The following is a 144,179-nucleotide window of genomic DNA, read 5'->3' on the forward strand; positions in this document are numbered from 1 at the left end:
TCTCTGTTCATCTGTACAATCAAGTAAATCAAACAGTATTTCTATGTCATCAAACCAGTTCTCACAATCTTCAGACGTCTCGATACCACTCAGAATCGGCGGCTGCAATAACTGCAACTCTTTCAACTTTGTTTCCATCTGAGTCTCTGATACATCTATCTGTTCAGTCGAAGTACTACCCCTTTCTGGAATTCTCCGTTGAGGTATATCTGCTTATCAAAACATTAGTACCCAAATACTACAAATCTGTTCCAATCTTTCCCGGATCATCTTACTGCTGATCATGAATCAGATCTGATTCATACTCAATAATACATAATACCAATTAAATCACATAATCAGGTAACATGTATTTTAAAGCAGTAAAACATAGTGTCATACTAGCATACACAATGTAAGCCAACATATAATAAATCCCATGCTAGCAATCACATGCAAGGAAAGAAAACTCAATCTACCCCACTCATTCTCTTCTATCTCAGTCTAAAGGATCTATCGCTCTGATACCACCTGTTGTGGGGACCCGGACGCTAATCATCATCTTAATCATCTTTGGTATTTAATTATGAATTAAGATAAACACGGTCTAAAATTTTTTTTTCTTTAAAATGCGGAAGGTAATGGAATCAATCTATTATACAAACCAGTATAATAATACAAATCTTGTACAATATGCTTCTAGTTGAAACTAGTCTAAGGTTTAACTACTAAATTTCAAGTATTAAACCAATTCTACAATAAATCCGGAGTTACCACTCTAAACTCGTCTTCTCTCATCATCTTCTTGACCCCGATCTTGTCCCACCTGTTGTCATACACAAATACAAAACAAGACAACAGCCGGATGCTCCGGTGAGAATAAATCCCAGTATAAAATATGGTAGACATGCATGTACACAATATAAATTATAAAGCATAATATCATGCATAAAATCAATAACAATAGATTTTATAGTCTATGAAAACAAATCAAAATAAGCATGCATAACAATGGGTTCCATAGTCTATGAAACCAATCTATCTAAACATGCAACTCAATTCAAATCATGTCTTGACTCGACTCGACTCTAACTCTAGGGATCCCGGTGTGAATAAGACGTCAATGGCTGTCACCTACCCTCCCAATCGGGGTGACTGTACGTCTTATTCCTAGACTTCGGCCATATCTGTATCGAATGTCTACAATCGGATTGAAACTGGTCCGAAGCGTCGATACCACCGAACATCTAGTTTGGCTGGTCTGCCAAGGACTCTCCTATCTCAAATGCTTGAATATAGATCTATAAACAAAGCATTATCAAAGCAAGAGAATTGAATATAATTCTATAAACAATTCAAATCATATCAAAAGATAAACAATAATTCTAGTATGTGATTTTGTTGGGAAACTCAAATTGAATCTCATTTGAGTTGTGTCTTCCCCAAACAAAACATGAATTATACCTTTGTCTTCGCGGTCTGACGAATTCGAAGTCTCGAAGTCAAATCTATCCATATCAATCTGATAATGACAATCGAATGGTATAATATCAATAAACAACTCAATTCAATACTGAATCTGATTAATCTGGATCTAATTCAAATCAACGGTTTAACGAAACAATCTGAATATTCTCGTCAATACAACCTCACCAGATATTAATTACAAATCATAACCCATACCTGATATAATCCATAATCAATTCATAATCCAAATCTGTCCCATTTTCAATCAATATAATCAGAAATTCATAACAATTCCATAATCAGCTTGTTCTTCGATCTGACTTCGATTCTACGATGTCTAGTATTCCCAGAACACATAATAATGGTCAAATAATAATTAAATAACAATTTCTCCCATATCATAATTTTGAATCAAGATAAAACTTAATAAAACTTACGTCCTTGTGTCTCTTGACGAGAGAATCACAGAAATGTATTCGGATCAAAATTATGATGGCCGGATCTTGCACAACCGAATTTTTAAGAAAAAATGGAGCTTGAGGAAATTTTCATGGCTTGCTCTCGGTTTTTTGCTGGAGAAATCTGAAGGCATGAAGAATTATATATATCCAAGTTGCATGGTGAAGACAAGTGTCCCACTTAAGTGCTAATTGCACTTTAGTCCCTCGACTTTTCACTATTTGCAAATCGGCCCCTATTCAATCTTTTCGATTCAATTTCAATCCTAAATAAGTTCAAACATCTTGGAATATAATTCAACACTCCTTAATTATCTAATTCAATAATCTCGGTTTAAAATAATATCATTTCTATAATCTCGGACCTTACATCCAACTTCTAAACACCATCAACATATAATATCACAAGTACGAGATATTGAGTTTTTAAATGTACCATGTTATTCATATTTGGACGATTCATGGTTTGCATCCGTCATTAGGCTACCCATTATCCTCTTCTCCATGCTCGAACTCCATGTGGATGCTAACGACTCCTTATGCACGTCACGTTCACCTCTTCTGCCTACTTCTCTATCATAGTGATTAGGAACAAATCGCTTCTTCATCACCATTTTCATCTCATCCCACGTTCCTATAGGGTCCTCATTGTATCTCCTTATATCCCGTCCTAACTTAACCCACCAATTAATAGCATAGTCGGTAAACTCGCTACAAGCTCGTCTTATTTTTATTGCTCCGTATAAACCTGACTCTAGAAGATACACTTCATGATCTCCTCTCACTCAAGATACGGCTTTGGATGGCCTCCCCCATTGAAAAATGGAACTTTCATCTTTGTGTCACTTAGCCTATACCATTCCTGGATTCTATACCCCACTAGTTTTTGTCACATCGCCTATCATCATCACGATCTAAATGCAATGCTCTATTTACATAAAATCCTCTACCTCGCCTATTCTCATCAATCTGCCTTTCATACGTCTCCTCCTCTTCGCACTGCCTATGCTTTCCATGTAGAGACTTAAACTCATTCGCCTATACTTTATCCAACTCTCTTAACATTGTTTGAGATTGGCGATCGTCACACATTTTACCTGCAAAAAAGGTTAGTTGAAAACAATAAAGAATAACTTGTCATTTGATAAGTTTGATATGAGAAACACACAAAAGTGTATACAAAACCAAGATTTAAATTTGAGAGAAAAACTCACAAAATATATTAAAACTCAATATGTTATATCGTTATTATGTTTTACAATGTGTTTATATCAAGAACAACAAAATCGTAATCTAGGGTTTCCATAACTAAAATCTACATCGTGGCGCGCGGGCTTCTGTTTTCGACCAACAGAGGGTCAGTGTCCAGGCACACGGTTGCACCACTTCTAGCGCGAGTGCGCGCCGGGTTCTGCACTATGCACGCGGCTACGAGTTCTCTTGCACGGGTGCGGGCCAGCTACTATCCTCTCGGGCCATTTTGCACTCCCATGCTTGGTTGTTCAACACTCCTTCATTATATTTTTCTTTGAGATCCTTCAATTGCTTGAACTTGTTTGATTCTTTATCATAATCATCATCAAGCTTGAAAGCCCTAGACAACAACGCTTCTTAAATCTCCTTCCAACCATTAGCATGCCACACCCGATCAAATTCATATCATATCCTCTCCTTATATCAGTTTGAATGTCTTCTCCGTATTTACGAGATAAATATTCCTTAGGTTATGTTTCAACAAATTTTCTCCAAGATGAAGGACTTGTCTAATTCAGTGACAAACGTCAAAATAAAGCTTTTTTTACATACAGTTTCTTCCGATAATTTCAAGAAACAAGTCCTTCGCGAGCTCGGTTCTATAGAGACCATCCTCAAGCTAATGGGCACATATCAAGCTGCCCCAAAAATGCAAGCTATCGCTAAGAATGTTGAACTCTCAGGGAAGATCTCTCAAGTAAAACATCATATGGATGACCGAATCGATCATATCCAGTCAACCCTTTGTAGCCAGATACAAGAAATTCTTGAGTTTATGCAACGTGGTGATGCCAAAAAGGAGTAAGAGTAGAAAAGAGATGAAGAACATAGAAGAAGTGCTGAGGAAAAAAGAGATTTGAGGAGGATGCTAAAATGAGGAGATGAGGCAGAAGCAACGATGGCGGTTGAAGTTCAAGCTTTTGTAGATATGTTATTTTATTTTTTTAAGTATAGTATATTGTTATTTTCATGCACTTGTACCAATGATATTTCATTTACTCAATGAAATTCATTTTCTTGAATCATCTCCATTACTTAACCGTTTTTCTATAATTGTTGTATAAACCTGTAGCTTGATTTTATCATCACCAAAAAAGAAGAAATTTTTAGAATATTTCTTTAACCTTAAGAAAATGGGGAAATATATTTTACCCTAAATTTTGGTGATTGACGCATAATAACATCTAGTTGTTCGTGATCCAGCCATTTTTCTTTTGTATTTAAAGGTTTTTTCGACAGCTGGATCAAGTCACGTCGCTCAAAGAATATTAACAACTCAAGCTGCAGAGATCATCTGTTTTCTGACCAGACCAAATCAGAAATTAGGCATACGAGTATAACCATTAAACTTCAACTGCACTACAACCGGGTCAGATGTGATCAAATCGAGGTGGATATATTGAACTCAAGCCATTTCAGTTTAAATATTATTTCATTGTATCCTATCAACTCCCAATTGACATATTGTTTCTTAAAGTGTTCTAAAGTAAATCAACTTTTCAGAAACTACAAGGGCTAAAGTCGAAAAAATTTAAGAGACATTAAATGAAACTTTATAAAATGTACGATGTTAAAAGTGACAAGGTCATTTTGTCGAGAGATAGTACAAATATCGCTAGATAACAAAATCCGATCGTTAAAGTTTTTCAACTAAAAAAATATAGACTTAAGATAGAATGAAAAAGAGAATAACTATAAGATCTTAGCTTTACAAAGTCAAAATAATTACATAAATATCATGATAAATTAAAAATATATAAATATTAAAAATAATTAAGAAGTCCTTGGAGGAAAAATTGTTTAGCTAAAATGATTTGATTGAATTATTCATTTTATAATTTTATTTTGTGCATTTAGTTAACAAAATCATTATTATAATATTATAATTATTACATATCTTGAAAGAAATTATTAAGAGTAATATTTTTCAAATAATTTTTTATTGATTTTTAAAACTTATTTTTCTCATATTATAAGAAATATAATTTAAGAATTAAAAATCATATTAAACAATGTTTAACTTTTTGTTGGCCATCCATTTTTTTAGAATTCCTGGCTGCGCCTTGGTTAGAACTAAAGTTCGAATTGGGATTTACAATGTCCGGTTAGAATACATATTTTTGCATTTTTATCATATTTTGGCATGATACGTGACAGACATGGCATGTCCGCAGATAAAATATGACTCATGAGACCGTCTCACACAAGATTTTGTCAACCACAAATATGGTATGCTCTTTCTAATTAAAAATAGCTTATACTGAAAAAAAATAAATAAACTTCACATAAGCTATGTTTCAAAATTCGAAAGTTATATTGCTTAAAATTTAATTTAAAGAAGTATGAAATCACAAGTTCGGAAAAAAGAAGAAAAATAATGAAATTTAGACTGGTTTGTTTTATAAGTGGTTTTACCTTCTTTATTTTCTTGAATTAAGGAGGATTTACGTAGATTCTGTTAGGTTTATTTCGTCCGACAGATATCAAAGGATAATGTAAATATCAGAATAAGATTAAAAACAGTAAATTTGTGTTTTATCAGAATTAGGTGTTGTCCCAGATGTTACGACATCTCGGACAACATCTACATGCAGCGGAAACTTAACTTTTATAACACAAATTGACTTGAAATAAATAGATGGACGATATTAAATATGCACAAGTATAAATACTTGTGCGGTGTCTTATGGCAAAAATTAATCACTAGAAAACCAAACCGTTTACAAAAACCTATCAGTAGTGATTTTCACAAAAATCAATTTCCTCAACACTTTGAGAAAATAAAGCTTTCTAAAAAATACCAACAATATTAAAACGTAAATAAGAAAGCAAAACTTGATCCCGGAAAACACGATCAATTAGATGTAATCTTCAGTCAACATCGTTACGGATGTTGTCTGTAGATGTTGGCAATATTCAGCGCAACTCGGGATTTCTGCACTCTGCAAAACACAGCACGTCTCTTGAATATGTTTTTCTCTGAAATTCTGAACGTGCACAGGTGAGTGAATATGTGATCGAGGAAGAGAGACCACCACGAAAATCTCCCACGAAAAACTCTTCCACAAAAAACACTCTCACAAAAACTCACACAAAAAATCTCCACAAAAATTTTCTCCAAGTAAAAAAACTCCTCCACTAAAAACCTCTGAATTTTTCTCTTCTCTATTCTTTTTTTACTCTTCTCTCTCTTCTCTCTCTATTCACCCCACATCACCTCATGTTGATCAACTCTTATTTATAACTTTCATCTCATAATAAAATCTACACAATAAAGAAATCAAGAGTTAAACCAATAATATCATATCTTCAAGATATTTATCATAAATATAATATCTAGAAAATATTTATCACAAAGATAATATCTAGAAAGGTAAAACTCAATATTCTACATAATTTTATCAATATGAAATTAGATTTAAGGAAGATATTACATCACAATAAAATCTTGACATAATTATCTAGAAAGGCAAAACCACAATTAAATATTATACTCAATCAAATCTACAAGGAAAAGATAATATTAGGGAAATCATTTAAGATAAGAAATTGTATCAATTAAATAAGGAAATATATTTCCCTTCAATCTCCCCTTTTTTGCCTTTCTAGACAAAATCAAATCAAACTCAATTTCTCAGTTAATCTCCAGTTAACTCTCCCTTAATATTAGAATTTTTCTCCCCCTGAATAAAATCAAGTTAGTACGGATGTTGTTCGTGGTGTTGGCAACACCTGAGACAACACCTGCAAAAATCATTAACAGTTCATTAAAACAGAAACACATCAGGGAAAGCAGAATAAAAAAAGAAATCGAGCAAGGGAATCAGATAGATGTTATCATTTGATCATTGTCAATTGACAGTCCATTGAGTTTGAGTCGCATCTTCTCCCCCTTTTTGTCTAGAATGGACATCTACCTCTATATCCAGACGATACTCAGAAGCTAAGTTCTCATATGAGACAATATCAACTTTAGCCCGTAATCACTATCCAAAAAGACTGAGATAATTGCGTCAAAAATCATTTCAAAAAAAAATTCCAGAATTGAAACCCACATCGAATTAACACCACTGAAACATCAAAGATAACAGATATTAAATTTTTCGTAAAATCTGGATTTTCATCGAATCTTCTTTGTTGAAATACTCATGTCCTCATGACACAACAATATTCACAATGACATGTTTATGCATGACCTATTTATGCCTAAAACAGAATGTAACAGAATTAGAAACATGAAAACAATTATGAGATATGTTCACAAATGAAGTGTTGGCACAAATGTTGGCAACATCTTCTGACAACACGCACAATTTCAGAAAACAATTTTGATTTTTCTTCACACTTGGTGATTTAACAACTTTATGATCATAGAAGTGGCAGCTCCCACACTAGAAGAACGGTCTTCTTTAGGACTCCTCTAGGTATCTTTTTCCAATTTCTTCTATTTTACTTTCTGTATGAAATTCAGAAGAGGTAGCTCCCACACTAAAAGCACAGTCTTCATTGGACTCTTTTAGGTAGCTTTTTCCCATCTTTTCTTCTGATACAGATCAATATGCATAATCGATTTGTCTTTTTATTCTATCTTTTCAAGTCACTTTTCGTATGAGACAAAGTCATGGAGTACATGATCATCCTTCAACTACTTTGTGATTTAATCAGATTGTTAAGCATATCCAAGTGTGTTAAGATTAAATAGAACAAGAAATTGTAAGTGCACCAGAAGATTATGCAACATTGTGAAAACACATCATAAAACAGTATGCATGAAAATGCAGAATGTTTATTGCCTAAAAATGCATATGCATGTAAGATGTTGTCCGAGATGCTGTAACATCTGAGACAACATCTATGAATGATCAGACAGAACACGTGGTTAGAGATCTCCTAAGGTTGGAGAATCTCTCAAAGTCTAATGCATTTGTGAATATGTCATCCAATTGGTTATTTGTACCAACAAATTCAATTCGAATCAATCCTTTCTCTACTAGATCTCGAATAAAGTGATGTCTAATGTCAATGTGTTTAGTTCGAGAGTGTTGCACTGGATTTTATGAAATGTTGATTGCACTAGAATTATCACAGTACACAATTAAGGTTTCACTCTTAAGCTCATAGTCTTCTACCATTTGGTTCATCCATAAAATAACTCAACTCACCAAACATGCTCATTTCAAAAGTATATGACATGCACTCAACAAAATCATTAGCATGCTTTCGAGAAAAAGAACCAAAGATTATATCATCAACATGGACTTCACAAATAAGAATCTCACCTTTGGACTTTTGAATAAAAAGAGTTTTGTCTACCTCACCTCGTTTGAAGCCAATTTCCATTAGATATTAACTCAATATGTCATACCAAACACGTGGTGCTTGCTGTGAGTATAAGGAGCTCATGCAAATAAGTCCAGCCATCTTTCGGTAATCCACTTTTTCTTTCTTTCGAGTTTGGACACCTTCATGCATACTTCCAATTATTTGAGATGATGGATGATTTTTCTGAATTTTACTTGGAATATTCTGTCCATCATCGTTATTCGTTTCGTCCTCAGCTTCAGTGATTTCAGTGTCAAGTGTTGTGTCAGATGTTGCAACATCTGGGGCAACATCTGCATTTTCCAGTGATATTGGAATTTCCAGAAACTCATCCACATCATTTTCAGCTGTTTTCTTTTTGAGATCTGCAAGGTCATCAAAAACAACATTAATGGATTCCATAATAGTCCTAGTTCTAAGATTAAACATCCGATAAGCACGACTATTAGTGGCATATCCTAAAAACAAACACTTATCACTCTTTGAATCAAATTTTGCAAGTTTGTCCCTGTCATTCAAAACATAGCACACACAACCAAAAACATGAAAATATTTAAGGTTAGGCTTCTTTCCCATAATTATCTCATACGATGTCATAGTCGAACCACTTCTCAAAGACACTCCATTTGAAATGTGGCAAGCGGTGTTAAGGGCTTCTGCCCAAAAATGCTTTGAAATACACTTTGAAGTCAACATCACCCTTGCCATTTCTTGAAGTGTTCTATTCTTACGTTCGGCTATCCTATTTTGTTGTGGTGTCTTTGGAGCATAAAATTTATGTGAAATACTTTTTTTGTCACAAAAAGATGAGAATAAAGTGTTTTCGAATTCCTTACCATGGCCGGTCCTTATCTTTCTCACCTTCAAATTATGGAAGTTTGTAATCCTTGTGATCAATTTTTTAAACACATCGAAAGTGTCTGACTTTTCCCTAATAAAATTTATCCAAGAAAATTGTGAAAAGTCATCTACACACACAAAGGAATATTTCTTACCTCCGAAACTTTCAACTTCCATAGGACCCATAATATCCATATGTAGTAACTCCAGACAGCGTGTTGTCCCAGATGATGGCAACACTGGGTGTGACGCGCGAGTCTGATTATCTTTTTGACAATCTCCGCACACAAATGGTATACCAAATGAAAGATTAGGCATACCTCGTACTGCATCGTACTTACTCAAGTTCTTTAAGGTTTTGAAGTTTGCATGTCCGAGTTTTTGATGCCAAAGGTCAAGTTTGGTGCTTTGCACATGTTTGTATGAAAGATCTTCACCTATTTGGTAGAAATTATCCGAAGACCTTGTACCTGTCATAATGCACATATTAGTTTCATCAAAAACTTCACAAGTATGTTTATCAAACTTAACAAGCAAATTATCATCACACAATTGGCTTATGCTTATCAAATTGAATTTAATCCTTCAACATGAAAAACATTGTGGAGCTTTGGTAGTCCTTCCACATTCAAGGTTCCCTTTCCCACAATCTTTCCTTTAGCTCCCCCTCCATACGTTACTCTACCACAATTTTGTTCAACATAATCGATGAGATGTTCTCTTGAACCTATCATGTGGCGTGAGCTTCCACTATCAAAGTACCAATAACCTGCAGTATTAGTTTTCAATGAAGTATAGACAACATTACAGTGAGTTTTTACCTTTGGTACCCAAATTTTTCTTACTGTAGGTCGATGGTGGGAGGTGTTGCGGGAAATGTTGTGCAACATTCGGGGCAACATCCGACTCGACTTTTGGTTCATGCCGTCATCCATGAGTTTAAAGCAGTAGGGCCTGATATGACCAGGTTTAAAACAGTAATGACATACGTACCTTCGTTTTCTTCTCTTACGAACATGTGTAGTATGTTGTCCTTTTGGTGGAGAGCTTTTGGTTGAAGATGTAGTTTGAGATGATGTGAATGTTTTAGTTTTTCCTTTCACAAACACATTAGATTTTGAACATTCACCTATTTCAAACACATTGTCTTTGAAACCTAAACCTTTCTTGTCATCCCTTCCCATCAAGAGTATAGAATCAAGCTTGGATGTTATTGAGTTGAACTTGGATAAAGTTTCAGTTGCCTTTTGAAGCTCTTCTTTAGTCTTACCAAGTTCTAAGTTCTTTTTGCTCAAGATTACTTCAAGTTTAGCAACCACAGCTTTTAGATCAGTGTTCTCCTTCACCACCAATTTCAGTTCGGCATTTTCTTTCATGATATTTGCATTAAGCTTGTTTCTTTTGGTCCAATCTTCAAACAGTTCTTCATAAAGTTCTTGCACACTCTCAAGAGTGATTTCTTCATCATCAGCTTCTGATTCATCATCTCCACTCAAATTTCCAGAAGTTGTGGATTTCAAACATACTGAATTTTTGCAGATGTTGATGCCAGGTGTGACAACACCTAGGGCAACACCTAAAGGATTCACCTGCAACCAGCGATTTTCTGTCAACAGTGCAGTCAAGGAGGTGTCCATTAGGTATTTCTGTCAAACAAAACAAAAAACCAGAATCAGCACTTAGTATATCAAGAGTAGGCTCTGATACCACTTGTTAGGTTTATTTCGTCCGACAGATATCAAAGGATAATGTAAATATCATAATAAGATTAAAAACAGTAAATTTGTGTTTTATCAGAATTAGGTGTTGTGCCAGATGTTACGACATCTCGGACAACATCTACATGCAGCGGAAACTTAACTTTTATAACACAAATTGACTTGAAATAAATAGATGAACGATATTAAATATGCACAAGTATAAATACTTGTGCGGTGCCTTATGGCAAAAATTAATCACTAGAAAACCAAACCGTTTACAAAAACCTATCAGTAGTGATTTTCACAAAAATCAATTTCCTCAACACTTTGAGAAAATAAAGTTTTCTAAAAACTACTAACAATATTAAAACGTAAATAAGAAAGCAAAACTTGATCCCGGAAAACACGATCAATTAGATGTAATCTTCAGTCAACATCGTTACGGATGTTGTCTGTAGATGTTGGCAATATTCAGCGCAACTCGGGATTTCTGCACTCTGCAAAACACAGCACGTCTCTTGAATATGTTTTTCTCTGAAATTCTGAACGTGCACAGGTGAGTGAATATGTGATCGAGGAAGAGAGACCACCACGAAAATCTCCACGAAAAACTCTTCCACAAAAAACACTCTCACAAAAAATCACACAAAAAATCTCCACAAAAATTTTCTCCAAGTAAAAAAACTCCTCCACTAAAAACCTCTGAATTTTTCTCTTCTCTATTCTTTTTTTACTCTTCTCTCTCTTCTCTCTCTATTCACCCCACATCACCTCACGTTGATCAACTCTTATTTATAACTTTCATCTCATAATAAAATCTACACAATAAAGAAATCAAGAGTTAAACCAATAATATCATATCTTCAAGATATTTATCATAAATATAATATCTAGAAAATATTTATCACAAAGATAATATCTAGAAAGGTAAAACTCAATATTCTACATAATTTTATCAATATGAAATTAGATTTAAGGAAGATATTACATCACAATAAAATCTTGACATAATTATCTAGAAAGACAAAACCACAATTAAATATTATACTCAATCAAATCTACAAGAAAAGATAATATTAGGGAAATCATTTAAGATAAGAAATTGTATCAATTAAATAAGGAAATATATTTCCCTTCAGATTCCTATAGTTGTTATGAACAAACTCAATCGTGGACAATGGAATTTGGATGCAAAAAATTTGAACTCGACAGAAATAATCGAAAAGAAAGAAGTAGTATCCACCAAAGAAATTGAAATAATAATAACATTTTATTAAATAAATACCTAATATTCATTTAATAATATACAAAAAAATCGAAAAAAAAAATAAAAGAATACGGCATGATTTGGTTTGGCCATGCTAACAAATATCTCCACGACAATGTGATATATTATTATATTTTTAAATATCAACCTAAATAAAGGGTCCACTCCCTTTGAAGAAGAAAACACCGATAGAATCTCAATTCTTTCGAAAAAAAAAACAAATATATTTTCTTTGTCCTTGATAATGACACACGTTTTAAAGTGAAATTAAAAAAGGACAAAATGACCCAATTCTATTAGGCAAATGGACCTTTTTGAAAAGAAGGTACGTGGCCCAATCACGAACGCAAATCTGGCGGATATAATGATTTTTCAGCATTTTTTAATTTTATTTTTTAAAAAAGACAGCCCAGAAATTGGTACACAATTATCACAAGCGATTATTTATTCTTGTAGTACATATATTACCTCACAGGATTTCCAAGCATATATGTGATTTTGTTTCAGTGATCAATTTTGTGTGATTGATTTTCGACTTGACTCGGTTCATGAAAAAAATATTATTTTTTACAAATTTATTTTTTAGTTTTCTGAATGATTTTTCTCTTTTGTTTTTTTTTTGTATTGTTTTTATGTAGGATATATAGTTTTCAATTGATGTTCTCTTACATTAAATTATTTCATTAATAATTATATTGAGCTTATTCATATCAATGTTGAAAGACATTTTATCCACACAACTTTCAATGAATCAATTCCAAAAAAATTAAATGGAAGTGGCTGAAAGCCTAATCAAAGTTTGATGCTACTTCTGTTTGGATAAAATGTTTTTTGCCCCTTCAAAACTTCCTGAGTTTCTTTCTACCATACTTTCGAAAAAAATTCTTCGTATTTAGATGAAATTAAATAATTTTTTTCCAGTGTGCATAGATGTAATATTTTTAATTTTATAATTCATTTATTTGAATATTAAACTACAAGATTAAAATTATGTGTATGAGAGTCATCTTTTGAATCTATGAGGCAAAATACTACATCCACAAGAGAGATTTCTTAAATCTATATGAGTCACATCTACATTCTCAATATTAATATATCAAGAGTTCGGCCGCGACGAGGACGTAGCATTCTGAAGAAGAGGTGATTGCAATACTCTTTGTCCCACATGAATTAGAAAAAAAAGTTTAAAATAGTTTATAATGACTTACAATAGACTCCTATATCAACTCAAGCGACCATTTTATTAAAGTGAGAACGAATAAAATTATTTGTTATAAGAAGCCTATTATGCAATCGTTTTCGACGTGAAATTTTTATATTCAAATAGATAATTAATAAAAAATGTGACATCTCAAATATACAAGATCGAAAATGAAATTTCTTTCTTTGAAATATCCTCATTTTGTCTAATGTTTATTTTTTCTACAACACAGTGAATACATATATGATTATAAACTTGATTAAAGAAAACTAAAATTCTAATTATCCATCATGCACAATGTTTATTATATAAAATTATAATAATTAATACTTTAGTTGCATTCGTGGTTGAAGCATCAATTTAAATGAAATTAGTTGCAACGTCAAATTAATTAATTGAATAAATGCACAAACAAAAGATATTTTGAAAAAGTTACTAAACAAATTGGCTAACAAAGAAATTAAATGATGGTAAAATTAATGTGACAAACAATTGGTATAATCTCCAATATGGAAACATATTTGCTGATACTAACCCCTAAGAAAACCCCAATACGAGTAGGGTCGATGATGTACCCGTAGGGATAATCCAAGACCCAAAATTATTTAATCTAATATTAGCAAATAGTGAGCCCAATCATGCAATGTAAAATAATATAGCCAAAAAATCATAATCCTAAAAAAAATAAAAAAAAAAAATTTCCTTTCTATCTTAGAATTGCTCGGCCAAATCATCCCCACCCTCCTCAATTTTCCCAATTTCATAAATCCCCTCATTTATCAATTCTTCCCAAAACCCTTGATCAACAATTGGCTTATATTCTCCTTTTTCCAAAGATTCTCCCTCCATCATCAATGGAGGTTTTTGCATACTCAATGCCAAGTTCTCAAGCTCCAAATCACCAAATCTTGGGATTTCATCAAAATCCTGAGGCTCTAGCTTAAGATTGTATGCATTTATTTCACTTCCTTGGCCTGATTCTCTAAATGCAAGATTCCCAATTGTGGCCAAACTAATATTTTCACCTTCATGGAATACTGATTCTTCAACCCCAACATTTCTTGAAACGTGGTCTAATATTCTTCTCCGCCTTTTGTTGCTTATCACTTCTTCAAGCTCTTTTTTCTTGTCATTTTGCTGCAATATTTGTTGCAAGAGAGAGGGGTTTTGTATAGCTTTTGCCAAGAAACTCATAGTTTGTTTTTGCTTTATTTCTGTACTTTTAAGCCTTTCTTCCATTGTCTTAAGACATGAAAATGTGGTTTGTTGTTGCTGTCTGAGTTTCACTAATTCCATCGTGAGAACTTGCTTATCGCGCCTTAATCGATCGATTTCTGCATCTAATCCAAAACTTCCCACCTCCACACACGAGCCTAGACTTTGATCAATCGACGTTTGAGAACTCGAATATTGTTTCTTTCTTCTTACAATGTTTTTAGAAGATGCCTTTGTCCCCTTAAAAACCCTTCGTTTGCAAACTCCCACTTGTCTGGATCAACCTTCCTAAAGCCCTGGAAAATTACATTTATACAATATATTTCACATATTGAATAGAAAGCCAAGCTAGAAAGCTTGTAAAATATTGAAAAAATAATTTGTTGACAGGATTTGATGAAACATTATGAATCAAGATTTCTGCTTTTAAATCCATTCAACACAATTCGGTTAAGAAGCTTTACCTTACCCTATGATGAACTAATTCCTTAATAAAAAGTACATTGGAAGAAATTAAAGTTTTCAGTTGTTTTCGGCTAATTAGTAACTGGTAGAGCTGAATTATTTTTAAGAGCTTGAATCACAGAAGATTATATACTAACACAATGTACTCTATATAAGTTATTATAAAAACTCTTAAATTTATTATAATAAGAATGAGCAAATATAAAGGATCCCATACACTTACTTAATAAATCTTTGTACCAGACTGGATATGGATCGAACTTATACCAAACGAGATAAGCTAAGATATTTTTCAAAAGAAAGAAACGTTATAAAACAAATTTCAAGAAAGATATAAACTAGAATTACTATTACTCACATAAGTATTAAGCTGCCTCACAAAACTTGAGAAATTATTGTGCTTGAAGTACTTTGGAAGAATATTGGTTGCAAATTTTTGAGGATCCCAAACAATGAAACTATTGTGTCCTCGACTCCACGAAACGAATTCATCTGTACTTGGATCTTCAACAAAATCATAAGTTTTGCTGAGAAATGGCGGAGGACCAATCTCTAGCAAAGCCTCCATTGGCTGAGGAATCAGATCCTCGTTATCCCAATCTGGTAATGAACTTGATCCAACATACTCCTCCTTACAAAATCTATAGAGTTTTTCATAAGTTTTCGAGGATTTTTTCTCGTGGTTCAAATATTTTTCGTGGAAAAAGCTAGCCTTTTATTTGTGGTTCCTTTTTTTTCCAGATCTCGTTGATGCATAGGGTTTTGACATAAGATAATCAAGAATAAATTCAAGAAACAAGAGGAGATACGACGTAACAAGACGGAACAATCCCTTTTTTCTTTGTTATTTTCCAAGAAAAATGAAGGGATTTATTTGCCTGTGATTTTGGAAAAAAATATATACAACAATTTAACAGAAGATGAAAGAGTGGAGATGGAGGAAGCTAGGTTTTAGGAAAGATGGAGAAAATATTTAAATAGAATAGGGTGTTGAATTATTTATTGGCAACATGCATTAATTTATACATTATTTAAGACAGATGGTTAATACTTTGAATATATGGAAACTTGATTAATTTATTATTACGTACAATTGTTTTAATCTATATTTTATGTTTCAAAAAAAAAATCCTTGAATTTACAGATTTTAATAATTTTTTACCCTGTCCTTAGTTGATCGTCAATACTTAACGGGCACGTGCCTAATTTCTTACAAAAATTGAAATATAAAATTGAGACAAAATCGAAGATTAAAATTAAATGCATGCATGCATGTCATTGTTTAGCTGGAATTAATCGAAGATTTTGATTTAAAGTGAACAGGGTTCGTAGATATTTTCATGTTTGATTATTCTTGGTCTTTTTTCCATGTATTTCTCCTTTTGGTAATGTTGCCAAGAAAAGTGTCTATTTTTTATTATTGTTGCCTGAAAAGGATAAAATGTAAAAGCATGACATAATAATAATATTCAATTGCTGAAATAATATGATAATAATATTCAATTAATTTCCAATATTAAATTCTGCAATAATAATGACACCATTTATTGCCAACTAATAATAGACACGCGGCACATTGCTACAATGAATGCACAGGCAATGCATCTATCCAACAAAAAATATAATATTTTATGTTATGTTTTTCGTGTTTTTCAAAAAAATTCAGATAAATGTAAATAGTTAAAAGTTACATTGGGTAATTTGACAATTAGGCTAAGATTTTTTTTTTGAAAATTGTTGTCCCTCCCTTCTAAGAAGCGGGGAGCAGAAATAATTCTTAGGGATTTTTTAATAATTATGACTTTAATTATCTTATGTATAACAGAGAGTGTGAATTCAAGCAGGATATATAATTAACGAGCAAAAAAATATTTAATTATGTTAGATTATGTAAAGCTGACAAACTTGATTTCATAATATCAAAATTTGTTATTGTGTTGTTAATATATTTCATTAAGTGTGAAGTTGATAGATGTCAAATCAAAAGTGAAAATTTGCTGAAATTACTAATTAATTATTGAAAACTGAAGTGTTTTGATTATATCTCATTGCTCGATGATGTAAATAACCAGCTAACAAAACTATAAATTAATAAATTTTCCATAAGTCATGTTTTATAACAGCTCAATTAGTTTGAACGTTATCTAGGAAAAATATCAGTCTCAAAATTGATCTGACAAAAACGGAAACAACAATCAGCTCGGTCTGGTTGGTTATATGTTTCAGCTTGGTTATTCAAATGTAACGACTCAATATGTGTTACAAATCAAAGAGAATGATATAAATTGTTGCTTCTGAATTGAATGAAGAACAAGTTCCAAATTGCAGACAGTTTGATCTGTCAACATAAATCTCTCATACAAACTTGAAATTGAGTGATTGTTGATTCCATGGAAAGTAAGAGAAATGACTGTAACTTTCATGTTTATCATTTTGCCAGAAAATCGATGAAACAATAGTTATAATCAAAAGAATAGAACACTCACTTGGAACATCTCATATCAAACCAACAGTTCAAGCTAATCAGATCAACTCTTCCAGGTTGATCAGCTCAGCTCAGCTCATATAAGATCGGCATAATTGGTCAAATCAACTCAATTTCTAAAAGCGGTCAGAAATACGAATTTGACTGTTGCAATGTCAGAATACATACACACTCTTTCCAAACGATCATATTCTTATATTTAACGTTATATAATTCTTAGAGGTCAAAAATACAATACATTAAAAGATCAAATATAAGATTTGGAAAGTGATTCAAAACATGAGAGCCTACATGAAGAAATTAATTAGAATGAGAGCAAACCAATGTGTGAAGAAAGATTTTATATAACATACACTGTAAAAATTCTCACACACAATATTCACACAAAAACATTAAAGATCGTGTTTGTAATCTTGACATTAGAGATGTTAAATATTATGCGGATTGTGATGTTGTAGTCTACAATCGTGAGTATGATAGGAGTTTCACTTAGACAATGAATAAGTCCTATGTTGAAGTTGGTTTGTGCAAAGAATTGTACTAATCAAAGTCTTCTAGTTAATCATTCTTAGGTGGAAGAATAGATGGTTTAATTTAGATTTGTTAATCTTCGAACATCCATAAACAAATTAGTGTCTATAAACAAATTATTGTCTATTTATTATTACATTTTATTATTAATACAGTTTTTAGTAGGTATTATTTAAACATTTTATGTGTCTTAATTCCCAAAATTTTTCATATCAAGTGTTTGTAAACTACTTCAATCAAAACGTTTTTACTCATTCCAATTGCATGTGTTTAACAAAAAAAACCTTTCAAAATATTTAACAGCTCTACAGGCTGTTAATTTTGTTTCCATTACATCGACACAATCTTTAACTATTTTAAAGACAACTAGACAGGCACGATTTAATTTTTCGATGTTCAATATTTCAAAAACGAGTGTCCCTTAATAGATCCTATCAAATTATATATAAAAAAATTAGATAAGCTTCACAATATTTTTTTATTCCTTAATTTAATCTAAGAAAATCTTATCCCCGCTCCTGTAAGAGGCAAGACAACGGTAAATAAAAAAGAAAATTAGTTCGTAATTATTTTCCACGTTAATTTGATAAACTACCAAAAAGCACTGTAAACTGATAAATGTTCCGGAAAAGAAAGTATGATTAAAAAAGCTTATATGTTTAATTATATATTTAAAAAAAAAAACCTTTGACGATTACAAAATATCTTCATCTAGTAAAATAAATTGGAAGTATATTATAAAAAAATTGAAAATAATAATATTCTGTTCCTATGTGTGTGTATTTCATTTTAAATATTTACTTTATGGTTGATATTCCATAATATTTTTTTTTGGGGGGGAAATGTTTGTTATGTTGGTATGACGACCATGAACGGTGGTGGCAAGGCCAAATGTCAAAAGGTTAATAATCAGTGTACGATAAATATTTGCTTCTTGCACTGTCTTGTTCAGATTTGTTAGATATATAGACAAGTGGGAATTGTTAAGTATATTCGGACAAGTGGGAATTGGTGAACGTACCTAGACAAGTTGGACCACTTGCTGAAGCAATTGGAGGTCATTACTTTCAGATTTTCAATGGAAAAAAGCCAAATGAAAACCAATAGAAAGATTTCAATGGTCACGTTTAGGGATAAAGTATTGGGAATAAAGATATCAAAACCAATAAACAAGAGACGGGTGGTATTTTGAGATTGACAGTATTAATTTATGATAAAAAAATATCTCAGACACAGCTTGCAAAAGACACGTATATCTCCTTCTGTCAAATCATGAAATCAAAGACAAAAAGAAATAGAGATTGCTGTCATAGGTATTGCGACAAAATCTAGTGTCTAAAATGTTAACAAGGGATCGGAACACCTACGCAGAAAATTAGTGGATCGGGCTCTGTTGTTGTATTCCAAAGCAACCATCGGACTCAAACAAGATAACAAAATGTCAACAAGTCATGAAAACCAGTTGGGGTGGTTTGCTGTCATGACTTGGAAAATAAACATGAGTTAGCCAAAATATTGTGAAATGCTTAGAGTGATCAGACATAAAATTAGACCTACAAAAAATTAACCAAGAAAAACTAGTATGTTTTTGCGATCTAAGATAATCAAACTTGTGTTCAAAATTCAAACCTTATAATGAAATATAAGGTTACGGTGGACGGTAATTGTGCAACTTAAAATTTTTAAACCGTATATACAGCTGCTAAAATATCATGTTTCATGGAGAATTATTGTACCCAAGAGTGTATCTTCTAATAATTATACTCCTTGCAATCATTGAGAATCAATCTTGTGACCTTGACTCTAATATCAATTATATTACCGAGTATTTTCCGTTTTACCAAAAATTATAGGTGGCAGCAACTGTGCAACTCAAATTTTTTAAAACAGTACAACAGCTCAAACGCCACGTTTCAATGCTCTTCCAACGAGAGTAATTATTGTACCACAACAGTCCTCTCAATAATTATATTCCTCGCGATCAATTATAATTGAACGTGTGACATTGGTTATGATACAAATTATAAGACCAAATGTTTGTTGTTTTATCAAAAATTATAACGGGTGGTAATGGTTCAACTCATATCTTCTTTTTTTTTTTTTGATAATTCAACTCATATCTTCTAAATAATGCAATACTTCAAAAATCACGTTTTGATTGTTTTACTCAACATAAACAATTATTGAACCCAACATTATTCATAAAGATAATGTTAATAAAAAAGGATTCATCGAATAATTCTTAGTTGACTTATATTTTTATATTAAATATTTTGTTGTATTTACGAATTTAATTAATCTCCTTTCATAAACTTATTTGAATTGATTATTTTATCAATTAAATTAATTTCTAATTAATTTTTAATATAATTTCTTAAGTGTAAGATATTTTCTTATATTGATAAATTTATTTCGAATAAAATAATTTTTGTATATAAAATTATAAAAATATTCCTTTTAGAATTGATAGTTCGGAGAATAATTTTATATTTTATGCAAAAATTATGTTATTTTGAAATTAAAAATACAATAAAATACATTGGTTTTCAGTCTTTTTGGGGTTTTATTCGGGGGAATGGGTTTTTGTCAAAATATAATATAAAATGAAGCGTATGTTTGATTCTTTATATAGGAAACATAAAATATACTAGTATTTATTAATCATTACGTTCTTGTTTGGCATGATCTGCGTATATTTTTATTACAATAATAATGTATTTTTAATAATAAAGGAATTTAATTAATAGTAATATTTATATTAGAACTTTTTTTGAATTAAGTTTATTAAAAATAATTAAAAGTCAAAAAAAATTAAAAACAATCTACTGTAATTTACATGCTAACTAGTGCTGAGATCAAACCATTCCTTTTAATTTTGTTTGTCTCACACCCATATTTAAATTTCACAATGGATCTTGATTCACATTTGAAATGAAATTCGTATTGTGTTCATTTTTTTTTATGTATTTGTTCTAAATGTTGATTAATTCAAAAATTTAGGGTTAGCAATCGAATTTACTCTAGGTTAACACAGTGACTGAAGAACGCTTTTTATATTATATGTGAGTGCTAAATCCAATTTATCATGCAGAAAAGTTGTTCGATATTATGTTCGCAAAAAAATAAATTACTCGTATCTTTTATTTTTACACCAGTACTTCAGTGGAAAAAAATGAAATTATCTAAACAATCTCATTTGAGATAAATCGTAGTGATGACAGCTTTTCAACCATCCTTTTTATTGATTCATTTTATAACTGGAAACTCCTAATTTCGAATGAAGCATCTATTCTATGACAAAAACTTGTGTGAGACGGTCTAATGGGTCGTATTTGTGAGACGGATCTCTTATTTGGGTCATCCATGAGAAAGTATTACATGCTAATAGTATTACTTTTTATTGTGAATATGGGTAGGGTTGACCTGTCTCACAGATTAATATCCGTGAGACGATCTCACATAAGACTCACTCATCTTCTATTTCATAAGAATATTTTATTTCAGGCTTAAGAAAAAACGAATTAATTGATTCCAAAAAACAAAAAAAAAAAACAAAAAATTTAAAGTCTATTCATTAGTGAATAAATAGAATAAAAAAATAATTTTCAAAAATATCATATAAATTTTTAAATTATGAAAATAAAACAGAAGTGATCATCCGATATGGTCTATTTTTTTCAATATAATTTATTTGATCCGTCAAATAATTTGAGAAAGTGAATTTGTCTCGCAGATTTAGGCAAAAGATTATAAGAAATATCTTCACGACTATGTAATAGAATAACATATATTATTGTCAAAACGAAATAAAGTTTGATTTGAAAAATGTAACGGGGAAGAAAGAGGATCCACTCCCTCTGAAGAAAAAAGTATGGATAGAATCTTAATTCTTTCGAATAAATATAAATATATTTGCTTTGAGACATTTATTTTATAGAGAAAATAAAAGAGAACTAAATGATTATGAAAATGACATAATTTGTGAAATTCTTTATGGGGGACTTTTTCAAAGAAGGTACGTGGTCCAATCATGGAAGCGAATTTGGCGAGTTGTTCTTTCTATATTTAATAGAAAATGATGCCTCAGCCATGGGGTGATCGGAGATTATATCTCATTATTTACATACATTAGTGTATGTACGTATGCGTTCTATACTTATATAATTTTTTTAGTGTATAAAAAGCGATAAGCAGTAGTTGGATAGTGGTTACTCATCGCTTAACATCTAGATGAAACCTCGATAATTTTTTTTACTTAAATATCTATTTTTTTCCTCCATATTTTCCAAATAATTCATCGATATCAGATTCTAAGTCGAAATTAATAACATATCATCTTTTTTATCTGATACAAATTGATTGAAAAATATGTCGAATAATATTTTTAAAAAAAATTATATATTACATTAGGCAGAGCTATCTAGGCGAAACTAAAATCAGGACGGTGGGCCATCGCCCGACGCCTAGACGACATCTATGTGTCGCCTTTTAGAAAACAGTTTTTTTATATTTAATTTAATTTTATTTAAATAAAGATAATATTATAATGTTAAAAAATTAATTTAAGGGCAATACTAATATTTAATAATATACGAGCATATCATAATTATAAAACTAAAGTAAAATTAAATTTTAATTTAAAATAAAAAAACAGGATGAATAATAAAAAAAAAAATTAAAAAGGACAAAGACAATGACTTTGTCTCTAGAATTCTTAATAAATAGCTAGAATTCTTAATAAATAGTAATATATATATGTATATATGTGTTTGTGTTATACATATTTCTGTATTGCATATGTAAAAATGCTAAACTAAAATCTATCAAAATAATTTTGTTCCATTTTACTTTTTTTTTAAAAAAAAATTGACATATTTTAATTTGAAATTATAGAGCAATAAAATTAAAAACAATATTCTTCCACTGATTAATTTGAGTTTGAGCATAATTTCAGCGTGTCTCTTTGAAATATCACATTTATATTTTATGAAATCCCAAACAAACAAACAAAAATTGTATGAAATGCATTAGTTATATTTTTATTTTTCAAGTTAAAATTGAGATTACTTCAAAAAGTACGCGTTAGGATGCTCATTATAACGAGAAAAAGATGTCCAATGTAGATAAAACGTCAAGGCAAAAATTTGTATGATACGATCTGACGGATCGTATTTTGTGAGACGGATCTCTTATTTAGATCATCCATGAAAAAATATTATTTTTTATGCTAAAAGTATTACTTTTTATTGTGAATATTGATAGCAGGGGCGGAGGTACGCCAGGGTAGCCCGATTTTTTTTTAAAAAAGTTTATATGTACATTTTGTATAAATTTTGGAATAATATAATAGTAGCCCGGATAGATCAATTTAAAATATTAGATGATTTTAGAATTTAAAATTTTAGCCCGGGCAGAACCATATTTCTGGCTCCGCCCCTGATTGGTAGGATTGACCCGTCTCACAGATAAAGATTCGTGAGACTGTCTCATAAAAGACCTATTCATACATCAATTGCGTATGTGCGCGCTGAGGGATTACGGTTTAGGTTGTGGTTGGGAAGAAGATAAATTTCAGAGAAAAGGATACCTCAGATATGGATGGGAATCCGTCTTGAAGCCAAACAGACACGCAGAAATGTCAATATAACATATATAAACCAGCACGTTCGCTACATTTAACGTAAACAGGCTCGAAAATACACACGCAAACCTTGATCAAACAGTCTATTGCAAGATCTCAGGTTCATTATTAGTCAGGGGATTATATTACATGAAAACCACAAGTCCAAACCGGTGGTGGCGACAGTCGGCTGAATTCTATCATCATCTAGATGTACTTTAAGCTGCAGCATCAACTGTTTGTCCAGCATTTTTCTTCTGCACGAAAGATTCAACATATTGTTTCCTGCAGGAGACAACATTGTGGTGTTAGATCTCAAATGTAAGAATTTTTAATGGCCGACGTAGGAGTTGGGGTATTTGCAGGAAGCAGATGAGTTTTAGTATTGAGATACCTTGCAGGTAGATGATCATGAGGACGATTAAATGGGGTCCAAATGGGATCACCAACAAAGAGCCGCATTGCCTGTATGTGACAATTTACGGTCAAAAGACGCAAATCTTGAATAACAAGAACAAAAGCTGGAAGATTAACACAAATGCCCGTATTTACTGATAATTTTAATGGTGGTGCCTACCTTGATATAGTTGTCCGAGTCAAGGGTGAAACGATGATAAATACCAGCTGGCAGGACAATCATCGCCCCTTTCTTCACCCAAATGCGGATCCAAGCTTCATCATGATCACGAACATCAAAATAACCTTCACAAAAACATAAAACCGTATAGCTTCAAAGATCTTTGAAAAGAACAGAAGAATCATCAAGTCAAGTTAGTCACGTGAAACTACCGCTCCCTGCAACACAGTAGCGGATCTCTTCATCTGTGTGAAGATGTTCTTCATAGAAGTTCTTGATCTTCTTCTCATAGTTGTGAAGTTTTTCTGGGCAAACCTCGCAAAAGTCCTGAAGAAGATAATAACTTCACATATATCAAGAGGGTATGTGAATTGAATAATCTGAAATAAAAAAATTTTAAATCCGTGATTTTAAATATATAAATTATTCAAATGCTCTTGATTGAGGTGAATTTCAAATTCACTCTCTCTCAATTCAAACTCTTGTATTGATAATTATTCCGAACTTGACAACCCTACACCGAATTCATATCGTTTTATCCAAACACAAAATAATGTTTACTACAAAGAAATAAACTGTTTTGGGCGATCTGTAAAAACCTGCATATGACAATAATGTCTTATTACTTGACATATTTCCATACCATGTAGGAATATCCACGGGCTTCACGAATTTTCTTCAACTCTGGATCAGTTTCGTAATTGTCAGCATCTAACCTCCAACTGAGCACTCCAAGCTCTAAAATAATTGCAACAAGGTTCAAATCAGAGGCACAAAACTGAGAATAATGAATAACCCGTTCAATGGCCCACATCGATAGGGAAGAACGAAATTAATTGCTTATCTTAAAGGGAACGTAAATAACATTCATTAGGTTTTTCTTTACAAAAAAAATGCATTAGTCCCGGACATTATCAATCAAACAAAGTAGTCTCTCGAGCCATTTGGGAGACAGGTAGCACCACATGCTTTACACCAAGTATCTCTAAGTTCAGATCATAACCAACAAAATAAGGAGTTAGAGCAAACATAACACAACTTCTAAGACTCAGATGTACCATCAAGCTTCTCAAATGAGAGAAATTCTTTAGGCTCGCGGTGATGGGGAAGTCTCTGATCTTGATCGCTGTCATCCATGTACCATGCCTGAATAACTTCCGACCTGTCATCCTGCATGTAAAAAAATTTGTCAGCGATGAATTTCATTTTGGATTGTATCTCAGTGATGGACACCAAATTAAACAAAACTATGCAAAGGAAGATCAAGTGTCCCATTAAATGTTGGAAAATTTAACAATATCCCCATTGGCAAATTCATTCATATTGACACTACAAATACCACAACGATTTGGTGCCCACAACAGGAATAACAAGTAAATCAACAGAGGAAATCTGATGATGATATACAGTTTAGAATTCCTGCAATCTTAATGGTTTTGCATTGTCTCGGCTTACATATAGCAGGTCTCTTTTTACCAGACATGTTTCAGAGCTGTAGCACTGATTTAGCAGTTGCCAAACCGAAAACTATACGTTCATTTTCTCCAAATTTATATTATAATTTTAGTAGCCTTTTTATTTTTAGGTGTTAGAATTTCGAAAAGTATCTTATTCAGATTAGACCCTTCTTTATAATCTAGTATTTCAGTACACAAGTTGTGCGTCAAATTGTTGATAAAATATTAATTCATAAACTTTAATTCATATTTTTATCTTTTAATATCTAAACTAAATTAAAGAAAAATTATTATTAAAAACATACATATTAGAAAATATATATATTATGAATGGTAAATTAATTTAAATAATTTCAAAAAATATTAATCTTTATATTTTAAAATAGGATCGGAAGTTCAAAGTAACGAGGTCGTTTTAGGTAAATGCTTCACCAAACACACTAACGTTTGTTTTTCTGAAAGTATCTCCTTTAATTAGATATCTAGTTAGTCTAGGTTGTGTTTGAGTAGTTTACGTAATATAAATTATCAAAGAATTTCTCCCCTTCATTTGCTAATTTAAACATTCTTTAAGCATAAGAAGATAAGTCAATTATTTTTTCATATTGTCCAGCTATTCTACAAGTATCAATGGGATCCCTCCCTTTGTTAATTAGTGTCACAACCAACACCATTGCTTGACACCATCGACACGACACCGGTCCTACTGCCAATGTAAACGAAGTACTCTGTCAACAAATATGTCAACTACATACAGCAAGCAGTACCACAAACCATCCCTCAACTAAGGGTTCCGTGGTTCCGATTCCAGGAGCCCTACATATGGGCAGCCGTTGCCCAAACCACCCTCCCCCCTTTTTACTGAAAAAAATCCAACCAGATCTAGATCTGGTTCCAAGAAACTTAACAGGGCAGTTCCGAACTGTTTCGGGTTGATCAATCCCGTTAAACATCCCTACCACAAACCCAGAAGAATTTGATTTTGATGGTAAATACAAAGTCATGGCAAAGAACACATTAATTCCCTTGCAACACAAATACCCTCTTTGTCGTGGGGCACATGTCACAGCGTCCAAAGGTTGCTTGGCCGGCCAATATTAGGAATTGGGTAATAAATTTTATATCTATGTTAAAATTGAGATTTCGACATAACTCAACTCCAAAAGCTAGCTCCAAGGGAAGGATGGTCCAATTCCATATATGTTCTTACAGATTTTATCAAACCGATGTGAGACAACTAACACACCATATATGCACAGATTTTATCCAACCGATGTGGACAACTAACACACCTCCCTCATGCTCAGGAATTAACATCTGGAACGTGAAGTTTACAACGCTCAGGAATTAACATCTGGAACGTGAAGTTTACAAGTGACCCAACTATGAGTAGAACAAATAGTTTAATTTGTTTATCTACAGACAGTCCAATATATAACGGTGGAATTTGAGCTCTTATACATGTTAAGATTTGGATTTACACCTACCTCAACTCTAAAGGGAAGATTGTCCAAATCCACATATACAACTTTTATAAATTTTATCCAACCGATGTGGGACAACTAAAAATTCCTAAATTCCATGGAACCTTTGACCAGAAGAAGCATTGGAATATAAAGGATACCCAATAACAAATGTGAGCCTATAGTTGCTACACGTCTCAAAGGCTGCGCTGCCACTTGGTAGCAACAACTCAAAACCTCCCATTTAATTCAGTGTGGACTGTATGCCGATATTCCAAAATTTATGTAAAGCTAACAGGACGGTGAATATGCCACAGAGGTTTGTTCGTTTGCTTACAAGAAATGAGATCACCAAAACCGAGGACAATCAATTTTTCGATTTACCGCAGCATCCGACAATAGCTTCAGAACATTCTAAACCTCTTTGATTTGGCAAGATTCTGTCCGTAATATACCCATCAATGAACCTTGTTGGCCTAGAAAGAATTCACACGAATTTCCTTTCTCTGAATCAATGTAGGTGTACATGCTCCAATCTCCAGCATCAACTGCAATTTTACATTTAGTGCCACGACCACTCCTAGTCCAGGACAACATTTTCAAACCTAACACAAAACCATCTACGGGAATTCGACTGCCCACAACCCCTTAACCCTCAATTTCCATGCAACCTTCTCGTCCAAGTTGCCTTTCAATGCATCTCCTGCAGAGATTTGGGTCATTTCCAAATGGCTCGGCTGAAATCCAGACGACACGGTTAATAGCCAAGGAATAAATATGATTTCAATGATTTCCACGAAGACGGCGAGGAATATAGTGAAAGAGAAGAGATCAATGATGACATAACATAAGAACAAAATAATTACCTAGCCCTAACGTAGAAGCTACGTTGTCGCTGGGTGACTAAAGTCCTCTGAGGTTAGCTAACAGGCTGACAATCAGTATATAATGCTTGAGATATGAAGCTAGGACCTTAGAACCTAGGATGCTCTCAGCAAACGAACTCTCAAGGGAATCCACCTTTCAACTTTCAAGCAGGGAAAATTACTTAAGAATCTAACCACTCTTAGCTATGCGATAATCTTATTCATTCCATTTTATAGTGAAGGGGAAAGTATGTCATTTCATTTTCGACTAAGAGGTTGTCTGAAATCTTGTGATGGCGGCAGAACACTATCCCACTCCTTACAATCATGCCTGGTTAGAGTAAGGATCAAAATTTTCAAATGTTTCTACTGAAAATTGTGCCTTAGGGGATATGCTTCAAAGTCTTGTGGGAGATATTATTATGACTTAGGTGCCAAGTTAGTCAAAAGAAATTTCTAGTAATCATGCTAAGAGCCGAGGTACAAGTTTTAGCCCGTTCCAAGGACCCATAAATGTGTTCCGTGTTGCCTGGAGACCTTGATTCAGCATTCTTTGAACCAATGAACTCCACAAGAATCATCGGAATACAAAAGTCCTCCCTACTCCCACTTGCCAAATTAATAATTCAATTGCAGAAGTAGAACTAAGTCAGAGATTACAATCTACAGAACCGATATATTTCAAGAAAGTCATCACACCATATACGAATAAACAACAGAATTCATACGTTCTTTCCAGGCCAAGCTTATTCAAACAAATCGTAACATAGGCTACAAGTATAACCATGCTCATAATTGTAATAAATTATAAAATTCTAAAGTTCTTAAGAATTATTTACTGATGACCTCTGTAAATTTTATTTCGCCCTCCTAACTTCTTCATTTTCTTAGGTACCGTAAGCAAAAAATTCTCAACCCCCGTGAAAATTATATGTTCACCTGGTTATCAACTCAAAATTTCAAGCCATGGCCGATCCATGAACGACACCAGCGAAAATATTTTTCTCCGGGGAAAAAAATCCAACCTTTACGCAAAATATTCAACTCACAAACAAATAATTCCATAAAAAACGTTCAATGACAAAAAAATCACACAGAACAGATCCAATAGAAAAACACTGAGATCAATCAAGCTTCCGACCAACCACGAAAACGAAATCAAATCCCGAAAATCAAAGAGCTAGAAGCTGGAGAATCACAAAACCTTGCTGAGGGAACCCATTTCCTTTGTTTCACGGAACGACTGTTAGCGTGAATCGATTTTTTTTGTTTTATTTATTTTTAAGCGTGAATCGATTTGTGTGTGAGTGAAGAAACACCGGGGGATATCATAGTTCAAGGGACTAAACTATCCCTCTGTGTTAAACATCGTATGTCCAGGTTAATTGAATTGTGGGGGTGTTTTGGTCATTGACTAAAACGATTAAAAATTCAATTACGTAATGTGAATTAGTGGAAATGAGAATTTATGTTTAATTTGATTGATTTTTCTGCGGTCTGATTTGTGATACTCTTGTTCCACATCTGAAAAATTAAAGATTTAAAATGAGTTTATAAAAGACTATAATGAGCTTCTATAGCAACTTGGGTTAATCATTTTCGTAAAGCGAGGACGGATACGAAGTAGTTGCTATAAGGGCCCATTGTGCAGTCACGCAGGCGCGGGCCTGGGCTCGGTGCGTGACATGAATAGTATCAGAACCGGTCGCCGGCATGGAACACCGATAAATAGGTGCTATGCGGGGCAAAGTGCTACGTGCATGGAAGCCACCTCTTGAACCTGCGGGGGCAAAGTGCTACATGACGGGAGCCACCTCTTGAACCTGTAGGAGCCATCTCTAGATTCTCGGTGCTGGGTGGATCGAGTGGTCAGGCCGCGACGGGGATGTCGCGTTCTGAAGGAAGGGTGATTGTGATACCCTTGTCCCACATCTGAAAAATTAAAAATTTAAAATGAGTTTACAAAGGGCTACAATGGACTTTTATAACAACTTGAGTTAATCATTTTCGTAAAGCGAGGACGAATACGATGTAGTTGTTATAGGGGCTCATTGTACAGTCATGCAGGCGCGAGCCTGAACTCGGAACGGTGACATGATTTCCCATAACTACCCAAATATTTGCATTTATTATATACAAATCCAACATTCAAGATGTCGGAAGCAAATCTGTTGTAACCGATTAAACAAATTGATTCATCTAGACTATTCTTAAAACATTGGGCTTGCCATATATCTTACGAGCTTGAGACTATTTTTGTTTCTTGGACTTCAGGATTTGCTTTAAAAATGACTAAATTGGGATTTTCCAACTGAAATGGATTATTTGGGCACCAAACAACTCTCTTTTCTTGATCAACGGAGTCCGCCGAGGGAACACAAGGCCTTCGAAGGGGCTCCGGCGATGTTGTGCGCTTTCAGCATATTTTTCCTTATTGTGTCAAGGACTGTATGCTATTCTAAAGCGGGCTTCACATGAGATCAAATGTATTCTTGCTGCTCCCCATATCTATCATTTATTTTTGTTGATGATACAATATTTTTTTGGAAAGACGTCACCATCTAATTGTGAAACTATTAGGGACATGCCATTTTGCTATTAATGGCTTCGGGACAATCCATTGATTTGGCCAAATCTTCAATTAACTTCTAGGCCAAACACTACAAATTTAATGAAACAACGTGTGGTTGGTATGCCTACGAATGAATCGTATTAGAGTTGTTTGAGTCTCTCTGTTTTTATGGGACACAACAAGAAGAGGGTCTTAGAGAACAGAGGAAAAAGAAGGGGTTAGGAGAATCAGTTGTTTTCGGCAAGGGGAAAGAAATCCTTGTCAAAACAGATGCACAAGCTACTACTACTTATACCATGAACATTCTTAAACTACTACGTGTAAGAAAATGTGACACATATCAGAAGAACAGACGTGTAGGAAATGGTGACGGCCATTGCCTACAATTTTTGACAAAACATGCGTACGCAACTTCAACTTTAGAAAATTGAGATGTGTGCACAGTTCTTTTTTTGACTCTCGGCTCCCGATACACTAGTCGATGATGTGAGAAGCGTCTATAAATAACGGCGATTGAGGTCCCTAAACACACACCATATAAGAAAATTATACACCATCTAATCAATTTTTGTTTATATTTTTATAATTTTTAGGTAATAATTTTCTTTAATTAAATTTAGAAGTATATGCATTTATGTTTATTAACTATTTTACATACAGAAGTACATGTGTCCTAAAATACTAGTGTGTGTCTCGATTGATGCTATGTATGAATAATAATGATAATAATATTAATAATTTTTTTTTTTCTATTTACCAATTTCTATAATAATCTTAAGCTCGGCTCACAGCTTACGAGCGCGTTTAGTTAAAAATCAAAATTGAAAAATATAATATTTTCTATTTTAAAATAATAAAACCTTTTTTTCCCTTTATAAACACAAAATTGATTTTGTTCAAAAAATACATATGGGAAATTGTATTTTGAAAAACATTTAAAAAAGCTATATAGTCCAAATTTTTCTTATGGACGACTGGATCAGTTCGAAAACATACGACGACTGACGTCGAGTTCAAGCTCAAAATAGTTGAAACTTGATCAAGTGAAGTCAATTTGATAGATTTATGAGTTAGCTCGATTCATTTATATTTCCTAATCCAACCTCTTATTCAGAAATTTCTTTTGAAATTTTTTGTAAAATAAATATAGTGGTTCTAAATTCATTTAATCTCGAATATAGCATTCAGCTTTGCATATGCAAACAGAGGCCGGCTGTCGCCTTTTCAAAATGAGAAGGTCCTACAATCACATGCGTAGACTGTTGTTTCAAGCTTGAGATTGTGTAAACCTCATCTCCAAATATATCAAAAAAGAGTGGGTTTCATGTGAGACCGTCTCACGAATCATAATCTGTGAGGCGGGTCAACCCTACTGATATTCATAATAAAAAAGTAATACTCGTAACATAAAAAGTAATACTTTTTCATGGATGACTCAAATAAGAGATCCGTCTCACAAATACGACCCGTGAGACAGTCTCACACAAATTCTTGCCATCAAAAAAATGTGTAGTTTATCAATACTTCGAAATTTGTTCCCCTAGTTTTTAAATCAAGTATTTACCATTAAACCAAAAATTATAATTATCAATCAAACACAATTTTATTTATTTATATTTATTATAGCGTAGAGCTTCATACTAAGAGCATCTCCAACCCATGCGCCAAAATGACGCCGTCTCCAAAATAACAATTTCTCCGACAAAAATAAAAATCATAATACCCAATGAAACAGTCGAGTTAATCAATAAGCAAAATCAAATCTGTTTAATTTTATCTTTATTTTAATATGAATCCCATATCGATTTTCCAGTATTATTTGACAATTAAATAATGTTTTTTCCCAATCGTTTAAATTTTTCTATATTTCGAGTTAATCAATAAGCAAAATCAAATCTGTTTAATTTTATCTTTATTTTAATATGAATCCCATATCGATTTTCCAGTATTATTTGACAATTAAATAATGTTTTTTCCCAATCGTTTAAATTTTTCTATATTTTCTACATCTTCAATTTCATCACAAAAATATAATAAACTTAATTATTTAAAATAAGAATCTCGATGCGTAAAAAAGAGGGGAAACATATTACATACTCAACAAACCGAAGATTTATTGAAGATATCTCACAAATCGAGTATTATACAAATTTTATAGAAAATTCTAATCTCATGCCACAACATATAGTGATGATCATATAATTTTTTTTTTTTTGAACAAAAAATAATTATATTTTTATATATGCTTCAAGTGGTGCAACAATGTTTTGTATAATGTTGGTGACATACTTCTTCCTCGCCGGATGATCCTCTTGCGGACGGTTGAACGGTGTCCACACCGGTTCTCCGACGAACAACCTCATCAACTGCAAAAAAAATTAAATGATATACACATTTCGCAACATAAAAAACATTGTATTACATATGTCTAGAATAATCTAACAGAACGTCCATATATCCGTTCTCGTTTTACAAAAATATTCATAAGGGCATACAAACCTTGATATAGTTGTCATTGTCGAGGGTAAATCGATGGTAAATTCCTGCAGGCAACACGATGAGGTCACCGGGTTTGATCCATACCCGGATCCATTTATCCGACTTGTCCCGGACATCGAAGTACCCAGTCCCTTCAAGACAGTATCGTATTTCCTCGTCCGCATGTATGTGCTCCGTGAAAAAATTCTTCAGCTTGTGGTCATAGTTTTCTACCTTTTCAGGGCACAAGTCCAGCAAGTCCTAAATAAGAGATTAAAATTGAGGGGTAAATTGCGAAAATCGCTCAATTATATTAAATTATTTGACTTTTTTTATTCATTCCATTCTCATTTGCAGAAAACACATAACCTGTTGTGTAGAAATCACGAGAAACTCTAAATTTTGTCGTCGTGTATTTGTCTCTTTGTAATTTTAGTTATATATGTTATCAGAACAATGTTTTAGTCTGGCCTCTTTCAAATTTTTGCAATTTAGTTTTCTCATCATCAAGAATTTACTGATATGACAATGTATACGTAGACGTAAAATATCAAAATTGAAAAAAAAAAAAAAAGGATGGTGCTGAAATTTTTATTCAGAAAGAAATGGAAATTATATAATTATACCATGTAACTGTATCCTCTCTCTTGTCTGATCCTGTCTAATGCCGGGTCATTCTCGTATTTATTCGGGTCCAGTTTCCAGTAGAGAACTCCAAGACCCGCCAAGTGATCCATTGAGACGTATTCGGGTGGGTTTTTCTGGTGTGGAAGCCTTTGATCTTCTTCATCTTCTTGCATAAACCATGCCTGCTCGTTCATATACACACATATATTAATTCATACAATTAATATTAAAATTAATCATTAAAACTGAGAAGAATTGAAGTTGGTGGACAATAATGAAATTGGAAACTTGGGACTGATGACCTCCAGCGCCATGAGAATTCAGGGTTTCAGAGCTAGCTAGGACAATGGAAGCTTGGAGATTAATGGATTAAATTATGCTTGCTTGAGATGTCGACACGTCCATTGATTTGGGAGGTATGTATTTGTTTAACTTCTTCTGGTGTATTTGGTGAAATATCATCGTTTTTTGTGGGCACATTTCAATTTGGGACTCTGAGATTTCGAGATAGGATGCACATAAATTATTAAAATCTTGTACGGGTTGTAACAAAAAACTTCCCCGTCTCAAATAAAATCTTTGCGGAAACATTTTGTGGAACGTAAAACAAACAGACATGACAAGATGTTCGTATGAACATTGTCTAAACATTTTATGCAACAATATGTGAGAGGATGATCGATATGACATTTCAAGATATATTTCTGCGGACATTTTGAGGTGACGCTTACCAAGATGGACATCATATCAACATTAATAGATTTTATCAATTATGAATAATCGTGGTAGTTCATATCTATTTATGAAAAATAGGCCAAAATACCAAATAGCAATCAATCTAATCTCTTTAATAGTTTAGGCACCTTAGGACATTCATTTTAGGCAACTTCGGACATTCATATAAAAAAATACATTTTTAAAGGAAAATAATGATCGAGTGATATATGGGACTCTTAAACAACAAAGATCAATCATTTTAAAATATAGCAAACATTTCGCTATATCATATTTATCGTAACAGAGGAACCAAGTTATGCCATCTTTGTATCTAGGGGGTGGGATAGTGAACATTTCGCTATATCATATTTATGGTACCATAATATACATCATTTATTAAATTTAACGGTATATTAAATTTTTCGATATCGATATCGGTATGATATTAAAAAATTTGGTACTTCCGTATATATCGAAATACTGAAAAAAATTCAAATATTTCAAAATTTATAATATAATATCAATTTCGGTATTAGCATGACATTCAAAACATTTCACTATTTCGGTACGATATTTAAAATTTTCGATATTTCAATGTGAGTATTACCAATTTTTTTTTAAAAAAAAATTGATTTAGACAGTAATATATTGATGTCGGGCAAAAACTTGTGTAAGACGATTTCACGGGTCGTATTTTGTGAGACATGTCTTTATTTGGGTCATCCATAAAAAAAATATTACTTTTTATTGTGAATATCGGTAAAGTTGACCCGTCTCATAGATAAAGATTCGTGAGACCATCTCACAAGAGACATATTCTTGATACCGCCACTGGTGTATCAAATTTTTTGGTAAGAACGGTATGAAATTTATATCATACCTACGTTTTAGTATACCGAAATTTCGATGATATTTTTTTAAAATTCCGAGATATCATCCCAAATAAGCCTATTTGTACCAAATCCAAAAAGTCTTCAACAAACTAATAGGGAAGATTGCAATTATGTGCGCTATTTATCTCTTTGCAAATGTAATTTTACATGTTATTAAAATTCAGATTTGGTCCTATATCTCTTAATTATTTTGATAGTTTTAATAATTTTTTTTATATAGAAAAACAAACGCAAAATTGAATATGTGAATGTCATGTCAAGTTCAAGTCAGAAAGAAAAACTATAACATACTAAAACTGAAAATTGATAATAACAAATATCAAAATCATAAAAAAAATAAATATAAATAATTAAAATTGCAAATAAATATTAGGAGATTCCATGTTAGTTTTATTTCACTTTCATTGGATATTGTTTCAAAATAATTTTTTTATAGAATTTTATAAATTTTGTACTTAATTATAATATATTATCTTTTATTCTTTGAACAAATAACTAATTAGCATATATAACATATTCAGTTTGAAATAATTTTTCAATATTTATATTAATTAATAAATTTACTTATTTAAAAGTTAAATAATTTAATACTTACATGTGTATATATGTGGGTTTGTATGCATGTTTGTAAATTTTTTAAAACACATCAATTGATTAATCTATAACATTGTTTTGAATTCAAAATCTTTGGGTTGAAGCAAATGCGATTTTTGACTATTTATAGTTGTACCTTAGGCTAATGTTTGTATATTAATAAATTCCATGAAATTATTAAAAGTCTATTAAAAACTTGAATACATATAGACTTTTATATAGTTTTTAAAATTCTATTTTGAATATCACTAGACTTCTATAGAGTGTGAAAAAGTCTTAATTGAATACATCTACACTTTTAAAATATACAAAAGTCATTAAAAATCAATAAATCTCCTGCATTAAATTCACCCTTAATATTCTATCTTTTGATTTATTCTTCCTTTTAAATTCTATCTAATTAATCAAAATACTGCAAGTTTCTAATTAAAATTTATTTAAGAAATACATATATACATACATATATATATATATATGTATATGTTTTTATACGATTTTGATCATCTATATTGTCAAATTATAGTATTAGTATATTAACTTTGCTTTTGACATTTTAGTCTTTTCTCTAACATGACAGCGATGTAGCGCTGACATGTACAGTGTCACATCAACACACTTGATTGAAAAAATTTAAATTTGAAAAAAACTAAAAATATCATATTAAAATTGAAATTTAATAACAAACATAATAGAAAAAACGAAAATTTTCATATATTTTATAACTCAACAGTTGTACTTTCCTATCCACTCAATTATTAGAGTGAGTTTCATGTGAGACCGTCTCACGGATCATAATCTGTGAGACGGATCAACCCTACACATATTCACAATAAAAAGTAATACTCTTAACATAAAAAGTAATACTTTTTCATGGGTGACCCAAATAAGATATCCGTCTCACAAATACGACTCGTGAGACCGTCTCACACAAGTTTTTGCCCAATTATTAATTACATAATCGAGCACAAGGAGCATCAAAACTGTGTATTTCCCTGTTGGTTTCAGTCTCTAGTGGGGTATATGAAACGTCTGCCATTTCTCATTTCCAGGCCCGAATCAATGTACAAAAAATGCATTTTACCGTAATTTTTCCCGGGCCTGCAGGCAACAGGCAGGCCCCAATTTCATATGCAAATCATGCCAACTTTTTAGTCCTTTTTCACTTTAAATCTAGCTTTATTTAAAGCCTTGTGATTACACTGACTCTATTTTCCAGACCTCTCCCAGCCCGGTTCGTCACCAGGCCCGCACCGGCAAATTAGATCCATGATTAACGAAAAAAGAATTAAAGATGAATTTGATTTGGAAATAGATATTTGATTCAAATAAGTTAAAGAAAATTCAAAATCAAGTATCCGAAATCATCGATCCAAACACAATCTAAATTCAACGAGCCATCGTACTCATATGAGTTAAAACAAGGCCTTGATTTTTTACAGTTGAATTCTTCCATAAATGGGAATTTTACCGTTTTACTATCATTTATTACACTTTGAAGTGTTACAAGAAACGGTTGAAATTTAGCAAGCAGAACGACAATACAACCTCCAAAGTACGGAAAGGGAAAGAACTTTATTAAATGACAGTCGCTTCAATTTCTTACAGTAAACCTTAAAGTAAAGAACATAGTCAACTATGCAATCCATCCCAGATTTTTCTACAAGAAAGGATCGTGTGGGCATGTGAATATAAAACAAGACGACAAAAGATAAAATCCAAATTTCTACCCAAACTTATTTTGGGGATCAAGTCGCTTTATAAACATTAGTATTTGCGATCGATCGTTAAAGTAGCCTAGTTCTATTTTTGGTCCATTGATTAATAAAACCGCAGTCGTAACACGATATTTGTGATCGGAATACTAATGTTGCGTTGAATATTGCTGACGTGGTTTCAGATATTGCTGATATATCTTGTCTAACATGTAGATGATGTGTTTAACGTCATGTCATAACCAAAATTCGATTAAAAAAAGTAAAGAAACAACGTTGTTACACTGAGACTGAAATTTAACTAATTACAACGGGGCTGGTTCCTTTACTTTTACGTCTATTTATATATTTGTGTGTGAGTAAAAAAAAAAGCTGACATTTCACGACCATGCAGTTTAGAACCACATAGTACAAATGAAAGGTGGTAGCATACAACAAATTGAGACAAACCCTTTAAGAATTCCTCACTTTTGTTTGAAAAAATTGACATGCACACCCCACATCTTTTAATGTAGTATGTCTCTTTGACTTGGACTCGCACGCTTGCACGCAACTATCACCAATAATATCACCTCAAACTCCATTAATTTGCTCATTCTTTCCACACACTTTTCCGAATCTTCTTCATCGATTTCCTCTTCTTTTCAACGACGACATATATAACTTTCTCTCCCGTTTGCATATGCAATCCATTGTTTCCGGACCCATTACGATCAGCTATAGCTAGCATCCGAGATGACCGAACACCGCCGCCATCGGAGGGATATCGTTTCTTTTGCCACCATGGTCACCCTAGCTTTTCTCCTACTTGCCTCGATACCAGCTCTTGGCTCCAACCCAACTCTTCATCTAATTAGTAAGTACTCTACATATATGTAACTTGAAGTACACGATGAATCTTAATTCTCGTCCAAAATCTTTTCAGTTCAAATTTCCATGAACGTCAAATTACGAAAATCCTTTCGATTCTTAAATTTTTTTATATCAGGAGTTCAAGATAAAGATACTAGATTAAAGAGAGTCAGATATGTTGTGTATCAATAATGTAGGTGTTGGAGAGAGGAAGAAGATTAGAGAGGAGGTGACCGAGGCGGTAATTACGACACGGCGGCGACTGGCTGGTCTGGGCTCATCACCGCCGACTTGCAGATCAAAATGTGGGTGGTGCTCGCCGTGTAAGCCGGTGCACGTCCCCATTCATCCTGGGTTGTTTAGGCCATTAGAGTACTATCCAGAAGCTTGGCGATGCAAGTGTGGGAACAAGCTTTTCATGCCTTAAAAAAAGGGAGAAAAATGATAATATAGAATAAAATAAAAATTTTTACGTTATCTGCCAGTTAATTCTTATTGTTCTTATCATTTCTTAATTATACCGCAGAAACACAGTGGAGTTTATACAGTATTGTTAGATAACAAACTGGTCAGAGGCTCAGATTTCTTCGGAAGAATTTTAAGTATAAAGTTTGAAAAAAAAAATTTAAATAAAATATAAGAAACTAAGTGGGTTTTAATTGGATCTCTTCCCTAAAAATTTTATTGGATTTTAATTAATTTCTTTGTCTAGTATTGAATGGTGGATCCAGTTGGTCTATCTTCTTGAATAGAGTTAAACTCGAATGAATGTCTGTGATGTCCCACGTTCATGATCTACTATAATAGATATAAATCATATGGGGTCGAGTGTTTTTCATTTTATTAGATAATATAATTGGTGACGATGTTATGATTCAAATTGTTCAATGTTTGAATTGCTTTATCATCGTAGATAATTATTGTCCTCAATAATCTTGTTCGCAGTAATTATATACATAAGATCAAACACGCGGTGATCAGTGGCTCACGAGAATCAAACTATTTTATGAGTTTGCAGCTCGAATATATTTTAGATCATAAAGGTCAAACATCATATTTCGACCACTCTCTGGAGGTAGCTAACTTGGTTACCAACTGATTTTGTCCCCCAGATTATTATTTTTTATTTTACTTTCCACAACATAACGTAGGTCCTAGCGGCTAGCAGGAATATCAAAATAGTTTATTGAAGTTGAAAGAGGCTTCCATTAATAAAGGCTATGCCCATTCCTTGGATTAATGAACGAAAACAATAGTTTCAATTAATACCAACTTCTTAAAATATGGAAAATTAATGCATTGTGGACATTATAATTGTAAACAAATGTTCAGTCACATCATCATTTAATATTGAAACTAAACCATATCATATGAAATAATTTTTTTTTAGGATAAAGTTTTTTTCTTTTTCAAACTCTCTAAATATATATGTGTTACCGAGATAATGTTGTAGATAATTAAATTTGTTGACCATGAAATTATGACAAGTACAAAATAATATTAAATATAAAAAAAATCTATTTATTGGGATATTAGATTCCTACAAAAAATAAATAGTTAATTAATATATATTTTGTGAGCAAATCAAGATTTTAAATCAAGATCACAATCTTGTACTAAATAGAAGAAAATACCAACATTTTAGTATTAAAATCCTATCTTGCATAAGATGTAAAAAAATACTAATATTTTTAGTATTTGAAATCAAATATTACGATTAATGGAAAGAATTCACCAAATAAATCATGAGAGGCCAATCAATTTACGACACTTTATCAAATGAAAATGAAAAGAATTTGCATCCTTTGACTATAAATTGGGAGGGGGATGGTCAAGAAAAACGTAACGGCAAAAAAATAGAGAAGAATTCAAGACATAAATTCTCTCAACTCAATCTCTTCAAACTTAAGAATATCAGTGAAGTTCAAGACGTGATTCAAGACGTTCATCGCGTTCTTCCTCAAATTCATCCAAATTCAAAAGGATCTTGTTCTTCATCAAATTGAAGATCAACATATTCAAAGCAAAATTCAAGACGTTCATCACGTTCTTATCAAATTTTTAAGGTTAATTCGATATCAAGGTTTTCACTCGTTGAATTAACGTTATTGAAGAAACAAACCATGTGAGAACCTGAAGTTCCAGCAGTAGCAGCAGCTGGCCAATTCCAGCAGTAGCACCAGCTGGCCAAATTCAGCAGAAGCCAACGATTCCAGCAGCAACTCATATTTCAGAAGATGACATTTTCCAGCAGACAAAATTCAGCAGCAGAAGAGCGAATTCCAGCAGACAGTTACTGATTCATCTTAGACTTGTAACTGAAGCATTTATCACGGAATAAAGGTGGTTAATGGCAGATTATGGCCATTAAAAGGGGAAGCTAACAGTCAAAATATTTGCCTATAAATGACACTCTCAAACCTCTGAATTGAGTTACACAAATCTTGAGAGTATCACTTAAATTTCGAGTTAAGAGATAGTGCCTTTGTCAAGCAGCAAAATCCAGTAGCGAGAGCAGCTAAATTCCAGTAGACTTCAACCGAAACTTTATAGCAAATCAAGTAAGTGGGCTTATGTATAAATATCTTGAAAACCGTTTGATGATTTCTGTTTTAAAGCAAAGTATATTCTTGATTTCTGATATATGATTTTGAAGCACTGAAACTTAGTGAACTAATGGTAGGAATATATATTCTGAACATTACTGATTACTGATTACTGATTACTGGCCTCACCCCTTAGAGGAGAGAACATATAGGGGACTGATATCAGTTTAGCCATGAAATTCACGAACGTGCTCAGTGCTTACTTGATAAATTTCTGATTATTGATTACTGAATACCGAATACTGATTACTGATTTCTGAATACTGATTCCTGTTCTGAAAGTAAAAGTTCTGTATATTCTTGAATTACTGTCCTGTATTAAAATGATTTCGAAAACTGGGAGTTATTCCCGCCCCCGCTTACTGAGTGACAATCATATCACTCACCCACCGAAATATATCAGATAAGAAAGATGAGGAAAGGCTGGAAGAAGAGGAGCAGATCCAGTTCTGGTGTTGGTGAAGAAGATTGTTAATTCTCAGTTTTATTTATGATGTATTTCCGCTGCATCTGTAGTAATGTTGTGTCTGTTTTACATTTCCGCTGTAAAATATTAGTAATTCGAGTTGTATCAGACCATGAATATTTCATATTATGAATAAAAGATTGGTTTCTGAAATTCTGTACTTCTGAGGCTTGTTGTTTTCGAATGTAAATTTGAGAGCAACGCCGGTGTCAACTAACCCCCGTCCCGGGGCGTGACATTGAAGTGGTATCAGAGCAGAACCGGGTTTCATAATCTGGGGAGGAGGAACTAGAAATAATAAGTTCTTATAGACTTCTGAGAATAAGTTCTGAAGGTTACTAAAATAGAATACTGAAAATAAGCTACTGTAATAGACTACTGAAACGAGTTTTAAAAAAAAAAAAAATTCAGTAGGCCAAAACCAGTAGACGGAAAACAGTAGGATAAGACCAGTAGTCTGAAACCAGAACCAGTAGAAGGAAATCAGTAGATCTGAATGCAGAAGACTGAGTCAGTAGACTCGGAATGCAGCAGACAATGCTGGAAAAGCAGCAGACTGATTGCAGTAGCATCAGAATTGCAGTAGACAGTGTATTCCAGCAAGGGAATGTAGTAGACCTTGCAAATGGCATAGAAGTTGAGGTGTTTTTCGCGCAATCTTCAAACGGCCATAACTTTTGATCCAGGAGGAATTTTTACCATTAAAAGTAGGCGTTGGAAAGCTCTCGACGAGGAGAACCTAACCTAGAACCATTCATCGTTCTAGCACCACCGACGAAGCCCAAAATCCATCGTTTAGATAGTAATATCATCATTTCCGTAAAATTTTCCAACTTTTCGAAACTTTGAGGAATTTTCATTTCCAAATGGCTTAGTATTTTTGCACCAAACTTGGTACCATTCATATTCTTGATGTGAACGATTTTTAGTAAATTTTTCACGCCATTCTGAGACCGAAAATTTTTGAGCTATTTTTCTGCTATTGAATGTTATAGGCTTACTGACTCTATTCATTCCAGTATTTGTCTATAACTCGACCTATATTCTTGAGATCATTTCTGAACCTTTACCCTTATGCTTTTGGATGTAGGATATGACGGACCAAAGTAGCTATATTAAGAGCTTAGAAAGGAAACTAGAAAAGCTCAAGGGGAATAACTACTGTTTAAAGTTGGACAAAGATGAGTTAGAGCGTCGAGCAGAGCACTTAGAGGGTGATGTTCAACGTTATGCTCACTATCTGCATGAATCAGAAGAGAGGAATAGGAAGATTCAAGAGGAGTTTGAAATATCCCAAGAGACTGTGGCAGAGTTCATCGAGCTACGTGATACACTTGTTGACAAGATCCAAATACTCAAGGATCAGAATCACCAACTTGTGCACCAGCATAATTAGTATAGTGAGCAGACCGATGCTCAAATTCATGAGTTGCAGAGTACTGTTGAAGTTATTAGCGACCAGAATGCAGTTCTGCATGGTCATATTGAACATCTACAAACAGTAATAGCCAACCAAGATGAACCTGAAGAAGAACCAGAAGAGGAAGAAGAAGTTGGAGAGGATCTTATGGATTTGGGATTAGGAGAAGTAGTAGATTAGTTTATCAGTAGTTGTTTTCTTTGTAATAACACTTGTTCCATTTATCTTCTTGTTAACAATTTCGATATTTCGTTGTAATTGCAATTTCTTGGGAAATCAATAAAATCTCTTTCGATCAATTGGTTTCATATTTAATTCTCGGGCAATTACATAAACATTTTGTTTCTTTTGTTTAGTCTCTATTCTGCAATCAATCTTAGAACTTTCATAACTGTAGGAAATGGACGGAAGACCAGTTAGAAACAATCGCAATCGTCGTTACGGCAACCGCAACAATAACCGCAACGATGAGGAAGCACAACAACAACAACCACCTCAACCACCACCAGCAGTTGGCCTCAGTCAGGCCGATTTGATGGCCATAGCCACGATCGTGGCAACTACGCTGCAAGGGTTTGTCAACCCAAATGCTAATCAACCACCGCCACCACCTCCAGCTCAGAATGGAACGAAGCAGCACTATGAGGCTCTCCGAAGAGCAAGAGTCCCTAACTTCGATGGAAGCACCGATCCAGAAGTGGGACAGAATTGGATGAAAGAGGTAGAAAACCATCTTCGACTACTTGAGGTTCCCCAAAGGGTCAGAGTAGAGGTGATTACACCTTTCCTTGTGGATAAAGCTGCCAAATGGTGGGAAGGAGTCTCACCAGCTATGATAGAGGCGGGACCTATCACTTGGCAAAGGTTCCGAGAAGCATTCCTGAGGCAGTACTTTCCAACAGCAGTTCGAGTGCGAAAGCTGTCAGAATTTGAAAGCTTGGTTCAAGAACCAAACATGACAGTGGTGGAGTATTCATCCAAGTTCCACTCATTGGGAACTTACTCCCCAACCATAATGGGAGACGTGGCCTTGAAGATGCATCGCTTCAAGAAGGGATTGAACAGCCGTATTCAATCTTCCCTTGCCGTTATCGAGCCCAATAGTTTTGATGAATTGATGGGAGCCGCCATCAGGGCTGAGAATGACATCAAGAGGCGTGAAGGCGAGAACAAACTCAAACGTCCTCAGCCAAGCCAGTACCAATCGGGCCAGCAATTCAAGAGGCCTAGGTTTTCGAGCAACCAATTTACCAGTACTCCATCCAAAGGAACCACTTCTTCTCAATCAAACAAAGAAGGAGTCAAGTGCCAAACTTGCGGATTCACACACACTGGTGAATGTCGTAGGAATTCTGGAGCTTGTTTCCATTGTGGAAAGATGGACCATCGCATTGCTCAACGTCCTATGCCAGATCCAAGGAATAATCCAGCAGGTGGAACAACTCCAAATAAACCAAAGGAGAACAAGCCCAATGCTCGAGTCTATGCTATCACTCAAGAAGAGGCGGACAACTCGAATGATGTCGTAGCTGGTACCATTCTAATCGATAATATACCTGCCTATGTGTTATTTGATTGTGGTGCTACGCATTCATTCATGTCTAAGAGATTTGCCAAGAGGTTAGGAGCTAAGCCTGATAACTTAGAAGAACCATATAGAGTAGCAACTCCTGCCAATCGAATTTTAGAAACTCGCACTCTATATCGGAATATTGGTGTTCTCATAGAAGATCAGAATTTCAAGGCAAACCTGATTCAACTAAACATGGTGGAATTCGACGTAATTCTTGGAATGGATTGGTTAGCCAAGAATCATGCCGTAGTAGACTGTCATGGAAAGACGGTAACTATCCAAACTCCACACCAAGAGAAACTTTTATTTCATGGCAAGACCAAAGAACGAAAGACTCTTCTTTCTGCTTCTCAAGCTTGGGCAGCCATGAAAAGTGGAGAAGAAGTTTACCTAGCTATGCTAAGCGAGGTAAAGAAAGAAACCACACTCACGCTTGAAGAGATTCCAGTAGTACAAGAATTTCCAGATGTCTTTCCAGAAGAACTCCCTGGCGAACTTCCTGATCGCGAAGTGGAATTTGAGATTAACCTAGTGCCCAATGCTACACCAATCTCAAAAACACCATACCGAATGGCTCCAGCAGAGTTAAAAGAACTCAAAGAGCAACTTCAAGAGTTGTTGGACAAGAAGCAAATCCGACCAAGCGCATCTCCGTGGGGAGCTCCTGTCCTATTTGTAAAGAAGAAGGACGGAAGCATGATGATGTGTATCGATTACAGAGAGCTGAACAAGATCACAATCAAAAACAAGTATCCGCTTCCACGGATAGATGACTTGTTTGACCAACTCAAATGAGCTTCAGTCTTTTCCAAGCTCGACTTAAGGTCAGGCTATCACCAACTCAAGGTTAAGACAGACGACATTCCGAAGACAGCCTTCAGAACAAGGTATGGACACTATGAGTTCACAGTGATGCCGTTCGGATTAACAAACGCTCCGGCAGTATTCATGGATCTCATGAACAGAGTGTTTAAACCATTTTTAGACAAGTTTGTTGTGGTATTCATCGACGATATTCTAGTATATTCGTCAAGTGAAGAAGACCACAAAGAACATCTTCGTCTTACCCTACAGAAGTTGAGAGAAAAGGAACTATACGCCAAGTTCAAGAAATGCGAATTCTGGCTAGAGAGCGTCGCATTCTTGGGACACATAATATCAGCAGCAGGAGTATCTGTGGACCCTAAGAAAGTGGAGGCAATCTCGGATTGGCCTACACCAAAGAATGTGACAGAAGTACGAAGCTTCTTGGGACTAGCAGGCTATTACCGAAAATTTGTTGAAGGATTTTCCTCAATAGTCATACCTCTCACCAAGCTCACACAGAAGAACTCTAAGTTTCAATGGAGTGAAAAATGTGAGCAAAGCTTCGAGGCCTTGAAGGAGAAGCTTACATCCACACCAGTGCTAGTATTACCTATGGAAGGTAAGGACTACACCGTCTATAGTGATGCATCCAAAGAAGGTTTAGGATGTGTACTCATGCAAGAGGGAAGGGTGATTGCATACGCGTCAAGACAGTTGAAGCCGTATGAACAGAATTACCCAACACATGACCTTGAATTAGCTGCAGTGGTGTTCGCACTAAAGATTTGGAGACACTATCTTTATGGAGCCAAGTGTGAGATTTTCACCGATCACCAAAGTCTCAAATATTTGTTCACTCAAAATGAACTAAATATGAGACAAAGACGATGGATCGAACTCATGAAAGATTATGACTTGACAATAAGCTACCATCCAGGCAAAGCCAACAAAGTAGCAGATGCTTTAAGTCGAAAGAATATGAGTAAGGTGATCCTGACATCACTTTCAGCACAACCATGTCTTCGAGAGACAATCAAGATGAGTCAAGATAGAGATCCCGCTTTGGTGAAACTAAAAGAGCAAGCTAAAGAAGGGAAATCACCAGATTTCGAGACGGATAACAAAGGAACATTGTGAATGAAAGGACGATTGTGCGTACCAGACATCGATAATCTTCGACAAGAAGTAATGTCTGAGGCACATAAGTCGAAATTTTCAGTCCATCCGGGCAGTACCAAGATGTACAGAGATTTGAAGAAAAATTTTTGGTGGAGTGGAATGAAGAAAGACGTGGCAATATTTGTTTCCAAGTGTCACGTGTGTCAGCAAGTCAAGGCAGATCACCAAAGACCTGGTGGACTTCTTCAACCATTAGAAATCCCGGAATGGAAATGGGAACATATTTCCATGGATTTTGTAGTTGGTTTACCAAAGTCGAGACAAAGTCATGACGGAATATGGGTAATCGTGGATAGACTCACAAAATCTGCACATTTCTTACCTGTCCGCATGAATTATAATTTGGACAAGCTAGCCACATTGTACATGAATGAGATCGTGCGATTACATGGAGTACCGGCTAGCATACTATCAGACAGAGACCCTAGGTTTACATCTCGATTTTGGAAGAGCTTTCAACAAGCTATGGGGACAAAGGTTACTCTTAGTACGGCCTATCACCCTCAGACCGATGGCCAGACAGAGAGAACAATTCAAACCCTTGAGGATATGCTGAGAGCTTGTGCTCTAGACTTCAGTGGTAATTGGAGCGAACATCTGCCCTTGATCGAATTCGCATACAATAATAGTTACCACAGTAGTATTGGAATGGCACCATACGAAGCTTTGTATGGACGAAAATGTCGATCACCACTATATTGGGATGAAGTCGGGGAAAAAGCCATCGTGGGACCCGAACTAATCCAAGAAACAGTGGATAAAGTTGCTTTGATCAAAGAAAGATTAAAAGCTGCACAAGATCGACAGAAAATTTGGGCTGACTTGAAGAGACGACCCGTGGAATTTGAAGTTGGAGAAAAGGCATATGTAAAAGTGTCACCCATGAAGGGTGTAATCCGATTCAATAAGGCTGGGAAACTGAATCCCAGATACGTCGGGCCATTTGAAATTCTTGAGAAAGTGGGAACACTTGCTTATAGATTAGCACTTCCACCCGAAATGTCAAGAATTCACAATGTATTCCACGTTTCGCAGCTAAGGAGATATATTTCTGATCCAAGTCACATTCTGGAAGCTGGACCACTTCTGGTTGAGAGCAATCTAAATGAAGAACTGAAGTATGAAGAAATTCCGATTCGAATTGTGGATTTCAAAGACCAAGTACTGAGACGGCGAACTATTCCATATGTCAAAGTACATTGGTCCAACCACACCGAAAGAGAAGCCACTTGGGAGTTGGAAGAAAAGATGCGAGCACAATATCCTTATCTCTTTGAAAATCATGTTTAGCCAAGTTTTGAGGACGAAACTTCTTATAAGGAGGGAGGGATGTGAGAACCTGAAGTTCCAGCAGTAGCAGCAGCTGGCCAATTCCAGCAGTAGCAGCAGCTGGCCAAATTCAGCAGAAGCCAACGATTCTAGCAGCAACTCATATTTCAGAAGATGACATTTTCCAGCAGACAAAATTCAGCAGCAGAAGAGCGAATTCCAGCAGACAGTTACTGATTCATCTTAGACTTGTAACTGAAGCATTTATCACGGAATAAAGGTGGTTAATGGTAGATTATGGCCATTAAAAGGGGAAGCTAACAGTCAGAATATTTTCCTATAAATGACACTCTCAAACCTCTGAATTGGGTTACACAAATCTTGAGAGTATCACTTAAATTTCGAGTTAAGAGATAGTGCCTTTGTCAAGCAGCAAAATCCAGTAGCGAGAGCAGCTAAATTCCAGCAGACTTCAACCGAAACTTTATAGCAAATCAAGTAAGTGGGCTTATGTATAAATATCTTGAAAACCGTTTGATGATTTCTGTTTTAAAGCAAAGTATATTCTTGATTTCTGATATCTGATTTTGAAGCACTGAAACTTAGTGAACTAATGGTAGGAATATATATTCTGAACATTACTGATTACTGATTACTGGCCTCACCCCTTAGAGGAGAGAACATATAGGGGACTGATATCAGTTTAGCCATGAAATTCACGAACGTGCTCAGTGCTTACTTGATAAATTTCTGATTACTGATTACTGAATACCGAATACTGATTACTGATTACTGATTTCTGAATACTGATTCTTGTTCTGAAAGTAAAAGTTCTGTATATTCTTGAATTACTGTCCTGTATTAAAATGATTTCGAAAACTGGGAGTTATTCCCGCCCCCGCTTACTGAGTGACAATCATATCACTCACCCACCGAAATATATCAGATAAGAAAGATGAGGAAAGGCTGGAAGAAGAGGAGCAGATCCAGTTCTGGGGCTGGTGAAGAAGATTGTTAATTCTCAGTTTTATTTATGATGTATTTCCGCTGCATCTGTAGTAATGTTGTGTCTGTTTTACATTTCTGCTGTAAAACATTAGTAATTCGAGTTGTATCAGACCATGAATATTTCATATTATGAATAAAAGATTGGTTTCTGAAATTCTGTACTTCTGAGGCTTGTTGTTTTCGAATGTAAATTTGAGAGCAACGCCGGTGTCAACCAACCCCCGTTCCGGGGCGTGACAAACCACCCTCCACGAAAATCAAATACTCAAGAAATTCAATTTCTACAAGAGATCGTTATTGAAGAGAACAATCAAGAGATCATTTAGAGTTATATCCACAAAACTTCATTTAATTTTAAAAAAAAATCGATTTGTATCGGTATTTCTTTTGCGATTTTACGAAATAAAGAAATTTGCGTTACAAATGTTTTTTAGTTTTTTAAAGAAATATATAATTAAAATTTAAAATATAACGGTTGACTTTTGGGGCGTGCCTATTTTTTTGTAAATAAGCATCGGTTTTTGGATTTTTCTATATTATATTTGGAGTATTATAATTGGTGAAATTCTAGTTTTTGAATCATGGTGATGTTAGTTTTCATTAAAACACGACTTCGACAGAGAATAGACAATTACATGCGCTTTTAAATAATTATGCAGTATAAATTAATGGTGTAAATGGGCTGGATCTGGACCGTATGGAGTACTTTTGTAATATGTCAAAAACTTGTGTGAGACGATATAACGGATCGTATTTATGAGACGAATCTCTTATTTGAGTCATCCATGAAAAAGTATTACTTTTTATGCTAAAAGTATTACTTTTTATTGTGAATATGGGTAGGATCGACCCCTCTCACGAATTATGATCCGTGAGACGGTCTCACATGAGACTCACTCTTGCAATATTGACTCAAATTTCTCGTTAGCCATCATGTTTAGGTAGAGTTATGTTAGTTGGTTTGGACTAGAAATCCAAATAAGAAAAGCATTTTGAGTCTTGTAGCACAAAAGTTCAAATTTCAGATAGACGGATGAAGTATTATATAGTAAAAAAAAAATTGGCTTAATCAAATTATTTATTTTTTAATGTATTGTATTATGACATTTTTAGTTATGTATTGTTTTATTAATTATTAATTATTGCTGAAGATTGCAACTTTGATCTAACTGAACCCCACAAGCTAGCTCAAGAGGAAGGATTGTCCAATATCATATATACAACTTCCATCTATTTCATCCAACCGACGTGAGGCAATTAACAATTATTATCATTTAAATAAGTGTCAGTGATAAATTTTTGCCATCCTCAAAATCGTGTAATTAAATTATAAATATTATTGTTGAATTTTTACAATTACATTATTACAAAAATTCTCCATGACATTCATATACAATTAACAATGTAATTATACAAATTCAATAAAGATATTAACCATTTAATTATATAATTTTAAGGAAAAAAGACTAAAATTAATAATTTAATTTGTTTCAACCATTTATTTATTGACATTTTGTCTTAATTTTATACTTTTTTTTAAATGACTTTTTTAAGTATATTTTAAATATGTTTGAGGATGTTATTTTCTTAAAAAAAGAATTGAACGAGATAAAAAAAATAAAGTTAAAAATTTGTGTGAGACGGATCTGATATTTGGGTCATCCATGAAAAAATAATATTTTTTATTATGATTATTGATAAGATTGATCCGTCTCACGTATAAAAATTCTTGAGACTGACTATTCAAAAACAAAATACCCCATTTTATATTTGAATCAAGTATGTTTGGTGAAATAGTTGGTGAAATGGTCGCCTTCTAAAATCTACCTTCCCCTGCTCAGCAGCTTCTCATATTGAAGATTCAAATTTTGAGAACGAAACCCTAACATGGATTCTATCTTCCTTCGTCCCAATTCAATGCCCCCTAAGCTTCAATATTCGTCTATTGCCACCGATCTTCATTCGCCTCGCAACCTTCTTTCACACGCTATGACGAAGAAATTCACGGTTAAAGCCAGTTGCAGTGGTCCCGTACCCCCGTCTGATCCTCCCAAGTCCTCCATTTTCAGCCTCAAAAGCGCCGCCGCATCTGTTATCTTCGCCGCTGCCGCCTGGGGTAGCTTCCCTTGGTTGCATGCCAAAGCCGATATTTTGTCGCCGCCGGTGAGTGTAACTGAAGAGCAGCTTGATGAAGCGGGTTATGGGGAGGAAGGAACGAATGAAGGAAAGGAAGGTCCTTCTTCAAATTCTCCTCTAGCCCAGTTGTTGGAATCCAATTCGGAAGCCATTGACGCGTTGAAAACACTCCTCCAGCAGAAACTGGAAGCGGGCGAGGATGAGGAGGGTTTAGCTATTTTAAGACAACTATCCTCCGCTCAACCTGAAAGTCTTGAATGGAAGTTCCTGATGGCTAGAGTTTTGAACGAAATGGGGAAAATTCAAGAAGCCCGCGATGCCCTCGAGGAGGTTTTGACAAAAGACCCTTTGTCTTACGAGGCTTTGTTCGAAAACGCATTGTTGATGGATAAGTCGGGAGAAGGGGATGCCGTGATGCGGAGATTGGAGGACGCATTGAGCTTTGCTGAGACGGAGAACAAGGCGAAGAAAGCTAGGGATGTGAAGTTGATAATGGCGCAAATGCAGTTCTTGCAAAAGAATGTGGATAAGGCGTTGTTAACTTACGATGAGATTTTGAAAGAGGATCCAAATGATTTTCGGCCTTATTTTTGTAAAGGGATGATTTTTAGTTTGATGGATAAGAATGTAGAGGCCAGGGAGGAGTTTGCCAAGTATCGTGAGCTTTCGCCTAAGAAATTTGAGGTGGAAGGTTATTTGAGGACGCCATTGTCGCGTATGAAGCTTTTTGGGACCGATGAAGGAAATTGAGTCTTGATTTTTAAGTTGTAGAGTTGAGGATTGATGTTTCTAATAATTCTGGTGCATTTTCTGCTCCTTCCAGCTCAAGTATCCGGAGACTATAGTTCGAATTGTTCGGGTAAAGCAGAGTCTTTTCTAATAAAGTTTCCAAGGAAATAATAGGTCTTTTGTTCTTGTTAAGATATATACGACATACGGTGATGATTTTGAACGGACTAAATTCATGAGTAATGAATAAAACCTCTCAGGTTTGGATTCATCTTTCACTCTTTACATTTTTGGGGTAAGTTAATTGAATATTGATGTCAATCTGAAGTTGTTGCTCTGGAAATTTTGTTTCATTGGTATAAAAAATTCAGGAATATTCTCAGGATAATCCTGTAAACGATAACATTATACAGATCAATATGCTCGGTCTGCTTTTACTATCTGGAAATTTTTATATCTTTATTTGGTACCGACTTTATTAGCTAATGGTCGATAGAAATTGAGAAACTAATGCCGGCAGTCATAATAAAACCAAGACTATGGAGTATGGACCAGTTTGCCACCCTATGGCTAGTATTTTATGGTATAGCTAATCGGCTGTACTGTACTAATCCTCTCTAGCGCCTTTATTTGAAATTTATGTTCCAGTTGTTAAGAAATTGTTTATTTCATTCTTATTAACTTTGTCCAGTTAGTTTTTATGGTCCCTTCATTTCATTGGAGTCGGCTACGTGTGCATACTAGCCTCTTACAGTCTATCCATATTTTTTATATTCAGTTTTAACATAATCTTCAATTGCTGACACCCAATGATTTGGTTAGAAACAAGTAGAAAAGGGTCTCAAATTTATTAGAAAAATCTTTATGGTAGACGCAGGAAGCAAATGCAACAGCTAAAACATGCAACTGAAGTCTGTAAAAGAATCATGTTGTCTATATTACAAGTGACTGCCTGCTGTATAAAGTATCCATCCTGTTATTATACAATGAAACCATAACACCCACTGAAATATAACACGAACCGTATCTCATGTCTCCATGGTTAAATGTGCATAGAATGCAACTCTGTATCCTAAATATGTTTCCTCAAAACCAGAGCCAAGCTTGCCACCATGGTAATTGACCAAGTAAAATCAACTCTCGTGTTTAACTTAGCTGCTGTTACCAACCGAAAAGATTGACATGAGGGAAAATACTAGTAAATTGAAGAAAATATTTCAAGGGTCTCACCATGACTTGTACCCTGTTCGTCCAGATTAGTTGTTGGAGAAGTGCTTGATGATGTGTTCTTAAAGCTGAGTCCAAGATTTTGACAGTTCCCTCCTATCGAACCTAATATCACAAGTCAAGATCGATTTTAGGTCTTTTTATTTAATTGTAGCCTAAACTAATAATTGTAGCCTAAACTAATAATTGCTATTGCCGAATGCCTGAGTCCATACTAGAGGAGTAAATCGATCAAACCGCTTCGTGAGCTTGTCTAGCCAGCTCAACACAAGCTGGATCGAACTTCAATGTTATGCCGGCAAGTTCAAGCTTGTGGCAAGCTCAAACTCAAGTTTAACTTTTAGCTATTCAAAACCTTGTGAGTCAGCTCACAAACTTGTAACTCTTTTTTATAATTTAATATTAATAATTATATGTGTGTGTGTGTGTGTGTGAGATCTGAGCTTATGAACATCTCAATTCAAGAAAACTTGTGATTCCAAGCTCCGTTTGAGGTGGACTCTCTTTAGTTCGGGCTCTGTGAATCTAAGCACGAGTTCAATCTTAATCTTTTAGTTGAACTTGAGCTTAGGCTCGCGAAACTTCACAAGTTGGACTCGATGGCACACGTTGTTCGCACACTTATCCTCACTTTCTTACCATAACCAGTGCCAGATGTAGTCGCTTCTTACTATTTCCTAAGCTCTATAACAATTGTTTTTTGTGATGTTCTTACATTGTTTGTAGCATGGAAATGCTGTGGAATTGAGCAGATTATAGTAACCCTCTTCACATTCGCAAGCGAACGTGAACGGAGAGGTCTTGTTGCAAGTACCACCTCCACAATCAGTCCAGAAGCAAGCTATAAGCAAGAAAAATGCATCTTAAGCATATAAATCTACAATGATGATATGAACTTGTAGTGAAGTTTGAGAGTTTACTAACGATCGAAAATAGATATATTAGCTTCCTTGCTTTTGTTCTGCACTGGGGACGGAATATTTGCACAGGTGTAGTTGAGTGTACCTATAGAACAGAATTGTATATCAGTCTTGAAATTAAGATAATATTTTTATTAAATATTTGTCAACATTGGATCAATAATTTCTACAAGAAACCAGTGGAGTAAACACAGACCCTTAAGCAATTGACTTTTATAGATTATCAAGATGCTCTACCAACTTAATTTGATCTGGCGTAAAACATTGACATTCTAAAACATAAATCATCGATTTGCGCACTTTTTAATCTTGACGAAAAAGAGGATTTGGATTTCTTCGTGTTCATATGATTTAATTTAATCTAATATTCATCGATCACGCTGATGTAACGGTAATCTTTACTATTACAAACTATCCGCAGCACTGGTTCTCAAATCGAGCATCTATATCAAGCCTTAAGCCTAAGGGGAACAAGAATAATATGTTACACAGAAAATTTCTCATATAACCTTCAATCATTCCATAATTTTTCATCAAAATATATAAAATGGATCTTAAAAAAGAGCAGAGAATGGGAAAAATACTGTTCTAAAAAAAATCAAAGAATTGAGAGAACTTACAATTGGGAATCACACAAGGCAAGAATTTTAAGTCGTCGTCGTCTTCAGAACGAGCTTGCCTCCATCCCCTCTCGCATGCACACTCGTACCCAAACGTGCCATTTTTAGAAACCGTGCAGTTCCCTTTCCCACATAAATTTTCTTCGCATGCATTGCCTATTCTCCAAAAGAGCCAAAACATTTATAAACAGTACTGGTATGAGATATCAAAAAAATTTCACAGTTTCATTCCAAGAATAACATATATTTGCAACTGAATTGAACTGAAGCCACTCCCAGATTGATACATGCACACAAACATGTATGTATATATATACATATATGTGTGTGCGCGCGCGTATAGACTAAATTCGAATAACCCCTCGACAACTTCATAATTTAGCCGAATCAATATCATCAAAGAGTAGCAAAAATGGTCTCTCTCAAAAGTTATGGAGAATTATTTTCATGAAAAAGATTAATGAAAATTGTAGAGATACAAACCAAAGAAAGGTGGCCGGAATGGATTAAAGAACGCAGTGGTAGCAGAGAACTGGAAAGCTAGCAAAATCGCAAGAAAAGCAGCGTAGTGAACCGTAGCCATGATCAAGAAACTGGAAACAAGTGCAAATTTTTTTCCTGATGAGGATGAAGTTTTAAAGTTGATTTGGCACTTGGAAATTTTCAAACGGAGTCTTAAATTAGAGTGACTATGGACTTTAGAAGTAGAGGGGAGTCACATGGTGTAATGAAAGTTGTTGGGGGTTAGGGGTAGAGTTGCCATTATTTTATTCATTTTTTCAATTTATCATGAGCCCTTTACCAATCATTGCCTGCCACGTGTTTTTCCTTTGACATGGTATTTTAAGATATCTAAATAAATAAAAGATTTAAAATCCTAAAACACTTTGGTCTTTTTAGAAATTCAGAAAAATAAGATTTACATTTACTTAAATAGGTTTGATGTTAAATTTTGTTAAATGAAAACAAAAGGATTCTTTTGTAATTTTGAGGAGTATTAATAGAAAATCGAGTCAGTTAATCACATGGGCGTCACTTAATTAATAACAGATTTATATATGTTAAACGCATTAATTTATTCATATTTACAAAAAAAATAATATTTTAACATAAAATAATATTTTTCATACGAGTAGGAGATTCGTCTAAGAAAATTGAACAGTGAGACGACCTCATTTACTATATATATAGTATATTATCAAGTGTGAATTTTTATAATAAGTAATTTTTTCCTAAAGATAGCAAGTTTTTCTAAAATATAATTATCTATGATAAAACAAAGCATAACAAAATAATAACTCAAGTATAAAATTTTTTAGGTGTTATAATCGGAGAGTGGTTAGAAGAGGTTGAATAAACAATCACAATAGCTTGTCCAAAATTCGATTGTGATAACAACTTTGAATTTAGTAATTGTCGCCAGTTTAATGTCAGTTGGCTAATCAGTAAAATTTTTGTGTGGAAAGAAGCTAAACTAACTAATTAAACACTCAAAAATGGCCAAGTAAGAAAAATTGTTGGGTTATCAAGAATAGTTTGACTGAAATGTAAAAAACACAAAGATATTTCTTGATGTTAGGATATTTGAATAACTCATACATCACACTTTCTTCCTCGTGGAAATAATGATAACTAGAAATCTTTGGAGATTATAATTTTTTAACAACCCGATTCAGTAAGGCTTTATCACTGTTTAATTGAAACTCCTAGTTTAGTTTACTTACTTGAGCGGTACACTAACTGTCAACTTACAAGTATTTCGAAATCAAAATATTTAGCACAAATTGATCTTCATCCTTCTGGATGTTGCCTCCTAGCCTTTTTCTCGTCATGAGTTCTTCCTTTGTTGGGGGCCGGGACTGGAGGGGAACGATGAATTAAAGTCAACGGGAGAATCGATTATTATACAAAATACTTAAGTGTTTGCTAATAAGTTTTGAAAGCAGTTAGGATATGGAAAGCTTGAATATTTAAGCTCATGGGATGATTCTAAAGAATCTAATTGATTTACAACTACACCTATTTATAGACTTGGATTCAATGGTCAACAAAATCAAATATGATAGTCGTTAATCTCGTCTTGTTCACGCCACTGGCCCTTCTAAGAATTTGTACACTGTAGATAGTACTCGCGGATTTCTGATAATTCAGAGATCGTTGGTACGAAAGACTTTATCCAATAATTCAGCTTTGTAACTCTGAGTAGTCTAAATAGTTGTTCAAAAAATGTTTCTTCATTTACCCAACTATCTTTTAATCTAATTAATCTTCATATATCAGTTTAGAAGACCTACTTATCAATTAAGCTTCAAACGAATTTTATCTTATAACACTTTTAGTTTAGATCATACTCAGTATAGCTTATTATCAGTTCAGTTTGACTCAGTTTATTAAATCATCAAAACTCACTGAGTTACTTACAAAATAACAAATTTATTAAATCATCAAAACTTAATTGATCCAACATAAAGAAAAAAGATATTCCAGAATAATTATATTTTTGACCAAATGTAATGAGATGACAACTCAACCATAAAATTTGATTTAAAAAAAAGAAAAAGAAAAAAATTAATCCGATATTTTGTATCGAAGTTAACTTGTAAGAGAGCGAACTAAATAATCCTAATCAAGCCCTGTCCTTCCGTAATTAAACTTAAATATTAATTTTGGAGTGAAACACGTAAGATCTCTCTCGATCTCTAGACGTAGGCTTCCAAAATAACTTCAAACTTCATCAAAAATAAGTGGATGCAAAGGGATAATTTTGAAAAATAATTATTCTATATATTATTTATCCATAAAAGACAACATCTAGTAAAAAAAATTCATTTTAATATGAAATAGCTTTTTGGCCAAACACTTAGATAAGAAAATGTGAAACCAATTGTTTTAGTAATTTTTTTTATTATATACGCAAACATTTTGTATATAGTGTGCATGCTTCTAAACGAGTATTTTTTCTAGCTCAATACAATTTACTTAACTAACATTGTTTATATATTACTATATTAGTTCGGAGATATTTAGTGTGCATGCTTCTAAACGAGTTTTTTTTTCTAGCTCCCCTTCCCCACTCACGCTTCTCTTTTATCCATGGGTTTCCTTTATTTTCTTGAAAATGAAATTTTGAGCACAATCTGAGATAACGGCACTCTTAACACAAAAAAATACACCAAAGAATAAACTGATCATAACGATTAAAGCTCCATCATAAAAAATATGATAATACACACATATATGCAAAAGCTCGAAACTGAGTGAACCACATTCCATTCGAGTCGAGTTACATAAGTACTATGATAGTATCAATTCGAAAAAACAAAGGCGGACGGGTGAGTAACGCGTAAGAACTTGCCCTTGAGAGGAAAATAGAGAGAAAAAATAAAGAAAGAAAATAAAAGGAAAAAAATGAATTTCGATCAAATTTGAAGTTTCGGATCATACATCCATGGGCCACTTCGAATGGGCTTACTCCAAATTGGAAGTAAGCTCTTTAATTTAGCAAATGATCATTATAATTATTTCTTAAGTTCAAAAAATTATCTGTTTAATTTTGTTTTAGTTTTACTATTTTTTATTAAATATTTCAAGATTAAGTTCTCTTCATATTCATATGTCTTTAATGAAAATTACATTCTGATAGCGTAACTTCCATTTTTTCATTTTTTATTATTTGTCAAAACATTCATAATTTTAATTCATTGATTTGTATTTTTTTTTTCAATTTTAGTGGTTACGTACGATACTAATTTATTGATAGTAATCCATATTTTAAAAAAAGAAATATTAGTTTAAATACTAAAAGCAGTTGTTAAGCCAACAAAATGTAGCACGATAAACATCAAACAATAAATAAGTATATAAATTAAAACAAAAACTTGTGTGAAACGGTCTTACGAGTCATATTTTGTTAGACGGATATCTTATTTGAGTTCTCCATGAAAAATATTACTTTATGCTAAGAATATTACTTTTATTGTGGATATCGTAGGGTTGATCCGTCTCACAGATAAAGAATCGTGAGACCGTCTCACAAGAGACCTACTCATAAATTAAATGCATCGATTAATAATTTTCATGAATAATTTTAAACATTTCGATTCCATTTTTGGTTCTGGTCCTCAATTTTGATTTCGATATTTTATTTTATATGTTTGGAATCGTCCCATTATATTCTATATGCTATTTGATAATTTTAAAAATCTAATTAAATATTTTGAATTTTGATCATTTTTTAAATGTCTTGAAGAAACATTCAAAATCGTTGTCACATTATTTATGATCACCCTCTATCGACATGTCAAATCAATTTTGAGGACCAAACAGAAACAAAGAAAGATATTGACTTGGTAAAGATTCAACGTTGGCAAAACTGTAATAAATACGACAAAAAATTTGTGTGAGACTGATCTTACGGATCGTATTTTATGATACGGATCTCTTATTTGGATCATCCATAAAAAATATTACTTTTTATGCTAATAGTATTACTTTTTATTGTGAATATCGGTAGGATTGACCAGTAGTCATAGATAAAGATTCGTGAGATCGTCTCACAAAAGATCTACTCATAAATATAAATATAAAATATTGAAAAATTGTTCTTCTAAAATCTACGCTAACCATCTCATTTACTAATATATGAATAAATACCGAATAACATGTTTATATGTAACTTCAAATAGTGATTATTGTGTCATTTTAAAATTGACAAAAACTTGTGTGAGATGGTCTCACGAGTCGTATTTGTGAGACGAATCTCTTATTTGGGTCACTCATGAAAAAGTATTACTTTTTATGCTAATAGTATTACTTTTTATTGTGAATATGAGTAAGCTTGACCCGTCTTACAGATTATGATCCGTGAGACGGTCTCACATGAGACCCACTCTTTAAAATTTTAGTTTTAGCAACATATCTTTTGATTTTTTACAATTTTAATTTATTTTTATCAGAAATATCGATATGATACTACAAATTTTAGAATTATATTGGTGTCATATTAACACAATATCAGAATAAAGTTTAAAACTAGAAGAAAAAAATAAATCAAATAAGCAAATATACAAAACCAAAATTACAATTTTTCCAATATCAGTGTCGCATAAAAAATGGCTAAATTTGGAAAAAAAAATGCGAAATAACGTAAAAGACCAGAATCGCAAAAAAAATAAATATACAATACAAAAACTACAAATTTTTTTTCCAATAATTAGTGTATCATAATCAAAACGATATTATCGACTAATTTATGTATTGCCAGCCATACTTAGTTGTTGTATATATATAATAAATACAGGGCATTCAGCATCTTAATCACGTAAAATTTGACAGCAAAAAGATACACAAAGACAAGATATACATTCTAATCAAGTGTAGCAAACCATGTGCAACGTAACAATTTAAATAATATTTTGAATTAAATAAATCCAACAAGGGAAGAAGATTGAAAACGATACTGATACAATTAATCAACCAATATTCCCAAATCCACATGCAAACAAATTATTTATTGGTAATAATAATCAAATTCCACCATTTTATATCATAATATAATATATATGAAGAATAATTTAATTATGAAAAGTCAAGTATATATATTTCATTGCCGATTAAATAATAAAAATGGGGAAAAAATTTCAACCAAGAATGCAACTAATAACTACCACGGTTCTGGTTAAATTAAACTTTATTTATTTCTTGTATATTTTTTTGTATCTCTCACTTTAAACATTATTCTACGACGCATTACTTAATGTAAATATACACTCTTACACACACACACAAACTCAAATAGCATATGTACGTTTTGCAAAAACAAAACATTCGTGCATGGCTATTTATTGTTCATATGTCTCCAAGATCTTAAATTTGAGACGAGGTGTAGGACCGAACACTTGCTGCTTTACCAAAAAGCTATAGTTAGTGGTAATGGTGCAACTCAATTCTTTTAAACCGCACAACAGCTCAAGCACCACGGTTCGATCGCTCTACCAAGCAGAGATAATTATTGCACCAAACAATCTCCCTCCCAATAATTGCACTCCTTGCAATTAATGGAAATCGAACCCGTGACCTTGGCCCTGATACCAATTGCAGGACCGAGCGATTGCCGCTTTTACCAAAAGTTATAGCTAGTGGTAATGTTACGACTCAAATCTTTTAAACCGAATAGCAGCTCAACCAAGCATCACGATTCGATCGCTCTACCAAGCAGGGACAATTATTGCATCCAACATGAGGTTTCGATTTCGACATTCAACGTTTTTGGACTTAGTGTTCTAAGTTTTGATACAGATGACATTCATTTTTTTTCAAGCAATTTTTTTAAAAAATGTAAGTATTCTAAAATATACATTTGTTTACTTTAAAATTATTTAGTTGGTTATATTTATTTGTAAAGAAAATTATTGATAATAATTAATTATTGTGGATCCATTATTTAATGTATCCACATAAATGAATGTATATCATCGTCAAGGAGCAATAATAAATACAAATGTAAGGATAGGTGGGCACTTGACATGTCTTGGATCATGTACGATTTTAGTTGAAAACTATTAAAGTTGTCAATTACTAGGGAAGGATCTCTACCATGTGATCGATCCCCTGTGGAGAGCCTAGGGGCGGACCCCGAACTTTTTCGAGGGTTTTTTATTCGAAAAAATAGGATATTTTTTTAGGGATGTTAATTTCCTCCGAACTCGTTGGAGGATCCGATACCCGACCCGAATAGAAGAGGGTATGGAGGGATTTTTAGACACGATAATCGGGTATGAGGATTTTCGGGTTCGGGTATGTGAATGGGTATGGGGATGAATTTAATAAATGAGTATGGAGATGGATGTATCAAATCCGACCCATATCCTACCCATTGACATCCCTAATCTCTTTGCATATTTCGGGTTTTTTTTTTACGAGTCTCCGAACGAGGAAAATTGTCATCTTTAAATCCACCCCTGTAATCTTACCCCTTCCCATAGGAAAAAATATTTTTATAATTTTTTTTCAAACTAAAATAATTTTATAATATGTTAAATAGTATTACTATCTTAATATAAAAAAAATTATATTTTCTTAAATAGTAAGATAACTACAAACAAAACCTAAAATGAACCTCTCATGGAGAAAGAAAAATAAATTAAGGGGAAAAAAAAATTATATATAATTTTTGTTTTTTCTAATATCAACGCCAAAGGGATCTATCTTTCTTTGTCAATTTTGTCGAATTCAAGCAATTCCAATTGTCAAAAATGGACGACTGAAAAATGTGATCTTCTGAAAAGGTTTTGTCACTGCCACGATTAATTCCTTAATTCGTAATTTTTCAAAAAAAAAAATTATTTTTATTATTTGCCTTCACATTATTCGTGTAAAATAAGTGTGGTCTCTCAATTAAGGCTTTGGCAAAAACTTATGTGAGACGGTCTCACGGGTCATATTTGTGAGACGAATATCTTATTTGGGTCACCCATTAAAAAGTATTACTTTTTATACTAAGAGTATTACTTTCTATTGTGAATATGGGTAGGGTTGACCCGTCTCACGGATCATAAATTATGATCCGTGAGACGGTCTCACATGAGACTCACTCTAAGGCTTTACAATGTTCTCTATTTTGTTTTATGTTTTGTTAAATTAAATAAAAATTTACATCTAACACAAATTGTGTGATATTATTTGAATATGAAAATCCACAAAAAAAATTAAATAAATTTATCCAGAACTAATTTTCAAGTATTTGATTAAAAATATAACCATCTTCATATCCAAATTGACAAGAAATATACAAGAAAACGTAAGGTTTAAAAAAATTAAGAATATGATAAAAATATTATTTTCAGATATAAATAATACATAAAAAAATATGGGACAATAGATAAAGAAAAAATTTATGAGTAGTTCTCTTGTGAGACGTACTTACGTATCTTTATCTGTGAGACGAGTCAACACTATCGATATTCAAGATAAAAAGTAATACTTTTAGCATAAAAATAGTACATTCTCATGGATGGCTCAAATAAGATATCTGTCTCGCAAAATACGACCCGTGAGACCGTCTTACGTAAGTTTTTACCAAAATTTAGATCAAATTAGCTCTATAAGTTGGTTGGTATATATTTTTGGTCTTTTAATTGTTCATCTTGTCCGAATTCATTTCATCGAAGTGGTGATTTGTATGGGACATTTCTAGGACAATATATACACGATTATTTTTTTACTTTTTTCCAAAAAAAGAAAAATCTAAAACTCCATGCATGATTCTATATTATTAGAATGACAAATGATTTCAGAATCACACAGCAAAGAAAGAGGTAAAAGTACAGTAAATTAGTTGTCACATTACAATAATAAATAGTGCAATTAATGATAAAGAATTATGTGATATATATATATGTATATATGTATATGTATATAGAGTTGGGGAAGTTGCAGAAATATTACACATTCTTTAGATTTCTCTCAGGAAAAGATTCGCAGAGAAAGGAGATATGGGAAGAACTGGAAAATGGCTAAGAAATTTCTTGACAGGAAAGAAAGATAGGAAGGAAAAAGACATAAAAAATGGCAGCGATCCCCAGAATTTTTCGGTTTTCAACGTCAACGAGCAGCACCCCTCCACTCCCTTAACAATCCCGCAGCCCACAACACCGAGGGAGAAGCGGCGGTGGAGCTTCCGCCGCTCCTCCGCCACCGCGCCGGGGCGGCCCGACTCGAACTCTCTGGAGAACATTGTATTCACTCCGTCTCATGTGATGGATCATCACTTGGAGGATGATGCTAAGAAGCATGTCTTGGCGGTGGCCGTGGCTACTGCGGCTGCCGCGGATGCGGCAGTGGCGGCGGCTAAGGCGGCCGCGGCCATGATTCAGCTGACCGCTGCCTCCTCCGAGAGGGTGAGCAGTGCAGTTGAGGAGGCTGCTGCCGTGACGATTCAGTCCGTTTTTCGCTCATATTTGGTATGCATTTCTTGTAAATCGAAACTAGCTGTTTTCCAAAGTATTATGTTAATAATAAAATTTATATGAAAACTGATTCTTTTTAGTTGTTCTTGTGCGTTTAACATTGGTTTTTATTTTCTTTTTCAAGGCAAGAAAAGCTCTAAATGCATTGGTTTTTATTTTCTTTTTCAAGGCAAGAAAAGCTCTAAATGCATTGAAAGGATTAGTGAAGCTGCAGGCATTGGTTCGAGGGCATTTGGTCAGGAAACAGGCGAATGCAACGCTTCGGTGCATGCAGGCACTAGTCAATGCACAAGCTCGAGCTCGAGTTCGAAGAATGCTTTTCGCCGAAGATTCCAAAAACATCAACCAAAAGCAATTTAATCACAGAAAATCTACACAAGAGTACAACTTCACCAATTCATCTCAAGTGTGTATTCATTATTTAATGCTTTTCAAAATTCAGAGTTTTGGTTTATCTTACATACTCAAAAACAATCCTTATGTTCATGTAGGATTTTGACAGAGGGCTAGAAGAGAACATCAAGATTGTGGAAATGGATCTTGGCAACTACAAGCCAGTTGCAAAACCAAGAAACAGCTATTCGAGCCAACCGCAAACCGAAAAACCGAATCTCCATTCACCGTGCATCATCGGTCAAACACGATCATCAACAGATTTCGCAGTCGCCATCAGCTTTAACTGATATAACCCCACGAACGTGCAGCAACCACTTTGAAGAATGCTCTTACTGCACGGCACAAAGCAGCCCTCAATGCTTCAACTCAGCCATGTCTAAACCTGAACACCCCACAATCCCATTTTCCTATGCCAGATCAGAATATGCAGATTCCCTTTACAATGAGTATCCCTTTTACCCCAACTACATGGCCTACACCGAATCTTCCAAGGCTAAGGTGCGGTCACATAGCGCCCCCAAGCAACGGCCCATTGAGCCGTTCGAGAAGCCTTTGAGTAGGCGGAAGCCTTCACTGGAAGGGAGAAACGTTCCAAGGGCGGTTAGGATGCAACGATCATCGTCTAACCTCGGTTCAAATGCTCAGAATTATCACTATCCATGGTCTGTCAAGCTTGATAGATCAACAGTTTCACTCAAGGATAGCGAGTGCGGTTCTACTAGCACTGTGCTTACTAACACGAATTACTGCAGATCCCTCATGGGATTCGACGTAAGTAATAGTATCCATGTTCATATTCCTCGTTCGAATTCAAGATCTTGATAGAAATAAATTATTCAATAATGTTTATGTTTATTGTAATGACTGCAGGCTCAAGGAGCAAGATTCTAGCTAGTTTCTTGGGGATGAGAAATGCGAACCAGAAACCATCTGGGTTACTGCAAAGATTAAGAGAGAGAACTTGTATAATGCTGTTTGGGGTGAAATTTTTTTACGCTCTTGGTTTGATTTTGTAACGAGGGACCATTGTTTTGGAGCTCTTTGTATGTAATTTTATTTTTGATTTCTTGGTTAATTTTAATTGTTTATGACTCAGTTTGCGACTTCATTTTGTTTTTAAGGGAGGATTGAGAAGTAATTACATTTAGAAATTTTCATTGCATGATGAGGCTGTAATTTGTGTTGATACTTGATAGTAGTATAATATTTTACATCAAATATTAAAGGAAAGTTTGATTTAATTTTGATTAAAGAACACCATCATACAATTGGATATATACACCCAGCTTGACTACAAACTAAATATCATAATTTGTAAGTTGTAACTTTCACATCGCAAACCCGAAAATCCAGGCGTGAGAGGAGCATGCATTCATGTGCTTCTGCAGGTAAACAGCAAAGGAAACACAAATTTCAAAGTTCTAAAAGATAGATCAAAGCATCTTATTACAATTACATCAGTCTAATCCTTGTTCCTCAACACTAAGGAAATAAGTCTTGTGAGTCCAACTAAATATAAAAGATGAACCTATCAACATAATGCAAGGAACAAACTGCAAGTCAAGCCAAATAGCCAAGTTTAAATTTAAGGGCTCCTTTGACTCCTACCAGATGATGGCCTTAGACATCCACAGAAAGGATTCTTCTTACGCTTCCCGCTGTTTTTCTTCCCGTTGTATATAAAATCCCTCAGAATAATCGTTTTGTTATGAAAGAACTTGTTTCTCCCTTTGTTTGTCTTCTCTTCATCCAATTTCAACAAGATGTACTGAATTTTTTGAAGCTCGAGCTGCAACCTGCCAATACTTTCTGACCCTTTCCGTGCCTGTTCTGTCACTTTCTTTCTCCGCATTCTGGCAGCCTCTTTCAGCTGAGGGGAAGTTCGTCCGCTGGGAGACCGTGTGTCTTGTATAGTCTCGACAAGTTTTCCATTCAAATCCGCCAGATGTACAACGGTTTCTTCAGCTTCCATTAGTTGATCATGCACAGTTTCGAAATCAACATTCTTTACAATTCTACTCGTTTGACTAGTCTCCAATTTCCTTATCAAGCTTTTAACTGTCGTATGGAGACACTCCAGCTTCTGTGCATCAGAGGAAAGTCTCTCTAGAATCCTTCTGCTGTTTGCTTCTCGACTGAGCTCACTCATTTTCGTTGACACCTCCAACATATCCACGCCTAGCTCTTTCTCCATGTCTGAATCGGTTGATGGAGGCTGGGAATTCCGATTTACATCATCAAACTGATCGTAAACAATATCCTTTTCTGTCAGTTTGAATGACAACCTCAAAGATTCACCAATTGTTTGGCCTCTGTTTCTTTTCTCAGCCGTCTCCCACAGCTCGAGCATTTGATCTGAAGCTCCAACATTACCTCTCTTGACTTGGTCTAGAGGAATATCTTTCACTAGCATCCCATTACGAATGTCAGAGGTTTTGGTTCGTATTTTCTGCAACTTGGGAGTATCACTAAGCTCATTTCCTGCATACCCTTTCTTTCTTGTGTGCTCATGTTTGTCTCGGCCCAAGCTATGACGTGGTTTTGACTCCTCAATCTCGCCCATTGCTGGCTCAAGATTGGTATCCGAGTTAGATCTCCTCCTAGAGATGGACTTGTTTGTTTGTTCCATTAACTTTCCAACTGCTTTAATTCTCATCTGCAGGCTTTGCAGACACAATATTCCCTCAGGAACTGGGGAATACTGAGCTTCAGGAAACTCTCCAGATACACTTATACCAGAATGAGACTGCAAAGATGAACAAAGTTCAAGTGCACACAAGTCAAAACAAGCCATGTAGTAAGCAGAAGGGGAATTAAAGATAAATGAAACAATTGTGATGAATCAGTATCTGATAAGAGCGAGTATTACCTCTGCCTTTTGACCGTAGGCTGATTCACCTTTGGTTTGGAGAAGTGCCTTATTCTCAAGGAATGTGATATCATCTCTCAGCAACTCAACAGCTGGAGTATATGCAAAAAGTTGTGACTTTAATACGTCTATCTGACTCTCCAACAAAGAAATGATCCCTTTCATCTCTTCAATCTCCATTGATTTAGAAGAACATTCATATGCAAGATCTTGACATGTTCCATTAAGATCGTGGACTTTATTTTTCAGAAAAATTTCATTGATAGAAGATACTTGAAGATCAATATAAAATGTTGCTGCCTCTGCCTTCCATAGTTCAAACTCATTGCTCTTATCACGGTGAACTAAAAGTTCAGACTCTAAGTTTTTGTTAACCATATGAAGACTCTCAATTTCCTTTTCCTGCGATGAATTCTTCTCGGAGATCTGAAGTACGGTCTTTTCAAGATTTTCCTGTATCTGATGCGACTTTTGAACATCACTCTGCAGCTCATCTACCGTTTTAGACAACGACGAGTTCAAATTTTTGGAAGCTTCAAATTTCATTTGTGTGTCCACGAGCTTTTCTTCTGTTCGAATTAAACTCTCCTTGCCTCGTAAGAGTTCCTGCTTCATCAGAGCATTATATTCGTTTAATCCTTGCACCGCCATCTCCAACCTATGACCAGAATCTTTGAGGAGCAACTTCTCCACCTTCAGCAACTCCAGCTCCTCTCTCAATGTGCTCTTTTCTTTTTCAAGGGTATCATTGAATTCGTGTTGTCTGTTCAGATCTTCAATGAGTAACTTCACTTCTTTAATTTTCTGATTCCCAAAGCTCCTTAAAACATCACATTGATTGACAGTGGCTAAGAATTCAACTAGTACCGTATCATTATGCTGATCCATCTTACTTTTCTCGCCCTGAAGATCAGCAATTTTCTTCAGCAAATATTTGTTCTCGTGATTCATTTGAGAGTACAGTTCTTGCAAAATATTGTAAAGTTTATGTAAATCACCCTGTTTGGCACAAAGGCTCCCCAATTCAGCCTCGAGTATGGCCACATGTTGGTTACCCTCGTTCATATTTAGTTTCAATAGCTTGTTAGCATCTTGGAGTTCGTCGTTTTCTTTCTTGACCACAACAAGCTTCTCAGCTGTGACTTTGAACTCATGCTCCATGCTCATTTTCTTCGACTCGATTTGTGTCCCCATGGATTCCAACTGCTTTAAAAGTACAACCAGAATTGAGTTCTCAACCAAAAGTTTCTGCTTATCATCCTCGTGTTTACTGATGGAACGCTTCATATCCTCGATGATTTCAAGAATATTGTGCACAAATATTTGCTCGTTTTCAACCTTGTTATTGGAAGAAGAGGGTCCAAGAACAGTTTCAATAGCCTTGAACACTTGATATATACCCAATCTTAGACCTTCTATTTCTTCCATCAGTAGTTCAGTTTCCACTTGCTGCTCAAGACTTTCACTCTCCAGCTCAGAAATAAGCTTTTCCGCCAATTTTGATGCCTCAACATGCTTTTGACACTCAAAAATCAGAGAGTTATTTTTCTCTTCCATATCTTTTACGAACTTCTGCAATATGAATATCTCAAACTGGGCTTTCATAGCTTTATCAAGTTCCTCTTCAAATTCCTTCTTCTTCCATTCATTTTCTTCTTGCAGGATATGAATATTGTTTTCGAGTTTAGCCAACCTTGTCTCACTTTGGAACTCGGAGATTGTTCGTTCTTGCTTCTCGACACTCAATGAAACCTTCAGTTCTTTCATTTCTCCATTCATGAATTCCTTCTCCTTCTCTAGATCAGCATATTTCACTTCCAACCCCATAAATCTTTTCTCGAGGCTTTTCAGTATCCTCTCTATGTTTTCCAACTTCAAAACCAGGGTGCTCCTTTCCATCAAAAGATTAGACCTTTCATTCTTCAGCATTTCACAAATTTCTTCAAGACCTTTAGATTTTTCCTTCAGACCTTCAAGTTCAACTTTTGTAGCTGAGAGAGAAATCTCAAGAACAGAATTTTTTTCCATTAGACCACACATGTTCTCAGTTATAGCCTGCAACTGAGACAAGAGAGAAGCTTTCTCAGCAACAAGTGTGGCTTTTTCACCACGGAGAAATTGGCAAGATTCTTGCAATTCTGTCACCATTAAACGAGAGCCCTCCAGCTTGTCATTCAAATCCGACAGTGAGCTTTCTACAAATGCTTTTTTCTTCAAAAGTTCCTCCATGTTATCCAGCTTTATTGACAGAATTTCTTTTTGATTCCTGTCCTCGTCACATAATCGTTTTAGCCTCAAGTTCTCATCCCTTAAGTTCTTGACCGATGTCGTGACACTTTTCGGGTTCAGACCTGTTTCTTCCACTTGTTTAACTAATGCCTGGTAGTTCCCACTCAAGCCTTTGATCTCGTCTTTCAAGCGTAGAATTTCCTCCTGAAAAGAATCACTCAGACTCATTTGATGTGAAACTTCGTGTTCGAGCCTCTCCTTCATCTCCCTTAAGCTAACAATCTCAATTTGCATGTTCTCCATATTAACATTTGATGACAGGTTTATTTCATTCAAACAACGATTTTCATCGCCGGTCTTCAGAATTTCCTCTTCCAAGCCAAGTTTGCATGATTCTAGATCCTTTATCTTCAGCAGCCTGTTTTCTAGCTCCATTGCAAGCTTTCTCTGATCGTCTTGAGATTGAGTATGCAAATTTTGCAAATTCTCGAGAATGGCTTCCATTTGGGCATGTCTGGAGTTTTCACCTTGCAAATTCATCTGAAGCTTCTCCAACTCCTCTTGCTTCTCAGTAAGCTCTCGATCTTTTACTGCTATCGTCCTCGTTAGATTATCTGCCTCGGCTCGCAGTGACTGGTTAGACATCTGCAACAGATTAGACTTCTCTTCAGCAGTTTTGAGTTTTTCAGTTCCAATCAGGACTTCGTTATTAAGGCGTTTAACATCTTCTTTGGCATTAGATATATCTCTCTCGAGTTTGGCTATTATCTCCAAGCAGCACTTGTATCGAAGAGTTGATTCTTCCTTCTCCTTGTTTAGATCAGCCAAAGCCTTCTTTAGCTGAGATACTTCATTTTCAGCTCTTTCTGCTTGTATCTTGAGCAGTCTGGCTTCATCTTCGACCGCAGAAATTACGTTCTGCAGATCTGATATTTTTTTAAGACACTGCTTGTACCGATCATAAACTCCTTCCATTTCAAGCTCCAACTTTGAGATTTCATTTTTCAGAATTTGAGCTTCATTTTCTGCTTGAATTGCTCGTTGGTCAAATCCCTTCATATCTTCTTGGAATCGAGAATACTTTGACTCCAGGTTAGAAATGTTTTCCAAATACATCTTCTGTTTGATCAAACCAGCATTTTTTTCCACCTCTAACTGTATAAGTGCTTCCTTCAACGTCTGGACTTCAAGTTCGGCTTTGGTGGCTTTCTCGTCAAATTTCGTCGAATCCTTTTGCGCATTTTCGAGCACTTCCTCCAAATTCGATAGCTCTCCGAGACACCGTTGGTACTGGAGGAGGACATCTTCTTTTTCGGCTTGAATATCAGTAAGAGCTTTCTTCAAGTCCTGAACTTCGCTCTCGGCTTTTCCAGCTCTTTGAGTTGCATGAAAGACTTTATCTTTAAGATCCAAATTTTCATTTGACAATTCAAAGACTTCATCAGATTTTGAACTCTGGGCCACTGCTTCATTATGACCGAGCATTTCATATATCTGATTTAAACCCTTTTTCCTCCCTTCCAGCTCTGAGCCTTCCATATGAAGTCCCAATACATCCTCGAGTGTATCACCAATTTCAGGAAATGAATTCAGGGGACGTTGTGTTTCAGGTGTGTTAGGATCTCTTTCACGTGCAGAAGATTTCACAGGTGAATCATCAAAAAGTTCGAACGGTACTTGGTCAGGAAATGCCTTTGCGATTGTTCGATGAGCATGGCGAAGTTCCCCTGTTGCGTGATTATATCTTTCAGCTAACGCACGGTAGGCTCGGTAAAACTCCTCCACTAATTTCATCAACTCCGGCCTTTTCTTGTAGTACATTTCAGCCCTTCTCGCAAATGAATCGGCGTCTTCTTCAATGAGCTTGATCATGGATTTGACTTTGGCATCCATGTCTGTTCAAGCACAGCATTTTTGGATTAGCAACTGACATAACCCAAAGCTAAGGAATGAAAGTGTTCAGAATCACATAAAAGAAACAAGCATCAAAAGCAATGAGAAGACAATAAAATATATATTTGCAGCTGCTTTCTAGAACTAAATCAAGAGATTGTATAAATAAAATTTATTCCAATGAGCAAATGGAAAGCTCTGAAACCAAGAGTTTGAATCTTCATTTTAGTTAATGAGAAGCAAAATGTTTACGTGGTCTCGTATATCAATGGAAAATGCAAAATGAAGTCAAGCATTACTCTAACAATCCAGATTTCTGAATAAAAAATCTTTTGACGTCGCAAAAGATTGAGAAAGTGTAGTAGAAAGTTGAATAGATATCATGTAGAGAATTACCCACCTTTCAGATTTTCTTGAAGCCATCTCGAGTTTTTGGGGCTTATATGGCTGTCCCACCACCAAGAATATAAGCGCCTGGATGTGGACTGTGATAGAGTTTCCATATCTCACAAGAGATAAAAATTGTACTTCTTTGGACCTCGAAAAGCCTGTGAATCTGGCCAGTATCAAAATCACTCCCCGTATTGTATAAACTAACTTGCACCTGGAAGAAAAGAACAAAATGCAACCAGATGCATCAAATTTTCATTCCATGCTTTCTAACGATGATCTATGTCACTCAAACAAACAGATACATAAAAAAATCTCATCAACACACTTCCTTGTGATGATCACTGATAGAAAATCAAGGCATTCGGAATAACCTGAAAAGTAGCAGCTGCTATAAAAAATCACATCATCACACTTTCTTATGATGATGATCGGTGATAGAAGATGGACTCTCAACTTAATGGCGTGGAAGCTAAGATACGTGAGAAACCTGCACCAAAAAGTAAGCAATTATATTGGAACAGCTTTAGTAAGATTTCTCATGAAAGTAGGTAGATATCATAGAGAAAATAAAACAAAGAAAAAAAGAGCTAGTGAGTAGATCAAATATATATTTACACTGTCGAAACTACTTGGAGAAAAGAAATATCGTGAACTTAGGGTAAAATTATTCAGAAGTTCAAATAATAACAGATATAAAGAGAGAATATGTAAACAAAATCAAACCTTATCTGCATTTACCAAACAAAATCAATCGAAAAAAATTACATATGAGACCACCAGCCAGTGCACAAAAAACTTGCAAGAAAAATTGCAATGATTAAAGATTTTCTGGAGGTGAAAAAATAATCATATCATTTATCAGCTCTTTCACAAACTCTTGGTGATTTGTTCGTGGAAAAAAGAGAGATTCACATTGAACATATAAGAACATACTTGTATGCGATCTAGTAAAATGTAAACAAAGGCAAATAAACTATTCTCCCCTGGATAGAAATCTCAGAGATCAGGGAAAACACACAAATATAAAGTGAAACATGATTTTAACAAAGAATCTAGCTTTCATGCCAATGAGCTTCACCTAAACTGAAAAAATGAATCATCAGCATAGTTCATTCAAATTAACAACACATTGAACAAAAAAATTGCACGTGCCCACATTCTCAAAAACATCAAAGACCTGAATCAGATAAGCGAAACATGATACTAGCAAATGGGAAATGGGCTTTCCAGAAAATATCAAAAAGATTGAGTCTTGGCGAGAAAAAATCATATATTTTGAGCAAACAAAGACTAAAACTTACAAATCACAAAAGCCCACTTACAATCTCAATTGCTGCTGTTATGAAAAGCACTTCAGACAAATAAATCACCTACTTCACCCCATTTTTCACACAGTCCCGTCATCAAACGCCCTTCTCGCCTTCAATCTCTGAAGGGCAATTAGCACTTCATTCAGGCTTCTCCTTTTGTTTGGTACTGCGTCAGTATTCAAAGTATGCTGAGTGAAAAAAACACCACATGTGTGTGTATAATGTACGTATATAACTTTACATATACACACACCCCTTTTCCTTTGCTTTGTATGGAGGCATGTGTCTAGGAGGAGACGAGTGATTTCATGTAAATGTGAATTCGGAATTAAAAAAATAAATATATATTATGATTTCTTTGAATAGGGAATTCTGCAAACGGACACATGACTCGGTGTAATTTGATGTCCTTTGTCTTCACTTTCTTGGGTTTAGAAAATGCTGTGCACTCATGACTAAAGCATGACTGTGTACAGTGCAAAGGCTGCAGTCTCCAAGCATTGGTTAACATCTTTAAAAGGATTTTCCAATAAAGAATTCAACTCCTCTTCCTTTTCCATTGTAAATTTATTATGTTGATTTAATTAAATTTTGAATCGGATTATATTTTTTTTAAGTCTTTGTAAAATTATATATCATAGATTCATAATGTAAATATCTCATATGGGAAGTTACAAAAACTCTTTGTGAGACAGTCTCACAGATAAATTTCGTGGATCGAAATACTTATTTGGGTCATACATGAAAAAATATTACTTTTTATGCTAAGAATATTACTTTTAATTGTGAATATCGTCAACCTAAATTGACTTGTCTGACAGATAAAGATTCGTAAGATCGTCTCACAAGAATCATATTCTATAAAAGTTAGTCACATAGTGTTTTTATAAAAAGTATCCAATATCTTAAGTTTTAATTTAAAAGATTGGATAGATTTTGGGTAATAAATTTACTCACATATCTCATATCTTACAATATTACATCCTTTTTTTTAAACGGCATTTTGATTTATTGTTTTATGTATTTTGATTAATGATATTTTTTTCCACCCCGTTAATGATACATTTTCTTTTCTTTTCTTTTAAATTGAGAAATACCATGAACAAATTAAACCATATTCGAGAGACAAACCTCCCTTTTAACAGGACCTTTTTATAAATAAAGGGATAGAAAAAACAAAACAAATGTGAATGTTCTCTGGGATGGGGTACGAGCTACTTTTAATACATTAATTAAATTTTGAGAAAATTTTGAGGTAAAAATATGTATTCAAAAAATTATTTGAAAAAGTTTATATTTGCTTAAATTTAAAGTAAAACTATGTATTCAAAAAATTATTTGAAAAAATTTAAATTTGCTTTCCATTGAGAGAGAGAGAGCCATCACCCTCAACCTAACTCGGATGCATCCTATTTGGCTTCTAGAAGATACACCGAGAAATCCTTTAAATCACATTTAGTACAAATAAATTGCAATAAATGGCTACCCTTTTTCCCACCAAAGTCTACAAAAAAAATGGAATATATATATATATATATATATATATATATATATATATATATATATATATATATATATATATATATTTGTGGGTGACTGTCTCACGAGTCACGAGTAGTATTATGTGTGACAAATATTTTATTTGGGTTATCCATGAAAAAGTATTACTTTTTATGCTTAGAGGATTACTTTTTATTGTGATTCTCGGTAGGATTGACCCGTCTTACAGAAAAAGATTCGTGCGACTGTCTCACAAGAAACTTATTTAAATGATTTGAATAAAAAGATTAAAAGACTTTCTAATGGCTTATAATAGACTTATACTTATTTAAATGATTTGAATAAGTCATTTTCATAAACAAGAACGAGTATGAAACAGTTGCTATAGAAAATCATTAAATATTCGCATTTTCCTAAGTCTAGTTTGATGATTTGCATCGGTCATTTTTTAAAATAAAAACGAATACGAAACAGTTATTACAATAGAACCACTGATAATCGTATTTTACCAAGTCTAGGTTGGAACGCGAAACTACATAATTCACCTATACGGCTATAATGTAAAGGGCAAAAAGTAGAGTAGAAAATATTGGTGAAGAATTTTAAATAAGTGCCGCCCCTAATTAATGTTTATCATAAGTTTCTATTTAAAAATAAAAAGATTGTGGGGTCTTAATTTAGATTATAAATTGAGTTCTTTATGAGAAAGGGATGGTACAAGACTTTTTCGCCGGGTGTAAAAGTTTGCTTTTCTTCTCTTTTCTTCATGTTAACTACGTACACAATAATTTGTTATATTTTTTTCATTTTATTTTCGAGGTTTTTCTTCTCTTTATTTTATTGCGATATTAATTATTTATTTATTGGTCGTAGCACACACACACATATGAGTGGCATTGTTTTCTTTTTGTTAATTTACAAATAAAAATAATGCATGTAAAGTTCAATAAGCCATCGTACCAATACAAGCTAAGCTATGACGACCAAAATTATGACAAAGTTGGTGTTTGAATTGGTGGAAAAAGTCAGGAGTTTGATTTCTCCTGCTAACATTTTATTGAGCGAGTGTTATGCATAGTTTGTCCAGTATGATTTATCTGATTAACGTGATTTGCTGTTTATTACGTTAGTATGGAAATTTATCCAGTAATCGCCAAATGGAGAGACTGCAGATTCACAAATCATAAAAAATGAATCAAGATTCTTGAACCGATCTTTAATCAAATATAAATGATATTTTATTTCCAAAAAATTAAGTGATATTTTTCCATTTATGAGTGAAATGTAACGAGAATAATAATTGAAATAGTTCTTTTTAACCTTTTGCAAAAAAAAAAAAAGTTATTTCTCACCCCTTAAAAAGTATATAGACGCTATAATTATTTAGCTGTTGCACTTCAAATTTGTAAATTTAAGCGATTCTTTAGGGTCCACTTGCCATGTGAATATTTTTTTTTAATTGATCCTATCTAGGTAATTTTTATTATATTTTTTAAAGTAATAATTTTTTATTTTATTTTGATTCTTCAGATAAATATATCTAGTTAATTTTTTATTATATTTTTTGATTAGGTAAATATACAACCACAAGTTAGCAATGCCCTACTTCAACTACACAAAAAAGCCGTTGAATTCTTAGTGTTTTTTGGGTGGGGAGAACCAATAAAGTCAAGAGGGGTAATTATTATACAAGTATAACCAATATTCAAATAATTGTCAGGCTAAACATTTTGGATTTTAACTTTTTTTTAAAAAGTATCCACCTTATTGGAATGTAATAATTGTTTATATCAAGAAAGTGAGATATATACAATATTTAGACTACTATATATTTTAAAATATTGAAATTATAACGTTAAATATCTGATGATACAATTGTTATCGAAATCAAAATCATGGTTTGATTCTAAATTACAAGGACTTCAATCATCAAAATAATATTTATTAAGACGCAATAATTGTCCCTACTCAGAGAGCGATCTACACGTGACATTTGGTCTGTAATATGATTTAAAAAATTATAATTGCATCATTATCACATATTATAAATCTTTTTAACATATATATATATATATATATATATATATATATATATATTATATAACTTTTAATGAAATGATAAGTGTTCAATCCTACGTATTATAATATATATATATTATATAATTTTAATGAAATGATAAGTGTTCAATCCTACGTATTATAAAATACTCAACAAAAGCGTAATATTTGTCTTTGATGCTATATTTTTTACGTAAAAGAAGGATAAAGTTCAACAAACTATTATCAATTTCACAAAGAGTTTTACATCTAATTTTTCAAAAACATTGAATTTTCGAAATTCATTAATTTTATATTTTTATATATATATTTTTTTTTTGAGTTTTTAGAGGGTGCTATATGCTATCTTTAATTTAATAATATATATAATGAATAATGATTATTAACACTATGTTCTTTAATTAACATTAATTTGGATAACTTAAAAAGAAAGCCACAGTTCATCAAGGTATCTTTAATATTAATTACTCATATTGATGTTGCTCGCCACCCAATTCCACCGTGTCTCGTTTTTATAAAAAAAACAATAAATTTTAGTATCACCCGGATCTTAAATTTTAATATAAAATATAATGTTAAAATAATATAATTTTATTTTAAATATTTTTTTCTAATCAAATATTATTTTAAATTTTTTTATTTCATTATAATTTATTTCAATAAAATACCAAAATTAGTTACTACGATTATGTTACGTATGTATATTTTAACAATTATATTACACAAATAAACAATTTACTTCTTTATTTTTGTTAATTTTTTTAATGTTTTCTAAATATTCGATTCATCATGTTTTAAATAAAGAATAAATTTTATGCATACTTTTTTTTTTAAATATACTTAGCTACACTTCTTCACCTTTCATTTACTTCTTTTTAATATTTTATGAGCCTATACATTGAATTATTTCACTTTGAAATATAACTATAGAGTATTTCCCCAACTCTCTTGTATTTACACTTCCCCAACTATATTAGGTCCAAAAATTTTTGGACAAGAGACAGCCTCACATGGTTAATATAGTGTGAATAAAGATAATAAAATCATTATGGTCTTCATGCATGTGATTGGATGTAATAATTGCACATGTATGATAAATCAATCGAAATATGGTATTTGAGATGTTGTGCAGTTTAAATGATTTGAGTTGTGCAGTTATTACCAGAAATAATTTTTGGTAAAATGACAAACACTATGTTCTACAATTGGTATCAAAACAAAGTTCATATGTTCGATTCCTATTGATACATCGACATAATTTGATAGCTAACAAAGGGAATATGACATACAATATTGGAATGCATTTAAAGCATTCGGTAATCATTATTTTTATATTTAATATGAGGTTGGTATCTTATTAAATAAATAGTAATTCATATCTGGCTGAGACGAATTCAACTGTATGCACTTGTGTTTTATGAAAACTCGAATATCTACTGTGCACACTTACGTGAGTACGAATGAGATGATATTTATTAATAAGTGAGTGTCACTTCATCTTCATCGATGCTCATATAAATGTACACGATAGATCTGCAGATTATCAAAACTCTATATAATCCATGATTAATTTACATCATTTATTACTTCACACACACACACACAAATATATTGATCCATGGATGTATGTGTCTCATGTGTGTATATGATTGTGTTCACTATATATATCCTGAATTAGTTTTTTTAAGAACCCTAAATTACTTTTAAATTGCATGAACCCTTAATTTTTAATCAAATTTTTGGTGGACCCTTTGCATTGAACCATATAATAATTTTTATTATTATTTTCCACTAACTATCCCCTTGAACGCCGACCAAACTTATCAAGAAATCAACCACATTGGAGGCATTATTTATTCAAATAATAATTAATAAGTCTTTATAGTCATTATGTGAAGTCCTTTCACCAATACAAAAATTAAAAGTGAGGCCCTTTTCATAAAGTTAGGCGATAAGTTTCAAAATTCATTTTTGTTGAGTAGCTAATTAAGAGACCCCTACAGATATCAATTAAGTTTGTGGCTTTTGACATATTCTCTTACACTTTTGCCCAACAAGGGACCTATTTGTCGATTCGATTTGGATATATGTAATCCGACCAAAAACGGGAATTACCCTTTTCAATCATCACTCTTGCATATATTCATAATCTTATAATGATATTATTATTATTATTATTATTATTATTATTATTACTATTATATCAATAATTTTCTTGCAAACTATATGAATTATTTCTATATGCAAATATAATGCTTGATAAATCATCATATTGAGAAATTAAAATTTGAGTGTGGGCACAATGTGATTGTGTATTTCTCACTGTAAAGTCTTTTGTGATACGGTCTCACAAATTTTTATTCGTGAGACGAGTCAACTCTATCCATATTTACAATAAAAAATAATATTTTTTCATTGGTGACTCAAATAGAATACCATCTCATAAAATTGACTCATAAGACTGTCTCACAAAAGTTTTTTTTATGTAATAAAATATCGAATTAGGCTTTATTTGCACACATGATTAAAGTGATATTCTTTTTTGTATTAATAGGAACTCAAATTTTAATGGTCAATCATATCCTAAGATACATTTTTGAAAAAAAATATTTAGTGTAGAGTGGTTGTATTTTAAAAGAGAGTGGATGTGAAATTAAGGAATAGCAACTAAATATAGATAGAAATTATCTAATTAAATTGAATGAATCACCCAATTCCGTAAATAATCGTTAATAAATTAAATTAAATTAAATGTATGATTGACTGTAACTTAATGTGATCATATTGATTAAAATTGAAATCTATGCCTCCTAAATAGCATAGAAAAATCCGTGTTATTCTGATGTCATGGTCCGACAATTTATTTACTTCCAAAAATATATCGATTTCTTATTTAAATGTGATTTCTCGTGTTTGTGTGAAACGGTCTCACAAGTCGTATTTGGTGTGACAAATATCTTATTTGGGTCATCCATCAAAAAAATATTACTTTTTATGCTAAGAGTATTACTTTTTATTGTAAATATCGGTAGGGTTGACTCGTCTCACACATAAATATTCGTGAGACCATCTCATAAGAGACATACTCTAAGTTGAAAGCTTCCGTTTGATCCAAAATTAGATAATATTTTCATAAAGTTTGCTATTGTTATTATATATTGCGATGCTATAATATTTATTATTTGTGCTATGGATAAGCAACGTATGTTCTCGGTCGTTAGTTTATAATATAAATAAAAACATGACATAAAAATTATGACCCAAATTTACTAGACGACTTTAAAAGACTCGATGTTACGAATAGATTTAATGGTAAATTGAAAAATTCAAATTTAATTGCAATCTATATCGTAACTATTTTTTTTTTATATAATTATTATATAATTTGTAACGTATATCTGACCGATTGATATTTTGTAACAAACGGAAAATCTTGTTGCGACATGTTGTAAAATTACCGTGCATGTGTTTAACTTTTAAACCTAAAAAATTAAATTGAATCACGTAATTTTTTTGTTTATTTAATTTTTTTAATATGTAAATACCGAGTACATAGATTCACAATGAATCGGACGTTATAGTGATCGCCAATCGAATAAAAGTGATGTTACATATACATTAATATTTGTACATCAGAATAGCCTCTAGTCGAAATTATTAATCGAAATCAGAACCCGTCTCTAAAAAAAATTATAACCAGAACCTAAAATTAAATATGGGTCGATTTCAGTTCATTAACTTAATATATATAATTAATTAAGTTTATTTTTATATATTTATATATATTACTTGAATCATAATACAATATTTTGGCATAGTTTATAGGCAAAAACATGTGTGAGGCGATCTCATGGATTGTATTTTGTGAGACGAATATCTTATTTGGGTCATAAATGAAAAAATATTACTTTTTATGCTAAGAGTATTACTTTTTATTGTGAATATCGGTAGATTTGACCCGTCTCACAGATAAAATTTCGTTTGACCGTTTTACAAGAAACCTACTCTAGTTTTTAAATCCCCAAAATATTTTTTGATTCCTTTTTTTAGCTCCTAGTTTTTTTTTTTGTATGAAAAATTCATTTTATGTAAAAAAAAACTAGAAATTTATTAAAAATCAAGAAATTTTAATTTTTCATTTTAAATTTTACTTTTGATAAGAATACTTGTGTAAAAAAAATCGACTTGAGATATGCACGTGCCCGTGTACACGAGGATAATTCGATTACTTAAATGAGACTAGCTTTCCGGGTTGAAAGATCCGATTTCCACCAACCGGATACTGTCAATGACCCGTCAAAATATTTAACAAGACCACTACTTCACTACTTGCAGATTTCTAGGGATGTTTTGCTTTTTTGCATCACAATATCGATTTTCACAATAATTTTGTATCTATTCGCGAAGTAGAATTATGGGTTGTCTGTAACTGTACTATGATTGTGCATATACGTACACACATACATACAAATGCGTCGGTAACGGCTACATTTCTCTTCCTTTTGTTCGCATTTTGATTGCAGAGGGAAGAAGGATCAAGACCCAGAAAGAAAATGAATTTTAACAACGATAAGTGAGCTTCCTGAATCTCAACGGGCCTTTTCGCTTTGATTTGGCTGTGTTTATGAATGGGTTGATTTTTTGGTTTTTTTTTTTTTTTTTTGATGTGTTGATTTTTTATTTTTTATTTTTGGTGGCGATTTCTGTTCATGCATCCCATTTTCTAAAGATTAAAACTTTTACTGGGTAACTGCAATTGAAATGCCTGTTCTTGATTTTGATTTTGATTTCGATTTTGCTTACCTTTGTTGGGATATTTTTTTTAAAAAAAAATTGCTTTAATCAGGTTAGCAAATTAAAGGGATGGGTGTAGATATGCTGTGTATCCTCTTCATTGAATCATTTTCTCAGCAATGCAATTGTTATTTTATATTTTAAAGCGTTCTGGAAATATTTTTTGAGCTTTTTTCGTACTGGGATTTATATAGTTTTCGGATCTTTTTCTTTGGGACTCAACTTTAGTTATTTTTTCATTCTTATGTAGACCTTTGCTGTCCTTGATTTATTTAAGTTAACAGCATGATTATTTGATCACTAGCGCATTAAGATTTGTAGGAGTTATATTTTTGTTATCACACCGGCTCTTGGTGTCTAAGCATATAGTGTAATATAACTTTTTCTTGTGAATTCGCAACAGTGAAATATGGAATTGGCAAGATCAGTATACGTGCATTGAAGAAAATAGCAGCATAGGTGAGTCTAAACGTGCTTTGAGTCAATCATATTGTTTGTAGGCTATAATGTTCAGCTTTTCTCCATATGTTTGGCAGAATTACCAAAATGCTTGTTGAATGGTGTGAGCCAAAATGAACAAAGTCTCTCTTATATGTTTAGTGACGAAGCTACCCCTCTGAAGGCTTGCGGAGATTTAGCTTACCAAGTAGCTGATTGTGGTATAATATATATTCCTTTCTTAGATGTATCCCTCGATATATTTCTCTGTATGAGATTAGATATTTTAGCTAGTTTTGTCCCTTTTTGTGAATAGCATTTCTTTGCTTGCTGCAAACTTTATTTCTTGTTTTTACTTTCCATTAACTTAGTTGCATCCACTCAGCCGTATTTTCAACGTTATCTGAATAATGGACTTGCAAAATGACTTCATATATCAGAGACATGGCTGACACGCATTTTTGTTAAACCAATTTAAGAACTGACAGGGAAAGAGTTAGAGCAATCAGATGAGCCTTCCTCTCAAGCAAAAAGGCGCCGGATGCTACAATTTAAATCTGAAGGTTTGGAGGCACCATTTTGCAGTGAAGCATTTTTAAGATCCAAGGTGGATGCTAAATTATATTCTTCTCTTGAAAATTTGTTCTATTTCATCTTCGTAATACCTGGAAAGAAATAGAATGCCATTCACATGGCCTTTTGAGTTTAAATGTATAGAATTTATTGTTTAATTTTCTCATCCTTGGCAAGAGATAATGTTGAAGACAATTATAAAACTTGAACCAAGTTTGTTTAAAAATTTAAAGCATTCGTCTACATTTTCTCTTCACAGTTCACACATTTATCACACGTCGAAGCTCTTTTGTTTCAAAGATCAAGTTTATAGAGCTGTTAGAAACCAATTTTCTCAAAAGCTAATGCTTATGAGAGCTGTCCAAATTTTTAGTTTTATTATTTGCTTTTTTTGTCTTGGTCCCAATTCAATACTATAGAAGTCCAAACGAACTGAATATTTGTATCAGAAATCCCTTGAATTGGTTTACCATTTCCATAAAGGAACTTAACATGCACTTTCAATAGTAAGTCGAAGATCAAGGAATATGTCGGAATTAATATTTAAGACGTCATGTGCATGTTGATTACGCATTAAGTAAATAAGATATAGAAATAAGCAACCAAGATTTAGTGAAAGTATATGAAGTTTTGTGCACAAGGGACTTCGAACTTGTGGCCTTCTACCCAAGTACCCTGTTAGAGACCTTTTTTGAAACTCCTAAGCTTAGCAGTTAGTTATGTATCACAAACTTGCCTGTTTATACATAAGACACCAGATCTTCTGCTTTTCCATGTTTAGGAGACACATGATTCTCTCGAGGATGCAATGTCGGAGATGTCAGATTGGGTTGCTGGATTTGCAGGTTTGTTTCTTGCAAAGTATATTTTGTTTATTTATAACGAGATACACAATTATCAAAATTGAAGAACTGGATATTGAGTGATATCTCTTATATTCAGAATGCACATCGGTATCTGGTAGTGAGTGTTTGGACCCATCATCTGAAGGCTGGATTGCCGATTGCTTTAACGACGTTGATATGAACTTCAACATCGAAGATATGTATGTTTCCTTGAACTTCAACTTGATATGAATTCCAACAAGGAAAATATGCATGTTTCCTTGAACGTCGACTTTCTTTTAGGCAAAATAATGTTTGACTAGTTTCTTGATATGAACTAACAGCAGTGCATCTGGAACTTCTGATATTCAAATAGACATTAGAGGTACATGAAAATGTTGTTACCGATGACCATTGTCAATCATCTACTTGCATTTGCAACAGTTTCTTCATTGTCAGCATTAGTTTCCTGTCATTTCATCATTGTATTCAAGCATCTATCATTTGTTACTGCAGATATTTGCAACAGCTCTCCTGAGTATGATGCTAATGCTGTCAAAAAGCATACTGTTCATCCTCGTGGAAATGTTGTTTTCAGAGGTAATGGTTTCTTCTGTATTGATTTTCCTGGAATTATTCTCCCATTTAGATCTTCTCGTTCTTGATTATTGAACAATGATGGCTCCTGCCACTATTTATGTGGCGTAACGATTGTAATGTGGCATATGAACTGCTTACTATATTGTATAATAGATTTGCGTTGAACCATTGTCGCTAGCTACGACTTTTAGCATAATGATAGACCTCTTGATCGACAATGAGAAAAGATTTTGATTTGTATCACTTGTGAAAATATCTGCCTGACAAGTTTGTGGCCTACCCTATTTTTTCTTTTTGTCACCACAGGTAGAAAATCATACATGCGTACACCTCCTAAACTAGCCTCTTCGGTAGTTAAACCATTTGCCTTCATCAAACCATGTGGTATACACGGAGACATAACTCTAAAGGACATAAACCAGAAAATTCATCCTCCTCAAAAATTGCAGCAGAGTAATGAAGATCTTTCGGATTCTTGTTTGACATCAGCATTCTCCGGGAAACCTGTAGTTGGGAGAACTAAAATTCACACAGAAGGTGGAAAAGGGAGTATAACAATTATGAGAACAAAAGGATAGCGAGATTGCTACTTTTTGGTACATCAATAGATGTTCTCTCTTTACTCATCGGGGAGAATCACCGAGGGAGCTAGGACCTCATTGTGGTTCATGAAGCTTATAACTGCCAGAAATAATTTTATTTCGAAATGGGCTGTTTTTTAGGCATTCAGGTGTTTTGCAGTATTAAAGGATCTTAATCTTTGATTGATCTTATGTTATCTTTCTTTGTCTGTTGAAAAAGAACATCTGGTATTCAAATGTACAAATTTTGTATCTATTTGGTGAGCATCACCGAGGGAGCTAACCGCGACCTCATTGTGGTTCATGAAGCTAATAACCACCAGAAATAATTTTATTTAGAAACGGGCTGTTTTTTAGGCATTCGGATTTTTTGCAGTATTTAAGGATCTTGATGTCTGATTGATCTTATGTTCTCTCTCTTTGTCTGTTATTCAAATGTACAACAAATCTTGTATCTATTTGGTATTCCTTGTATTGAAACTTGAATATGATTAATCATTATTAGCTTGTTCATAAATAATTCCAAGCTTGTTGCATTTTGAGGGTCTTTTCAAGGACAATTGGCTCTTTTCAAATTAAAGCGAAGGGAACTGCTTTTCTCCTATTGGCTCTTTTCTCTTGTTGGCTCATACAACAATCCAACATAAACTCCCGAATCAACAAAAACTAAATAAAGAAAACCCCTTGATACCCAAAAAAAAAAAAACACCATATTAGCTCTTCAGCTCTTCCTCATTTCCAGGTGGTTAGGAGTGGGCATGGCAATTTCATCAATCATCTACTCTTCTTCCTCGTTCGCGGTCTCGCTGCTCTTATTGTTGTGCTTTTGAGCATGCCTCTGGTTCCTCAAGAACTTTTTGGCCCCTTCTCTCTTTTCATATTTCTGACTTAATTTGAAGCAGTAGAAACTGATATTGAGTTCTTCCAACAATTAAATATATTTTACTTGTTCGAACACCAAAAGAAAATGTATGCTTACTTGTTTTTCAACACTTCAATCAGTAATACATAACTCTTAAGATTCATACCGAAATAATTCAAAGAATTATAAAAGCAAACGAATGATGAACTTCAAAATTTTTATCCAGACCAATGAAGAATTATGATACGCAATCAAATGTTCAATCCAAACATATACCAATTATATAAGTAAATTTTCAATATTCGGTCAAAAACAAGTAGCAAGGCGTGGTAATTGATTTTGCTAGCATGATTTGTACTCATCGTGATACATCTCATCATTCTATCACGCAAATTTTAATTATTATTTTTTAATAATTAAGGTATTCACGCTCTTTTTTTTAAAAAAAAATTCAAAAATCAAATCATTCCGTCCTTATCGGCGTCACTTGATTTTTTATTTTTTGTTTTAAATAAAAACCAACAAGTTAATCCCGTCTATATATCACTTCAATGGAGAGCGTATGATACTGTAACTTTCCTACAACTTTACTTATTTAACTATTTCTTGTAATCACCGTGAAAAAGATCAAATATCTAGGGATGTCAATGGGTCCGGGTTTTACCCAGACCCGTAATAGACCCGCGTGTATGGGGTGGGTTTGGGATATAAATATTTTAGGGTTTTACCCAGACCCGTAATAGACCCGCCTCATATATGTGGATATAAATATTTTAGGGTTTTAGTTTTTATTAATTTTTATTTTTTTAATAGCTAACCTCAACCATAACGATCTTGATTATTCTTATGTCAACTGTTGCATTTGAATCTGCTTTTAGCAATAGTAGAATAATAGTTGGTCCTCATCTTAGTAGACTTAAATATTTCCTACTCGCTGATTTTATATTGATTTGTTTAAATTATGTTATAACTTATTTTTGGGGATGTCAAGATTTTTTTGGAGAGCTAGTAACTCTTTTTTTTATGTAATTCTTTATGTCGTGAAAATACTTTGTTTGTTATTATTAAGTGTGGTCGAAAACATAAATTAATTTTACACAATGTTGTATTTAGAGGCTTGTCTGTTTCATAATTCAGTCATGTGAGAAGAAATATTATTTTTTTATTTTAAAAAAATTCGGGTCTCACGGGTCTACCCGGCCCCGTTTCGTATTCGAGGTGGGGTGGGTCCGAAATATATTTAACCGGGGTGGGACAGGTAATGGGTCAAAGTTTTTTTCATGGGGAGGATATTGGGTTTAGCCAAACCCACCCATACCCACCCCATTGACATTTTTACAAATATCGACTACTAGTCATAGGTATATAATTAAATTCTTGGAAATCATTTATAGGCATAACATTTATATATAATCGTATTTTTTTGTTAATTTTGTATAAAATATTTAGAGATTATTTTTAAAATAATTATTTAAATTGTATATTTTTTTGTTATTTCTTAAAATTTACGACATTTTATTAAATGACCAATCAAAGATGTTGACACTTGAAAAGATTTGTAGGTTAATAGATAACACCATAATTATAATGATTTTATCCAATGAGTTCTTTTTCAAGCTTGAAATTAATATTTTTCGGGATATAAATATGAGACAATCTTCTTCACAAATTTCTCATTATCTCACAAACAAAATGAGTTCAATTTTCCTATTTACATTTGCCCTTTGATTGATTATGCTTCCAATTCATGATTCCTTGGCTTATGACTATCCAAATAATGGAAATGCAATGGTTGAAGAAAATTTTCCTAAGTTGATGGTAAGCAATGAGGGTGGCAAGGTGCCACATAGGGGTAAACCTCATAAACCTCAACCCAAGCCAAAGCCTAAGCCGCCGCCAATTCGTCCACCAACACCATGTAATCCAGGTCGACGGATTCGTTCTCGTTTCCCTCCCCGGAATTATCGTCCTCCACGTCCACACTCTCCAGCTCGTGGCCGTGGCGGTGTTGGAGTCCATCACTAGAGAGCTGGCTTACGGTGGCTATAGGGTGGAAGCCTTAGAGAGTTCTAATCTAGTAGTTTTGAATTTATGAATAAATAATGATGTCGTGGAAAATTTAAGTTATGAATTTAATAAAATGATGTCAATTTATGTGAATTGATATATGGTATAATACTGTTATTCAAGTTGTTAAGTGTAATAAAACTAGATATGTGTGTTTGTTGCTGATAAAGAACATAAACATCAACATATCCAACGTATACTGACATCATATAATTAATAACAAGATTAATAATATATTATCTAAAAAACAACTATGTTGGAACATTTAATATTTGCAATCTTGATTTTGATGTTAATAAAACTTGATATTTTGTATCTAATAAGTTTATCTAAGTGTGCAGAAAGCTGAAACTGATCAGTTCTCGAGCCAAAACTGAAGCTATCGAGACGCAAACTGAAAATGACAATTGCATGCCCAAACTGAACCAGTCAAACTGATATATCGAAGATCAATTCAACTGAATCAGTGAAATCAGTCCAGCTGACGAGCCAACTGATTTCACCAAACCAGTACAAAACTAGTCGAATGACCAGTCGTATACCAGTTCAGAGCATCAATTTGGAGCAGACCAGTTCGTAGATCGTAGCAAGTTTCCAGCTTTGCACAAGGGTAACAACAATTGTTCGATAAAAGGATAATAATAAATGTTGCAGCAGAGTTTAAAGTCAATATATTCCAGAATGACTGTGAGAAAGTACATACAAAAATTTCGAGGAACATATTCAAAATACAACGGACATAATTGATGAGTCTTGATGTACGATCAACTTTGCCTTCGTAAAACAAGATGAAGACCATCAATGAATACAAGTGTGTGTACAAGAAGAAGAGGACACACTTAAGTCATATCAACTTAGATTAGAAGCACAAATCTCTCAGTGTGTGAGAACACCTTCGTGTTGTATTTATAGATCAGTTCTCACATACACAATCAATAAGAGGTAGGTCTAACTTTTGTTGAAAAGAAACAATCGAAAATTCAAGTCAAAAAATAGGAAACCAAACCAAATCAATTTTTTTTTTAAATCTTAAATACAAATATTAAAATCGAAGTTTATATGGTTTAGATTTGGATTATAAATGTCAAAATTGAATAGATCGAAATAACTGAATTTTAATTAAATTAACATTTTTTTAATATTTGTATTTAGATTATCTGTTTTATAAAATGATATTTAGTGAATTAAGTTAACTTTTAGTTGATTATTATTGTTTATTTCATATACTTTATACTAAATATTTTATCAAAAAATTAACTAAGAAAGTAACATATTATAGTTTAAAATATATTTTAATTACTAATCTAAATAAATGCCCAAATCGAACCGAAATAACCTAACCATTTTAGTAAAAAAAAAACCAAATCTAAGAGATAAAATTGTTTGAATATCAGATTATATATTTATAAAAATAAAATAAAATAAATTTGCGTAAAACTGAACTGACCGATGAACATCTCAAGAAGCAGATATGTCGTTATTTTGTATATGAAAAAAATCGCATTTATAATATTTTTTAAATATCGTAATTTTATTAGTAATAAAGATTGTAATAATACACATCTTTAATTCTTTCACATAAAATCTCAACAACATCTAAATAAAGCCAAAAATATATAAATAAACAAATAAGACAATTCTAATTATTTAACCACAACACACAAGAATCACAATCCAATCACTCAATTACACCCTCAAGAATAATTTAATCTCTTCAAAACAATGGCAAGTATAAAAATATTATGCATAATACTAGATAAACTAGTAGTATTAAAATGCAACAGCTCCTAGCACAGCCACAAGAAGCAGAGGAGAAGCAGCAGAAAACGAGTGGCCAGCAGCTGATGGTGTCACTCCTGCCCTGCTGCCTGTATTGCCCGCCGGAGCTCCTCCTGTAGTCGTTGGCGGAGAAGGTGAATCCGGGGTGCTTGGTTCAGCTTCTGGGGACAATCTTGGTGATAGTGGCTCAGCACCGGATGGGCCTGCATGCCAGATAATTTATTTTGATGAAGTTTGTTTTCTATTGATCTTGAATCTGTACAACTAGAGAAGATTATTAATACCATTGATACTTGGAGAAGGAGCACCATTGGGTGGAAGTGTAATTGGACCATTGGCCAAAGGGCCTGCCAATCATATAAATTTATTATATGATATCAAACTATATAACAAGTCATAATAATTAAAAAATGAAATAAATTGTTTGACAAATCCATAATATATAACATACTTGGAGCTGGAACTGGAGCACCAATGGCTGCAAATTATATTATTCGTTTTACACATGTTAGTAAATTTCAAACTTTAATTTACTAATCGTTTCTTGGTTAAGTTAAAAAAAAAAAAAAAGGAAAGAAGGAAAAATCCTCCTACCTTTGCATTGAAGAGGCACACCAGGCATGTTACAAGCACGCGGAAGCGAAATCGCAAGAGTTTGATTAACTGGGATTTGGAATGGAACATTCCCAGTCGCGATCTGGCAAAGACAGTCTTTCCCGTTACTCATAAGAGATCCAATCGAAGTGCAACAAGCAGAAGGCGGGGTAGTCGAGTTAACGGTACCATTGGTCACGAAGTTTACGCAAGGCATAAAAGATGTGATCATTGAAGATGTGCATGGAGTATTTGTGATTTGCCCTGATGAGATTGAAAACAATGCAATTGTTGCTGTTGCTAGAAATGTGATCAAGGATTGGAAGGCCATTGGGATAATCAGGGTAATTTTGTTTGTGTTGTGATTAGAAATTTTTGGGATTTGATCAGTGGTTTGATTGTGAGAATGAGATTTGAATGATTGGATTTTATAGGTAAAAGGGTGCTAGGGATAAGAGGTTGGTTAGCTAGAAGTGGTTTTTGTGGCTCAACTAATTTTAACTAACCTTTTGGAATGTACTTTCATAAAGATACTACTAGTTTGCTTATGCCTATTGCTTCTTGAATATGTCCTCAGTTCTTGATTTTTTTTAAAAGAAAAAATAAATATATAAAATGTACTTCTTCTTTAATTTAATAAGCTTTAGGATGAAGAAATTTATCAAATTCAGTTTCAGAAAAAAAAAAAATCAGTATTATCATCATAATTTTTTAATAAATACTTTATTTATTAGTGACAGTGACGACGATGACAAGAATAACAAGAATAATCTAAATTTCTTGTATTATAAAAGTGTGAAAAAATTTCAATCTAAATTGTCAGTTTTGTAAAAATGATTTTTATGATAGTGTCAGAATTAGAAAATTTCCATTGTTATATTAATTTATTGATTTTTTTTTTTGTATTTATAATAAATATTGTTTATGTCACCTCTATAGGATAAAGTTCAACTCAAACTCAAATGCATGGATAATGGGCTACAACTAGATCCTTTCATTTATGCTATACATTGACCAACGTTAATCATATTACCAAACAAATTAGTACCTTAAAAACCATATCATTAACATGAATGTAAAATATAAAATCTTAATATTTCAAGTTTTCAACAGATAAAATAGATATAAAAAAAACTCACTTATTCTATGACAAGTTGGGATAACGATACTAATAGGTTTTTAGGTTGGAGCAATGTATATTAAACTTAAGAATCAATTAAATTGAAACATCCGAAATATTTAGTACAATAATTGTTTCTGCTAAGTACAATATATATCATACGTGCTTCGGCTTTCTTTAAAATCTCAAGGACCCCATCGAGCGTGCCTTAATCGAACCCGAAGGAAATTTATATGATAACCATGTATGTGGTACGTACTTATAAGCTAATGTATACCTATTTTGTTATTGTCTAGTAGTTTTGAAGTATATATTAGATTATATGTAACGAATTTTTCTTCAAATGTTTAGGTAAGTTCTCCTTATACTAGAAGATTATGTCTTAGTGAGAGTTGTTGGGTGCAATAATTGACGCTGCTTGATAGAACGATCGAACCGTGGTGCTTGAGCTGCTGTGCGATTTAAAAAATTTGAGTTGCACCATTACCACCAGCTATAGTTTTTGGTAAAGCAGCAAGCGCTCGATCCTAAAAAAGTGAATGTACGTTTTGAGTTCAATTAGTTATTTCAAGATGATGAATATCATCATTCCTTGACATTAGATAGCAATCAGCACATTTAAAAGTAGGTCACCCATATATTACTAACTATTCCATGTGTCCATATCACCTAATTTTTATTAGTTAAACTATATACACAAAGTTATTTATGAGAAATAAAAACCCTTTTAAATCCAAGAATATATTCTTAATACGGAGAAGTAGGCAACCCATGTCACCAAACTTTTAATTTGACTTCTAAACCAAAACCCTAAACCCCATTTATATAAACCCTAGCAACACAACCAAAATCCTCAGACTAAACACCAAGCTTCAAAATCATTGATTCCACCTCCATTTCTATCTAAGATTTTAATCACCAAATCAAATGGCACACCACAAAATTTCAATGGGATTAGCCATTATTCTTGTCACCATGCTTTGGCCCTATGTCGCATCGCAATCGAACGATTGTACCAGTGTGATCATTAGTATGTCACCTTGCCTGAATTTCATCTCCGGCAACTCCTCCACCCCATCAGTTTCCTGCTGCTCGCAGCTTCGTAATGTCGTTGGGTCGGAGCCACAATGCTTGTGTCAAGTGCTTAATGGTGGAGGGTCAAACTTGGGATTGAATATCAATCAAACTCAGGCTCTTGCCTTGCCCAAGGCTTGCAATGTTCAAACTCCTCCTGTCAGCAAGTGCAATGGTAAGACTAGGGGTGAGAGAAGCATAGTAGGTTATCAAGCTTTTTGAGTTATTTGGAATATTATCGGATTTGTATTCGAAATTGTCAAACTCGATCAAGCTCAAACACATAGTTTTGATTTGTATTTGAGCTCGAATCAAAAAAAAATTTGATCCCGAATTCAGATATTGCTCAACAGAAGTCGATAATTAGGTTAGCGAAACCGTTCATTTTTAAGCTCCGGGGTGACTAAATGACATGGGGATCAATTCAACTCGATTCTACTTATTTGCATCCCAAGGATAACCAAGGAAATACAGTAGTAACATCGATTGGCTTTTTGAAAGAAATTATCTGAATATTTTGCAAGAAAACATGTTTGCTTTCTGAACATTTTGATGAATTTTTATAGTTGTGAAGCTTTCCATAGAACTTGAATCTAATTTCGTTTAAAATTTGCAGCTGCTTCTCCATCCGACTCTCCTTCCACACCAAATTCTCCTAGCAAAAACCCTTCAGGTAAACAGTTTCTTTCTCCCACGTGACGCCTAAAATTCATTAATTCTTGTGAAATCGAATTGCCCACAAGGCCCACGGCACTCAAACGTTGTATTCCAAAGGAGAAAATGTTACCTTTTTCGGTAGGATATATGGCTAAAACATTTTCATGCTTCACTTCCAATGATTGATATTTCTTCTATGTGATCCAGGGGGCGGATCAAAAGTGTTGCCATCACCCGGAGATGGTTCTTCAAATGCAGCTTCACCAAACCAGCTGGCTCTTAGTATGATATTTTTCGGCGTCTTCCTAGCATCTTATGTTTCAGCTTTCAACTTGCCCTGATCCTTCGCGAACTCATCCGCCTTCCGTACGTATTAGAGAGTTCTAAGCAAATGGATGAGAGTGATTCCTTTAATTGTTTGTTCAATTTATGACCTGTTTCAGAGGGTCTGTCTGTATGATTTCGTATGGTGTTGCCTCCTTTTTGTAATAAAGAATTGAAGATCATTGATATCTATACCACATTATGACTTAATCAAGTGCGAAAGACTAACTATTTTGCATATTAAAAAATTGTCCATAAGACTTGATGGCAAATCCAGAATGGCTAATAAATAAAAATCCTCCAGAAATTACAAAAGATACCTCATCGCACGTTTCTATTACAGTTATGTTGCTCAAAAACCTACAAATATCATGTATACACAGACAAACCTGTATCAACAAGGATTCTACAAACCAATAGACGAAAGATTACCAGCATTCAGCAGGCTCTCGGCTTCAGGTTTCGCCTTGGAAACTGCAAGTAAACAGGAAAGCAAATGAAAAGATATGCTAATGTTTTCTATAAGAAAAACAAATGGGAACTGAGGCCTGAGCATAATACGCAGAAGGGTAGAACATGAAGTCATTGTCTTGATAAGCAGGTTTACAACACCGGAAAGAGAAAAGGAGACAAATTGTAAACAATCATAAGAAGCCTTTGGCTTACCCTAACGGGATCGAGATTGCATAAATTCTTCAAGTTTATTCCACACCTCAAGAGCCGCAGCTCTGTCCTGGTGTCGCTTGTTTTTGCTAATCTGATCATAAAGTAATATTCACAGTAGAAGCAACAGTATGTAAAAGAAACAAAGCCCAAAGAAATAAAAATGCACGTGAATGCAGGAGTCACTAATAGTTGGAGTATTGGAACATGTTCCAAATTCAAGAATACTGACCGATATGATCTTAACATTCCACTGCTTCACGGTTTTTGCTGATTCTATGCTATCATCCTCAAAGCGAATGTAAAACCCTACAACTGTAATGCAAGCAACTCAAATTGTTGTTGCATTCACTTTCATGGGGTCAGAGAATATCAAACATGATATCAAACCAAGAACAGATTGCAATTTGTTATGCCAATGCCATGTTACTGACATTCATCAGATGAATAAAGTATGACAAAAATGCATAAAATTATAAATTAAAACGTATTCTGCAGCAAGATGGTGACAACATTGTCCACAAGAAAAAACATGACTATAGTCCAAACTCTTGAGGGATGGTAGCATCAGTTAAAATACACCAAATTATAATCCCTGCTTTTGCTCCATTCCACATTCATGCGCCATCTTAAAAGGAGAGCTGCAGTAGATGACTATTCCGACTACCTATTTGATTTTCTCACAAAGAGAAAATACAAAACTGAGAAACATTCCTGACACCTTCCAGCAGACTAATTTAAACTGCAGATATTAAGCAATTTTGCTATATGTGGCAATCATGCTGAGTTGAGTTAAATAGCATTAGGGCTCGAGTTCATTTGCAATTGAAAATATTACATCGAAATTATTGGGTGCGACTAGATGCTCGATGTTCCCATACATTGACAGCAAACTAATCATAACCCCGACATAAATTCAAATGCATAAAGCTCGGAAATCAGCTAACAAGTGGTATTTGGCATCAAATTCAAAATTTAACCAATTCAAGCGCGAATATAACACGTGGCGTTTGGCATCATTTGGCATCAAATTCAAATTTAACCAACACTGGCTCGAAAATATATTAATTACCACATAAAACTTACTCTTGTTAAAGATCTCAACATGGTCCTTAAATGGCCAGTCCTTGAACTGCCACTCCTTTCCAAGCACAAACACTGCGACCACGCGATCCCAATCCTCACTTTTCAGTGCAGATGGCTTATCTCTCACCTCATAAGCTGTCACCACCCGATCCCTACTAAACTTCTTTTGCACTGTCACGCAATCAGGCTTCCCCCCTTTCATCTGCTTAACCTTATCATCCGACGGAATAAACACTCCATCCTCCAAAAAGTCCTTAACATTATAAATCGTAATCAGGGTCGAAAATGCACTTGGGACCAAAATAATCGGCACACCTTCGCCAATCTTACGCATCTTCGTCACCTCGTCCCCCATTCCAAATCCTCTACTCTCGATTCTATTCTTAGCAACAATGTTATCTTTCCTCTGCAACGCCTCCAAACGTTGCTTCTCCTCGTCTCGTTTCATAGCAGAAGCCAAAACACTATAAAAATCTCGAGTTTTAAACACCAGCATTGCCTCCCTATCCTTAATTGGCCTCTCCTTAGCCTTAATCAGCTCAATCAAGCTCTTCTCGCTCGTTAAACCCTCCTGAATCGCCAATTCGTTCGAATCATACTGCAGATTACGTTCCACGTTGTTCAAGGCTGGGATTTGAGGAATGTTGGGGAAGTCAAGGGGGACAATCGAATCTGAAGATTGGATTTTTCCCGTAAGATAATCAAGAACCGTTTTCCGATCAGGGAGCGTGACGGCGGGGATGCGGAGAGCTCGTGCGTGCTGCAAGTAATCGGTGTGTTTGAGGTTGTGATTGGTGATGAAATGAACTAGGGTTTCAAGAGTGTAGCGGCGGGTGGATTGCACGTGCTTGGAGCGGTATGCGGTCTCGATGGTGGCAGGGAAGGAGTAGTCGGAGCCGAAGCGATATTCATCGTTGACGCGAACGATTTTGTCGAGAGAGTTGCGGATTGTGTACTCGCGGAGAAGCGTTAGCGGGTCCATTGGTATTCTCGGCGGAGGAGAAGTGGCGCGTGCCCTGATTCTGTGCTCAGGGTAATACTTCTTCACACACACACTCGATAATTTATTGATTAACAGGTATATATACATATATATATTACTTTAGCTCTTTTTATGTGTGATATATATATATATATATATATAATGATATGGTCAGAGATGGATCTACGCTAGGGCTATACTGGGCTGTAGCCCAGCCCATTTTTTTTTATTTAGCGACGGTTTTAGCGACGATTTTTTGAAAACCGTCGCTACTTTTGCGACGGTTTTAGTAAACCTGTCGCCGATGGGGATCGGCGACAGTTTTATCAAAACCCGTCGCAAATATTAGCGACGGTTATTGCTAAAACCGTCGCTAAATTATTAAAAAATAAAAAAAAAAGTGGATCGGCGGTTTTAATTAGCGACGGTTTATTCAATAGAACATCATTACCACTTTGATGTTTTTAATGCAGCAATAGATTTCATTTTGATGGAGTTAAATACTCGGTTCAATGAGTTATCGGTGAAACTTCTTTCTCTTAGTATAGCTTTAGATCCTAAAAATTCATTTGACTCATTTAACAGTGATGATATTTGCAAGCTTGCGAAGAAGTTTTATCCTGGAGATTTCACAGATCAAGAAATTGTTGTTTTGAAGTATGAATTGATACATTTATAAACTCGATGTGATGCAGAATTTAAAGGTTTCTACACTTGTTGAGTTGTGTCAGCAATTGATCGAGAATGGACGGTCAAGTGTTTATGTTATGTTGACTAGATTGATTCATCTTGTTTTGACATTATCTGTGTCTACTGCCACTATTGAACGGGCTTTTTCAGCAATGAAGCATGTGAAGACGGCACTTCGTAATAAAATGAAGGATGACTTTCATGCCGATTGTTTGACACTCTATATTGAACGAGATTTAGCTAAACATATTGATGTAAATTCTATTATTGATGAATTTTATGTTTTAAAATCCCGTAAGGCACAACTTCGTTGAACGATATAATGTACTTTTTTTTTAATAATATATAACTTATCATATTGAGTTCAAGCCCACCCCAACTCTTATTCCTGGATCCGTCCCTAGATATGGTCTCACGAGACGTATTTTGTTAGAATGATCATTTATTTGGATCATCTATTAAAAAATAGAGTAGGTCTCATGTGAGACCGTCTCACGGATCCAATCTGTGAGACGGGTCAACCCTACCCATATTCACAATAAAAAGTAATACTCTTAGCATAAAAAGTAATACTTTTTCATGGATTATCCAAATAAAGATCCGTCTCACAAAATACGACCCGTGAGACCGTCTCACACAAGTTTTTGCCAAAAAAATATTACTTTTTATGCTAAGAGTATTACTTTTTATTTTGTATATCGATAGGGTTGACCCATCTCACAAATAAAGATTCGTGAGACCATTTCAAAAAGATCTACTCATATATATATATATATATATATATATATATATATATATATATATATATATATATATATATATATATATATATATATATATACCTCAGGGATGAACCCATCAAGATCCGGCCCAGGAGCTCGTGGCTCATCCCAAGCCCAAGCCCATTACGGGCTCAGGTATTCTCCTATAAATACCAGGTTTGAGTGTTCAGTTCAGGCATTCAATTCACTATATTGCTTTCAGCAGCACCCTTAGCTGCTCCCCCCATATATCCTCAATCTCTGACTTGAGCGTCGGAGGGGCTACGCCAGGACACCCTCCTGCCCCCTCCTAACGGTCTTATTTGTGATTTCAGGTCCAGGGTAATTTTGAAGCCCGTGTCTGGATTAGTGACGCTTGCGTGGATCGGACCCTAAATTTCCCGTGAGTATCATATATATATATATATATGTGTGTGTGTGTGTGTGTATATATATATAGACACACATAAAAAGAGCTAAACTAAATTAAATTTTCTTGTTTCTTTGTTTGTTTATTCATTTATAATTCAATTTTGTAAGATTAGAAAAAGAGTGGGCCTCATGTGAGACCGTCTCACGAATCATAATCTATGAGACGAGTCAACCCTACCCATATTCACAATAAAAAGTAATACTCGTAGCATAAAAAGTGATACTTTTGCATGGGTGACCTAAATAAGAGATACGTCTAAAAAATACGACCCGTTAGACCGTCTCACACAAGTTTTTCCTAAAAATAAAGTATTATATTTGTTTATGGGCCATATTCATAAGCCGGGCTGTAAAGATTAATGGGCTTTCAATATGCATAAACTCAATTAATGTCATTAGCCCATACCTCGGGCCCATGGATTTTTTATGTTATATTTCTTAACTTTCGGTGAGTGTCAAATACATCAAAATAATATTACGTGAAAATACCATATTAGCCCTCTTCATTTATATTAAGGTTTGACCTCTTTCTGTTAAGCTCAAGGAACAATGGCGACAAGCACCTTAAACTAAAGGAAAAAAAGGGTGTGGCCATGAAATATTTGGATGGAAGATTGGAATACGTGAAATAGTTGTATAAATAATCTTTAAGGTTGGATGTCTAATTAATGCATGAAGATAAGGGTAAGAATACTTGAACAAAAATACCTTTTTTTCCGTAAAATAACAATCGTAGATTGCAGTTGGATATGAGAACCAAAATTTGAATAATTATTTGAAATAAATCTATATTAGATATATCGATTTGAAATTCACCACAATAATTCAAAAAATAATCAGTTTAAAATTTAAAATCCACTGTAACATAGCCCTCAATAGATGTTAGAGTTGGTGATGTATGTAAGCATTTAGATGTAGATAAGCATTTACCCAATAGAGCTTGATTCCTTCTTACCAACATATTTTCGTATTTTGGGGCGAGCTTGTCATGCAAGGTTTGTTCAATATAGTTTACATGAATAACGTGTTTTGTACGTTATTGCGTTGACCATGAGTTTTTCTATTGCATGTCAAATGGTTCTCACGTCATAAAAAAAATTATACTTAAAAATATATGTACTCAAACAAATCAATAGATTTGTTAATTTGAATTTGAATAAATAGCTTCAAAATTATTGATTCAAATACAATAAATGAATTTGATTTTAAATTTAGATTGACTATTATGATATAAATATTTTAAAATACTTAAGTAATAAATAAAGTTGATTACGACCAGGATTTTTAATAAAAGAAAAAAATCAATATTTAATTTTCACATAATAAATTTGCATGTTGGTTGGTGGTAAAAGGTCAAACGAGCATATAATTTCCATGCGTAAACTACACGTTTGTTGATAGTGAGATATCGAACTTCTTATTTGTCAATATAAAGAGAGTCTCAAGATGTAATAATTGCATGAAACTATACAATAAAATTTAGAATTTTTATTTTTTGAAATATTTTAAATTAGACAATAATTTTATACAGGCAAGACCAAGAAGTTTTACATGTAAAACGTGCATGCCAGTTGTGTGATACTGAGTAATTACTTATTATTTATATATAAAAAATTATAGGTTGTACTGATTGTGTAATTGATATATTTTAAATTGTAAAACAAATAAATTGCAGCATTCCAATCGTTTTTCCATTGAACAATCACATAAATTTGCAGCTCCTCGAAATTGAATACTAGATTTTGATAATTGTGGTGTCAATTTTAGTGTAGAGTGTATTGCTTGAATAAAAATTACATGTTATAATAAATATACACATGAAACATTATGTTTTATATACGAGCAATTGTTTGCTTCCAACGCTATAGAAATAATTTTATAATTTAGGTCTCTAACCGACATATAGATTTTTGGCACATTGGTCATGGATGGCAATCCTTAAAAGCGAATTTGTAACATCTCGGATTCAATGATTAACAACATTGTACTAACAAGAGTCTTTACAATATACTTAAGTCCGCATTCACTCACTCAGTCATAATTGCTTTAAGTATTACATACTTAATTTTGGAGTTTCTAAGTTATGAGCTACCAAAAAAATGCACTTTAGTAATATGAGTAATACATATCAAATCTTTTACATCTCTCATCTTGGTATGAATCGGTTTATTCATGCTGCATGTTGCCAAGTCATTTATGGAGTTTTAATTTTTTAGATATTAACCACTCATACTGTGGATCATGTACCATCCTAGGATCTTTGGTTTCGGGTGTCACGTGTCCACCGGTTTTCGCTTGGTTCGTCCCTAAACCAAATCGTACTAAGAGAGGTCAGTCTCTGATACCAATTGTGACACCCCGAATTTGATGAATAATCACACTATATCAACACAGTGTGCTTATGTCTTCAGTCAAACACACCATGAGAAACTTCATTGGGGGTCACCAACCTCATAATTGCTCAAAGTCAAGCACACTTAAATTCGGAGTTCCAATGTTATGAGATCTCTAAAAGAAGATTCATCTTATTGATATGAGTGGTAAGTATCAAACATTTTATGTATCACATTTAAGTATGGATTAGCTCATTCATGCTACATGTGGCCAAGTCATTGGCGAGGTTTCCATCTTTGAGCTATCTTTAATATGTGTGACATATGTTTTATTCTCTTCACATGAACTACATAAGAAAGTATCGATATAAAATAAACGATATTCGATATGTGAAAACTTGAAAAATGATGCTACAATAAGCACAAGAATTCCAAGAAATATATTCAGCTGAATATACATGGACTTATAAAAACTCTCATAAGAGCAAAATAATGGCATTCCAATGAAAAAAAATAACCATGAATTGATGACATTTCAGCTTACTCTTGGAGACCTATAAATAGAGGCTTTAAACAAGACAAAAGTCATAAAACAGTACATCAAACACTACATAAATTTTCGAGGTTCACCAGCTGCCAAGGGAGACGATATTCTGCAACATTTTCGAGTAAAAGTACAGCTATAATATTGAGTCAAAGTTCTAGCCGATCATAGTTCGAACTCAAGCAAAGTACTAACCATTTTCGAGTCAATGTTTTTACATATTTTTCTTATTCAAGAACAATCAAATAAGTTGGTTTTTTGTTTTAACTCGAGATATACGTTTTAACTCGAGATATACGCTTTAAAATCGCTGTCGAAAAGCTCGATAATGTTTGTAGTATAATTTTAGTATTTAGATTTTGAATTTGTACACACAAAAATATCCCTACATCGAAATAATATATAAATATTCTAGTAGCTCGCAAACTAATCAAGTAAAAACAATAAAACTCGGAACTCGACTTGAGTGAAAAGTCAAATCAAACTCGAGTAGATTTTTGACCGAGCTGCTCACGAGTTGCTTGACATGCTTAAACTCATACCTTTATCACTATATTTTCTCGTTAAATTGAAAAAAAAATTCAAAAGAATTTTTTTAAAAATAGTAATAAATTAAAAATTAGAATTGTCAAAACGGGTTAGTGGAGCATACCGATTGACTTGCAACTCGCCACAACTCATCATTTGGCAGGCCGACCCATCATTTTGATGTGTTAGGAAATGATTAAATCAACCCATATATTTGGTGAGGTGGGATAAACCAACAAAGCAGATCTTACCCATTTTGATAACTCTAATTAAATCCTAAAAATTTAAGCAGTTTCAAACACCTAAAAAGGAAGGAAAAGAAAGGATTTAGAAGAAATAATGTAAAAATGTGTAGTTTGGGAGATTTTCAAGAAGAGGTAAAAAAAAATGGAAATAAAATTCTCTCCAAACCCAAAATGTTTTCTTCCCAAAGGTGGGAGGAATGGGAGGAAACACACAAAAAAAAAAAAAAAAAAAAAATTTCAAATAAATTTATTCTCCAACTCCTAAGCAAAAAATACATATTCTCTTTTCTCCTTTTTATCTTTCCTTATTTTCTCTATTATTCTTCTCTTCTTTTCCCTTCAAACTTCAAAACTAAGCTTTAATGATCCCCATTAATTATACTTAACACGATGATTATGATGTTTGACAAAAACAAATCATCATTACTTGTACATGGTCCGCACCCACGCATACTCGAGCGTCTTTAATTTTTTATTAAACTTTTTTTGATTAAACTTTTCAAATCATTTTAAAATAATTTGTACTTATATCGTTTTTAAAACGTGAAATTTATGTATAATTTCTTATTAAAATTAAATGTTCTAGACGGTAACATTATTATAAATGAAAATTTTGTACTAAAAGTCTAAAATAATGAAAATAGATTGAAATCTTTTTCCCCCTCAAAATATATATGATTTATGAAAGGTAGAACAATTTTAGAACAACATAACTAAAAAAATGAGAAAACTTATGGTTGACGTGAAATAATTATTTTCATCAATAGAGCGGTGGACACATGATATCTAATATGTAGTACAATATAAATTTTTTTAACTTATATTTTTTAGACGAGTCATGTATTTGATAAGACGATAAGTGTTTGATCTTGTAATTACGTAAAATATGAATTTAGTTTCAATCAAAATCCTTTAAATTAAATGGAACATTAGATTTTTAGACAATGGAATCATGTAGTATTTTGTTTAGACAAATACTTTATAAAAAAGTAAAAATTCTAAGAATAATTTGCCATTACGATTGGTCTCCAAAAGCGAGATAATGATTGTCAAAACGGATGGATTTCAAGTACATGACTTGAACCAAACAAACCCTATTTAGGTACATGCATTATTATTATTATTATTATTATTATTATTATTATTATTATTATTATAATAATCGCAAAAGGGCTTTAGGAATGTGCAATATCACATTTAATAATACTCCACTATTATTCAAGGAAGAATTATGGATTCCGTGGTATAATTTATTTTAAAAGGGTAATTTTTTTTAACATATTTGAGAAATTAACCAAGAGAATACAATTTATTTATTCGATGTTATTACATTATAAATATATTTTTAATATCATCTATAATTTTTCAATATGAATACCATTAGGATTATAGTATACATCAAATTTTAATGAGTTGCAAGTTGTTAAGTTAAAAATATGGAAAAATAACAATTAAGTTAGTAAGTTTCTTCTTAAACGATGTTGCAGATTTTTATCTGTGAGACGAGTTAACTCTACCAAAATTTACAATAATAACTAATATTTTTAAAATAAAAACGAGTTAACTTTACGAACATTGATTTTAAAAAAAATAAATTGTCCAATTATCGCAATTCCTACTACATCCTCGATTACATGTTCAATTAATTAACTCGTAATTTCTTATTTGAACACGTTGATTATTAATTAATATAAAAGAATCCATGTCTCTTTTTCGATTTTTTAATAAATATTTCTTTCTGCTAACTCATTTTCCCACTATTATTCCTCATTTAAAATCCAAAAAGGATATGGAATATCCTCCGGAATATAATTTCTGTTCCTTAATAATAAAATGCTGTCTCGCTTGCTTTGAATTTCTTAAAAAAAATTTGATTATTTGGAAATTAATTAATAATCATTTCAGGGCGAGAAATTAGAGAAACGTAAAGTTTTGTGGTAAATATACGATATTTAAAAGTTAGAGGGGGCATGTTGAAAAGGACTCCGGTTAAAATAAGAGTTTATGGGGCCCACAGAAAATAGGCCTAGGATTCTACGTCAATCGAGGAGCCTACTGATCATGATGTAACTGGGCAGTCCGTGAACCCTAATTTGGGGCAATTTTGTGGGCCCCATTCATTTACCAACTCCTTTTGTGTAATTAAATAAATATGCTTTTTACATTTTTTTTGAAAAATTATTTTTATTTATTTATTTGCAATGGAAATAAATAAAATGTATTTTAATTGATAAGTGCGATAGGAGAAGAGGTTCACTGCTAATTTTAAGTAGAAAGATTTTGTATTAAAAATTATAAAGAGAGTGGATTTATATATTAAAGACTTATTTTAAATGGAGTAGGTCTCTTGTGAGACGGTCTCACGAATCTTTATCTAAGAGACGGGTCAATCCTACCGATATTCACAATAAAAAATAGTACTCTTAGCATAAAAAATAATTTTTTTCATAGATGACCCAAATAAGATATATGTATCACAAAATACGATCCGTGAGATCGTCTAACACAAATTTGTCTTTGAATGATATACCTAAATTATTATAATTTTTTACTTTATATTCTAAATGGTATTAGACCAGTTACCACTCACAATCAAGAGCATTCACACTCTTTTTTATATTTTGATAGGATGGATTTAAGGTAACATAAAATTTTATGATATAGTTCATGAGTCAATTTTGTGAAATAAATTTTCAACTCGATCTGATTCATGATAAAATATTATTTTTTTATACTAAAATATTATTTTTCGCTTTAAGTGATTGATCGGATTGACTGATCTCACAAAATTTGATTCATGATGATACAATTTTTTTCGTATATGCCCATGATTAGATAAATACTCAAAACTCGAGTATTCGAACTCAAATTGAAATAATACTGAATATGCAAGAACCAGATGGCACGGATTCGAACCCGAACTAAAAATGATCAAATTCAAATTTAAACAAAATTCGATCAAATCTATTCAAGAGCCTCTACTCGATCTCGAAGGAATGGAATTTAGAGATTGTTGGTATCGATTATATTTCTCAGGAAAAAGAAAAATGTAAGCATTATTTGTGTGACTGTGTAGGAGAGTCAAAGCTGTGGAGTCAGCCTAGCCTAGCCTAGGGTAGGTTGCTGCCCACTTGTTTGTGGGTATGGTGGCTTATATTCCCACACTTAGTGTGAGAAATGTGCGTGTGAGAGAGAAATGTGTAGCGGAAAATTCAGCTCTGTTCACCAGTAATTAGGGGGGAACCGAAGTGGGAGAGAGAGGCAGAGAGTGCTGAGTTGTTTCTCTTTCTGCACAGAAACTGACATTTGTGGAGTAAAGAGATGTGGATTCTTTAAAGCCACTGATTTTCATGCACAGGGCACGTTGGGAAATCTTCACCTTTTTCTTTTTCCCGTGGCAAGAAATTAAATTTACAGAGACAAGTGTAGAAAAAGGGGATATTTTTAAAAAAATAAAAAGAACAGTTTTTTTTTTTTTGTGTGGGTGAAGATAAAAGGACATCCACTTGCAAAAGGGGTGAGTGATTTTCTTGAATTGCTATTCTATTTTTTATGAAATTTATTTCAGCTTTTCTTCTCCCTTTCAGGTATTTTTGGTGGAATGGGTCTTGTCTTTTCTAAATGTAACATTTGAATCTTTATGTGGAAAAAAGACCATTTTAGCTGAGATAATAATAGTGGGTAGGAAACAAACAAAGAAAGAGAGGAGGAAGTGAAAAAAAAAGCAGATATTTTTTTAAAAAAAGGTTAGTAAAAAAATAAACGCTTTGTGAAATCTTTTTTGTTTGTATGTATTAAAGCCTGGTACTGGTGATGACTTTTGGGGTGGTTTGTTTGTTGATTTTCAGAGGGTAAAGGGATTCTTGCTCAGGGTAATTAGAGAACAATTGCGAAAAACTCGGTAAAGTACTGAAAATTTCCCTTTCCTTTTCCTTTTCTTGGCTTTCTGAATTTGTTCTGAGACAGCTCTGTGGAGTGGATTTTGGGGGGTTATAATTGATGGGTTTTGTGAAAAGTTGAGTCTTTTGTAGTTTGATTATGGGAAGGAGTTCTAAATTTTGAGTTTCGATTGTGTTGAACTTGAACCCGTGATTTTTGTACCCAAAGCAGTGTTTTTTCTTGGCGTTTTTGCCTTTGTTTTTGCTGCGAAAATTGGCCGATTTACTTCGGAACAATCTCAGGTGTGGATTCTCCTTATCCCTCTCTGCGTTTTGTTTTTTCATCTACATTTTAGAGTGAAAATCAAGATCTTTTGGTTTATATTCTCTGTGCATATATGTACAGATCATTAAGAATCTTGGTGACTATTTAAGAACAAGCTGCTATGGCGGATTATGAACCTTCGCAATCTTCGAAGAACAATTATAGACATCGGATTTCCTCGATATTCAGTTCACCTAAGCTGTTCACTGATTTTGTGTCGAAGGGATCCGCTGAAACTGAATCCACAATGAGTAGTCCAACTTCAATTCTTGACAGCAAGCCATTTTTAGCTCTAAAAAACCCCTTCTGGTCTGAACCAAACACTCCCAAAACTCCCAAACCGGAAAGTAAGAATCTTTGGGATGAAATTGGATTCAGGAAAGGTTGGTCTTAGCCTTATTGATGTTCTGATTGACGAGAAATCTGACCCGAATGTGTCGAAACTCGATAGCCGAATGGTTCTCATCGGTTCCCAGTTGAAGATCCAAGTCCCTCCACTGCTTCCCCCTGTTCTCTCCCCTGCTGATTCACCAAAATCTCCTCGAGATTTCGGGATCAAGACTCGGAATTCTCATATAGGTTCATTTTCACCCAGGTTTTCCCCGTCTTCCATTAAGAAGTCCCCTTTCAGTTCTTCGAATTCGGGCGCTTTTAGTAGCCTATCTGCTAGTGAGATGGAGCTTTCAGAGGACTACACATGTGTGATATCTTATGGTCCGAATCCGAAAACAACCCATATATTTGATGATTGCATTGTTGAGAGTTCTAGTGGAGTTGTCAAGTTTTCTGATTCGAGAAAAAAGATCGGGTTTTCTTCGGATCAATCAATGAGTTACCCCTCTGAGAGTTTCCTCAGTTTTTGCTACAATTGCAAGAGGAATCTTGGGCAAGGGAAAGATATTTACATGTACAGGTTAGCTCACATTATGTTAATTTTACTGTTTGTTTCAAGTTTGACACACTTTTCATTTATTTCGACTAATTCGATTCGATTTTTTAGTTGGATTTCATTCATGAATCATGTATATCTTGGAATTGTGTAGTTGCTAATCGTTTTTGCCAATCTCATCTCAAGCTTCAAAGATCAATAGAATTATCTCATGTTGGTACCTTTTTATCGATATTCCATTCATGTATGTTGGCGATTATATTCTTGTTGTAAGTAGCATGGACAATCATGATGGTACAAACATTTTGATCTAAGTGGACGATCAAAATTAAGAACTTCATGTGTGTCGTGGAAACAAAAGTCGGAAATCAAAGGAAACGAACGTTGGATTTTCGAATAAAAGTTCATCATCGAAATTGCAAAGAATTTCGGTCGATGTTGAGGAGGGCAATTTCCCTCACTATGCCCTTCTTTTCTATCCCTGATACGTCCTTCGATTTTCAGGGGTGAGAAAGCATTTTGCAGCAGCGATTGCCGCGACAAGGAGATCATGTTGGAGGAGGAAGGAGGGTTGGAGATTAGGGAGTCCAACTATGTTTATGGTACTTCATGACTCCTCTTTCTTAGGATCCAATAAACTAATGCGATTTTCATCGATTTTTAGATGTTGTGTTGTTAGTCTGATCGAGACTTGATCCGAATGTAGAAACGCACGAGCCATCTGCAGATGGATCGAGTCGAGATTGTAGAATAATGTTGGTTGGTTTGGGTATGTTTTCAGTGTTCATCAAACAATCTTGTAAATGGACCTGAAATCCAAGATTTTTGGGTTTTGTTTTTGTTTGAATTAAGGATGATGTTTTGCAACTACAATAATTGATCACAATCGCATGATTAAGTAGAACTAATGACGATTAAAGTGTCCTTAATGGTGCAGGTCTTCTTTAATAATCATGACAATCATCCCAGATTTTTATTTGATAATTCCTTTTATATTTTAATTATTTATATTGAGATTTCGAGGTTTTTTGAAGTAATGTCCAAGATGGTCCCAGGTTGGTGGAACCCCAATATGATGGAATTGTAATAATGGAATAATAAATTAATTTTTCAGACATTTTCTTATTGTTGTTTATGAACAATAAAAAAAAATCAATTTTATTCCCGACATATACGTTGTCAAATGAGTTGTAAATTGCGAGTGCGGCTGGATTCTTAATTTTTAAATATATAAATTTTTTTTTAGGAAAAACGTATATTTTTGTTTCCAAAAGATGATATTTGTTGGTAAAAAATTTTGTGAGACGGTTTCACAAGTCGTATTTTGTGAGACAGTCTTTTATTTGGGTAATCTATGAAAAAATATTCTTTTTTATGTTAAGAGTATTATTTTTTATTGTGAATATCAGTAGGGTTATATGTCTCACAGATAAAGATTCGTGTAGGGTTGTAAATTAATCAAACGGTTTGCGAGCTATTCGAAGCTCGGTTCGATAAAAAGCTCGTTTGAGTTTGTTTGTTAATCATATCAAACCAAGCCCAAGCTCGATTTTGAGCTCGAAAATTTAATCAAACCAAGCTCAAGCCTAAGGATATTTGGCTCGTGAGCTCGCAAACATGTTTGATAATAGGCTCGCGAGCTCGAGTTCGAGTTCGGCTCGTTTAGGTGGCTCGCAAACATGATTTTGGAATGTTCAATAATATACTTATTTATGTTTTTTTTGCTTTTATTTGTGTCGTTTTGGTTACTTATGAATGAATTTACATTTTTATGTCTGATTTAAAATTAGTTTATAGATATATTTAATTTTCAACAAGCTCGATTCAAACTCAAACTCGAGCTCAATTCTATGTTTATCGAGCTCGAAAACGAGACGAGCTCCAGCCAGGCTTTTTAAACATGTTAAACGAGCTATTAATGAATCAAGCTCGAGCCTGGCTTGATTAACATGCTAAACGAGCTTTTAACGAGCCGAGCTCGAGCCTGGCTTGATTAACATGCTAAACAAGCTTTTAACGAGCCGAGCTCGAGCTTTTAACGAGCTCAGTAATTTCAATACAAACCAAGTTCGAGCCTGATAATAGAAGCTCGAATCGAGCTCGAGCCTCAAACAGTTTTAAACAAACCAAGCTCAAGCTTGATACTATTTGGTTTGATTTGGATCGTTTACATCCATAGATTCGTGAGACCGTTTCACAAGAGACATACTCTATTTGTTAATTTTTCTTTAAAAAAAAAGGGGTTTTAAAATAAAATATCTAAAAAAATTAATTCGGAATGAAGCATTGGATCATTTAATTCTTACAGTTCCAGATTGGTATGGACGGACCACCGGACTGTACTGTGGGAATAATTCATATATATTTTAAAAACATTTATGTAATAATTTATGTATGTGTTATTTATTATTATTAAATAAATTGTATTAATGCAAATTTACTTTTATCCCAAATTAAATTAAACAATTTAAATAGTGGTACCAGTTTTCTGCATTAAATCAAAGCATTGACTAAACAGACCAACTTTGTGAAGTTGTAATTAAAGCCATAAAAGAAGAAATAGGCATGGAGCGACTCCTAAATTGTAGTAAAATGATACTTACAGTTTTAGTCGTTGGATCATTAATATATGATATCAACTTTTATTGATAGATGAAAAGTTCGTATAATCTGAGACCAGGGCAGTGGCCCAATGGTTCTCATTTGTAATCCCCAGCCAAATGGCATGGGTTCGATCCCCCACCCCTTAGTTTAGAAATTCAAAAAAAAAAAAAAAAAGAAAAGTTCGTATAATCTAATGATGTTGTGATATGATAAGAATTACTCGCGACGGACCATTTCAAGAAAATGAATAGATTTTCCCACGATGATCGAGTGCTTTCTTATTTTAATTATGACATTAAGAAGCTAACCACGTCAATTTTATACTAAAAAAGGTACCAATCTAACTTATAAAACATGATTACAATATGTCATCCTAATTAATTTTGAACCTTTAAAACGAGAGTAGATTTCTTGTGAGACGGTCTCACGAATCTTTATCTGTGAGACTGGTCAACCATACCGATATTCATAATAAAATGTAATACTGTTTGTCACGAAAATTTACGGGCGTGCCAAATGTGAATTAATCTGACTTCGTTTACCAAACGTTGCGGATCTCGATTTGACCGTTTGTTCTAATTCCCTCGAAATGGCTCCAAAAATAAGAACGTGAAATGAGAAATATAATGAAATTAAAGGAGGAATTCATAAGCAACATCAATATTTATTATGCCGTTATAAATTCGAACAAAGCTTTCACATGAGACTTGGATGGACATTGCTAAAATCTATAGAATGCTTGTCGGAAATGACAATAAACAAAAGAGCAAATAAGAGAAATTTTGCATAAAATTAATAAGGAATTCTGCAGAGTTTTTGCTGTAGATTTGTTGGATTGATTTGTCGTTGGTCTTTCTGATTCCTCATATTGCTTTTGTCACACACTCCATAGGAGAGTTTCAACTGCATTCCACGATCACACACGTTGGGTCATGGCTCAACTTCCCGCATCGTGCTTTTCTTAGACCAACTGTCTGCGTCTCTTGTGGGCCGAAGGTTGGGCTTTGTTTGTGGGCTTCTTAGATTATTTTTTAGGCATAACAAATACTCTTAGTATAAAAAGTAATATTTTTTCATTGATGATCCAAATAAAAAATCTGTCTCATAAAATACATCCCGTGAGACCGTCTCACACAAGTTTTTGTCCTAAAACTATGTGTTTAATTTCTTAAACAAAACAATTGTCTCGCAGGTTGATTTTTACCAACACAAATTAGAATACGGCTTATATATATTCAAATTATACAAAATTATCTATTTTTTGTTGTAGAGTTATATATAATTTAAAAATTGTTCTAAAATTATGCGAGGATTAACGGTAGTTTTGAATTGATTTAAGCACGCATAAATTTATAATCCTTAATGCTTCGATTGTTTGGCCTCAATTTTTTGCAATATTTTATGTTTTTAAAATATTAATTATGTGTAATATATATTCAAAAAATTATATGCCTCAACCTCATATTTTTCGGACTTTTTTTAAGAAGAGTGAGTCTCATGTGAGACCGTCTCACGGGTTATAATCCGTGAGACGGGTCAACCCTACCCATATTCATAATAAAAATTGATACTCTTAGCATAAAAAGTAATACTTTTTCATGGTTGACCCAAATAAGAGATCCGTCTCACGAATACGACCCGTGAGACCGTCTCACACAAGTTTTTGCCTTTTAAGAAAACATCCCCACATGTTACGCCATGTTTTTCGGAATGGAAACAAAATTTTAATAAAGATTTATTCGATTCAATAATTCCAATACTATTGTGAGACGGTCTCACGAATTTTTATCTGTGAGACGGGTCAACCTTACCGATATTCACAATAAAAAGTAATACTCTTAGAATAAAAAATAATATTTTTTCATAGATAACCCAAATAAGATATCCGTCTTACAAAATACGACACGTGAGACCGTCTCACACAAACTTTTGCCTAATTCTAATCGTTTTTTGAAAACGTATTTTGCCAATGTATTCAAGTTCCTACGGAGACATTGAAAAAGATGCATCGATGGATTTTTTACATTTTGTGGTGTTTCTGTATTTGATGACATAGCATGTGATCTCTTTGTAAATAGTTTATGTAAGTCATTTGATTTCACCCCAAATTTTTATTAATACAAATACGTTTTCTCTATAATAATAATAAAAAAAAACAAATGCGCTTTTAATTTGACAAGGTAATTGGCATATTTTCGGCACGAATTACAGCACCTAAACACATGATTTGGCGCAATTCAATCTAAAAATGGATGAGCCTTAAAAAATTATAGATCTATGAAAATTATAATGATTCAATTATAAAGATAAAATAAATTTGAATATTAAGTTAATTTTTTTAAAAAAATTTAGAGTATATTTTTATTAAATTAAATTAAATAAAAAGATAAAAATTTCTAGTAAAGAGACTTCAAATAATTTAGTGCAATTCATATCGTTGATTGCAATAACTGTCTATATTGTAAAAACAATTGAAATATAATGTTTAAACTGACTGTTGATTTTTAGTGAAACAATTAACACTCGATCCTCTCTATAATATATATGAATTATTCATATAACGAAATTTCTCGGGGTAAGAAGTTTAAAGTAAAATCATTTTTCTAAGTCGGCGAAATCAAGTAATGGAAACCAAATTTGGGATTAATTTGTTTGTATTTGTAATAATGAATTTGTCCAAATATTGTATAGACAAGACATGCTAAAGGTTGGTTCATTCACAAACCCATTGCCATGATTCTTGAAATTTAATTATTTATGTAAATTTGGCCTTTTGTTCGGTCGACTCAAAGATAACGAATACGAACCGTCAATATTATGAGGTTGACATAATCTATTTATGAACGCAAAAATTTGTCTGAGACGGTCTCACGGGTCGTATTTTGTGAGATATATCTCGTATTTGGATCATCCATGAAAAAATATTACTTTTTTATACTAAAAGTATTACTTTTTATTGTGAATATCGGTATGATTGACTCGTCTCACGGATAAAGATTCGTGAGACCGTCTCACAAGAGACCTATTCATTTATTAAATTATATAGTTATTATTTTTCATATACGGAAGTAGTAATTTTTATTAAATACAATTAGAGTGAGTCTCATGCGAAACCGTTTCACGGATCTTAATATGTGAGACGGGTCAACCCTACCGATATTCATAATAAAAATTAATACTCTTAGCATAAAAAGTAACATATTTCATAGATGATTCAAATAAGAAATCCGTATCACACAATTTTTTGTCATACGATTAAAACATCTAAATTATTTTGATTTGTTCTCAAATCCCCGATACACCATAGAATAATTTTCTAATAAAACTTGCATGGAGTAACATGTCAATATACACTATAGATAATAAAAAAATAAAAATAAAAAAGAAGCCCATAAATTTGAGTCAATTATTAGAATGGTTCCAAACTTGACATATATATATATATATATATATATATATATATATATATATATATATATATATATATATATATTATTTGATCAACATTTTATAACATAAAGTCTACTTAAGAAATATGGTGATAGATGTTGTAGAATTCAAATCTTATCAACTAAAATTTAACTACCTATCTACCATAAAATATACAATAAAATAAAATTCTTCATAAATTAGATTACAAATCAACTTATGAAGAAAGTTCTTCCACTGTATTTGCTTATTTATAATTTTGATAATTTATGTTATCGAATCATAGATATAGTAGACTATCTTTGTTTTCTTCCTTCAACGATTATGTTGATTTTTTTTTTTACGTGACACTAATATAGCATTGGCATGATAGTGACGTGACACTCGTATTTGGAGTGTTACATTAAAACACTTTAAAAATAGGATTTAAATTTTTTTAAATAAAAAAAAGACAAGTTCATTAGATATTTTTTTGAATTTTCAATAAGAGGGGAAGGGCCCTCCACCATAGGCCCCCCACGTTGTCTCTTTTTTCCACTGCCCAATGTCCCTTAGAACATGGAGAAAATTAAGGCAATTACTTCCCCCACTCTACAATCCCAGTCGAAACATAAAACGTCTCTTCCTTACAAACATTATCCAACTATAAAACACGCTCTCTCTTTTCCCATATCCCACTTATCCTCCCACGAAAAAAGGGCTTCAAATCGCTATTCCAAAACACGACTACACCCACGGAAAAGAAGGAAGAAAGCTGACCAAAAGCAGCACAATCCCTTAACCCGTTGTTTTTCTTGATCTTTTCATTTCCTTGAGAAGAAGACATCATCGGTTTCTCCGAAATGGACATCGAATCGGTGAAGTGCGAGTGCTGTGGATTGAAAGAAGACTGCACGCAGGATTACATCAGCAAAGTGAAGTCAAGCTTCGATGGCAAATGGCTCTGCGGGCTGTGTTCGGAGGCTGTGAGAGATGAGTGCAATTACAAGGTATTCGGGATGGATGAAGCTGTCAAAGCTCACATGTCCTTCTGTCGAAAATCGAGTAAATCGAATCCGGCGATCCGTGTCGCCGATGGAATGAGGGAGATTTTGAGAAGAAGGTCGAGTGATTTGTCTGCTAATCCATCTTCTTCATCGAAGAAGAAGTATTCGAGATCATCTAGTTCTGGTCAAGTCGGGAATGATCATGGCTCCGCCATTCATTATTACTAACAGCTGCGCGATCGTTTTTCTATAGAGTTTATATGATTTTTGTGTAGTTGATCATATCGTAAGTTTGTGTTATCCTAAAGTTCTTATTATTCCAGTTTCATTCTCCATATGATTTCTAGCAATGGATCCGATATAATTAATTAGCTGTTTTAATTATTATTTTTTTTAATTTTGTTGTCATTATTATACGTATCGTTTTCATGAGATATATACTGACGAACTACAAATCGGTCAGAGGAAATATAATATTTCAATTAAAACCGAATTTTTTACAATTATTTCTTTGTTTTTGGCTATATCCTAAGCCAAAAACTTAAAATAAGTGAATAATTTTAAGAAATATGATTGGCAATTTGACCTCTCATTTATCTTCTCTGCTTATCTCCATTTTCTCCATTTTACTTCTTCCCTTTTCAATATTCAAGATTCAAGAACCAACGCAAATGGCACAACTTGCTCAAGAAAAAGAAAGACCTCGTGCTGCTTCTAGTATATTTTTTGATATATTTCTTACTTTATATTTTCTGGACTTGCTAGATAGTTTTATAAATGTATTTTTCATTATTCAAAATTGAGGATATGTATTTTATTTTCTCGTTTCTTCAAAATTATTTAAATTTTGTTCTTCTAAATATTTTTAAAGAATTTTATGATTTTCAGAAGGGATTCGATATGAATTCGTATTTTTTGGAATAATATAAATGAATTAGTATTTTAAATCAATTACATTTTTAATTCAACTAAAGTCTTGGACCGAAAAAAACGAACAAAAACACCAAACCATATTATGAAAATCCGAACTGAAATAAAATGATTAATAACGGATTAGACATTTGTAAAACTGAAAACCGAAACATTAAGAAAGCGAACAAAACCGTCCAATGGGAACACCTATTCATGGGATGCAAAAACTCTAATGATCTTAGGGTTGCATGCATGAAAAAATACTTGAAACCTTATATTACAGCAAATTTGTTTAATTTTTGTACATTTCTGAGAACCACAGAAACACTCTAAAATTGATTGATTTGTTTAGTCCTATTGAACTTTTCTTTGACCTGATCTCTGATACACACATACACAGGGTTTTTTTTTAAAAATATTATAAATAAATAAACTAATTGTAAAAATATGACAAATTTTGAGGATTTGTAAAAATATAACAATCCGGCACTTACTGTCCCGGATTCACCTTTTTTATTTTTATTTTTTAGAAAAAAGAAAGTGGGGGCACGGATTTTAAAAAAAGAAAATGTAAATCGGCGACGGTTTGTATATACCGTCGCTATTGGCGACGGTTTAAGCAAAAACAGTCGCTAATATAAATCCGTCACTCACTGTCACGGATTATAAGAAGCCGTGTCACAAATATGCGTGTATTCTTTCTATCTTCGTCGAAAATAATTGTTCTTCATATTCATTCTCACAACTTATTTCATTCATTCGATTTATAAGTGCAAAATCCATCTTTTCTACTTCGATCATATATTAAAATTATTTGTTTACTTTATCGTCCATTTAATTTGAAGAGATACTAAAATGTAATGTTTAATTTCGTTGATAATATTTTAATTATATATTAAGAAGTAATTTTAATATGTAACTTTTTTTATAATACTTGTCATTTATTTCATATATTAGCATCGTCCGTTATATTATTACAAGTTCTGTATAATTGAGAAAATAATTTAATTAATTTTTTTAATATTTTGTTTGTATAATTTATATTATATTAATGCAATTATTATTTTGTTCACTAACATTATATAAATAAGTATAATTTAGTTAAATAATGTATTTTCAATATCAATCGTGATATTAAAAAATAGTTTGATATAATATTGTATCTACAACAATTACAATAATTATAATATTTATTGTTTTATTGGAATTAGAATATGTATATAAATTACGGATTTTATATTTAAGTGAAATTATATGTATACTATATGAATAATTATAATATTAATTGTATTATAAATTACGGAGATTAAAATTACGTGTAATTTTAAAACTTATTCTCAATATACTTTAAAAATGTAACAAAGTAATTTATAATTTCATTAGTATTAAATACACTAATATTAACTCATTCTTATATTAAATTAAATTATTTATATTAAAATTACTTCTTAATATATAATTATAATATTATCAACGAAATTAAACATTACATTTTCGTATCTCTTCAAATTAAATGGACGATAAAGTAAACAAATAATTTTAATATGGCAAAAACTTGTGTGAGACGGTCTCACGGGTCGTATTTGTGAGACAGATCTCTTATTTTGGGTCATCCATGAAAAAGTATTACTTTTTATGCTAGGTGTATTACATTATATTGTGAATATGGGTAGGGTTGACCCGTCTCACAGATTAAGATCCGTGAGACGGTCTCACATGAGACCTACTCTTTTAATATATGATCGAAGTAGAAAAGATGGATTTTGCACATATAAATCGAATGAAAGAAATAAGTTGTGAGAATGAATATGAGGAACAATTATTTTCGACGAAGATGGAAAGAATACACGCATATTTGTGACACGGCTTCTTATAATCCGTGATAGAGACCGACGGATTTATCATAGCGACGGTTGTGCTTAAACCGTCGCGAATAGCGAAGGTAGTTTTAAACCGTCGCCAATAGCAACGGTTTTGAAAAACGTCGCCGAGTTAGATTTTCTTTTTTTAAAATCCGTGCCCCCACTTTCTTTTTTTTAAAAAAAAAATTAAAAAAAGGTGAATCCGGGACAGCAAGTCCCGGATTGTTATATTTTTACAAACCCTCAAAATTTGTCATATTTTTACAATTAGTTTATTTATTTATAATATTTTAAAAGAAAACCCCACATACACATCATGAAATTAAATATCACATTTTTGTGCTTCTTCGTGGATCATAAGCAGAATCCAACATATTTCTGTCTAGAAAAAAGTTCTATGTATCTCCATTCAATATATTTCTCACCAGATTTACGCCACAAACGAAGGATTGTAGCAGCTATGATCTGCTTGAATTCCATATATCACAAAAATTAAGTCAGTAAAAAGTAATATTTTTTCATAGATGACTCAAATAAAAGATCCGTCGACAAAATACGAACCGTGATACCGTCTCACACAGGTTTTTGTCATAATAGATTCCGAGCAAAGACAATATGAAATACGCAGTCGATGAGCGCCACGTCAGCGATAGGTATATACGTGTGGAAATAATTTATTTATATATTATAAGATTTGAGGAAAAAAACATATCAGTCAGTCCTTTTATCAACTGTATTTTTGTCTGGTGGAATCTATGAAAATTACTCTTGCTGGTGAATGTTGACCGAGTCAAAGGACAATTATATTACACAGTCACGAGCACGAGCATCTCGTACCATATATATATGAACAACAAACGACTGACTCGAACTGTAAAAATTGCTTTATCCTCACATTAAACGCAAGCGGAGCTTAAGAACCAAACATGCAACTTCGCAAGTGCACATGATGTTCTACTGATTTTTATGGAAATATTAGACATGATAATTGATAATAATCCTACATGCATGTATGTGCCAGCAGACCAAGTTAGATTTCATCTTGCAACTTTCTTAGCTCTGGGTTTTGATCTATATAAAAAACTACATAAATATTAGAAACATCGATCTAGTATGTGAATTTATAGTGTGAAATTGGGGGAAATTTTGCATATTGGTCTTGTAAGTGAACCTTATTCTGATTTTGGTTATCTAATATTATTGATACGTCAAATGATACATATTTTTTTGAGATAAAAGATGAATTTGAATTCCAAACTATTATATATTAATCCACTCAAACATAGATACTTGTGTCATAGGCATATTGTGTCAATGCTTATAATTACAAAATTAAAGTTTCGGAATATATATATGTATATGTGTGTATGTATATGCAGGCACATGCATAAAAAGAATATATAACATCAAAGATAACATAAAAGTTGTACCGGAATGCACAGAAGAAGAATTCTTGCTCTATTATTATTTTGCAACAACTGGAGTATATACATACATGCATACATATACTCATGCAACAACTTAGTACAAACAAAAGAAAGTGAAAAATGTCCAACATATTATGGAAGAGTTTCAACCTCTGTTTCTCCAAATTCAAATGTCTGCCCACCATCACTTTCTCCTCACCACCCACCATTGAGGAACAAGAAGAAGAAGAAATTCAAGAATTCGCCCAAACAAACCCTTACACCCACCACTCTGTCTTAATCAAGAACTACAACTCTTTGTACGAAGTCTCCACCTCAGACAGTTTAGCCGCAGCCGAGTTCTCCTCCTCTTCCTCCTCCCCCGAAACCAGCCCCGTTCCAGATTTCAGCTCCGCGTTCGCCTCCCGCCGCTTCTTCTGCTCCTCCCCTGGCTGTTCCAACTCCTTACTCGAGCAGCCGGAAACAATTGCAGCTCCTCGACAAGGGGCGGCGGGTGGCGGGGTTGCGGTTGACAAGTACTCCCCGGACCCATATGAGGACTTTCGAAAGTCGATGCAGGAGATGATCGAGGCACGCGAGTCCGCGGGGGTTGAGGCTGACTGGGAGTTCTTGCATGAGCTTCTTGTTTGCTATTTGGCCTTAAACCCTAAGCACACACACAAGTTCATCTTCGGAGCTTTTGCTGATGTTACTGTGTCCGTTGTCGTGTCGTCCCCGAGAGCTAATGGTTTCTGCCGGACACCAGTCACCGTCTCGGGCATTGCGCTGCCATACAGACGGCGGCTTAATTTTCTTTGAGTCATGTGGCTTGTGGTGGAGGAAATATTTTGGTGTACGTCCGTAAAATTGTAGCCTGTTCCTGTATTTTCGTGATTTGATATTATTATGGATATAAAATTATAAATTATAATTATATAATTTTATTATTGTTGGAACAATAAAATTTCGTTGATAAATATAAATTGAACATTTTGATTAAATTCTTGATCAGTTTTTATATAGCATTTATCTTCCACTATGCAATTCAATCTGCTGCATCAAAATTTTATGTCATATATATAACACTAATTAATTATCATATTTCATAAAATAAAATATTTTAAAATATCAGAAAATGCAGAAAATTATATCATAGCAATATATGTCCAGTGATGTACCCTCAAATACATCAAAAGAGTGGAGAATTCAGGATTATATATATATATTTTAGAAAGTGAAATATAAATTTTCGGTAAATTATAATAAAGAGTATGTATCTAATGATACAGTCTCACAAATCTTTATCTGTGAGACGAGTCAAACCTACCGATATTCATAATAAAAAGTAATACTCTTAGCATAAAAAGTAATATTTTTCATGGATGACTCAAATAAGATATTCATCTCATAAAATACGACCCGTGAGATCGTCTCACACAAATTTTTGACTATAGTAAATTGATACAATATACACAAATTCAGATATGATGATTACAAAAGTTTAAATAATATATATTTAATAATACGAGTCCATGTTGATAATTGCGTCTTTTCATATGTATATTTTAAATAAATTTATTTGGGATGAATTATTAAAAGTGTAAAGGTTTTAGTGTCTTTTGCAATGGACACAACATCCCAAAGTGTTGTCACTTAAAGTCATGGCAATTGGCAGGAGGTAGGAGTTTAGGTTCTTGCGCGATAAAAATCTCTTCTAAAACAAAACAATTAAATATTATAAAATTTTGTATACGAAAATTAATTGTTGAACTCAGAGGCATTGATTTCGATTGAAATTAAAATCTCAAATTTTTCATTTGTTATTTTATTTCTGACTAGGTCTCTTGTAAGACGGTCTCACAAAATTTTATCTGTAAGACGGATCAACTCTACCGATATTCACAATAAAAAGTAAGCAAAAACTTGTGTGAGACGGTCTCACGGGTCGTATTTGTGAGAGTCACACATGAAAAGTATTACTTTTTATGTTAAGAGTATTTTTTCATGGATGAACCAAATAAGAATTCGCTCACAAAATACGACAAATTGGAAAACGTTCTCACACAAATTTTGCCCTAAATATTTTTAGTGTAGGACTTTTGATTTATGAAGCCAAATCGACACGATTGCTTCGGGAGTAAGTTGAGCAGGAATAATAACCATATTTTCTTGGACAGAGCCCGAAAATTCGGATTTTATGAACGTGTTTTTTCACCTTATAAAAAATTTAAAAATCAAATTTTATATATTTATTACAATAAATATTTAAATATTTTTTTTTAATTTTAAATTTTGTTTTTTAGAAAAAAAATATGTTAGTACGATACATAATAATTTAGATTTGATATTTTTGGTATTTAATTTCATGATATTTATAATTATTTTTTATTTTAGGAGTGATATTAATAAGAATTCAAAAAGTAGATAAAGAAAAAATTATTCTAATAATTTGAAAAATTTGGAAAGTGGATGAGATACTGATGTTTAAAAAAGGTTGATTCAATCGACCATAGCTTTATAGATATTACCTTAATCTTTTAGAACTGTGACAGAATGGCACCGGTGACGAAAATGGATAGGTAGATGAAGCGATGGCGGCCGGCAGCGACAATTACATCGGCCGGCGATGAAAATGGAAAGATAAAAATGGAGGAAGTGAAAAGACTAGAATTGGTGAGTGATATAAAAAAAATCAAGGAAAACGAATTTACATAGATGAATTAATTGTTCGGACACATAAGACGATTTTAAAAGCTTGGGATGAATCAACGGTTAACAAGTAAACCATAAATATCTTGTGTGACGATCTCACAAATCTTTATCTGTGAGACAAGTCAACCCTATCGATATCCATAATAAAAAATAATATTCTTATCATAAAAAGTAATATTTTTTCATGGATGACCCAAATAAGAGATTCGTCTCACAAAATATGACACGTGAAATCGTCTCACACAAGTTTTTATCTTTACTAAAATACTAGTACCCTTTGGATGCATGCATATGCGAAAAAAATTTGTTGTATAAAAAATATTATAGATTATTTTTATATGATTTTGGTTTTTTATTATAGGTTTAAAATGGGATATGCTATTGTCATTTGTCTTTGGATAAGATTTAAATAATATCAAATATGTTTGTGTGCTCATGAAATTACGATAATATATTATTTCTGAAAAAGAAAATAATTACTAGGTCCACTACCTTTGCTTATTTTAGATTTTGGTAACCTAAAGGTTCAAAATTTTGTTTTGGTGTACAGACTTTGAATTTTTTTGGTTTTCAGAACTATTAAGTGTTCAAGTGGTATCAGAAACTGTTGAAATCGTACCAAAAATTGCTGAAATGATATCGAAAATTGCTGAATTTTTCGATGTCATGTCAGAAATTAGACTAAAAATAGCCAAAAATTAAAATTTAATTAATCAAAACAAAATTTTGAAAACTTATCGAATCAAAACTCAAAATATACAAGTCAGTAGACAAGAAAAATCATTCTCCCTCTCTTGATCAATAGCAAATGTTAAATAGACAATTGTATTGAAAAAAAATATGAATTGTCAGTACAAAGCTCGTTAATTATAAGGACCTCAAATTTAATAATTTTGTATAGATAATATAAAAATTTCTAATTTTGTAATTGATGATACCTCGGGATATCCCGGGTCATGGACAGTGTCCGGGATGTCCCAGGCCGTGGAGCCTGTCCATGAAAAGTGCCCGGGTCAGAAGCATGGACTGTTTTCGGGTCAATAAGGCGAAAAACTGGATTGACATCCGAGTCTTAAAATTTCCCGGGACGAGGGGAGTACGACTTGAAAAATCCGTGAAGGGGCCAGTCAGTCAAGGGGCTGGGCCATGGAAGCCCCCGGGACATAACCTCCCCGAGACGTTGTATGCCCGGGCCCTCATAAGAAATCACGAGAAGCATTTTATCCGGGCCACTTCGATATGAGCGCTACATTTAATTGCACCGACATAGTAGGGTGTGTGCAGCCGACCTATCTTTGAATAGTTGACAAAATCAAGTAGGCAGGATGTGATTAATATGAGATTTGACATGTCAGAACAATAGGGTATAATTAACCGCCCTACTGTAATTAATGATCAGCACAAAGAACGAGGTCATAATTACATCTTCTACTATAAATCACATGTTTTTCCTTGCATTTACTCTCTATTCAGATATTGAATACACTCATTTATTGTGCATTTACTACTCACCTTCCACACCAATCTCACAACCATCCTTTGGTTACATTGGTTCTTTACTTGAGTTATTCACTGACTTAAGCATCAGACTGGTCACGCCGAACACCCCTTCGACGCCTATTCACGTGGTTATCCAATTGGTTGCAGGTTCACATCTATCCCGGGAAGCAAGCTGTTCATCCAGACGTCTTGCTCTTATTTTTCCCAACATCTTGATAATAGATTCGGCGGAGCACCCGACCCGACTCATTCATTTCACCCGGATCACATCAGTAATATAAGAGAGTATTTTGTGTATTTTTGAAAATCACACTATGACCCACACATGCTTCGTGATGGTAAGAGTACGAGTTTATGTTTGTACGAAATATAGATTTTGGGGACATAATTTTTCCGTCCAAAATTTATTTCTGAAAGGCTCAATTAAGAGATTTATTTTTATAATAATACAATATTTAGTTTAATATTTTTGGGAGAGTGGGGTTGTTGCCATTCAGAAAAAAATTTTGACTGCTATATTATATTGCGCTTTGCTTATGTTAACTTTATTTACCTTGTCGCTTATCTTGATATTTTATTTCAATCTAAGGAGACAAATCCACTTTATTTGGTATGGACCTAGTAGAGAATTGTATAAAATATATGGTAAAATTGTAAAATAAACAAAACCAAGTTTCCTAAAACAGCCCAGGTCAGATTTTGAAGACTTACAAGGATTTGATTCAAATAATTATTATATTTTTTGAAGACTTCTAAGATTTTGACGTGACATTGAATATATGTTAGCAGAATCATCAGGTATCATATCATCAATATTTTATGTCATGTCGACGATAATTCGACGATGAAAAAACCAATATATATATTGCACCAACGATCAATTTTTTACGATTTACATGACCAAAAACTTAAATAAGATGTCAACTTACATAACGAGGTGGCTAATTTTCTATTAAATATAGATTCAAAGAAGACACAAATTTGTGTCAGACGGTCTCACGGATCGTATTTTATGAGACGGATCTCTTATTTGGGTTATCCATGAAAAATTATTATTTTTTTATACTAAGAGGATTATTTTTTATTTTGAATATCAGTAAAGTTAACCCGTCTCACAGACAAATATTCGTGAGACCGTCTCACAAGAGACCTATTCTTCAAAAAATATCATTTCATAAGCAACTATTTTAACAGGAAATATAGCATAAACAAAAATAGAAATAAAAATAGTCAACCAGACCGTTCGTTCCGACATGAGCTAGGTCGCATATATGATATCCATGCCCCACAGGTAGGATCGAACGAACCCGACATGAGCTAGGTCGCATATATGATATCCATCAAGCACGCGATTAATGTATCAGTCATACTAATAACAAATATACGATGAATTTTCTAAATAGTTTATCACCTATTTCTAACATTAATAAATCTATTTTTATTTAATTAAATTCAAATATTTACATTTGAATTTAATTAAATAATAAAAACATTAAGATTTATGAAAATATTTCAGTTTTCACCCAAAATCATATATTGAAATCAAATACTATTTGTAGTCGGTTTAACTATGTGTTGATTGATATTGTGAAGTAAAACTTCAATCCTTAGCTTTTCGATTCGAGATCAAACATCAAATATTATGCAAATAATTGGTCAGATTAATCTCTTGCAATGATAAACAAATATCAATCAATAATTCGAAGCTTTTAACTTCATAAATCTTCAACCCACGTTTCGACCCACATAACAATGTACGTGCCCATGGATTTTTTTTTCTTGGCCTCTGGCTCAACTTTGACCATTTTCCCCAAATTTTATGGAACTTCTCGAGGCTTTTGCTTTTTCACGACATTAATTTGTTGAGTTTTTACCAATTTTCTTCGTCTTTTTGGACTTTTGTTTACACGAAAAATACAATTTCAATTGATAACCGTGAAATAAGATGCAAACAAGTCATATAAGCACGAAAAAAGACGTAAAATGAAATGTAAAACGATAATATTATTTGTTCTTTTTTTTAGGAGAACAAGATTTAAACGTTAGATGAATCCAAAGAAGCTACATCCATAACCACGATGGGTACAAAACATCAACCAAACACAAAGGTGAAGGGTGGGAAAAGGCAAAATGAGCGAGACTATGCGCTACATGATTCGCACATCTTCTAACATGATTAATACCATAAAAACTACCATAATCAAGAAGATCCAAAATGTTGGAAACTAATACTTATTGGTGATTTAAACTAACAGTAAGCGAAGTTACCAGCTTGACCGCAACACTAGAATATGAGAATAACCACACGTTATGGAAGTCGCAATTCAAAGCTAGCAACATGCCATAATGGATTGCATGAAGCTCTGTATTGACCACTGAACTTGAGAAGCGAAAACAAGATGCATAGGCTGTGCAAATCATACCAAGGTGGTTACAACCCTATTCTATAAATTTTAACTCAAAATTTTCATCAATAACAAAATTTTAATACTATATCATAAAAATTCCCCGCATTTCTATATTTTAACAATTCATAAGTTTTTTACTTAATCTGTCTCATTTGTGTAGACCTATTTATGTTTTCAAAATTACCAAAATTATTGGAAAAGAAAATTCCACAAAGAAATTTGTCATTTTATCATTATTTAATGGATACTTTCATTACTTAATGATTGCTTCAATATGACAAAAACAAAATATGACTTATAATTTGGATGAATGAAAAAAAATATATGATATTTATATTTAGGATGGAAGGAATATATCCACAATATTCTTTGTGACTCTCTATCGACGGATATTATATAATAAATATATTTGTGAATTTGACTATTTATAAAAAATACTTAAATCGAAAGACATATCAAAATTAAAACTTTATAAGATAAATGATATATTAAAGAAATAAAAATAAAATAAAAAATGTGAATTTCAATGTATAATGTAATACCATCGAAGAAGCACATCAAAATGTATTTAATAATTTTAATAATTATTAAATAAATAATATGGTGGTAAAATAGTAGCCTTATCTTCTTCCCTCTCCATCGCTTCCACACAAAGCCAGTAGTCAATGGCTTTTTCACTCCTTGCTCTACACTTACCCGCTACTCCTTCCTTCAAATACTTCCCTCTCCCGACTCAAAAATCGCCAATTCTCCCCACATTACCGCCACCTCGCCTCCGCCACTGCTCATTCTCCGCCGTGCGAGCGTACAAGGTACTGGTCGAGCACGGTGGGGGGATAACGGAGCTCGAAGTCGACTCGGACGAGACGATCCTTTCCAAGGCGCTGGACAGTGGGTTGGATGTTCCGCATGACTGCAAGCTGGGCGTGTGCATGACTTGCCCAGCTCGGCTGGTCGGTGGCTCGGTGGACCAGAGCGAGGGGATGCTGAGCGACGACGTGATCGAGAGGGGCTACACTCTGATGTGCGTGGCGTACCCTAAATCGGATTGTCACGTTAGAGTTATACCTGAGGAGGAATTGCTGTCTCTGCAATTGGCCACTGCCAACGACTGAGGTTGGATTTTCATTTCTGCGTTGAATTGTGTGTGCAACTTTCTGAGATGATATTTGATCTTCAATGCAAGCAACGATTTGTGTGTGTTTTTTTCCTTTTCCACATTATGTCGTGATCGAATGCAAATTATTGTATTTGCATACTGAATACCGTGGTGGATGGTTTTGAAGACCATAAATCAATAATATAAATTTATTCATTTGTTAAAAAAATTTGATATAACAGTAATATATATTGTTAAGATAGCTCATCAAGGGGAACCTTTGCTAACAAAAGCCGCTATTTAGGCGACGGGACATCAGATGTTTTTCGAACAAGATGATTATAACAAGCCCCATACCAAGCATGTCGAAACACAGTTTACGAATCATCGGACTCGGACACCCTTGTATGTTAGATTCATAAATCCTATGATCGATCAGATATAGTCCATGTTACGCATTTCTTAATACTTTTCACAACCTAGAACGACAAGTTCGCGAGAATCAGAAAATACAGCCTGCCCTTGTCGAGGTCAGTTGATTAAAGATCAACACACAGATAAAAGGCTACCATTAAAGGTTAGTGATTACAGAACATCAACATTAAAATGACATTAAGATTTTGTCATCATATATCAGCAGTCACCTTTTTTGACAAGAACCCCCCAGTCAGTAGTAAGCTTGCTGGTAAGCAGGCGCCATTGCATTGCTGTACCCTCCATAAGCCTGGTAGTTCACCGGAGAAACGGGATATGATCCGATTATGGCAGGGGGGAGGGGCGGTTTCTGGGGAGTAAGGATACTGTGGGCTCCGATTTCCGTGTGGATACATGGTATAAGTTGTGGGGTATGCTGGAACCGGAGATGGATACTGGGAGTGTGACGGGGAACGGATATATGTTGGAGGAGATGGGAAAGATGAAACATAGGCATTTGTTGAGCGGCCTGCCTTGGCTGGAGGCATGAAGCCTCCCGTGCTGGCTCGTGTTCTTTTGGCGGTTGGGCTTGCTGGTTTCTTCTTCTCGATCTTTGTTTTCTCCAATTGTTCAAGGCGTTTCTTGAGGCTTTCGGGTGGGAATTCAGCCTCAAGTTTGTATTCCTCTATGCACTTGAGAACTGCTCGAATTGATGATTGCTCTTTCTTTGCAGCTAGATGCTGCACAGAAATAGTCGATGAAGGACAATGAGTAAGAAGATGAAGAGCATTCCACACACCAACAAGAAGACAAGTAAAACTGATGCATTGTGTCTGTCTATAATAGATTTCAGTCACAAAAGATATTGAATTATTTTGGTTACAAAGGGCGAGAGATTAGAGACAACCGGAGTGATGAAAGGTGGAAGCAGGCAGAGAAAACTACCTGATTCATGTTTTAGAAAATATTTGAGCATGTTAAAAATGATGTATACAGAAAGAGAAAGGATATGCCTGATATAACACGATGTACATGAGAAACATATATAATGCATACCACAGCACGTCCTGAATTGCTGGCATCCTCCAGAAGTGATGTAGCTGCTTTTTTTGCATCCTTCAGGAAAGCTTTGAGCAGCGGGACAGGAGGGAATTTTCCGGTAAGTCCAACTTCATAAGAAAAATGAACGGCATCAACCTGTTGTCCCCTTCCAATCAATTCTTCAATCATATCTGCAGAAGAGTGAGAATAGAAGCACTTAGACACAATGAAGTGTTTCCTGCATCATCTAGATCCCAGCATATGCCTAGGTGGAAGCTTATACCTATATATACTTAATATTTGCACTAAAGAAAATTTGACTAATAATAACGAAGTAAGACAATGCAACATCAATTATTTGAGGATTCCGACCTTCAACAAATTAATTCTCAAACTCGGGTAATACGAGGACTATCTGCAAATTCATTCTAAATACTAACCTCAAGTTTCTCAAACTCGGGTTAATACGAGGACTATCTGCAAATTCATTCTAAAATTACTAAACCTCAAAGTATCGACCCATTTGTCATGGAACTATTACCATCTAAAGTCGTGTTCCTTCGTTGTTTAAGTAGAAACAAAAAGATCCACTACTGATGACAATGACATTATTTCACTAAACTGGCCACAAAATGGTTAGAAAACGATGCAGGTGCAAAGACCTTACTTGTCTCAAACAAAACCAAATATTCAAACAAATAAAAGGGGCTGATTGTGTTCTTGATCTCTCTCACACACGTTTGCCAACTTCTATTCGACTTCATTTGACATTAACAAACAAACCTTAAGGTTCAAAACCAAGAAACATCATGTCAAGGTTGCCTTATATTAAATCTTTCGTTTTCTCTACTTTTTTTCTACTCGTACAAGAAAAAAGAGCATGCCAGCAATAGCAAAACTACAAGCATCAACCTGTAATTACCTACCTCGGAAAATCAAAACTATGATCATCAGCTACATCACATTAATGATTAAAAATATAATGAGAAAAGAAACATGGAAGACTAACTGATCCCTACAATGGGGACAAAAAAAAAAGAAATTACCGGGCATTTTATCAGCAAGACCAAGAGAAACTGCAAGCTTTGGCATCTGCTTTCTCCAGGCAGAGGCCACCACAAGCTTCCTGTACAAATCCAAATCTTCCTCCTTCACAATCCCAAAGGTCACCAAATGCTGCAAAAAAGTATGAACATCAGGAGTTTTTGTATTCTCAATTCCACCCCTCTCCTCCAAGCTCTTCTTCCATGTCTCTGCAATATTCTCAGCTTTCCATTTGATGCTCGGCGTCACCAACATCCTCTCCTTCCCTAACACAGGGTCCATCATCACAGGAATCAAAGACTCCAGCAACAACACACAAGCCCACCCCAAATCGTAACTGCTACTCGCCTCACGCTTATCCACAGGAAAAACCTCGGAAATCGCCTCCAAGACAAACTTCGGAGGATCCACACAGTCGGCCAGGGCTTTCGGTATCTCGGATCTGAATACCTCCAATTCCTTCTTCCTCACAGTCACGAAGCTCCAACACTCCTTCGAAGCCATCATGCGGCAGAAAGTACTCAATTTCATCAGCACACCGGATGAATTATCAACTTCCGGCTCCTCAGTCGACTCAATTTCCTTATCTGTGCTGGGATCCTTTGACATCGCAGCCGAAACAGATAGCTTCGTAGCCCTTTCAAGCGATTCGTAGGCCATTGACATAGATTTGGATATCGACGACTCACGATTGTCCAAAACCCGCATAGATAGCTGTGTTTCATTTGTCAAAGCTTGGAACTTCGCCTTCAAGGCTTCAGACTTCTTCATAATGTCCTGCTCAAGTGAAGAGAAATGATCAGACAGCTCCTTCCACAGCAGAGTGCAGCTGGTCATGAGCGAAGTCTGCCGCTGAAACTCATCGAAACTCGGCGGCGGCTGAGTTATCTCGCCCGGATCGGGTTTCGAACCCATTGCGACAGGAGAATTGAGTCTGGAGACAATGAATCTGGAATCCGTAGAAAAGTAAACCCTAGAATTTTGTAGAGAGAGAGAGAGAGTAAGAAGTGTGAAAGCGAAGGTGGTGGTGGGGGGATAAAGCTAAGACGAGGAGTGGGTGTGACAGATGATGACGTGTACGGATGATTCGGAGACACGTGTGATGCTGTCGGGTGAAAATATTGTGAAGTGGTCGAAGCTAACGTGAGCTTGGTACCTGTTTGGTGCGCATTGTCATCAGTTATTACAACATTTTACCTGCCGAGGAGGAATGTCTTTAACGGTCTTTTCTTCTTCTTCTTCTTCCTTTTTCCAACTTAATTTTTTGTATAATATCATCAAGTTTATTTGTAAATTACAAAACTAAGATATAGTTCGAGGTGATCGACGAAACGATAATTGATTGTTCAACTCGTATTTGATTTCGATGTTCTCATATCACGTACTAAACAATATCTCAATAATGAATATTTGCTAATTCACACAAAATAACTAAACAAATTTTCTATGTTTATATATAAGCCACGGATAGAAAAATACTCATTAGCTTGATTCAAAACACTAGCTAGTTTTGTACATTTGATTAATTAAAATTACAAACTTCTCGTTTTCTCAACTATTTATATATCACTCCCCATTCAATATTTAGCTAATACGACTTACATGACCTTCATTGTGACGTAAATTTTTATGTGACATATAATCGAAAATAATTATAAAAATTAAATATTTTAAATCATACGTCAACTCAAATATATAAATTTTTTTTCAAATGCACTCTTTTGTATATTCGAATTTAAGTTGTTGAAAAAAATAGGAAGTCGGTGAAAAATCCACAATCAAAATATTTCTTTGGGTTCACTCTCTACCCACAAAATTATGCTACTATGTTATATAAAATGTGGTACTATGGAAATGTGGTGCATTTCATGTAGCAAATATGATACTAAAAAATACGCAGGATCTGAAAAAAATAAAAAAAAATCGACGGTTGAGTACTGAAGACTAATTTCTCGTTGAAAAAAACACTTTCCCGAAAACCAAAGAGTAAAAAGTTTTTTAAACAAATAATAAGGCTGAAAAGAAGGTGAGGGGAGGTGGTGGCCCCTTCTCGCAGACCGCCACATGCTTGCCGTCAGATAAAGTAAATCACTACCCCCACCCCACCACAACCCACCCCTCCCCTCCCTTCTTCTTCAAATATAACATGTTTATATATATATTATATATAAAAGGTTGAAACTGTACAAGTGGATGATGTTGAATTTGTACCTAAACATCAAGTGGGTGAATAAATAAAATTAAATAAAGTAAGATGTTGAATTTGTACCTAAACATTATTATTAATTGCAGCTTCTGTAATTAAGTAATTAATATAAATAAAATTGTAGGATAGATTTGAGTATTTTGAAAGCCGCCATCGGTTTTCATGATCGCGTGGTGGCAGAAGCTCCGAATGGAGGAGGTGACAAAAGATACAGCCTTACACACTCCATCGCAGAGCCTTCACTATTGTCTTCTCTGTTTCTAGCTCGTAAGGGATTCTATATTTTTATGAAATCCTAATATATTAATTTCTATATTAAATAAATGAGCAGGTCTTTTGTGAGACGGTCTCACGAATCTTTATCTGTGAGACGGATCAACCCTATCGATATTCGCGATAAAAAGTAATACTCTTAGCATAAAAAATAATATTTTTTCATGGATGACCCAAATAAGAGATATGTCTCACAAAATACGATCTGTGAGACGGTCTCACGATTTTTTTTGCCAAAATAAAATTGTAGGATAAATGTATGATTGGTATATTGTCACTTAAAAATAAAATAAAATAAAAAATTAGTTGAGAAATCAGATCGGATATTTTAAAGTATTCAGTTTAGTTAGGTTATTTTATAAAATTATCGAGATATGACTGAAATTAGTAGAACTACATGTAAGAAAGTTCAAAGGATATTTATGAGAGAAAAAAAATGAAATTTCTTATACACATGTAATTTGGTAATTTTTCTTCAATATTTGAAATTGATTTAGAGAAAGACAGAAAATTATAAGAAAATTAAGGGATGTTTTGGGATTTCGAAAAGAACTTCACCTGTGATTCAAAGTAATTAATATTCTATCCGTCGACAAATGTTGTTGTGGTAGTCAGCAAACCATACATATCAGAAAATACAAGTTCAAGTAGAGAAGACTTTTGCTCGATTCGAAATTGAGATGATGATATCATTCTCTCAAAATTGAGATTTGAATCTAACTCAATCCCAGAAAAACTCTAGAGAAAAAGATTGTCCAAGTTCAAATATGTAAATCATAAAGATTTTGTCTCACCGATATTAGACAATTAATACATTGATATCGAATTAACTAATCAAACGATCAATAAGAATATAGAAATTTTTACTTCAACGTGTAACATTTACTTCATCTAACTAAGATTGCAACATAAATCTCTTGAAATATAAAAAGTTCAAATCAAGGTCACATCCCAAAAATAAAATATTATCACGTAACATAAATTATATTGTGAGACGATCATTATAACCAAAATTTAAAAGTGGAGCGATGGATGATATTGGTGGTGGTGCGCATATGTATTGAACAGAAGATGCAGGCCATTTGAATACTTGTAATAAAGTGAAAATATAAAGTGCAATCATATGGAATCTTAAGAATCACCAAATCACGATATTTAACATATTACACACACGCACGAGTTTATGGGTACACTAATTACATGTACTTAAAAAAACATTTGTTATATATATATATATATATAGAGTTTTGATATGCTGCACACCTATTGTGTACACTTGTGTGAGCACCAATGAGGTGTCACTCACTCATTGAATGCGTAATTTTTCTATATTTCATCGCATCCAATTAGGTGAGTGACACCTCATCGGTGCTCACATAGATGTGCACGGTAGGTGTGCAGCATATCAAAACTGTATATATATATATGTGTGTGTGTGTGTGTGTGTATAACACTAAAATTCATTTCATTTTCTACGATGTTACAAATTAGTATCCTATATATAATTCATCTAAGAGATGATGTCATATATCGGTTATTATTACATATCACATCAGAAACATATATAACTTGTCATAATTTATCGTGTTTGGAAAATTTATTTTACCATTTTAACTTGAATCATAAGGGTGCTCATCTACTTATAACATGATTATGACATAATGAACATACTTATCAAATCAAATGGGTCGAACAAAGGTCGAAAAGAACAAAAAAACATATTGTGGATGATAGAGGTAAAACATGAAGAAAAAAGTCTTGCTTGAATGCTTGGGTTCCGTGGCTCTGAAAGTTGAACAAAAACTTCTTCAAACTCGGACCGATCTTTTCTTGGATTCCGACATAACTTTGCTCATGACATTGGGAAAGAAAATTGCTCGAAAATGCTACTGAATCTTCTCTAAAATGACAGTCTAATGCTCAAATTATGCTGCATGCATAGTGATGGTCTAGCTTGTTTGTGTGATTTTTTTTGGTGTAGCTTGGGAGCCCTATTGTAGGGCAAGGAGGTGAGCTGAAAGGGCGCTCATCCATGGCCATTACAACCCTTTTTATGGTCATTTATCAGCCATAAAATGGCTGACTGGCTGTTACAAGAGCTGTTACAAGGCTGAAAAATATGAGTGAAAACCACCATTAAAATGATGATGAATGGACGAAGATATGTCTGTACGTTATAATCTGAATATTGCTGTTGTATTTTCGGAAATTAGATAGTATAGGTGGTTAAAAATTGTGTTAAATGGGTGCAAATGGCTGTTATATATAAGGTCATTGAATCTGATGAGAATCTCTTCAAATTTTAGAATTTTTGTACTTGGTGTTGGTGCAAGGGACTGAAGGGAGGCTGGACTTTGCTTCACATTTTCGATAAATCGTGTTTTTGGTATCCAAAATTTGAGATAAGACACAAGAAATGACTATCTCAGGTCCGATCTTGAGAGAGTCCCAAAAAAAATTATTATTTAGCGATCAAGTGACTAGACTCGTGAATTAAACGCAAATTGTAGTCATTAAAATTTATAAAGAAAACAGTGAAGAAACTTTTCTTAATGATGTAGTTTAAATCATCTCAATTTAGTAAGAAATTTATCTTCAAATAATCTCAAATACAGACATTAATTGTGACTTTTGAGCTAACAAAGTCGACTCAGCCTTGTACACCGTGAAGTCAACACCGTTAAATCCACGAATTAATGTTGTATTTAGGGTTAATAAGATGATATTATTCTAATTATAGACCCGATTTATGAGAATAAATGTCATACGAGGACAAGCAACAAATTTCTCACATTTTTATAGTATACACAAAAGTCTTGATCGAATACTCTAAACTTTTAAAATATACAAAAATAAATAAAAAAAACATATATTAAATTTTATATATTGAATACACGAGAAGTTAGAAAAGCATTTTTTTTAATAGATCTTTTTTGAGAGATTAGAAATATTTACAATAATAAGTAATACGTTTTTTAGTAGATCTTTATTCTGGTTTGGTTACGATTATTCGATATCCAGTTAAATGAACAGAATACATTTTCTACAAATATATTTCAAAACTTAAATTAGTAAATTTAGTGTATATAAATGGAAAATATCTAAACAAATAAAGTTATAAAAAGTTAAGCTGATGTAATCATCCAGTTCACATGAATATTAAGAATTAAAAGGTAGATTTTATATAAACCCGATTAATTCATAATGAGTGAGTAACGTACATCAACTCAAACATGGAGAATCTACAAGCTGAACTAACTCTCTTCAAATGAATACACCAGTCGTTACGATTTTCGACTCTAAAAAATCCGTTGCGTCGACTGGTAGAGAATCAGCCCTGTGAAGTTAATGTGTGAGCAATATACAGCAATAAAAATTGGTGATGACGATGTGAGAGGTACTACAAGAACTACACACCGACTGTTCTTGGTATAATTATCAGGTTCATACCATGTTCTTTCTCGTGAAATGGGTCTCGTTCATAGAAGACGGCTTCCCTTGAAAAGATTTAAGGCCAGATTCATCAACAATTTCTTGTTTTCGCGACACCAAATCAATCACAAACTATCTTTCTTTCAGTGTTCAGAATCCAAACTTGTTCTTTACAAGATGACATGCACCGGGTTCTGGATCACTATGCTCCCTCAACTCCATTTGATACTTTGCCTTGATCCACCTCAGCTCCTGCCTAATCTCATTCTCGCCATCCTCTCCTAACTCAATTTCCTCAACCATAGTTCTAATACTAGCATATTTATCGTCTCTTGATTGCTCAAAATCATCATGGGTGTTACTAAAACACAAACTGAAATCAGGGTTGTTTTTTTGACCCCACGTATCAGTGTGGCATGTGCCATCAGATTCACTCGACCACATAGGTGCACCATCCGTAAAATTTTGCTCGGATGCTTCAGATTGGTATGTAATCTCCTCAAAACGGCCATGTATAGCACCGCATTTGTGTTCAGAACATTCGAAAATGTGCTGACTCTTTCCTGGCTTGTAGCCAACAAGAGAAACATCCGAAGCACAATTCTGGCAGCAACTGTTCATACTACGTAGTCTTTTCCATTCCGGTACCAAGGAAGCAATTTCATTATCTATCATTTCTACTATTTTATTCACATCTTGATCCATGATATCCAACTCGGAAACCATTTCAGTCGCAACACTCACAGCTGTGTCAATTTCAATATCAAAAGGGAAATATATGTTTCGAACACGACCTGCAATGACAAGTTCATTGTCACCAAAAAAAAATAAATAAATCCGCCCAATAAATGCACCAAGATGAAGAAATTTGTACTTCTACACTTTGATTAAAACGAACCTAAAATTTACCTTCTTTATCTGCAATTCTGAGTTTCAGAAAGATATCATCCTCAGATCCCTTACTACTTTTTATAGTAATATCTACATTTTGCAAGTGACCATCCTCGAGTTTTTTGAAAAAATCATGTTCATGTGCTTCATATTCGACTGTGTGGTAATCAAAATCATTTTCTTGTTCATAACTAAGATGATGTGAGTAACCATTGACTGATGAACTCGTGGTACTATGATGAACACTCGAGAGCGTGCGCCTTAAAACCGGATCCATTTCATTGTAATCTCTATTATAGTTCAATGGCCTCAAATCATGAGCATAATCGTCTATTTGGAGGAAGGGGTCATTCAGAAGCTCCCATGCCGAATGTCTGTCAGAGGCTGTTGCCAAACATTTCTCAACAAATCGGCGTACCTCAGGATCTTTAACTTTGTAAAGTGCATCCGGTTTTTTTCCCTGAGATGAAGTGAAACACCTCTAAATACGATCCCTTATCGATAGATTTTGAATTTACTGAAAAGAAATATGTATGGATCTTACTGATATCACTTTCTTGTAGATTTGAGCTGGATGGCTGCATTCGCTGTAAGGATATTCAAAAGTCACCATTTCCAAAATGCACATCCCAAACGAATAAATATCAACTAGTTCATTGTATTCCTCTTCATAAACCTCGGGAGCCATGAACTCCGGTGTTCCTGATTATATTGATCATATTAAAAGCCAAGAAACGAAAAACGTACAAATCAAGATTTCCAGCAATCAAACCAATTCATGATTTCCAGCAATAAAACCAATTCATCACTTTCGCTAAATATATCGGATGAACTGAGTCCTTGACACTTTATTAATGGTTAATTTTAGTTGGTGGCACAATACAGCTCAAATCTTTCAAACAGACGACAAAATAACCGAAACTCCAACTTTCAACCATTGGATACTTGCATTATATAAGTAACCACATAGAATGGCAAAGACAATAATTGCTCTCAAATGCCTGGTTTCGATCATTGCATAATATACGTATGGCAAATCCCAAATGCGATGTTTCAATTGTTGTATAATAAAAATACCAGAGTGAATGACAAAACAATTGCCCCAAGCAAATATATATGACAAAAAACAATTTTTCAAGAAGCTTTAACGAAATGAAATCATACCTACACAGCGCGCAGCACAAGATTTCCGAAGAATTGCAGCAAGGCCAAGATCACCAATCTTTACTTCACCTTGATTCCCATTAATAAAAATATTGTCACACTTGAGATCTCTATGAATGACTAGAGGATCATGACTGTGGAGATAAAGAAGACCTTGCAAAATCTGCCTACACCAGTGCTTTATTGCTCTGATATTAACCCTCTTATGTTTCAGCCTATACCTATTACCAAGCCAAAAAAAAAAACGAACGAATCAAACGTCCAAAAATTGTAAAATTTGTGAGGTCCATAAATCCTATGTATCTGAAAAATCAAAGAACTCAAGAGTCAGATTATCTAATGAGTTCTTACTGTCTTAGAGTGCCAGAAGTGAACATTTCTGTAACAAAATTGATGTTCCTATTGGCAGTATCAACCCAAGAAGTGTAGAATTTCATAATATTACTGTGTTTTAAAGTCTTGAGTAGATGTATTTCACAATAGAGTCTTTCAAGATCTTCAGGTCTTCGCAAGAAATCATAAAGTTTCACTTGATTCCAAGCTACTTCAATCCCTTCATACTCATCAAAAGCTCTATAACTGCAACCAAATTGAATAAATTAAACTAGCCCATAATTAAAAATCTTGGGGGGGCTCAAAGAAAAGAAAACCCGATCTTATGCCAATATATTTAGCATCAAAGTTTTAGTACTGCTTTCTTCAAAAGCCAATGCAGGGATTTTAGATACATACACAGTCTTTGAAGCCCCTTTACCAAGAACTTCATCGTACTGCAATCAATAACAGAAAGGACCGAAAAAATAAAACTCTTCATTAGTAAAAAGTCAAACTTGGGAAACTGAAACGAACAGCAAAACATTAAAAAATACAAAACGGAAAGAACCAATGACAAATCAAATTAGCATACCCTTCCATATCTTCCAGTGGGATCAACCTCAACAAACTCAGAATCATCAAGACCAAGATCCATGACACCACTCATATCTTCTAAATTCGATACAATTTCCCAACACTAATCTTATCTTATTTCTCTTACGAAAAGAGAGAGGAAGTAAAAGAAGGCTCCACAATCAGGAATTAATACTAAGAAATCTATTATTATCCCAAAAATGGTGTAAATTTTTGAGAGAATGAAGGGGCATAAAGTAGCCCAGGAAAAGGACAATGCTTTCCTCCCCACAAATGATAGTCAAATCTACCGCTCCAAAACCCAAATCCAGACAAAAAAACCTCTCACTTTCTTGCTTTTCTGCTCCTTTAGATAATGCAAACCTTTTCAGCTCATCACGAGCTGTAAAACCGATTAATAATAAAAAAGAACACACATACACGCACACAGGGTTCACCTCCTAACGTGTGTCTGTCTGTTTGTTTGTGCGTGAAATTTTCCATCACAGAAAGACGAGCTGAAACAGCTTGGAATTATAAAGAAACAATTAAATAAAGATTGATTATTATAAAATTGGTATGGGAAATTTTAAGGAGAACAAAAAGAAACCCGGATCAGTTTTCTTGGTCTTGCCGAGTGGATAAAGCTCTGGATCTGGTTCTCCGCTCTCTTGCTCTGATCGAGTCTCATTTTATATATTATAATTATAATAAATAATAAATAATAATATGTGTGTGCCTATTAATTAGCATAATAAATTTATGGATAAATTTATTTTCGTTGGCAGTTAAAACTCTAGAGAGATTTGATGAAATAGCAACAGACACGATAGATGTATAAAATTAGACTCATGTGAGACCGTCTCACGGATATCAATCTGTGAGACGGGTCAACCCTACCCATATTCACCAGAAAAAGTAGTACTCTTAGCATAAAAAGCAATACTATTTCATGGATTACCCAAATAAAGATCCGTCTCACAAAATTTGACCTGTGAAACCGTCTCACACAAGTTTTTGCCATAAAATAATTACTATTATATATAAAAATCATTATCATAGTAATTTATTTTTCAGAAATTATATATGTTTGTGATCATATTAGAATTTAGAGTGATTATAGACTAGTCCATAGTATTCTTGAACGGCTATACTTGATAGACCACTAAAAACCGCAAGTATGGAAACTGTTTGGCTTGACTAGTGACGATTTATTTTTGATAATTTAACAATAAACGGCTTGAAATAAAAGTTGCAAGGATATTAAATGCGTAATGAAATAACATAAATGGTTTTATGGATGTTCAGAGATAAAACTTATAAGTCATCATTTCTTTCACTCACGAAAGTTTTCACTCAAAAACTTTTGCTTTACAAAATCTTGTAAAATTCACTTTAATAAGACTTATCACTACCTAAATAAAACTGTTGTGATCACTTTACAGCTCTGGATATTTAAGAATATTTGGTTCTCCGGACAACAAATACAAAACTCAACGGTTAGACTTGACAGTTTGAGTTGGATACAACATAACATAGTGATTCTTGAATGATATGATGTATTCTGATAAAGGTGTGCTAAGTGAGCAATAAATATTTTGATCGCTTAAAAATGCTAAGAAATTTTTGATAATGCAAATTGTAAAAATGTGTGAATTCCAAGAGAGGTTCTAAGTCTACATCGACATATTTAAAGTTGGGAAACCTAAACCCTTATATATGATTTCCAATTATCACTTGTACACTGATAGTCTATGAGAGATTGAAAAAACGGATTGTATTTAATAAAAAGAGATCAGAAGATAGATGATCTGCAGTTGGTAATTAATAGAACACTGGAACGAGACATCAGCAGTCAAAAACCTGAAAAACAATGTATCGGCTGGTTTTCTATAATATCTCGATATTGTTATTTTGTCAATCAGCAAAACTTTGGGTAAAATAAATATTCTAACAATACATTTTTATTATTATTATTAATTAAATAAATATTGTGAAATAAGGATATTTTGAATCATAATATCATATGATGTTTATTCTGGTAAAGATATGATTTTAATAAAAAGTAATAATAATTATTGTTTCAAAAAAAATAATTATTATTATATTGAGGTATAAAAATAAATAAATGATATTTAAACTCCATTGTTTTGTAAATATATTTCATCTTTACCCTTTGGTGTATAAATTGATAATATTAACTTTTGTTTTTTCTAAATAATTTTGTTAATAACTCTCAAATTCCTAAATTATATTGTCAAAAAATATTTCTAACAAAAACTACTCAATGATTATCATTAATTTTTTAATATCCATAAATATAAAATAAACACAAATAATAAATAATACAAATTGTAAATTAAACTGAGTACCACTACTATTATTTCATCTTAATATATGCATTATTATTTTATATTTTTCAAATAAAAAGACGTTCATTATTATTTTTATAATTTATCACGTGTCTTTTTACTTTTCTATAAGATAGAAAAATTAATTCTTTCAATTAATCATAATATCGAAAGTAAAGAAATATAAAGACTATCTTCAAATAAAATGTTATTTATCAAATTTATTATTTAAATATTTTTGTAAAATTATTTGTTTAAAAATGAGCTTACATTAAGTAATGTTAAGATCGTGTGATGTGATAGAAGGGTATTGAATAAACAATCATATTAATTTGTCCAAAAATTCGATTGGATTAACAACATTGAATTTGTAATTCTCAAATCTCAATAAATAAATATCAATTGGCTAATCAGATAAGTTTTTGGTGAAGGAAGCTAAAGTGACAGACTGAATACTCAAAAATGGCTGAGGAAGAAAAACAGTTGGGTTATCAAGGAGGAAATGTAAATAACACAAAAATGTTTCTGGATTTTCGTAGATTTGATTAACTCCTACGTCGCCCTCTTATTCCTTATAGGAATGATGTCACTAGAAGGCTTTGGAAATTAAATTTTTGTAACAACTCGACTCAATACGGCTTTATCACTGCCTAAGCGAAACTCCTAATTTAGCTTACTTACATAAATAACACTGAACAGTACAGAAACTTCCACTACTCATTTTCTTAAAAAGTACTAAAAAAAAATTCTCCCTAGCATCGGCCGAACCATATATATTTGTATAAAATATTTTTGACATAATTTTAAAAATAAATCAACCAACTAATATTTGAAAATCAAAGGAAATAGTTTAAATTGTCAAACTTTTACCAAACCTAAAAACATTATTTGAAAAGTATAACTCATAATATAACCTCTCAAAACCCACTCGCAAACATAAATAAATTATCGTAAAAATATCTTTAATATGACTTAAAATCATAAATCATAACTAATGCGGAAAACTAGCGTCGGTCCTAGGGTTATGTGCACCTTCTGTCCAGTCTGATTAACCATCAAGTCCTCCATTATCATTATTAACATAATTACATGCATTAATCATATCTAGTGAGTCTAAAGACTCAACACACCATAATGTTGATAACAAGTATTACATATACAGATCACATACAATAGTTAAAATACTTGTAATTAAAATATCGTTTTCATGAAGATACATAAACTTTAAACATAAATATTTTCGTAAACATTTTCATGATGGATAAACTTTAAATAAAAACATTTTCATGATAAATATTTTCATAAACTTTTCATAAACATTTTCGTAAATATTTTCATAAACGTATTCATATCATCATAAACATATTCATATGAACATGCATAACTTAAACATCAACATTTTTTCTTTTTATCATTTCAAATCATATATCCTTTCATCATTTTATCATAATCATTTCTCTTTTTCATCATAAGCATATATGTTTTATTTTTATTAAATTTGTATCGTTATAGAAATACGATCGTTGGGCTTCTTCTATGGCCTTCTCCCATAGACGAGCTCCTTCTAAAGCCTTATCTCATGTATGGGTTCCTCTGGGGCTTTCTCCCATAAATGGGTTCCCTCTGGGATCTTTTCCCTCATGATATCCTTATTCATATCATCATAATAGTCACAATCACTTCACCTCCTCCAATGTTTCACATTTTCATCACTTTATAAAAACATTGCAGTCAGTATCATTTTTCTTTCAAACCAAACATGCAACATATCTTTTAATGTTATCGTTTCATCATAAAAATCTATGAACATTTAAAACCAACCTTTTTAACATATTAAATTATCGCATTTAAAATAACATTTGACATATTAAATCATAACAATTCCATAAACATTTAAAATAACCATTTTTAACATATAAATTCATAAAAATTTTAAAATAATTATTTTGGCATATTAAATCATAAAAACATCCATAAACATTTAAAATAATCATATTAGCATATAAAACAGCATTCAGGATATTTCCATGACGTTTACTAATTTTTCGGTGTAAAATTATTGTTTTACCTCTAAACATAAAATTTCACATTTTTGACTTTTTCTTAATTTCATTGACTCTAACATGTTCCAAATAATTATTTTAGCTTACATGAATGTTCTCATATTGTTATTTAGCATAAATCGATTACTTTTAAATTAATCTTTAAATATAACATATTGATGTGCTTTAATCCCGAATTAAACCAAACCTACGTATAAAATTCCCAAATTACAAACTTATTTGAGCTTAGATATAATTTTTCATAATTTTATTCTGCAAAAATAGATGTTTCAGTTAATTTTTTAATTAACGTTTTGTGCATCGATTAAATCTCAGATAAATCCAAAACTCGTTATTTTCTTTCCAAACTTTAAACATAATATTTTTATTATTTATTCTACACTTTTGAGCCATGAACCACACCCGTGGACCCATGGTTCCAATTTTTCTTCTTAAAATCTCAACATTGACCCTTGATCGAACCACCCGAGCCATCTCCCAATTTACTCGAGCCATGGTCAAGCCACCTCAAGCCAAACCCAAGCCAACCCACCTAGCCACCCTCCTGACTAGCCCTGACCCATAGAACCCAGCCCTAGCTGGCTCAAACCCTGCTGGAACTTGACCCAAAATCTGCATGTGTACGTGTGAGGTGTTCTAGTTGCACTAGGACTCCAAGCTAACTCAGGGCTCTTCCAGCCGGGCCACCACCAAACCACCATGACCATAACTGACCCTGGACCACGCCCAGACCCTACCCGGACCATCCCAAGCCCCTGGACGTGAGCAGCAAACTATCTAAACAAGATAGCAGCCTCGCGTCACTTGAGCTCTCTCGTGGTTCCATGTTTTTTCTCGAGCCAGCAGCCACCCAAGCCATACCATCCCCTGCCCAAACCCCCTATGGACCCTTATCACCCTTATGAACCTACCATAAGCTCGAACCGAAGCCACACCAGCATGTGCAAGCAGCGGCCGAGAATCTCACTTGACATGGACTATATGTTTATGTTGCTAGGACCTAGCCAACCGTCCCAGACCCTGAACCATCCCCTTGTGCACCTTCTTAGGACCCTAAGGAACTAAACTAGCCCAGCCCAAAGCCCCTGGCCGAGCCAACAAACCTGCACAAGCTGCTGCAACCTGCGCATCCCCTTTGCTTGTTCTCGGGTGGAGTCCTAGCTTGCTAAGACTCCTCCCCAGCATCTTGTCTCGAGTCCTAGCCTGGCGACTCCTTCCCTGACCCCTCACGAGCTAAGCTCTGGTCCCAGCCGTGACCCAAGCTTATGGTTCCAGATTCTGTCATTAAGGTTTTGCAACGTTTCTGGTGTGTTCTAGGACTCTATACTCGTGTAAATACATCTTTGATTATATCCTAACCATGGCAGCTCCTTTAACAACATTATAAACAAGTTATTAGATGAAAAATCAAGAGTTTAGAACATGTATGTGCATATATGCGAAAATAATATGTTGTCTGCCTTGTTTTCTTTCAAAAAAATGTTTAAACAATTACTATGTTGTGATAGATGTTTGAAGGAAAGAATATGATGTACTTTTTCGTTTTAAACACACGATTTTACGTTGAAAAATCGAAGAACGAAGACGAGGAGACGACGATTTGAACCCTTGCAAACTTTCTAACTTTTCTCCTTGAAATCATGGTGTGTGCCATGACTTGATTTGGGGAAAGAGTTGTGGTGCTTTGGCGCAGGGGAGGCGTGAGTTTATGATTTAATTATGGGGTAGTTTGCACTTTAAATACTAATTAACACACTGACAAAAGTTTAGGTCCATTAACAAGGTTAATTAGACCCAATAATCCCATTAGTGTTTAATTAACATGTTTTTTAAATAAAATTTGTGATTTATTATCTGGGTTACCAAAACGTTCGTACTTTTGTTGAAAATCCAACACCGATAAAAATTACGTCTCGACGTATAAAATCACCTCAAAACCCCTTATTTTAAAAAATAAGAAAAAACATCTATAATTAAAAACAATTATCTAGTAAAAACATTTTCCGTTTTCAGTCCTCGATCTCCGTTCCTCGATAGCAACTCGAATAACCCTTAAAATTACATTTTAATGCAAATGTTTTTCCGTTTTCAGTCATCGGTCTCCGTTCTTCGATAAAAACTCGGATAACCCTTAAAATTACATTTTAATGCAACCATGTAGAAAAACGTATTTTAAACATGTCAATATGCACAACATAATTAATTTATGAATTAAAATACACAAAGAATTTAATGACGTGTATGCATGTGGTTCGCATGAATCTTCAAATTTTCGGGACGTTACAAATACAATAACTAAGCACAAATTGATAGTAAATGATCAGATATAATACTTAAGTGTGTGCTGAGACATCTTGAATGCTATGAAAACCCGAATTCAATTCAGCCTTGCAATATTTCATGCATTAGGAATAAATGTGAAGAATGTGATCTCTCCATTTAATCACCATTATTCTAAATTGAATTGACCAAGTTGTAACAGTAAAATAAAAGATGATTAAAAGTCATTTGACCCATTGTTCATCAGCCTCGCAACCAAAAAAAATTCAAGCATGTAACCTTCAAAATAGAAATTTTAAATAAGACACATGCAACTGGTTTGAAGCAGTTGTAACAGCTAATGTAAGGTCCATTAACAGTCATTATTGAGTGATAACACCTGCCTATTTTCACCTATAAATAGTGGCCCAAGGTTGAGGGAAAACATAAATAAAGCATTACCAAATTCTTGCAATTGTCGAGCATCAGAGTGTGTTATATTTCAAACAAGAAGTGTTGCGGGAATTACGATATTTCAACGGAATCTTGAAGCCAATGCTATGACATTTCAAAGTATAATTCTGATCAATTTTAAACTCCATTCACTATCCATTTCGAATCCTTTGCAATAGAAAATCTTCTGTCTAAGATCGAGCCAGTTCAGGAGCCATATTTGAGGCTAAACCATGTAGAAAATTCCTTGAAGCCCAGTTTTTTCCATCGCGAAGCTTTGCAAATAGCCAAGTTTGAGGCATCCCAGCTGCGTTCGTGTTCAGATTTTCAATTAGTTCTTGTGATACCCTTGTCCCACATCTAAAAAATGAAATATTTAAAATGAGTTTATAATGGCTTACAATGGACTTCTATAGCAACTTGGGTTAATCATTTTCGTAAAGCAAGGACGAATACAAAGTAGTTGCTATAAGGGCCCATTGTGCAGTCACACAGCTGCGGGCCCGGGCTCGGGGCGTGACAGAAGTTTTTGAAGATAACATAAGTGAAAATCTGTCGTATTTATGTTATCGCATATTTAAAGTTTGAGGCATTACAACGGGGGTTGTTGATCAAGTTAGAGACATGAAGTTTCAAGGATCAATTTTAATTTTATTTTCCATTATGTTATCGCTTCCGTATTTATATCATGCACTGTAAAAACAGTATTGATTTATGTAATAGACAAGATTTTGACTATTTTATGTACAACATGGCTTGTTGTTTAGCGATTTTAAATTGTTAAACAACGTCGATTTTAAATTGTTAAACAACGCCGATGACGCGTCTCGGTTTGGTGTGTAACAAAAACAGATGTACTATTGAAAACTTGAATACTTGAACTTATGTGCTGATTCCAGAGAGTTTAACTGATTTACAAGATCCTCTATTTATATACCTGGATTCAATGGTCA

At 33.5% G+C, this 144,179-nt stretch overlaps 17 protein-coding genes and 1 pseudogene across 23 annotated transcripts; 9 read left to right on the forward strand and 9 right to left on the reverse strand.

Moving 5' to 3' along the window:
• Window positions 1-13,985: 13,985 nt before the first annotated feature.
• Window positions 13,986-16,133, reverse strand: LOC140828576 (heat stress transcription factor A-6b-like; annotated as a pseudogene).
• Window positions 16,134-23,816: 7,683 nt separating this feature from the next.
• On the reverse strand, window positions 23,817-29,533 carry LOC140827899 (acireductone dioxygenase 2-like). Its single transcript, XM_073190838.1, has 7 exons — window positions 29,372-29,533; window positions 25,440-25,551; window positions 25,025-25,119; window positions 24,594-24,708; window positions 24,382-24,506; window positions 24,199-24,269; window positions 23,817-24,089 (listed from the first exon to the last, which is right to left on the reverse strand). Exons 1-7 carry the CDS (start codon window positions 29,387-29,389, stop codon window positions 24,023-24,025), a joined length of 603 nt encoding a protein of 200 aa, XP_073046939.1. The 5' UTR covers window positions 29,390-29,533; the 3' UTR covers window positions 23,817-24,022.
• A 3,297-nt stretch (window positions 29,534-32,830) lies between these two features.
• Window positions 32,831-34,312, reverse strand: LOC140828577 (acireductone dioxygenase 1-like). Its single transcript, XM_073191517.1, has 4 exons — window positions 34,147-34,312; window positions 33,844-34,026; window positions 33,239-33,478; window positions 32,831-33,105 (listed from the first exon to the last, which is right to left on the reverse strand). Exons 1-4 carry the CDS (start codon window positions 34,156-34,158, stop codon window positions 32,968-32,970), a joined length of 573 nt encoding a protein of 190 aa, XP_073047618.1. The 5' UTR covers window positions 34,159-34,312; the 3' UTR covers window positions 32,831-32,967.
• A 3,979-nt stretch (window positions 34,313-38,291) lies between these two features.
• Window positions 38,292-39,178, forward strand: LOC140828579 (EPIDERMAL PATTERNING FACTOR-like protein 4). The gene is made up of 2 exons (XM_073191518.1): window positions 38,292-38,616; window positions 38,810-39,178. The coding sequence occupies exons 1-2, from the start codon at window positions 38,496-38,498 to the stop codon at window positions 39,037-39,039; spliced, it is 351 nt and encodes a 116-aa protein (XP_073047619.1). The 5' UTR covers window positions 38,292-38,495; the 3' UTR covers window positions 39,040-39,178.
• Window positions 39,179-50,727: 11,549 nt separating this feature from the next.
• On the forward strand, window positions 50,728-52,076 carry LOC140827900 (protein SLOW GREEN 1, chloroplastic-like). The gene has a single exon (XM_073190839.1). The coding sequence runs from the start codon at window positions 50,828-50,830 to the stop codon at window positions 51,824-51,826; it is 999 nt and encodes a 332-aa protein (XP_073046940.1). The 5' UTR covers window positions 50,728-50,827; the 3' UTR covers window positions 51,827-52,076.
• A 614-nt stretch (window positions 52,077-52,690) lies between these two features.
• On the reverse strand, window positions 52,691-55,274 carry LOC140827901 (uncharacterized). Of its 2 annotated transcripts, none has more exons than XM_073190841.1 (6): window positions 55,056-55,274; window positions 54,573-54,728; window positions 53,957-54,037; window positions 53,748-53,873; window positions 53,036-53,137; window positions 52,691-52,960 (listed from the first exon to the last, which is right to left on the reverse strand). In XM_073190841.1, exons 1-6 carry the CDS (start codon window positions 55,153-55,155, stop codon window positions 52,878-52,880), a joined length of 648 nt encoding a protein of 215 aa, XP_073046942.1. In that variant the 5' UTR covers window positions 55,156-55,274; the 3' UTR covers window positions 52,691-52,877. The 2 variants fall into 2 exon arrangements, with proteins under 2 accessions (XP_073046942.1, XP_073046941.1); XM_073190840.1 differs by having other exon boundaries at window positions 52,691-52,963; window positions 55,056-55,273.
• A 7,484-nt stretch (window positions 55,275-62,758) lies between these two features.
• Window positions 62,759-65,132, forward strand: LOC140827903 (protein IQ-DOMAIN 19-like). Its single transcript, XM_073190844.1, is given in 6 exon segments — window positions 62,759-62,887; window positions 63,040-63,532; window positions 63,708-63,944; window positions 64,030-64,140; window positions 64,142-64,705; window positions 64,805-65,132. Coding segments are annotated over 6 exon segments (1,464 nt in total). The 5' UTR covers window positions 62,759-62,849; the 3' UTR covers window positions 64,826-65,132.
• Window positions 65,133-65,336: 204 nt separating this feature from the next.
• On the reverse strand, window positions 65,337-73,108 carry LOC140827902 (protein NETWORKED 1A-like). 2 transcript variants are annotated; one of them, XM_073190842.1, is made up of 5 exons: window positions 72,641-73,108; window positions 71,690-71,805; window positions 71,326-71,529; window positions 66,804-70,927; window positions 65,337-66,680 (listed from the first exon to the last, which is right to left on the reverse strand). In XM_073190842.1, the coding sequence occupies exons 3-5, from the start codon at window positions 71,426-71,428 to the stop codon at window positions 65,520-65,522; spliced, it is 5,388 nt and encodes a 1,795-aa protein (XP_073046943.1). In that variant the 5' UTR covers window positions 71,429-71,529; window positions 71,690-71,805; window positions 72,641-73,108; the 3' UTR covers window positions 65,337-65,519. The 2 variants fall into 2 exon arrangements, with proteins under 2 accessions (XP_073046943.1, XP_073046944.1); XM_073190843.1 differs by having other exon boundaries at window positions 72,620-73,108.
• Window positions 73,109-80,456: 7,348 nt separating this feature from the next.
• On the forward strand, window positions 80,457-84,395 carry LOC140827904 (protein XRI1-like). 3 transcript variants are annotated; one of them, XM_073190847.1, is made up of 9 exons: window positions 80,457-80,759; window positions 81,384-81,439; window positions 81,517-81,639; window positions 81,907-82,025; window positions 82,773-82,836; window positions 82,934-83,036; window positions 83,160-83,200; window positions 83,332-83,415; window positions 83,722-84,395. In XM_073190847.1, the coding sequence occupies exons 1-9, from the start codon at window positions 80,740-80,742 to the stop codon at window positions 83,991-83,993; spliced, it is 882 nt and encodes a 293-aa protein (XP_073046948.1). In that variant the 5' UTR covers window positions 80,457-80,739; the 3' UTR covers window positions 83,994-84,395. The 3 variants fall into 3 exon arrangements, with proteins under 3 accessions (XP_073046948.1, XP_073046947.1, XP_073046946.1); XM_073190846.1 differs by having other exon boundaries at window positions 81,898-82,025; window positions 83,163-83,200; window positions 83,722-84,394; XM_073190845.1 differs by having other exon boundaries at window positions 80,458-80,759; window positions 81,898-82,025; window positions 83,722-84,394.
• A 4,127-nt stretch (window positions 84,396-88,522) lies between these two features.
• On the reverse strand, window positions 88,523-89,694 carry LOC140828580 (non-specific lipid transfer protein GPI-anchored 16-like). Of its 2 annotated transcripts, none has more exons than XM_073191520.1 (4): window positions 89,299-89,694; window positions 89,156-89,182; window positions 88,998-89,051; window positions 88,523-88,907 (listed from the first exon to the last, which is right to left on the reverse strand). In XM_073191520.1, exons 1-4 carry the CDS (start codon window positions 89,627-89,629, stop codon window positions 88,696-88,698), a joined length of 624 nt encoding a protein of 207 aa, XP_073047621.1. In that variant the 5' UTR covers window positions 89,630-89,694; the 3' UTR covers window positions 88,523-88,695. The 2 variants fall into 2 exon arrangements, with proteins under 2 accessions (XP_073047621.1, XP_073047620.1); XM_073191519.1 differs by having other exon boundaries at window positions 88,989-89,051.
• Window positions 89,695-91,193: 1,499 nt separating this feature from the next.
• LOC140827906 (non-specific lipid transfer protein GPI-anchored 5-like) lies at window positions 91,194-92,683 on the forward strand. Its single transcript, XM_073190849.1, has 3 exons — window positions 91,194-91,667; window positions 92,109-92,165; window positions 92,357-92,683. Exons 1-3 carry the CDS (start codon window positions 91,346-91,348, stop codon window positions 92,488-92,490), a joined length of 513 nt encoding a protein of 170 aa, XP_073046950.1. The 5' UTR covers window positions 91,194-91,345; the 3' UTR covers window positions 92,491-92,683.
• A 51-nt stretch (window positions 92,684-92,734) lies between these two features.
• LOC140827905 (protein CDC73 homolog) lies at window positions 92,735-95,293 on the reverse strand. The gene is made up of 4 exons (XM_073190848.1): window positions 94,223-95,293; window positions 93,369-93,451; window positions 93,140-93,230; window positions 92,735-92,947 (listed from the first exon to the last, which is right to left on the reverse strand). Exons 1-3 carry the CDS (start codon window positions 95,202-95,204, stop codon window positions 93,141-93,143), a joined length of 1,155 nt encoding a protein of 384 aa, XP_073046949.1. The 5' UTR covers window positions 95,205-95,293; the 3' UTR covers window positions 92,735-92,947; window position 93,140.
• A 9,002-nt stretch (window positions 95,294-104,295) lies between these two features.
• LOC140827907 (FCS-Like Zinc finger 8-like) lies at window positions 104,296-106,758 on the forward strand. The gene is given in 5 exon segments (XM_073190850.1): window positions 104,296-104,483; window positions 104,586-104,918; window positions 105,022-105,304; window positions 105,306-105,853; window positions 106,334-106,758. Coding segments are annotated over 3 exon segments (900 nt in total). The 5' UTR covers window positions 104,296-104,483; window positions 104,586-104,918; window positions 105,022-105,061; the 3' UTR covers window positions 106,443-106,758.
• A 5,681-nt stretch (window positions 106,759-112,439) lies between these two features.
• Window positions 112,440-113,212, forward strand: LOC140828581 (uncharacterized). Its single transcript, XM_073191521.1, has one exon. It carries the CDS (start codon window positions 112,705-112,707, stop codon window positions 113,074-113,076), a length of 372 nt encoding a protein of 123 aa, XP_073047622.1. The 5' UTR covers window positions 112,440-112,704; the 3' UTR covers window positions 113,077-113,212.
• Window positions 113,213-117,057: 3,845 nt separating this feature from the next.
• LOC140828582 (transcription repressor OFP11-like) lies at window positions 117,058-117,931 on the forward strand. The gene has a single exon (XM_073191523.1). The coding sequence runs from the start codon at window positions 117,170-117,172 to the stop codon at window positions 117,845-117,847; it is 678 nt and encodes a 225-aa protein (XP_073047624.1). The 5' UTR covers window positions 117,058-117,169; the 3' UTR covers window positions 117,848-117,931.
• Window positions 117,932-124,266: 6,335 nt separating this feature from the next.
• LOC140827909 (ferredoxin C 1, chloroplastic-like) lies at window positions 124,267-124,959 on the forward strand. The gene has a single exon (XM_073190852.1). The coding sequence runs from the start codon at window positions 124,314-124,316 to the stop codon at window positions 124,761-124,763; it is 450 nt and encodes a 149-aa protein (XP_073046953.1). The 5' UTR covers window positions 124,267-124,313; the 3' UTR covers window positions 124,764-124,959.
• Window positions 124,960-125,189: 230 nt separating this feature from the next.
• On the reverse strand, window positions 125,190-128,256 carry LOC140827908 (FRIGIDA-like protein 4a). The gene is given in 4 exon segments (XM_073190851.1): window positions 125,190-125,519; window positions 125,521-125,901; window positions 126,218-126,393; window positions 127,249-128,256. Coding segments are annotated over 4 exon segments (1,575 nt in total). The 5' UTR covers window positions 128,162-128,256; the 3' UTR covers window positions 125,190-125,414.
• A 4,698-nt stretch (window positions 128,257-132,954) lies between these two features.
• LOC140827910 (probable serine/threonine-protein kinase WNK9) lies at window positions 132,955-136,775 on the reverse strand. 2 transcript variants are annotated; one of them, XM_073190853.1, is made up of 7 exons: window positions 136,120-136,775; window positions 135,945-135,982; window positions 135,564-135,791; window positions 135,213-135,433; window positions 134,593-134,750; window positions 134,067-134,508; window positions 132,955-133,951 (listed from the first exon to the last, which is right to left on the reverse strand). In XM_073190853.1, the coding sequence occupies exons 1-7, from the start codon at window positions 136,192-136,194 to the stop codon at window positions 133,308-133,310; spliced, it is 1,806 nt and encodes a 601-aa protein (XP_073046954.1). In that variant the 5' UTR covers window positions 136,195-136,775; the 3' UTR covers window positions 132,955-133,307. The 2 variants fall into 2 exon arrangements, with proteins under 2 accessions (XP_073046954.1, XP_073046955.1); XM_073190854.1 differs by lacking the exon at window positions 135,945-135,982.
• Between the last annotated feature and the right edge of the window lie 7,404 nt (window positions 136,776-144,179).

The sequence above is a fragment of the Primulina eburnea genome, chromosome 3 (genome assembly GCF_022965805.1).
Source record: "Primulina eburnea isolate SZY01 chromosome 3, ASM2296580v1, whole genome shotgun sequence".
Classification (NCBI taxonomy): Eukaryota; Viridiplantae; Streptophyta; class Magnoliopsida; order Lamiales; family Gesneriaceae; genus Primulina; species Primulina eburnea.

Excerpts from the sequence above, each read along its gene's own strand:
- LOC140827901 (XM_073190840.1), bottom strand. The coding sequence starts at position 55,155 with ATGGCTACGGTTCACTACGCTGCTTTTCTTGCGATTTTGCTAGCTTTC. Across the intron at positions 54,038-54,572 it reads GCCTTGTGTGATTCCCAATT|GTACACTCAACTACACCTGT; the intron begins GTAAGTTCTCTC and ends TCTGTTCTATAG. Across the intron at positions 52,964-53,035 it reads CGAACAGGGTACAAGTCATG|CAGCTAAGTTAAACACGAGA; the intron begins GTGAGACCCTTG and ends GGTTGGTAACAG.
- LOC140828577 (XM_073191517.1), bottom strand. Across the intron at positions 33,479-33,843 it reads AGAGAGGATACAGTTACATG|GACTTGCTGGACTTGTGCCC; the intron begins GTATAATTATAT and ends TCTCTTATTTAG. Across the intron at positions 33,106-33,238 it reads ACAATGACAACTATATCAAG|TTGATGAGGTTGTTCGTCGG; the intron begins GTTTGTATGCCC and ends TTTTTTTTGCAG.
- LOC140827909 (XM_073190852.1), top strand. The coding sequence starts at position 124,314 with ATGGCTTTTTCACTCCTTGCTCTACACTTACCCGCTACTCCTTCCTTC.
- LOC140827899 (XM_073190838.1), bottom strand. Across the intron at positions 24,709-25,024 it reads CCCGTGGATATTCCTACATG|GACTTTTGCGAGGTTTGCCC; the intron begins GTATGGAAATAT and ends TATCTTCTTCAG. Across the intron at positions 24,270-24,381 it reads ACTCGGACAACTATATCAAG|GCAATGCGGCTCTTTGTTGG; the intron begins GTAGGCACCACC and ends TGTCACATACAG.
- LOC140828580 (XM_073191519.1), bottom strand. The coding sequence starts at position 89,629 with ATGGCCTTCCAATCCTTGATCACATTTCTAGCAACAGCAACAATTGCA. Across the intron at positions 89,183-89,298 it reads TGTGCCTCTTCAATGCAAAG|CCATTGGTGCTCCAGTTCCA; the intron begins GTAGGAGGATTT and ends TATAATTTGCAG. Across the intron at positions 89,052-89,155 it reads TGCTCCAGTTCCAGCTCCAA|GCCCTTTGGCCAATGGTCCA; the intron begins GTATGTTATATA and ends TATGATTGGCAG.
- LOC140828581 (XM_073191521.1), top strand. The coding sequence starts at position 112,705 with ATGGACATCGAATCGGTGAAGTGCGAGTGCTGTGGATTGAAAGAAGAC.
- LOC140827906 (XM_073190849.1), top strand. The coding sequence starts at position 91,346 with ATGGCACACCACAAAATTTCAATGGGATTAGCCATTATTCTTGTCACC. Across the intron at positions 91,668-92,108 it reads TCCTGTCAGCAAGTGCAATG|CTGCTTCTCCATCCGACTCT; the intron begins GTAAGACTAGGG and ends TAAAATTTGCAG. Across the intron at positions 92,166-92,356 it reads TCCTAGCAAAAACCCTTCAG|GGGGCGGATCAAAAGTGTTG; the intron begins GTAAACAGTTTC and ends TATGTGATCCAG.
- LOC140828579 (XM_073191518.1), top strand. The coding sequence starts at position 38,496 with ATGACCGAACACCGCCGCCATCGGAGGGATATCGTTTCTTTTGCCACC. Across the intron at positions 38,617-38,809 it reads CCCAACTCTTCATCTAATTA|GTGTTGGAGAGAGGAAGAAG; the intron begins GTAAGTACTCTA and ends TCAATAATGTAG.
- LOC140827904 (XM_073190845.1), top strand. The coding sequence starts at position 80,740 with ATGAATTTTAACAACGATAA. Across the intron at positions 80,760-81,383 it reads ATGAATTTTAACAACGATAA|TGAAATATGGAATTGGCAAG; the intron begins GTGAGCTTCCTG and ends AATTCGCAACAG. Across the intron at positions 83,416-83,721 it reads TGGAAATGTTGTTTTCAGAG|GTAGAAAATCATACATGCGT; the intron begins GTAATGGTTTCT and ends TTGTCACCACAG.
- LOC140827902 (XM_073190842.1), bottom strand. The coding sequence starts at position 71,428 with ATGGAAACTCTATCACAGTCCACATCCAGGCGCTTATATTCTTGGTGG. Across the intron at positions 70,928-71,325 it reads GCTTCAAGAAAATCTGAAAG|ACATGGATGCCAAAGTCAAA; the intron begins GTGGGTAATTCT and ends GTGCTTGAACAG. Across the intron at positions 66,681-66,803 it reads CCTACGGTCAAAAGGCAGAG|TCTCATTCTGGTATAAGTGT; the intron begins GTAATACTCGCT and ends TCATCTTTGCAG.
- LOC140828582 (XM_073191523.1), top strand. The coding sequence starts at position 117,170 with ATGTCCAACATATTATGGAAGAGTTTCAACCTCTGTTTCTCCAAATTC.
- LOC140827900 (XM_073190839.1), top strand. The coding sequence starts at position 50,828 with ATGGATTCTATCTTCCTTCGTCCCAATTCAATGCCCCCTAAGCTTCAA.
- LOC140827905 (XM_073190848.1), bottom strand. The coding sequence starts at position 95,204 with ATGGACCCGCTAACGCTTCTCCGCGAGTACACAATCCGCAACTCTCTC. Across the intron at positions 93,452-94,222 it reads TGTTGAGATCTTTAACAAGA|TTGTAGGGTTTTACATTCGC; the intron begins GTAAGTTTTATG and ends CTTGCATTACAG. Across the intron at positions 93,231-93,368 it reads GGAATGTTAAGATCATATCG|ATTAGCAAAAACAAGCGACA; the intron begins GTCAGTATTCTT and ends CTTTATGATCAG.
- LOC140827910 (XM_073190853.1), bottom strand. The coding sequence starts at position 136,194 with ATGAGTGGTGTCATGGATCTTGGTCTTGATGATTCTGAGTTTGTTGAG. Across the intron at positions 135,434-135,563 it reads ACTTCTGGCACTCTAAGACA|GTATAGGCTGAAACATAAGA; the intron begins GTAAGAACTCAT and ends GCTTGGTAATAG. Across the intron at positions 134,509-134,592 it reads TCTACAAGAAAGTGATATCA|GGAAAAAAACCGGATGCACT; the intron begins GTAAGATCCATA and ends ACTTCATCTCAG.